Source organism: Pogoniulus pusillus, chromosome 3, assembly GCF_015220805.1.
Source record: "Pogoniulus pusillus isolate bPogPus1 chromosome 3, bPogPus1.pri, whole genome shotgun sequence".
Taxonomy (NCBI): Eukaryota; Metazoa; Chordata; class Aves; order Piciformes; family Lybiidae; genus Pogoniulus; species Pogoniulus pusillus.
In genome coordinates this window covers 45,265,203-45,407,283 of record NC_087266.1, presented here as the reverse complement: position 1 = coordinate 45,407,283, position 142,081 = coordinate 45,265,203, and the positions used below count along the sequence as shown (strand labels likewise).

At 44.4% G+C, this 142,081-nt stretch overlaps 1 protein-coding gene and 1 long non-coding RNA gene across 2 annotated transcripts; both read left to right on the top strand.

The window, feature by feature from the left end:
* The first annotated feature begins 58,697 nt into the window (after positions 1–58,697).
* LOC135191874 (uncharacterized) lies at positions 58,698–66,910 on the top strand. Its single transcript, XR_010308876.1, has 4 exons — positions 58,698–58,740; positions 61,582–61,686; positions 65,325–65,409; positions 66,494–66,910. It is a non-coding gene; the product is annotated as an uncharacterized LOC135191874 (long non-coding RNA).
* Positions 66,911–69,903: 2,993 nt separating this feature from the next.
* Positions 69,904–135,185, top strand: OLFM4 (olfactomedin 4). The gene is made up of 9 exons (XM_064174466.1): positions 69,904–70,244; positions 72,933–73,000; positions 105,243–105,329; positions 107,306–107,311; positions 107,502–107,579; positions 113,371–113,523; positions 121,315–121,527; positions 123,671–123,824; positions 134,392–135,185. The coding sequence occupies exons 1-9, from the start codon at positions 69,977–69,979 to the stop codon at positions 135,183–135,185; spliced, it is 1,821 nt and encodes a 606-aa protein (XP_064030536.1). The 5' UTR covers positions 69,904–69,976.
* Positions 135,186–142,081: the final 6,896 nt, after the last annotated feature.

Below are 142,081 nucleotides of genomic sequence, written 5' to 3'. Positions count from 1 at the left end.
CACTTTGAAGGTGTCCAGGCTGGCATATTTGGCTTTCTTCCAGCAGCTCCTTGTTTCCTCCTGGGCCTCATTCATGCTCTCCTCCTTGAAGGACTGTTTGGGCTTTTAAACTCTTAGGAATGATGAATGGGCAGAAGAAATCCACCTTTCAGCTACCAGGAAGATGTACGGTCCTCTGTGAATACTTATGTGTAGTGATTGTGATGGGCTCCACTGATTCCTCTCAGAGGCAGCTCCCCTGCTATTTGGTCTGCAAGGTCCCTTTCAGAATGTCCTTCTGCTGCTTCTGGCCAGCCAGTCTCACCCAGTGCTGCACTAAACAAACATGACCATGTAATTCCTTGGGTTCTGCCTTTTTTCTACAGGCCCTTCCTAATAGGATCATATTCATACATAAGATCAAGGGTGGATACATATATGCCTATGTACTGTTACTCTACCTATAAAAATATCTTCCCTGCTTTTCTGCTGTCACTATTTTCAGTCTTGCCTGACACGTGTGATTTCTTCCTCCTCCCCCCCCCCCACTGACTTATCCACAGGACATGAAGGGATATTGGGAAGGGATCCTTGTTGAGGTCCTGGAAATAGAGAAGTTGCGTTAGCTGGTGAGCCCAATGTCACAGCAAAGGTTCTGGTTCCTGGGCTGGAGAGGGCTTTGCAGGTGTGTACTCTGATCTGTTCCTGGTTGTTTCCTGAAGGGTTATGGTGAAGGGTGGAATGGGAGCAAAATGCAATGGAGAGGCAGGATCTCATCCTTGCACCCTGAGTCTCTTTCTCCATATTGCCTCTTCTCTCCCACCTCTTCCCCCTCGTCCTCCATCTTAATCATGCCCCAGCTTGCAAAGTCAGAGCCCCCCAGCTGTGAAGGACTAAGTCTCTTCTTCTCCCAGCCTCCCGAGCGGCAGCAGGCTGTGAGCAAGAGTGTGCCTCATGTCACTTCTGTTGAAGAGACTGTGAGAGCAGTGGAAGAGCCCAGACGGAGGCGGCTGCCGTGTTTGGCTGCTTGCCAGTGCAGGAACACTATTCACTCTCAGAGAGCAGGCGAGCATCCTCTCTCCGCCTGCTGCCTCCAAGGGCTGGGAATCTGCCCAGCCCGAGGTTTTATGCATGGCAAGGAGCTTCCCAGGACTGAAAGTGTCAGGGGGATCAGTGGTGAGTTTGATCAGGCTGCTTTCCTTCATCCTGATTTTGTGATCATTGCTCGCTCTTTCCCGTCGACAGGTGGGTCTCGGAGTTAAAGCTTCCTCTCTGTTTCCACCTTAAACATGCTGGGTTTCTCAGAAGGGCCTCTTTTTAGCTTAGATGACTGCCTGCATGTTGCTGCCCGACATGCAGTGAGCTCTGGGCAGAGCAAGGCAGGAAAATGGTACACGACTGTAAAGAGGAGAACAGAGAGTAAATATATCCTACTACAAGAGATTCAGAAAGGCTTTAGGTACTCATATGGAGTTGATAGTAAACTTTTCAGAAGCTTAGAGACTAGTGTAAATCTGGTTCCTAAATCATTTAGGTGATCTTTCACCCAGGATTTTTGCTTTAAAGTTTTCTCCTACTGCATTTTGCTGCATTTCATGAATTTGGAGTGTTGCTCAGGATTAGATCAGACTGCTTCACACAGCCACAGGAAGACTTTTCCCTTCAGTTCTTTTTTGTTTGAATCTGCCATTCTCTGACCTCCACAGGACTTTGACCTCCAGAGCTCAAAACATTCCTGTACTCACTGCCCATCTTTGATGCATGGCATTTGCTCATTCCCCACATACGCTTCACTGAAGAGGTCTAGCTGAGGAGACACAATGCTTGCCCTGGGTGATGTGACCTCAGCTGGAGCTGATGGAGTGGAGTGGAGCAGAGCTGTTTCCTATGGCTGAAGGATGCATCTGCAGTGTAGCTCAGAGCCTGTCTTTAGGACATAGTCAGTCATTCCCCAAATGTCACCTGTCTCTCCTGCACCTGTTAATGTGCACCACAGCAAGACGAGGAAGTGATCTGGAAACCACTCCAGTCTCTACGGCTACATCTGTAACACTGAATAAAATGTTCCCTGCTCTGTCTCTGCTTAGCTTTTGTCTATAGCCATAGCCTATGATGCTATGGCCCTTTTCTGGCTTGGGACAAATCACCTATTTGCCTTTTCAAGTTTACCATCTGGTTCATTCACCTACTTAATTCACCTTAAAAAGAGGCGCACAATGTAACATGCCACCTAGTGTCTGTGGTTTTTGCATCTGTAACACAGACACCAGCACACATTTCATGTATGATCCCCAGCAAAAAACCCCTCATCTGGCCCCCGAGTCTGCAGAATTCTGTTCTGAAAAGTTGAATAATTTATTGTAACTTTTTAAGTGCCATAATAAATGTGGAATGATCTCACAAAAAGAGCTTGAGGCCTAAAGAATAGGTGCTAAAGAAATTCATCAAATTAGAGCAGAAAAGAGGCATAAAAATCTGTTATCCAAAACAAAAACACAACAAGGGCTGACGGCTCAAGCAACTCTTCTGCTTGCTGCTGTACTAAATATCAAATTCGTGTTTCTGCCTAAAAGAATTTGCATCTCTGTAGTGAGCAGATCTGAGGGCTTTGTTTTGCAGGAGAGGTATGCGGTGGTGGGTGAGAAGTAGAAAATGATGCAATCAGGCATGGTTTGAAAGTGAAGGGTCACGTGTGAGTGAAGCCTTGCAGAAGTTAAAACTGACAAACAAGCACTGGGAGATGTTCCTAGAGCATCCTGAGCGCTTAGAACTGTGGAGGTTTGAGTTTGTCTCAGCAGTATGTATATGTGTGTGCTGTATATTATAAGGAATATAGTAATGATAGGAGATAGTTTATAATATATGTGTATTATATATGAGTGCCTCCTCAGTAGGCTAGAACAATGCCATGAGAGTATAAAGAAATGTGAAATCTAATTACTGTAGCTGTGTGAGTGAAGTAATGAGGAGCTTGAGAGTGTGACTGATAAGCAATTAGATACTAGACTAATGAGCAAGCTGTCCAGAGTCCATCAAAAGAGTAAGGAAGGCTTGCACAAGACACCCCTGGCATTGCAAAGAGGAAGATACATCACATCCAGCTGCAGCTTTCCAGGATACGTACAACGCGAGCACACGATGCTTGCTAATGACTGGAGGCTGTGTGCTCATCTCAGGAACAAAGTCATTAATTGGTCAAAAAATGTGTGGTAGCCCCACAGGAGATAAAGACAGCAAAAAGTACAAAATACAAAGAACTGAAAGTGTGTACAAGAGAGCTGTAGTTTGGATTGAAGGCGCTGGGTTAGTGACTCCCCAGTATTTGGTTAGCTGTGATATCTTATCCCATATAAAGCAACTGGGGCGAGAAACTACTGTTAGGGCAGGTTCTGTGGGTGGTGAGTCTGGTCCTTGCAGAGCTGGACTGGGAAGGGACAAAGGAGAGCTGGGCAGGGGCATAAAGGGTAGCAGGCATGTTGGGAAAAGGTGCTCAGAGCTTTCTATGTCCTATAGGGAGTCCTGTAATAACAATACTTACATTGTATGGAAGGCTGTCTCTGGGAGCTCATTCTTCGGCGAGTATTAACTGTTTAAGCTGAAATTTTCTATGCTGGGTGTCTGCTGCAGGCTGTTGGTTCTTTCTAAGAGAAAGCTTCAGCTGAAGCAGTTCAGTTATCTCCAGAAAAGAAGCTAGGGTAAATTTATCCTAGGCGTCTTTTATGGTTGTTTTGCCTGTGGGATAAATATCCAGGCTCTCTCTCTCTCTCTTTTTTTTTTTAATGATGGAATTTTCATGGTTTCATTTGAGGATGTGAGATTTTGCACAAAGTTGTCCTGCTAAAGCAGGCAAGTGACTTGTGCCATTTTTGTGAGCATTCAGCCATATTGGGCTATGTATTCGAAACAGTGCAGCCTGCTGTTGCTGAATAGAGATTAGGTGGGTTAATCCCTGCCAGATTCTAGCTACAGTCAGTATACCATGAATTTAGACGGGACAGGCTTTTGTTTTAAGTATGGGCTGGGCAGATCCTGAGGCCTGAAAGCAGTCTGCATCTCTCTTTCATCTGAGGCAGGTGGAGAAGGAAACTGCTGGGTTGGAATAAAGCAGGGGTGAAGGTTTGGAGAGGAAAAGCCAGAAGAGTCTGTTCCAATCATAGCACCTTTTTCTCTGGTTTGACAGAAACTTGGATTTCTATTCCAGGTATTCGTGAGACAGAGCTAACTATCCCTTTGCTATCAGGAAATGGCCATCAAAACTGTGCTAGTTTGAAGCTAGCTAGAGTGTTTTGGTGAGAAGAACTAGGTTACAGGTTGTGAAAGGGAAACAAAGGTCATGTCTACTTCACTCATAAGCTTGCTGAGATGGATAAGAATAAGAATCCAAACATAGATAAGGTAGTTGGAAGTTGTTCTCTGTCTGGGCTGTGGGCTGCATTTCTCTCTAACCTCACCTACCATCTCTCTGATTAATCCACTTGCTTCCTGACACCCCTGGCCGACCTCCATTCTTCCTTGGAAGCAAGGCAATGTCTGGGGTAAGGTAGAGGGGTGGGAGAAGGTGGAAGGGCGGTTGAGAGCCCCTCCTGGGGACTCAAGTTTCTGGGAGGGCTGTTGTGTGTCTGTATTACCTTTTACCTTGTCTATTTCTGTCTATAACTGTATACCCTGTAAATATCTGCTTGTATATTGTGCTAGCTGTAAATATAAGCTTCATCCAATTTCCAGAGCTGGCTGAGTCTAGTCTGGGTGATTTACAAAGTGTGTGTGTGTGTGTGTGTGTGTGTGGCAGATAACACCCAAGCTACCACAAAAACCCACCAGCAAGATATCCTTTACCATTTTGATTTCAAGAAATGTTAGTCATGGTAGCCCAGTGTTGGTCTTGGCTTTGCTTCCTCAAATGGGACCCAATTGGTATAATGGACCTAAGGCTTGCAGCCCTAGGAACAAGTACCAGAGAGCTGGTTGTGAAGTTATGTTTTTTCCTCTATCTGTGCCTTAAAGTCTAAGGAGTTATGCATATTGCATCATGGAGTTTGCAATGTCAGGCCCTCCAGAGTGAGGGGAAAGAAGGGCTTGCATGTTTCAGCTTACGTTGGTGAAATCAGTGGACATTAATCTACTAACCTGCATCTTTGTGTCTCAGTTCACCAGCTGTAATGTGGAATTAATGAGACACCCTTCTTCCGTGGGCTCATTATGGAAATAAGATAATTAACATCTGTGAATCACTCTAATTTAAGAGTGGGGAAGGCTGAAGAAAAGCCTATGAGAAAATTATTGCTTCCATCCCAAGCAGGCTTGGAATAACATGAGGAAACTATGGCATGGAGTAAGGACCCAGACCATGCCACTGAAAGGAATGAGTGCTCTTGAGTCTGTAGAGCAGAGGAGGAGAACAACAGAGAAACAGCCCTTCACTGTGCAGTCAAGGACTGTAGCACAGTGTGATTGGGGCTGCAAAGACCACCGTAAGCCACATGGTTCTAATTTAAGTGATTAACTTTGCAGTCTTGCTAATGTACTTCTGGCATAAATCTCTCAGGTGCTATAGCCATTGGAATATATAGCTCTGCGGAGGGAAAATCCTGTTCTCTAAGCTCTGTAATCATGCAAGTTACCTGCAGCATGACAGAGGTCTAAATCAGTGATTGCTCTTTGGCTGAGCAGGTGTTGACTTCTCTTTTCACTGTCGTCTAGGTACATGGTGATCTTGGTTTCCTTTTCCCTGCAGCTTTAAACCTTCTCCACTCTTCTCAGTAAGGAATCTTTGCATGGGGCTCCTTTGTTTTGTTGCCTCAGGAACGTGGTGTTTAACAATAACTAGCACCAAAACATTACAGGGGTGCTGCAGCTTTTTGAGGAGGAAAACAGATTTTCAAGGTGGTCAAAGACTGAGGACTTAGGTGAGCCTTGAGGCAAAGCTGCAAGGAACTAATTTTTGGCAGCCAAAAATGACACTCAGGCCGAGTTTGGTTAAGATGTGCTTTAATGTGCTTGAAGGTCTAAGAAGAGGTTTGAATCTGGGTTAGAAGTGAATTGTAATGAGGCTGATACAGGAATTATCAAATAGTTCATTGAATAGCTATAGAAATTTTCCCCAAACTTATTTACAATGAACACACAGAGAGATTCTATTATGCTGTTGGTAAAACTAATTTTGCAGAATGTATGTATACAGTCAGATTAAATTGAAATGATTTAGAACATTTGAACAACTGGAGAGTCTCGCAGCACAAACTGCTGCTTAAATGTTAAACTTTCACAAACTTCAGAAAAGACTGTTAGTGTACTCACTGGTCAGAGTCTCAGTATTTGTAATCCAAAAGTACATGTAGAAGTATAAATGAGGAAAAATACAGTCCCAGCCACGTGGTGATGTGGTTTCCATGCGGCAGGGTCTTGCTGCTTGCCTAGCTCAGACTGAGCACGTTGTCTGAGAAAAGCCATGGATGTGAGGCAAATCCTCTGTGGCTCTCAGGAGGTCATTGGTGTGGTCAGCCACCTGAGCAAAGCAGGATCCAAGTTTATGGGCTGAAGCAATCCGATCAGGTGCTGTGCATAGCAAAGGAGTCGGCCCTTGGGCTGCAGCAGTGAGCTGGCAGGTCCCAGTGTCACAACTCGTTGCTAAGCCATTGCCTAGACTTGGCCAGAGTCAAATGGACTTGGGTTTGGCTGAGCTCAAGTGGACAACTATATCCCAGTGCGGGGCAAGCCATTTCAGTCCCTTGGCTCAGTGCAGAAGACAGGTAGGGTCAGGTCTTTCTTTCATGGGGGAGGCAAGTCCCCAGCTACGTCCAGTGCAAGGCACCCAAGGCAAACAGGTAGCAGACAAAACAGAGGCAGCAGCAGCAAACAAACAAGTTGGCTAGGTTTTTAAGCATTTTGATGAGTGTCTTTGACCAATAGAAACAGATAAAAACACTCCTAGAAACAATCCTGTGTTATTTCACCAAAAAAGGGAGATGCACACACCTAGCATCCATGGCCTGAGTTTACCATAGACAAAGCAGGCTGCAAAACAAGGCCAAATACGGTGTCTTTGTGATAAACCTGTCTTGGAGTCTTGGATACCCCAAAATTCCTCTCCTTCCATGGTTTGCATGGGAGAGGAAAGGTGCAAAAAACCTGTTTCCCCCCTCCGAGCTGCAGGCTTGAAGGGGGAGAGCAAAGGGCCCTTCCGGCACGAGGGGTGCCCGTGCAGATGTCCATGCTGGAATCAGGCTGGGGATTGGCTGTGGTCTTTGTGCCTAGGAAATGGTAACTCAACTCTTTGTCTAGGAAAGGTATGAATATTGGGGTGCTTCCTGCCTTGGGGTCCCCACCTTAGAGGTCTCCTCCACCTGGATAGGTCCTGCAGAGAGTCCCCTGGCTGCTGTGAAGGACAAGCTCCTGAGAGACCTGACCATCCCTGCTTTGGACAGCTTCCCACCATAAGCAACCCTTTTGTGCAAGCTTAATAGGCCTAATGAGCCTCGGATGTCTTTTGAAAGAGAGAGGGAGGAAAAAGGTGCTGTGAGGCAGTAAGTCTAGGATGCAGATTAGGAGAGTGTTGTGGGGTCTGAAGAAGCCTAGGGAGCTGAAGGCTTGGTGAGGGAGAGGGTAGGAGAGTTGTGGTGGGAATGCTCATGTCCCAGAGGAGGGGAGATTGTGAACTGTGGTCAGCTGCTGAGTAATTTGAGTTCTGAGATGATTTAAGCGATCTGGGATAGCAGAGGCTGTGCATGGATGCCTTGTGGAAAGCTGAGGGATCTGGAGCAGGAAGGAGTGAGAGAAAGGGGCTTTGTTTTTGGGGGATAGCAAAGGCATGGGTAGGTCCAAGTTTCTAGAAGGGGAGAGACTTTTGGATGGCTACCAATAATCATTGTAGTGTCCTGGGGCATGGACAAGGGCATGAGCTGGGGACCACTCCCAGAAGGCTACTGCATACTTTCTAGTCATTATAAATATGGTAGTCTCAAGCATGCCGGGAGCTTCACCCACGCATGCATCATGCAGCTGGGCTCTCATGTTTGCTATACCATTTGCACAAATCTATTACCATTAAGTGGGGAACAGCCCCATCTGGATGTGTCCATGCCTCAAGCAAGTCACTGGGTGATTCTAGTAATATAACAGATTCTCACCTTCTCCCTCTGCTCCCCTTTCTGTGGCTTATCTGACTTTCCACCTCGAGCTGAGACAATGCACCCCTGTCTTTCTCGTCACTCCATGTGTCTGCCTTGCTCTCAGAGAGTAACCATGGAAAGAGCAATAGACACCTTTAAAAACAAATGTGTACCCACAGTACAAAGCAATTCATAGAAGGATCTCTTAGCCAGCACAATGTGGTTTTTTTAGGGGCATGGTGTCAGAATGTGGGAAATAGTTGTAGGATGACTCTCAAAATATTTTAGAGCTGCACATAGGCAAGCTCAAACTGAGCATAGCATGCTGGCTGCTGGCCTGTACACAACGTCTGGCCTAATGATGTTGATAATGTAAGCTGTCCTCCTGGCCTGTCCATTTCAATTTACACTCTTTCACCTGAAATCCCTCTTTAATCATGAGCAGATAGGAAATTAGTTATTGCAGACTGCCATAGGTGTACATAGTGCTTTACAAACATATGAGGAGACAGATTGCTACCCTGAAGAACTTACATTTGGATTTGGACAAACACAGTAAGAAGGAAAGAAAAAAAACCCAAAACATCAGGGTTGAAACTTTGAGCAGACAAATAAATGCCTGTACACAACTGCATCAGTCACAGCCCATGGAAATATTATCTTTTTTTATTGATTCAAGTGTTCAGCTGTGTCACATCTACTGCTGAAGCTGACAGACTGCTAGATCCTTAGGTAGAAAATGTTGATATCTTAATGCTTGTTATGTCATGAATTATTAAACCAACTTAAATGTAAAAATCAACTGAAAAGACAAACATATTTTAAGGATGACCTGCAGCATCTAAAATGGAAGCACTGACCAAACTAGTTGAAGCAGGGTCAGATTTTGTTTAGTTCAGATAATTTATGCCTAAGTTGTAATGCTGATGGAATTTATGTTGCATGTGGTGCTTTGTTTCCTATGAAAATTGACTGTGCAACGGTGTGATATGAGGAATGTTTTAAGACAGGGATTTTATAGATGATGCTTGTAGCTAATATACACAGAACTTTTACAACTACCTGAAGGGTGGTTGTAGCCAGGAGGAGGTTGCTCTCTTCTCTCAGGTGGCCAGCACCAGAACGAGAGGACACAGCCTCAGGCTGCGCCAGGGGAAATTTAGGCTGGAGGTGAGGAGAAAGTTCTTCACTGAGAGAGTCATTGGACACTGGAATGGGCTGCCCGGGGAGGTGGTGGAGTCGCCGTCCCTGGAGCTGTTCAAGGCAGGATTGGACGTGGCACTTGGTGCCATGGTCTGGCCTTGAGCTCTGTGGTAAAGGGTTGGACTTGATGATCTATGAGGTCTCTTCCAACCCTGGTGATACTGTGATACTGTGATACTGGTCTTGCTAGTGAAAGGGAGAGAAGGAGGAAGGAAGAAGGATCAGAAAAGCATAAGGCAATAGCTGTGTAGGATTGCATCCTATATATTAGTGATAGCATTTTCCTTGCTGTATTTTTTTGAGGTGCTTTTTTTCCTGGAGGAAAGGGGCAAAAAAAAAGGCAGCAAATATATATTGGAAATTACAGACTGATTGATGCAGCCTTAATATTCGGAGCAGTCCCATCCTCTGCTCCGTGCTTTTTCGTTCAGGCTTTTTGTTTATCCAGCAGTGAAGAAGTCCAGCCCTTGCACTACAAATCAGCTGGAAGAGATCCTGCTTGTGTGCTGTGAAAAAGTGCTGCCCTGCACGGCAGAGGGAATGGTCCTTAAAGGCAGCGTGTAGATTTATAAAGTCTGACAGCAGAATAAGATGCGTTGGCGATCTTTTATGGGTGGTCATTAAAACAAGCCCGTATTTATCAAGTCTGAGACAATGGTCATGTAATGGGTTTTTCGGATTCAAGGTGAATCAAAGGAAAATTGTGTCCAGGAGGACAGAGATACTCAGCCAGTACCACTACGGCGTGGCCACATGACATACCCAGCGGCAGACACGGGGCTGTGAGTACAGCTGCCTGCAGACTCTGCCAAGGAGCCAGATGATGCTGGAAGAGTATCTTTCACAGCTCTGGATCTGGCTATTCTCGGCTTGTTCTCTGGCTGCGGTAGCTGGAGCTCGTCGCTGGGCAGATAAACAGAGAGACTAATAAAGAAGATGAGGAGCTGTCGATCGTTTGAGCAAATTGGAGGCGAGCTGTTAAGCAGAGGAGCGTGGCAATCCCTGCGAAACATCACCTGGTGGTTGACACCTGATCCGGGATAAAAGTGCACACGTAACACTTCGAATGAAACTCTCCTCTCCCCGCGAGCAGTCCTTCTCCCCAGCCGATTAAATCCTCTGCATAATTACAAAAGTGTAACAAACTCTACCTCTTTCAGACACTGATTTTTTTTTCCCCCCTTCCCAATTCCCATAATTGGCAAGCGACTGTACATGGGGGGAAAAAAAAAAGAGGGGGAGAAATCTTTGATTTTTTTTTTTACTTCCAAGCTGCAAACCTGCAAGCCCTGTGTGGGTTAGGTCCTTTAGATATTAAAAAGATTGAAACAACTTCAAAGGAGACATTCTGTTCTATCAGGTTTGGTATATTTTAATATTAGGGAGTCTTTTTATTTTTTTAAAGAAAAGAGATTCGTTCTCTTGAGGAAAGAAACCCTTCTGAAAGAGCTTGTTCAGAATGGTTTTTCATTTCTTTTTTTTAAAGAGACAACACAAGATTTTGGGCATGCCAAAACTGGTAAATGCCCTGAATCCTGCTTATCAACGTTAGCTGCTCTGTGTCGTGAGTTTGATAGTTGCTGCTTATGTAAGTCAAGATTTTCTATCATCAGGCTACTGGTTTTCTGGAAATGAGAAGCCAGAAGTGTTTGGCAATCATGGTTTTATTTATCTGCTGTGAGTGCCAGCAGGTTGTGGATAAACAGGGTGCAGAGTGCCAGCCCTTCAGTTCAGAGACATAAAGGACTTTTCCTAAAGAGGATTTTCTGAATTCCCTGCGTGTGGCCCAGAATATGATGGATTATGAGAAGACAGAGCTATTCTCTCTCCAGTGCAGGTGTCTATTTGAGCTGCAGTTCAAGGCAGGACTGGACGTGGCACTTGGTGCCATGGTCTAGCCTTGAGCTCTGTGGTAAAGGGTTGGACTTGATGATCTGTGAGGTCTCTTCCAACCTTGGTGATACTGTGATACCTTTCCTGCCCTGCCTGGTGGACTAAGTGCATTTCTCATGAGATGCATACTTTAACTATGAATTAGGAATGTGTGCTAAGCAGAAAAGAAGGAGAAGGTTTAACAGAAGGGTGAAACTTCGTTGGAGGAGGCTCACTGCGATAGCTTGAAGCAATGGTGTGGGGAGTAACAAGTTGTGAAATGCAGAGGGGGATGGGGGCAGGCAGTGTGCTGCAGGGATTCAAAGCAAAGGCAATGCACAGTATGGGTCCCACAGCTTGTGGTTCTCATGGGACTGCCCTTCTGGAATCACCTACAAGAGCTGGTGTAGGTGTCATAGGAATTCTCCAAACTCTGAGGAACTTAGTATGAGTGGGATGTGGGACTCTGCAGAGAGATATCCCAGGTTCCATCTGCTGCAGTGAATTAGGCTGTGCTACAGCTCATTCAGTCTGTTTTGGCAGGAATGTGAAAGGTAGAGGCCGTATCTCCATCCCCTGTCGTTAACCCCAGCTTTGGCAGTAATGCCTCAGTGTGGGGTTTGTAGCCATCTGGAGAGCAGGAGCACAGGGCAGAGGGCTGCTCTAGAAGGTTCCTCTGTCTCATCCATCATGTCTGGAAGGATGGGGAGAAGGCTTTGAGTTCCCTGAAGCTGTTCCTAAGTATAGCTGTCTAGGAGATGCAGGATAGTGGATGGGGTGACTGTTCACTTACTGGGTGTCCTCCCTTGGACAGTGGGAGGGCAAGCTGGCTCAGGAGGTTAGCCTGCTGGGATCAACACAGCCACAGGACAGAGCATCCTGTCTTGTTAGATCGTGTCATTGTTAACAGTGGCTAAACGTCTCTTCATGTATAACATAGTATGTCTATCCTCAGTTGTACAGACTTCTGTAGCTGAAATAAGGTCATATCCCTGATGTCCATTAATCACTCTGCAAATTTCCTCTGTATTTCATACCCCTTGTCCTTCAGATGATTGGCAGGCTTGGTTTTGGTTTGTTTTGTTTTACCATTGGATTGATTTTAGGCCAGAGTGTTCCTAGGAAAAATCTTGATGAAGCAAAGTAAAGAAGGAAAAAAAAAAACCCAGCAGTCTCTTAGCTTCTGCAGTGCTCATATGCATCTTGTGATTTCTGCTTGAAAAGTCTTAATGGGGCACAGCAATGAGCATAGTGCATATGCTTGATAAAACAGATGCTAGATGTGTTTCCTTAAATAGAACTTTTGCTAATTCAACTCAGTGTTAGCTCTCTGCTTGCTCTGGGTGTCCAGTCTGAAATTCCCCTGCTAAAGAACTTGGTCCAGAAATATGACCAGGGACTTCAGTTTCTCTCACAAAAATCCAAAAAGGAAGGCTCCAATTTTGGGGTAAATTGAGTGACCTGTTCTAGTGGGAGGTGTCCCTGCCTTGGGCAGGGGGTTGAAACTAGATGATCTTTGAGGTCCCTTCCAACCGAAACCATTCTATGATTCTATGGTTTTAAATTATCTCTAAGTGACTATAGAACACCTCAAGCCATAGTTTTCACTTAAAGGGATTTGAATGGCTTCATTCACACATGGATCAATGCAGTAAATGAAAGTTAACATTTCACATGGCACAGCTGCTTCTTTTTGAAGCTTACTCCTTAGCAGAGACATCTGAGTAGTACCAAATTTACCCTGTTCTTTCCTGGATACGAGGTTATCCCACAGGAAGGTACATTGGCAATTCTGGCGGTGGAGACATTGACTTAGCTGCATGAAAATTTATGGCTCATTCTGTTCAGGAAGTGGTCTGATATATAAAATATGTAAAATGATTTAAAAAGTCAGATAAATAACAGAGTGTGTGCTCTCATTATTCATCCTCATGTTTAATTTAACAACATCCTTCTTTTTTTGTAATGAATGTGACACTGCTACAGAATTTCCAGCCTGGGGCACTGCAGTGCACCAAACCCAAAGGCACAATCTGGAGAAAGTTCTCAAATCCACATGCTTTTGCTGCCCATCTTTCACTTGTCCAGTCAGAACTCTCAAACACAGCTACAGGTTTGGTTTTCAGAGTGATGTCCAAGGCATGGAGGGCTGGCCGGATCTGTGAGCTAGGAGTGGGTGACGTAGGACTGCACAGCGTCTGAAATCCTTCCAAACTGCAGTCCTGGCCAAAGTGAAGAGTAATTCTCACCTCACAGTAGAACCTTTCAAATATTAGTTGAAAATTTTCATAAAGCATCATATAATCATTGAATACTTTGGGTTGGAAGTGACCTCTAAAGGTCATGTAGTCCAACCTCCTCGCAGTGAGGAGGGATGAGCAAGGCTCATTCATTTGCTGCAAGAGACATCTAGAACATGTTGAAGAGTCTGTCTCTTGCATGGTAGCCTCTTATTTATGGCAGTTATCCAAGCAGGTGAAGATCCAGGTTTTCTCTCTGCTCTGCTGGAGAGGGATTGAACCTACAGGTCACAAAAGACACAAGTATCCAGCGATGGGCTTAGGAGGTGAAGAAAGACACTGCAGGGATGGAAAAAAAGCCTTCTATGTGTTTTCATGGAGGAGAAACAGAAGATGGAATAGGAATGTAAGAGGCACAGTGATTGTGTGAACCTCTATAAAAGCTTCTTCAGGCTGTCTATAGGAGAAGAGTACCCTCGGTGTCTTGTTTTCCCGTTCCTTTTTAAAAGGAAGAGGCCTCAGAGTGCACTTTGTGGGGACTTGAACTGCACCAGTGTTAGGTATGCTCTGAGAATGGCTTGGAGAGAGCTGCTGACTGTTCTGCCTAGTGTTTTGTATGTTTCATTTCTGCATCCTGACAGTCTTTCAGGCTGATATCCCTCTCTGGAGCAGATCTAGGCTTGCTGAGAAACAGATAATTGTTAGAATGTTTTGTAATGTTTTCAACTGCAAGGAGAGGACCTATGGAATGTAGTTATTTCCAGGCTTACATAGCTTTTAATGGAGAAGGAGAAGTATTCACTTTCCCTGATTTCCCATTTCAGAGACCCAAACTCCTAACAACATAAACACTACATCGTTGGACTTCTCTGGAGCTCGTGTAAATCCTGCCAAGTGCAAGCAGAGTGACTCATTAAATTCCCTTGCAATTCATAGAATCATAGAATCAGTCAGGGTTGGAAGGATCATCTAGTTCCAACCCCTCTGCCGTGGGCAGGGACACCCTACATGAGCTCAACATGAGCTTCAAAAGGTTTAACTTGTTAGCACACCTATAGACCATATGCCACTGTGAGCCTCACTGCAGCATCGCTGTGAGCATTCCCAGCATTACTGGGCAGCCTTTGTAGCACCACATGGGAGACAATTGACTCAGAGTAGCTCTGGAGCATTAATTGGTTTGTGACAGTTTTGTCTTGCTAAGAGATAAGTCTGGAAGCAAGCAGCTGAGAAGATGTTATATTGGAGTATGGTTCCCAATTCCGATGGTGAGAATTTTAGGCATGATCCAAATACTTCAAGATTTCATTTTTCAGTTACAAGGAAAGACTGTTGGAAATGGAGGGTGGTGGTTTTGGATTGGCTGGTTGTTTTGTTGGGGCTATTTTAATTTTTTTTTTTATCTCTTTTGGGCTATGAGAAGGTAATTTTGGGGCTGTGTGAGAGAAGTGAACTCCTGTTTTCAAGTATCTGTTAAGGATTTAGTGTGCCACTTGGCCATTGCCATTAAAATAGAAGGAAAGATTTGCAGAGAAATAGAACAAGACCTTAATAGTGGGTAATGGAGCTGGAAGTCCTGATAGCAGGCTGTTGAGATGCATTAACCCCATTTGTTACAAGAAGAATCATCAGCAGAGGAGCTTAAATGGGCAAACTTGGGGAAATGTATTAAAATAAATCATTGAAAAGATAACTTTTGACTTACTGTGTCCACAGACTTAGGTTTTCATGAAACAGAACAAAAGAATGATTCTGCAAAAAGAAAAGTTTGCTTACAATGCAGGGCTCTGTGTGTATGTGTTGTGATTCCAAATAATGCATTTTTTTTTTGCCAGCCTTTGAATTAATTATCTACAATGTTGAATTTTAAGCACAATAATTAAGTGAATTAATGCTGCAGCGAAGTTATTAATGAGGCAAAATATGCTAATATACTTTTGATAAAGAACTCCTTTTTTTTCCCTCTCTTCCCAAGAAAATGGAAAAGCTCTTTTATTTCAGGCCAGACACCTTATCTGGAGTTCTTAGAGAGAGCATTCTCAGTTGTAGGCTGGTGGGCAGGGGTTAACATCTGCTTCTTAGACACACAAAATCTTGCAGAAACGTTGTGGTGACAATGAAGTTATTAGCCTCATTTCTAGCCCTGTCAATAATGAGGAAAGGAAGGTGTTCTGTGACCTGTGCTTCCATTTTTGAGAGAGGATAATGCCTAATAAAAGATTGCTATTTTTGTGATGGTATTTTAAATATTCAATTCATATAAAGCAGCGAAGGCAATTATTGCCATGACAGAATCAAAAATGCATTGCTCTATTCCATGTGCCATTATGCTTTCAGACTGTAAAGAAATATTCTGCTTGAAACATAATGGTAATTTTTTAGTGGCTTGGAAATACATGAATGTCACAATAATAATAACCAATAACTGGTTTCTATAAGATTTGCCCAAGCATTTGGAGCTGGGCATGTAAACTGGAAAGCCATGTGGGACATGCTGTAAAAATGACAACATAAGACTGCTTGTTGAACTGCTGTGTGAGCTTATGAAGGAAATCTGGAGCCCCCTTACAAGAAGGATGTGGAGATGCTGGAGCGTGTCCAGAGAAGGGCCATGAGGATGCTCAGAGGGCTGCAGCAGCTCTGCTGTGAGGACAGACTGAAAGAGTTGGGGCTATGCAGTCTGGAGATGAGGAGGCTCCCAGGTGACCTTCTTGTGGCCTTTCAGTATCTGAAGGGGGCCTACAAAAAAGCTGGGGAGGGACTTTTCAGGATATCAGGTAGTGGCAGGACAAGGGGGAACGGAGCAAAGCTGGAGATGGGTAGGTTCAGACAGGACGTGTGGAGGAAGTTGTTGAGCATGAGAGTGGTGAGAGGCTGGAATGGGTTGCTCAGGGAGGTGGTTGAGGCCCCAACCCTGGAGGTGTTTAAGGCCAGGCTGGATGAGGCTCTGGCCAGGCTGATCTAGGGTAGGGTGTCCCTGCCCATGGCAGGGAGGTTGGAACTGGATGATCCTTGTGGTCCCCTCCAACCCTGACTGATTCTATGAAATCAGCCACGTGATAACTTAGGGATCCCTTGCACAACTTGTGTTAGCTTTGGCTCTGCCTGACAGCCACTTCTTTGAATCCCTGACAATCCACACTTTGCCAAAGTCTCTTCTTCTTTATAAGCAGCTCCTATGACTTTCAGGCACTGCTTCTCTGTGCAGATCTCCCAGCTTCTCAATCACTCCTTACCCATCGCTTGCTGCACTTCGTGCCTCTTGTTGTTTGCATCAGTTTGGTCAGATTTCCAAATGCTGAAGGGTTTCTAACTGGTTCAAAGAGGCCCTTGAGCCAAGCCAGGCAGCTGTGTTCATTAGTTACTTGCTTTTGTGTTTCATCCTTTGTTTTTTGGGTAATTTTATTTTCATGTTCAGCAGTATACATGCCTTGGAGATTTTCCTATCAATTCCACAAGATTTCATTTCCTTCCTTTGAACCTTCAGGATATTTTCCTGCTCATTTGCTGACATGTCCTTTGTTTTTCAACTGTGGTGCTAGCAGGTCCCCTTTTTTGGTACCTAGCTAACCCCTTGGACATATTGTTGCTATTTTGCAGGCAGTAGAAGCGATTCAGGTAGCATTATCTACTGTTTTTTAACGCTATGAGAGGCATAACCTCTCCTCTTTACGTGCTTATTTTCTGGCAGTGCTAGTTTGAAAGCATTAAAGTGGTGAGAAATCTTTTCTCTACATTTTCTCCCTACAGGCAGTTTGACCAGTTTACTGCACAGTAGTTGAAGTTCTGTACATAAAAATGTATTTTTAGGGGTTTGCACAAGGCTTGAATAAGTGCACTTTGCACTGGATAAAATAAACCTCTCTTTCTGGATGGGCCCAAAGAGTGGTGGTGAATGAATGGAGTTAAGTCTAGCTGGCACCCAGTTACTGGTGGCATCCCCCAGGGTTCAGTATTGGGGCTTGTCCTCTTTGATATCTTTATCAACGTTCTGGATTAGAGGATTGGGTGCACCCTCAGTAAATCTGCAGATGACAACAAGCTGGGAGGCTGTGTTGATCTGCTAGAGGGTAGGGAGGCTAGACAGGTTAGACTGATGGGCCAAGGCTAATTGTAAGTTTAACAAGGCCAAGTGCCAGTCCTCCACCTGTATTACAACAATCCCATGGCAAAATATGGACCTGAGGATGTGTGGTTGGAAAGCTGCAGCTCTGAGAGTGACCTGGGGGTTCTGGCTGACAGTCGATTAAGTATGAGTCAGCAGTGTGTCCAGGTGGCCAAGAAAGCCAATGGCATCCTGGCTTGTATTAGAAACACAGTGGCCAGCAGGAACAGGGAGGTGATCATCCACCCATACTCAGCACTGAAGAGGCCACACCTTGAGTACTGCATTCCGTTTTGGGCCCCTCATGACAAGAAAGACATCGAGATGCTGGAGCATGTCCAGAGGTGTGCAACAAGGCTCATGAAGGGCCTAGAACATATGGTTGTGACAGATTATGCAAAATTAATAGTCTGTATTAATTTTGATATCCAGGCAAAGATTGTTAATAGCTATAAAAATCATAGAATCACAGAATCAACCAGGTTGGAAGAGACCTCCAAGACCATCCAGTCCAACCTAGCACCCAGCCCTAGCCACTCAACTAGACCATGGCACCGAGTGCCTCATCCAGTCTCTCACCCAGCTACAGCACCCAGCTGTAGCATTTGGGCTTCACTATGCTCTTACCCTGGTTAAATTTGCACTTTTGCTATTTGTTTATGTTCCCAGTGCCTAGGAGTCCTTGGCATGGGTCTGGACCTTGCTGTGCTCACACTGCACAACAGCAGAATGAAAAGGTCATCTCAGCATTGAAGAGTTCACACTGTATAGAGCTGAAATTCGCACATATCACTCTCTTCCCTCTGAAGAATGTCCTCTTGGTTAAACATGAGAGCTCTGATATCAAAGACTGAAGGTCTTTGAATTCAAAGGACAGGAGGTTTTGCTATAGAGTAAATAGTGCCAGCGCCTAAAGAGGTTCTAAATGATTCGAGGAAATATGCCAAGAATGACTGCAGCCCTTTGTATATTAGTTTGCTTTTCTGTGTGATCTCCTTTGATCCAAAATGTGTTGCTGCTTCATTTATTGTGGAAGTTCTCACATGATTTCCTTAGTCAACAGCAGAACTCCATCAGGAATTCATTAGACGGTGTTTGTACAGATGTAAAGCTCTGCCCAAGTGATCCTATTATTATTTATATTGGGCCTGATCCTGCAAACCCTTCATCACATAAACATTTCCCAGTGTGACAAAGAGGAGTGCAGTAGTGAATGTAAATATTCAGTGGTACTCTTTGGTACATATGAATTTTGTATATATGAATTTTGTAATTAATCTTATTTTTCTCCCCTGTTTTTTACTTACTGTGATTTGGGGGTTGGACTTTGATGATCTGCAGAGGTCTCTTTCAACTCCTAACATCCCATGATCCTGTGAACTACACCTCTGCATCATGCACTATGCACACATTCAAAATACTTCAAGCAAGGAACTCCTTACCTTTTGACTTCCAGGAAATGACTATCCTGAGCCTTCATTTGTACTTTGTTTTATGTTGTCTGCAATAATTCTCTTCTGTAGCCTTAAAAGATACAGTGTCATCTATATATATAGATGTGATCTATCTGGACTTCTGTAAGGCCTTTGATACTGTCCCTCCCAACATCCCTCTCTCTAAATTGGACAAGTATGGATTTGGTGGATGGACTGTTCAGTATATGAGGAATTGGTTGGATTGTCTCATCCAGTGGGTAGTGGTCAAGGGCTTAGCATCCAAAGGGAGATCAGTGATGAGTGGTGTCCCTGTAGGCCTGTACTGGGACTACTATTTAATACCTTTAACAGTGACATAGTGGGATCAAGTGCACCCCCAGCAGCTAGCAGCTTTGCAGATGACACCAAACTGAGTGGTGCAGTTGCCATGGCTGAAGGATGGGGTGCCATACAGAACACAAACCCTATGAGGAGAGGCTGAGGGAGCTGGGGTTGTTTAGCCTAGAGAAGAGGAGGCTCAGGGGTGACCTCATTGCTGTCTACAATTACCTGAAGGGACAGTATAGCCAGGTGGGGGTTGGCCTCTTCTCCCAGGCAACCAGCAATAGAACAAGGGGACACAGTCTCAAGTTGTGCTGGGAGAAGTCTAGGCTGGATGTTAGGAGGAAGTTGTTGTCAGAGGAGTGATTGGCATTGGAATGGGCTGCCCAGGGAGGTGGTGGAGGCACCGTCCCTGGAGGGGTTCAAGAAAAGCCTGGATGAGGCACTTAGTGCCATGGTCTGGTTGACTGGATAGGGCTGGGTGCTAGGTTGGCCTGGATGATCTTGGAGGTCTCTTCCAACCTGCTTGATTCTATGATTCTATGATAATGGCAAGCTTGAGAAATGGGCCCAGGTGTACTTCATGAGATTCAACAAGGCCAAGTACAAAGTCTTGCACCTAGGCTGGAACAATCCCCACTTTCAACACATGCTAGAGGATGGGGGAGTTGAGAGCAGATCTGCTGAGTACAGGTGCGTACAGGGGGATGAAAAGCTGAACACGAGCCTAAGCCTATGAGTCTGTAGGGATTTACTGCTAAATCCAAGTTGGAAATTACATTAGCTCTTTCTTTGCCACTATTCTATGTGTGCATGTGTGTGCACACACGTAAAAATGGGAATACACTAAAGCATTCGTGAGAATGTTTTAGCTCAGTGTACATGAAGCAGCATGGCAATCATAATGGATGTTCCAGGCTATGTACCAAATCTCAGCTGGATACAAATGCTTTCCAGTGAGGAGTGCATGGTATGACCAGTGAAGACTACTTCTGGTCTTCAGAATGCACAGTTCATCTTCTTACAATATTCAGTTTGAGGCATGTGGTTACTGTCTCACTGCAGTGTTGAGATGAAAGCTTTGTCAAGCACTGAGAAAAGCTAACGTGCAATAGTTATGACAGAAGAAGTCTTGCTAGGGCAATAGAGGGACCTGGCTTCCATATACCTTCATAAAACCACTTTCAAATGATCCTCTTGATTCTGAGTTCCTGTAAAACCAGGAAAAACCTCACATGAACCTAATAAAAAAAAAGAAATCATCTGTCAGTGTGCAGATACAGAGAAGTAGTGATGTGTTAGGTCTCAGAAATGCACATCTTGCTGATGAGCCCCTGGGAAGCTTGGTCTGCATATCAGAGCTGAGTACAGTTGGCATACCAGTGATTTCCCATGCCAAGCACCACACATCTTTTGCCCATCTGGAGCATACCGTGGTTAAACCTAGGCTGACTGAAGGGCCTGTGAGTGAATCTAAGTAGAATCCACATAGAATCAACCAGGTTGGAAGAGACCTCCAAGATCATCTAGTCCAACCTATCACCCAGCCCTAACCAATCAACTAGACCATGGCACTAAGTGCCTCAGCCAGGCTTTTCTTGAAGACCCCCAGGGACAGTGCCTCCACCACCTCCCTGGGCAGCCCATTCCAATGGGAAATCACTCTCTCTGTGAAGAACTTCTTCCTAATATCCAGCCTATACCTACCCTGGCACAACTTGAGACTGTGTCCCCTTGTTCTATTGCTGGTTGCCTGGGAGAAGAGGCCACCCCCTACCTGGCTACAATGTCCCTTCAGGTAGTTGTATACAGCAATGAGGTCCCCCCTGAGCCTCCTCTTCTCCAGGCTAAACAACCCCAGCTCAAGTACATGTAGTGAAGGTTCCTGCCTAGCTCTTTGCCTCCCACTCTCAGGATCCTTCATGCTAGGGATTCATGTCATGCTGGTAATGCCAATCCATTGCTCTGATGAAGCTGCACAGTTTATGTGGACCATGTTGGGCTCTACCCTCTTTAATCTGATTATTTAATATGGTGTGAGTGTTTGTAGGCTGGTCCTTGTGTTTCAGCACAGTTTGGTCTGCACTGGTCCTACTGCATTTGTCTCGCTGCCTGTCTTCAGCACAGTTCAGGGCACCCTTGATGGAATATCTGTTTGTATTCTAACTGGATGAAACACAGACTTCAATTTTGTGTGCTCCTTTGCATCTAGGCAATAAATCTTGTAATAGCATAACTTTTTTTTTTATGAATGCTGCCTCAGGCAAGGACTGTGTGGCCTAGAAAGCAGAAGGTTTAATATTTTATAAAATTTCCAAATGCTGTTTTACTGCTGCCTCTCCTTGGGTGAATGGAACCCACAGTAGGCTAATAGACCTCCAGACTCTGAGCTGCATCAGGGAACAGAAATAATCATGGACCGTCTCAGTTAACTCACACAGAAGCCAAACTAGGGGAAAATAGTTGGAGTGGAAGCATTTGAGGAAATCATAGTCCACTTGGGGATTAAGTAAAAAAAACAAACCAAACCAAAACAAAAACCCCCATGTCCTGTGGGTAAGTTATTTGAGGGAAACTGGTCACTTGTCTATAATAGTTGCAGGACTGGAATGTGCTTCGAGCTGGAAGAACAGTTCATATGAAGGTAGACATGAGACAAAAGAGTGAAATAAACAGCCTGACTCTTTAATTCAGTGGTGTTAGAACTTGGGTTTTTTTTCCCCTCTATTTTCTGGGAAATGCTGATGAGGACATTCCTGAGGCTGCTTTATTTTGTTGTATTAGGCACTACCTTACAGCAAGTCACTGTGGGGCAGCTGGCTTTGTTCTGGTGGATTTAGTACCTTGCATCCTCCAACACAGAAATAATTCCCTTGTGTGTGGATTAGGACTGAACTGTGTGATAGTGGCACTTAGAGGATTGATCAGTGAGATTCATGGATACTAATTTAGGGCTGCTTTTGGACTTTGATGCAATTGGAACCTTTTTCTTTTTTCCCTCTAATGTCTCTCTGGCCTCAGGATAGAACTTTAAGCCAAGTGAAAAACAAACCATTCAGAATAAAAAGAAGACAAAAGGCTCCATGAAGAAGCTTGAGACCTTAGCAATTTGCATCTTTCCAGGCATAATAAATACCATTCTTATGATAAAAAAAGCTTGTGACTGCTGCTCTTGGTTTCTCACTCAATTTGTTCATAGCAATGCAACACATAGACTAACGTTCCATGTTGTCATCCAAGATTATACCTTAGTTAAGGGTTGAAGTTATTGGTAGGGCTTGGTTCAGCCAAGCACTTAGACCTTCTCACCCCATGGAAGTCCATAGGTTTGAGTGAAAGCGAATGGAGAAGTAGGAGGTTGTGGCTTTCCCTTTGTCTCTTGTTGCTGTGTCATTCTCTCACTGCCTGCATTCTCCTCCCCTTTTCGCTGCCAGTAATCAGACAAATGCAACGACCACAGTATCACAGTATCACAGTATCATCAGGGTTGGAAGAGACCTCACAGATCATCAAGTCCAACCCTTTACCACAGAGCTCAAGGCTAGACCATGGCACCAAGTGCCACGTCCAATCCTGCCTTGAACAGCTCCAGGGACGGCGACTCCACCACCTCCCCGGGCAGCCCATTCCAGTGTCCAATGACTCTCTCAGGGAAGAACTTTCTCCTCACCTCCAGCCTAAATTTTCCCTGGCGCAGCCTGAGGCTGTGTCCTCTCGTTCTGGTGCTGGCCACCTGAGAGAAGAGAGCAACCTCCTCCTGGCCACAGCCACCCCTCAGGTAGTTGTAGACAGCAATAAGATCACCCCTGAGCCTCCTCTTCTCCAGGCTAACCAATCCCAGCTCCCTCAGCCTCTCCTCGTAGGGCTGTGCTCAAGGCCTCTCCCCAGCCTCGTTGCCCTTCTCTGGACACGCTCAAGCATCTCAATGTCCCTCCTAAACTGGGGGGCCCAGAACTGAACACAGTACTCAAGGTGTGGTCTAAGCAGTGCAGAGTACAGGGGCAGAATGACCTCCCTGCTCCTGCTGACCACACCATTCCTGATGCAAACACCTTTGGATTGAAGCAGATGCCCTTTATTCCATGCAAACACAAGTGTAAGACCAGTGTGAGACAGGTTTCAGCAGCACAAGTGTAAACAGTGTAACCATCTAACCAGTGTAACCCCTATCACCTTGGGGTGACTCCTTATATCCCATCATACAAGCAATGCATTAACATAATCCAGCTGATGTACAGCCCACTCTTTAACATACTTCATGTCTTGTTTTTCCTCTGGGCCAAATGTCCCACTGTGTCTCCTCCCCCCATGGGAGGCATCCTGAAGCTGCAGGAATGAAGGTTGGATGCTCTGTACACAGCTCATCATTTTTTCCTCTCTTACATTTCTTCTTGGCTTCCCATACCTTGTCATTTTTGGTGTGGTGGGGTGTGACATGTCACATGATGTGCATCTTCCACCCACCCTGTTTCACCCTCAGCATGACCAAATCTAGCCAGGAAGGCAAACAGGCTTCACTTAAATGTTTTAAATGCATCACAGAATTCAGTGAATAGCAGAACTGTGTTTGTGAAGTCCTATGTTCATGAAGAGATGGGAAAGAATCGATTTGAATGAAGAGCTCATACTGCCATTTGTGAGCCCTGCTTGGAATCTCTTGTTTTAGGTGTAAGCCATAGTCAAGGAGGAGTCAAGTGGTGTGGAACCTGAATGTAGTTCATCCCCAGAGGGTTTCTTTGGTTGAAGCAATTGCTGTTCTCACATTTTCAACCAGTGATGGTGTGCTAAAATGAATAGAATTGCTTCTTGGAATTTGGCAGAGAAAGGTAGGAGATGTGACAATTTGTATAGACTTCTCTCAGAAACTTGCCAGCTGGAGGGGAGATAAAAGATAGCTCTTGAACATGCTTCAGTTTGGTCCATCCACAACAACTGAATGGGCTAAAACTTGGAAATCTGTCATGGTGGGGAAGTGGGACTAAGGTCTTGTGCAACGATTGGGATGGGACCCCTTGGGGAAGACTCTTTGCCCTTTGTATGGGTGCCAGATGAGTAGTCACTATGAGGTTGAGCAGGCAGTTTGAAATGCTAAGGTTTCAGACTGCTTTGTTCTGTATTTCTTTCCAAGCTACAGTTCCTATTCTCTATTTTCATACCAGTGGAGTTGCTCATCTTGGTTCAGTATTGCCTCTGCTTTCTGCAAGTCATTCCTGCCTTCCATTCCTGCATAGGTCCCTGACTGCTGTCTGTTTCTCTTCCCTCTGATCTTTGTCTTGTGCAACAGAGATGTGGGGATGGTAATCCTACAGGGCATCCTGCACAGAGTTTGCTGCCTGTGTGCAGGTAGTAGTGGTGAGGAGCTGCAAACAGCATCAGAGAGAAATCCCAGACTATTAACAATGCAAGAAATAGTCAACCTGGATTTTTTTTCTAGTCTGCTCCCTCCTCCTCCTTCCTTGTTTCTTTCTTGTGGACTTTGCTTCTTTCTGGAGCTGTGCTTGGCATGTTGATGTAGGTCCAGTGTGTGAGAAACAGGCTGGGTCCGGGTCTGCATTTATGGGGGATTTCTTTAGAGCCATCTGCCATCTCGAAAATTAAAGCAGGAAAAGGTCATTGGGATAAACCGATTTGCTAAACAAAATGGTTAACAGCTCATGAATAAAACTTAAAAAAGAAACCCCTTCAGGGGAGGGGCAAACATTGCAGCCAGAAAGAAACCCACCTCAAGAAATCCACAGCCTGCCCATGCCGAGCTTCACCCGCCCCTTTACAGTTCATTTCCCCTCTTTTGGGGAAGGGACTGTTCCCCCTGTTTTCTTCCCAAGCCACTCCCTCTTGAGGCCCCCATGATCTTGCATATGCCCTGGGAGAGGAGGACTTGCAATTTGAACTGGGGATGTGGCTGTGAGCTTCCTAATGACTTTCCAGTACTATTATCCTGGGGTCTTTGTGCCCCTGGTTTCTACTTCTGCAGCAGCAGCAGCAGTAGAAACCAAGCCACTTTTGCCCCTTGCTTACTTCAGCATGCCTCCTCCTTCTTCTTTTTGCTGGTTTTTTTGCAGGTCACACACAGGAGCAGTGAGCCTGCCCCTGTGCAGGCAAGAGAAAATACAGCTCTGCACAGACACAAAAAGCAGCAAAATCCAGCCCCTTCCCCTCCCCCATTTCAGCTCTAAAGAATAATCAGGATTACAAGGGAAGCTGTCTGTTGAAATATGGCAATCAGGCCACGCTGGCCACAGCCACTGTGTTGCATATCTGTGCTAACCCTGACAAGGGAGCGAGATAACCTGAGATGGAAAAGAGGAGAGGAGGGAAGCTCACCGTTCACCCATTGCCTGCATTTGTTCCTCTGCCCAAGTTCTCTGTATTCCCTAGTGCGACCTTAGCACAGACCCAAATAGTAGATGGTTTGTGTTTGCTTACTGTTCTGCAGGGCTTGCCCAAAGCACCAGTTCTCAGGGGGCTCCTAATGGAAGAAAAACTTGAAAAGGTTGCAGTCTGCATGACCTGCTGGAGGTTATGGGGCTCCTCTTGCAGGTTTCTGAAGCAAGCCCCTAAAGACCTGGATGAAACTCTTGCAGAGAGCACTATGAGGCTTCAAAGGGAAGTGCAGCAATCTTCAAGAGTGAGTACCACACTGCCAGTCTACTCACACAGCCTTGCTCTGGTGCCTTGTCCTGCCCTCTGAACCATCAGGGCTGTGATACATTCCATGCCTCCTTCCCCATAGGACTGCAAGAATGATGGGAACTGCCCTTAAACTTAAGAAAAGGGGCTTAAAACAATCCATGCCTCAGGGATCTAAGCCTACATTTTTTCCAGAAGTCCAAGTACAAAAGAGTTGTGTTTGGTTTTCTTCCACCATGTTGTTCTTCTCACACACAAGTTTCTGAGGCAGGAAAGCCTCCCCCATGCTCTAGTGCTTGTCAGGGAAAGCCTGACATAATTTCATCCATCCAGAAGGTGTTTGTCCACCCCCTGGAAGCAGTTTGTTCAGCTATATCGTCCAAAATAGCTGTAAGTGTTTTCAGAGGAGAGCTCTAGAATCAACTGTTTAGACTCAGCTGGCCACATTGGTAAACAGCTCAAAGAGCTCATTTCTCCTCCAAACCTTGTGGAGACAATGCTATGTGCCTACCAAGGCTGAGGAAATAAAGTGTGACAACCCTAAGGCATGGAAGGAGGACTGTGTCAAGGGATCAAGGGAGGTTCTCCTAAGGCATGGAAGGAAGAGTGTGTCCAGCAGATCAAGGGAGGTTCTCCTCCCCCTCTACTCTGCCCTGGTGAGACCTCATGTTTGAATACTGTGTTCAGTTTTGGGCTCCTTGGTTTAAAAGGGACAGGGATCTGCTGGAGAAGGTCCAGCAGAGGGCTACAAGGATGATTAGAGGACAGGAGGGCATGGCTTATGAGGAGAGGCTGAGGGGCCTGGGGCTTTTTAGTCTGCAGAAGATAAGACTTAGAGGGGATTTGATAAATGTTTATAAGTATCTGAAGGCTGCCAGGAGCAGGGGACAGGCTCTGCTCACTGCTCCCTGGCATAGGACAAGGAGCAATGAGTGTAAATTGCAGCAAAAGAGGTTCTGCCTCAACACAAGGGGGAACTTCTTTACCATAAGGGTCACAGAGCACTAGAATAGGCTTCTCAGAGAGGTTGTCTCCTTCTCTGGAGACTTTCAGGGCCTGTCTAGATGGGTTCCTCTGTGATCTGTGTTACATAGTCTTGTCCTGCTCCTTGCAGAGGGATTGGACTCGGTGATCTTGGGTCCCTTCCAATCCCTAACATCCTGTGATCCTGTGACAGGAGAAGATAAGGTGTCAGGACATGAGGACAATGGGGCTGTGGTGTGTAATCAGGCCTGGATCCCACGTGAATCACACAATTACCCAATGGGTAAGATCCTCTGCCTCTGCTCTCACAGTCCAGCTGTCTGCTGTAGCTTGCCAAACAGCAGCTTGAGGTGAAGAGTGCTGCCCTGCCTTAGCTGCTGAAGGAAATCCATGCTGGCCTATTATGTAACCTCTTTTAAAAGCTACTTTTTGCTGGCATGTTGGGAAAAGCATGTTAATGTAATTTCCCATTTATTTATCTGAAGTCCACTGGCAGAAATTGAAGGACATCCATTCAGTCGGTCCTTTTATAATGGCTTTTAGTGTGTGCTCTTTTCACTTCCCTTCCTCCATTTTATATAGTTTTAGAATGGTTAAAAAGAACAATATTAGGAGAAGAAAATGGAAGTACTAGACTGAGAAGAATTTATTAGTACTGTTGTAACTGTTGCTATAGTAGAGTTCAACCTCACAACTGAAAGCAGCAAACTGCCAGAGGAACCAAGGAAGGTCTCCTTGACCATGCAGCTGGCTTTATCATCAAACTCAAGTGGGCAGAAAGGCATTTTCTGTGCTTATGTTTAATTTTCCAGTGCAAATGAAGTTGGCCTACATTGCTGGAATGCACCTATATCAAACTCATACTTGACTTTATGAATTGTTTATAGAATTCACACTATAAATTTTGCATAAAATAGTTGCAGAAGAATTGTGCCTGGACTGAATTAGCTTTTCCAGCAGTAAGGTGGTGAGTACTTAATGTTTAATTGATTAACAAGCAAGACTGTCCAATATATTTCCTCTCTAAAATGCACAGTGTGAAAACAAGAATCTATAACAGTTATGGCCAAACCACTGCCAGGATAAAAATCTCAAGAAGCTTGAGGTGTAGGAACATTTATAAGGAGAAAACTTTACAAAAGGGGATAGAATTAAGAAGTTATCCTTTGATTAATTATTACTCTTACTATGTCTCATTTTCCTTTAACTCTTCCTGCAGAAGAGCTTACAGCTGCTGACTGCTGTCCACATCATCAGGTGATTTTTCATTTGGTTTTGGGAAGTAGAATATGCATTGAATAAGTGGCTTACTTGCTTCAATCTTTGACAGTCATTAATAAGATTTTATTTCTTTTTAACTTCCTGGTATCTGTAGAGTATTAACCATGAATGATGATTCTTCTCCAGGCAGTTGGATGTTCCTGACTTGATCTATTTAGAGACAGAAAGAATCAAAGAACCCTACAGGGTTGTGGCAAAGTATTCGAGATAAGTGTTTCCCCCCCCCACACCATGTATTACTTATTTATTAAAGCTGGTGGAGCATAACTAAATGGGAGAAAAAAAGACCAAAGAAATGCAGAATACAATGGCCTTCAGGTTTTAATGGGAGATATGGCTGGAAGCAATTTCTAAATTATTAAATAAATCAATTTTATTCTTACAGCCACCCTCCAAGGTGTGTTTGTCAGCCTTGTTATATTCATCCTCAGTGCTATTCAAAACCACTTACAGAGAAACATGTTTTTTCTGGCCACAATTCTTCATCTCTCTCCTAATTAAACATGAGATTTACATTATAGGTTTAGCATTCTTTCCTTTCCTTTCATTCAGCCTTGTTTTGTGTTTTTTTTTTCCTCAGTGTTTGGTTTGTAGGCCCAAAGACAAGTAGGTATCAGTCTTGACAAACCTGGTGTTAGCCCAGTTCATATTTAAAATGCAAGACCTGTTGGCTACAAAGAGTTTTAAGATAATTTGTGCAATGCAGTCTTGCTTCTGCTGTTCACAGATGATGACAGGACACAAAGTGTTAAGCAATGCATTTGTGATAGTAGGCTTGTGGATAAAAGGTTATTGCACAAAGAAAAATGCTCCTAGAAAAAAAAAGAGAAAGAGAGAGAGAGAGAGATTTGATTTATCATTTAAGCAATTCTGTGCTTTCTTACTCTCATTCTATGCAGACACAGTAAACAAAATCCATTTGCTCAGCTTTTCCCATGAGTAATCCAACCGCAGTGGTTTGGAGCAAAAATCTGAAGAAGCAATTGAAAGAATTCTGGTATTGAAAGTTCTTATTAAATGCCCATCGATAAACCAAATATGCTGGCATGCTGAGAGTGGGAGAGGAAAGTAGTAAAGTATTTATTTCCTACAGAACAACTTTACAGTCTCCAGCAATTAAAAATGGATAAAGGCAGTGCTTTCCCTCCCCTCAGCCCCCCGTTAATTGTCAATAGTGCCTGTGCTCAGTGCACTGAAGTGTGGAGGGAAATAGAGAACAATTTTTGCTGCTCCCTTTATAGACACTGTACTCAGCACTGCTCAGGCCACACCTTGAGTGCTGTGTACAGTTCTGGGCTCCTCAATTCAAGAGAGATGTTGAGGTGCTGGAAGGTGTCCAGAGAAGGGCGACAAAGCTGGTGAGGGGCCTGGGACACAAACCCTATGAGGAGAGGCTGAGGGGCTGGGGTTGTTTAGCCTGGAGAAGAGGAGGCTCAGGGGGGACCTCATTGCTGTCTACAACTACCTGACATTGTAGCCGGGTGTGGGTTGGTCTCTTCTCCCAGGCAACCAGCAATAGAACAAGGGGACACAGTCTCAAGTTGTGCCAAGGGAAGTATAGGCTGGATGTTAGGAAGAAGTTCTACACAGAGAGAGTGATTTGCCATTGGAATGGGCTGCCCAGGGAGGTGGTGGAGGCACCATCCCTGGACGTGTTCAAGAAAAGCCTGGATGAGGCACTTAGTGCCATGGTCTAGTTGAGTGGCTAGGGCTGGGTGCTAGGTTGGAGTGGATGATCTTGGAGGTCTCTTCCAACCTGGTTGATTCTATGATTCCATGACACGAGTGAGATGCTCTTCTTAGGGTAAACACTGCAGAACAGTAGCTTCTGTGGGCATTCCCTCCACTGGAGTACAGAGTGGGAGAGGTCTGTAAAGAATCAGCATATGGGACTCAAAAGTGATGTACTTCACGGCACGTGCCTAGGGGTTGTGCTTTTAAACAAGGTCTTTGTGTGTATAAAACCATCGCTAGCATTCTGCTGCTTTCTGTGTGGATTACCACAGTGAAATAGAGCACAATGGTACTTAAAATAGATGACTACCTCTCCAGAAAAATATATGCCCGCTGTGTAGTGTTCTTCCAGCTGATTTTTTGTTCATTGTTTTTGCCAAGAGATGTAATTTTTATTATTACACAGTGTACCCATAAATAATATGCAACTTGAGAGAGAATGAAAACATTCCTCACCTCAATTAAAAAAAGCAGATTATCTCAAGGCTAGAGCCATTGCCAAGTATGCAATGGCTGTTTCACTTTACTGCCACAATCACTTTACTGCCAGAGCCAGGCTCATTACTTTGGGCTAGGGTGCATCTCAAGGCTTTGCTCTGAGCAATACAGAAGCCAGCTAGATGCCTTGTCTTAAGAACTGCCCTGGGAGATGCTGTGCCACTCACACACCTCCCTGCTTACAGGAGACAGCAATTTACTGTCAACAGTAAATTGGGCAACAAACTACACCAAGCCTTCATGTGCAGAGCAAAGGGTTTGGGAACAAAGCCCATTCCCCACTTTTCCTTATTCCCTCTCTACTGCTTCTCTCTCCCCACAGCCTCCTGCTCTGTGAACTGACAGATGGGCCCATGCCTAGCACTTTTCATACTGTTGGACAAGTGGTGCAAGGCACAGTCTAAGAGTTCCTCTTTCCTTGGCTTAAGTTTCAGTGGAATCCTTTGTCATGGGGGCACTGGGTGGAGTGGCTGCAGGAGCAGACCTACACCACTCTATGGTGAACCTTCTGAAGCATTTTTACTTAGGAAGATGGGTTTAGAGGGTGGATAGAGATTTTCTATTACAAGAAATGCTTGCTATCACACACAGACACTCAAACCCTAGACACAGTTATTATGGAGGGGTAATTAGTTGATTGTGAGATGATATTTTCAGAAATTAATATTGTTTATTAATTTTGATATTCAGGAGTCTCACCACCCCCCAACCCCTAATTTTTGGTACTAATCAGTTCCTGGCACAGTCATGGAAACATGCAGAGGAATAACTGGATTTAGAAATAACTGGCAAAATACATCTAAACATTAATTGAACTGGAAGAGAAGGTTCCCATGGTCAGTAACACTGCTTGCAGTCATATACTGCTTGCTCACTAGATGGACTCGAGAAGCCCCTTTCTGCTTATGGCAGAGGGCAGTTGGTGAACTACAAGAGCCTTTAAGTATTTACTCACAAAATACCTCCTGACTCGCAGGGCTAGCCACAGCTTCAGACAGTACCCAAATGCTTTCAGAGAACTCTGTTACTGTCTTGTCAGCTGCTGCTGCTGCTGAGACTTGATTCTTTCCAGGCTCCAGAGTGCTGGGGAAATGAGGCAGACAATCTCTGGCCTTATCTTTGCCACTCTGGATGATCTGTGCATCTCCAGGACTTCCCATCTTGGCAGGAGAGTTTCAGGTGTAGGCAGGATGTCTTGCGATGTGCAGTCTCAGCAGGATGTCACGCTGGCTGCACAGGCCAACAGCATGGAGGCACTTAGAGCCTGTTCCTGGTAAACTCATGGCAGTGGAGTTTCCAGGCAAACAAATCTTGAATATCAGGGTTTGTTATTTTGTGGCAGAGCTAGCTTATAGTTTAGCATAGCATGTACTCTGCACTGGTTAGACCACACCTTGAGGTGGGACATTGAGATGCTTGAGCATGTCCAGAGAAGGGCAACGAGGCTGGGGAGAGGCCTTGAGCACAGCCCTACGAGGAGAGGCTGAGGGAGCTGGGATTGGTTAGCCTGGAGAAGAGGAGGCTCAGGGGAGACCTTATTGCTGTCTACAACTACCTGAGGGGAGGTTGTGGCCAGGAGGAGGTTGCTCTCTTCTCTCAGGTGGCCAGCACCAGAACAAGAGGACACAGCCTCAAGCTATGCCAGGGGAAATTTAGGCTGGAGGTGAGGAGAAAGTTCTTCACTGAGAGAGTCATTGGACACTGGAATGGGCTGCCCGGGGAGGTGGTGGAGTCGCCGTCCCTGGAGCTGTTCAAGGCAGGATTGGACGTGGCACTTGGTGCCATGGTCTAGCCTTGAGCTCTGTGGTAAAGGGTTGGACTTGATGATCTGTGAGGTCTCTTCCAACCTTGGTGATACTGGGATACTGTGAAGATGCAGTAAGGCAGTATACTGCCAGGAACAGAGAGCAATAGCAGCAGGCAACAGCAGGCACGAATACAACGACAGAGCACATTGTGTTTACCTGTGTATCTCTTTTTATCAGTGTAGCCTGAGACAAATGGATCTTTGGACACAGAATAACCAATCAGAATGGCAGTTAGCCAAGCTTGACCATATTAGGTGAAGTCATAGGCTTGCTTTACCTACATTTAGGAAAAAAAGCCTAGGCCCTGCACAAGGCAGGCTCGAGCTAGGTGTGTGTGTCTTGCTTACCACAGGATGCAAACAAGTCTGGGCAGGCCAGAGTCCTTAGACTCAGTGGCTCCAGGTTCTTTGTCCTCTTTTCCACAGTTGCTTCTCCCCAAAACAGCAGGAAGGAGAGCAGAAAATCATGTCTGGGCAATCTAGGACATGCATAAGCCTGTTTTGGCCTGCTTAGGCCTACCACAACACCAAACCAGTCTAGACTAGCACCCTGGACCCGTGGAGGGGTAGATGCTTGCTCTGGTAGAGGGATATGTCATGTCCTTGGTGGCAGCTTGCTCCCTACGTGAGGTGGTTCCACCTTGAGCAGTAGCTGTTTCACTGTGTCAGCTGTCCTCTCCTCCGACATACATGCTCTTGCCCCCAGGAGACAGCTGGTTTAACTATTTATTACTTTCTAAATTAGACTGTTGGCATAAGCTGCCAATGACTTTGCTAATTACATTGCCTCAGGCCAATCTCTTTGACTTACTCCTTACTAAGGCCAATTAGCAGTTGCCAGAGTGGTTTCTGTCACCCGCTGGCCTGCCGCCCCAAATGTGAATTCAGCAACAGTTATATAACAAAGTTTTCCTAATGCTTTGTTTTCTGGCTCACGCTGAAATAATTTGATCACTCAGAGTCAGGCAGATGCAGTCATGGCCTCATCTGGTTCTTTTGGGTAGGCTGTAGCCTACCTGATGGCTCATGGCTTTCTTTAGAGAGAGCACATCAAGCAGTATCTCAGCCTTCTCAGGTCTTTCTTTGAAGAACACTTTGAGGCTAGCTTGAATGCAGATACAGAACAAGCTCCATCTGCCCTCTGCATGGGAGCATGAGGAAGCAATCACTTGTTTGTGACACGAAGTCACATCATACCTATTGCTTTTCGTGCTTGTAATGGAGAAACTGCTGATTCTCCTGCCTCCATATAATTCACAGTATCACACAGTATCACAGTATCACCAAGGTTGGAAGAGACCTCACAGATCATCAAGTCCAACCCTTTACCACAGAGCTCAAGGCCAGACCATGGCACCAAGTGCCACGTCCAATCCTGCCTTGAACAGCCCCAGGGACGGCGACTCCACCACCTCCCCGGGCAGCCCATTCCAGTGTCCAATGACTCTCTCAGTGAAGAACTTTCTCCTCACCTCAAGCCTAATTCTGTGCTGGGGTAAGAATATACATGGAAGTAAGGCACTTGTCACAGAGCAGAAGAGTGACAATCTGTGCTCTTGCAGTCCCTTAATGATACTGCATCTCTGTTTAGGGGTGAAATGGCTGGTGATGTTGATAGCCAAGATATTCATCAGTCTTGCTTTTCAGTGAGGCACTCCACCACAAAGCTAGGGCAGCTCTGTGGTGTTGCTGCAGAGGCAAACAAGCCTCGTGAGCTCAGACTCATTGAAGGGATGCTGTACCTTGGTGGGTAGGTTGAATAGGGCTGGGTTTTTTTAACCTCGTTCTGTTTTTAAGCTAATTTGAATTATGTCAGTGCAAAGGCCTTTGTGGGCCAATTAGTCAAACCTTGCTGTTGATTTTAATCATGGAAATTACACAAGGCTGAAGATTTTCTCCTTTGGTTTTCTCATCTGCACTCCACTGCGGAATCTGATTGCACTACTTATGTTTATGATATCAGTGCCAGAGTTAGATATAAGCTAACACCTCTGGGCACTGCTAGTGGGGTACTAATAGCAACAAAAACTTTGTCCACAATTTGCATGACCCTTGCTACAGACCCAAGATTTGCTTCCATTCTCATTTACCAGCCAGCTGGGATGAGAAAGGAGGCTTGGTCAAGACTGGAGAAAGAGGCAGCTGGCAAAGAATCTAATTTTGCCCAGAAAATGTACAAAAAGGTAAAAGGAGAACTAAGGAAAAGAGAACCCCTCTCGAGCAGCATGGCTTTTGCACAAGAGAGTGGTGCTGATGAAGTGGACATGGCTTATGGACGTTTTCAGGTGCCTGGGAAGTTAGCATGATTTCAACAACTGGTTTGACGAACCAGCATTTAACAAGGCCAAGTGCAGGGTTCTGCACTTTGGCCACAACAACCCCAAGCAGTGCTACAGGCTGAGGACTGAGTGTCTGGAAAGCAGCCAGGAGGAAAGGGACCAGGGGTACTGGTAGAGAGTAGGCTGAAGATGAGGCAGCAGTGTGCCCAGGTGGCCAGGAGAGCCAATGGCATCCTGGCCTGCATCAGGAACAGTGTGGCCAGTAGGACAAGGGAGGTTATTCTGCCCCTGTACTCAGCACTGCTCAGGCCACACCTTGAGTGCTGTGTCCAGTTCTGGGCTCCTCAATTCAAGAGAGATGTTGAGGTGCTGGAAGGTGTCCAGAGAAGGTTGACAAAGCTGGTGAGGGGCCTGGAGCACAAAGCCTATGAGGAGAGGCTGAGGGAGCTGGGGGTGTTTAGCCTGGAGAAGAGGAGGCTCAGGGGGGACCTCACTGCTGTCTACAACTACCTGAAGGGAGGTTGTAGCCAGGTGTGGGTTGGCCTCTTCTGCCAGGCAACCAGCAACAGAACAAGGGGACACAGTCTCAAGTTGTGCTGGGGAAGGTATAGGCTGGATGTTAGGAGGAAGTTGTTGGCAGAGAGAGTGATTGGCATTGGAATGGGCTGCCCAGGGAGGTGGTGGAGTCACCATCCCTGGAGGTGTTCAAGAAAAGCCTGGATGAGGCACTTGGTGCTATGGTCTAGTTGGGTGGCTAGGGCTGGGTGCTAGGTTGGAGTGGCTGATCTTGGAGGTCTCTTCCAACCTGGTTGATTCTATGATTCTGTGATTCTATGATTCTATGATTGCACTCATGCCCCTAGACTATAGTCTATGCAGACAATAGTCTGCATAGCTCCAAGGTTATATAACTGAGCTTACCAGACCTTTCCTAACTGGAGACACAAAGTGGCTACTTAGGACATACAATAAATTCCATTCCTTCAGTTTTGCATTGTTGGCAACTGGTCCCTAGAGGTTCACTTCAGCGTACTGCTTCCTGCCGTTGTTTGTGATGGCACCATTAAAGCCTTTGAAAGGAATTTACAGCGAGCACTGTAGTGCTCACTAAATATTCCTGATGCTAAATTCTTTACAGGGAATCATTTGAACATGATGATATCCTTATCCATTTTCAAAGGCAAAACTGGAGAGGTTTTAATGATAGCCACTGTCTATGCATTTTATGCACTTCGGCTGAGTTTTTCAAAGCATGGAGGTAATGAGAACATCCAACTCCCATTAATTTTAGAGGCACCTTAAAAGGCTTTATAAATCTCAGGCTTTATGCTCTAGCCAAGAAGAAAGAAAGATTGATTTCCATACTGAGAAAAAAATTTAGCAGAGTACTGATAACGTGCTATAATAATTTCCATGATAGCTCACAGAAAAATTAACCTCATTATCTGCACCATGTATAGATTTCTCTTCTTAGTGGCTTACCTTGCATATCAAGGTAGCTGAAGGTTATGATTGCTGATGTGGTCTGTTGCATTAAGGCTGGGACTATGAAGTACTTCTCTTTTCTTCTGCTGTTCTTGTGGTCTCGTGAAGTTGTTTAGATTGCTTTACATAGCAATGTCACTTGGGTTAGACTAAAAGTTGTCTAGGAAATGGCCTCCTTTTCCTAGGGCTTCCAGACATTTTTTGTAGGAAATGAGTGTTTTGGGAAAGATTTATTTCAATTCAGATCAGTTAGTTTTGACTGCTTTTGGCCACTCTTTGAAATGGTATCTTCCTTTCCCCCTAGTTTTCACTTTGCTTTCCTTTTGATTGAGAGGAATTTGTGCTTTCTTCTGTAAATCACAGTATATCACAGTATCCCAGTACCACCAAGGTTGGAAGAGACCTCACAGATTATCAAGTCCAACCCTTTACCACAGAGCTCAAGGCTAGACCATGGCACCAAGTGCCACGTCCAATCCTGCCTTGAACAGCTCCAGGGACGGCGACTCCACCACCTCCCCGGGCAGCCCATTCCAGTGTCCAATGACTCTCTCAGTGAAGAACTTTCTCTGTGATCCTTAAGCAGACTGAAGACTTTATATAAATTTCTGTGAAGTACAAGCTTATATATAAGCTAATATATCTCAGTCCTTGGATTGCTCACAAGCTGTTTTCCAACAGATTTTACTTTAGGTTCGTAATTTTGCATTTGAGCTGCTTTGGTGTAAAATGCTGCCTTTGCTAAAGCCAGTGATGAGAGAGAGAGAGAGAGAGAGATGGTGCTCTTAGTTCACGTGCATGTGTTAATGTATAAGATGTGAATTTGTTCTTAGTTCAGAAATTTTATGCTATAAATTGCAACTGATACACATATCTATATCTGTGGAAATGTGCAGATATGGATGTCTCTCCATGCAGCTCTCTTCATTGAATCCTAGAATCAAGCAGGTTGGAAGAGACCTCCAAGATCATCCAGTCCAACCTAGCACCCAGCCCTAGCCACTCAACTAGACCATGGCACTAAGTGCCTCAGCCAGGCTTTTCTTCAACACCTCCAGGGATGGTGACTCCACCACCTCCCTGGGCAGCCCATTCCAATGCCAATCACTCTCTCTTCCTCCTAACATCCAGCCTATACTTTCCCTGGCACAACTTGAGCCTGTGTCCCCTTGTTCTGTTGCTGGTTGCCTGGCAGAAGAGACCAACCCCCACTTGGCTACAACCTCTCTTCATGTAGTCGTAGACAGCAATGAGGTCTGCCCTGAGCCTCCTCTTCTCCAGGCTAAACACCCCCAGCTCCCTCAGCCTCTCCTCATAGGCTTTGTGTTCCAGGCCCCTCACCAGCTTTGTTGCCCTTCTCTGGACACCTTCCAGCACCTCAGCATCTCTCTTGAATTGAGGAGCCCAGAACTGGACACAGCACTCAAGGTGTGGCCTGAGCAGTGCTGAGTACAGGGGCAGAATAACCTCCCTTGTCCTACTGGCCACACTGTTCCTGATCCAGGCCAGGATGCCATTGGCTCTCTTGGCCACCTGGGCACACTGCTGCCTCATCTTCAGCCTACTATCCACCAGTATCTCCAGCTCCCTTTCTTCCTGGCTCTTAGTACCTGTCTTTTAGTACCTATGACTTCACCCCACAACACTTCCAGTGCTTTCCACCTTACATCCCTGGTGTCATGTAGACAGAGGCCATGTGGTGTCACCCAGAGTGAGTGGTACCTTTTGTGTGGGCCATATAATTTGGTGATTAGCTTAAATACACATTTCTTGGCATACAGTGGCTACGTCTAAGTGGTGAGACCTGTTCCTTCCTCCCAGATTGTGGGTCTGGTTACACAGCATGTCCTTTTTTTTGCCTGTCTGTGTGGGCTGGCGATTGGGTGTGGGGCAGCCTCTTCTGCATTCTGATTTCTTTGGGATGGCAGCCTTCTCTTGCCTTCTGCACCTGAATCTGCAATGACAGCAGTCCTCTGACTGGGTCTTGATCCAGAAAGAGTTACCCTGGGTAGTATCTATAATGTACTTAACAGCTATATCTCTGTTGGGTGAGATTCAGCTGACCCACCTTTAAGGCCAGGTTTGTGCTGAGTGTCTGAACTTCTGTTATTGCCAGATGTAGATAGAGTAGCTCTCCAGACTCCTTTGACCAGATTGTGAAAGGGGATGCTATCAGATGACAAGAGGAACCACAATGCATAACCATGTCATGTGCTCTTAGCTCTTACCTCTGTCTTTGATATCTCATGATAGGGAAAACTAAACCCACCTCCAGAGACCGTAGTGTCGTTGCTCATTGCTGTGTAAATGTCTTGAAGGACTACCCTTAGAGTTCAGGATACCAACTATATAAACTCAGTGGCTTTATATGGACATGGTTTACTGGGGTTTGTAGTGTTGTACCACTAGCAAACATGAATCCAGCTCCTTCTGTGGAAGTTCTCATGGGAATGAAAATGTGAATTATGTGGCTTGGGTCAGTCCCTTATTATGTGGCTTGCTGAAAAATATATTGGTTTCTTACAGGCAAGGCTATTCCCATGAATGCAAAACACTAAATTCATCCTTGTTATATGCTCAGTAAGTCAGTGGGTTGCACTTGGGCTGAGCTTGATCCAGAATTTTATAGGTATCAGAATTATATAAAGCCATAATTATTAAATGCTTCCCTTTTTTAGAGCTGCAATATGTGATTGTCATGTAGGTTGCTGTGGTTTATGCCTTTAGTTACATTGCCAAGGTACTTAATGTTTAATAAAATCCTTTCATAATCCTTTGTCATTAATACATAACTTGAAAAGAGCTGGGACTACAGTTGTGGAATCTAAATGAAGCAGCAAGCTGGGCACTCGTAGCCTCCCTCATTATCTGTCTTTCAAAGCAGGCTACAGCTAAACCAAACAGATACCCTGGAAAGTATTATTAAAACATATAAGACAAGTGCTATTGGAAGGAGCCCTCTGCAACAATTCTATTTGGAGCAATTTCACTGATTCTGTTTATTTTTCTGAGAACAACCTGCACACAGCTTCTTGGTAGAACGAAATGTTCATTGGAGTGTTTGGCTTGCTTTTTCTTTTCCAGTAAAGTTACTCCATATGCTTAATAAAGTTCCTTTACTGAGCCATTATGGCATTTTGTTCATTATGCCTTGCACCTTGTCACATCCAATGAAGGAAACAGCAAACTCTTTCTCTGTCCTTGAAAACCCCAAAATGTAAATAGCAGCATTACTCCCGAGGGAAGGGCTGTGTTAATTGTGGAGCACTGCGTTAGAAACCCTGGATATTGTATGTCCTCATTGTTTAGTTAGCACAGGGTGGTGACTGTGGGATTTAAACCATATGTCACCTGAATTCCAAAATTGGTTCTTTCAGTCAGCTGTGCTCTGTCATTCAGTATTGATCACAGATAATATGCTTTGCAAATTAGGGGTGGTTACAGTGCCTTTGTTCATAATAGATGTTGTCATTCATGGAGAATAGCCTGAGAGTGAAGAACATTTTAAATGGGGTTAAAGCTTCTATAGTCATCATTAATGAATTTTCTAATGCTGTCTGGATTCCATAATAGTGTGAAGATCAATAGCTCCTGCTGTATAATGTAAACAGAGAATCCACTAGGAATGGAGGGGTTACACCAAAGCGTTCCACGTCTTGCCCACAAAGGTACATTTGTTATTACCAGGGCAAAACGGAATAATCAAGTGTATGAAATACAGTCTGAGTGAGATGGTGATTAGCAAATACAAGGCCATTGCTGAGAGAAGACAATTTCAGTGCCTTTTTGTGCTAGTTTGAAGCAGGGTAGAATGTTTTGGTGAGAAGAACTAGATCATAGGCTGTGAAAGGAATACAGTGGTGATGTCTGCTCCCCTCAGAGTCTTGCTGAAGAAGAAATGAAAACATTAGATAACACTCTGGCCATTGTTTTCACTCACTCTCACTTTGGCTGCTGACTGAGCAACATCTTACTCCCTAACCTCACCTTCCATTTGGCCTAAGCTTTGCTTCTTAACCTCTTGGCTGAACCTCTATTCTTCTTTAGGACTGGAGTAAGGTTGAGAGGGGCAGGGGGAAGGTGCAGGGGTGGTTGAGAGCCCCTCCTGGGGACTCAGGTTTCTGGGAGGGCTGTTGTGTTTCTGTGTTACCTTTTACCTTGTCTATTTCTGTCTATAACTGTATCTCCTGTAAATATCTGCTTGTCTATTGTGCTAGCTGTAAATATAAGCTTCATTTATATTCCCAGAGCTGACCGAGACTAGTCTGGGTGATTTCTGAAGTGTGGGGGGGTGGGGAACACCCAAACCATCACACTTTTGTAAGCTAAATGAATCAGAACAAGTTTAGAAGTAATAACAGGATCCCATTTAGGTATTGCTGTGCTATGCAGAAGTACTTTTGAGCTGGACGTTTGAAACCAGTGAAATAACAAGATGTTTTTGTTGTCTCACACCAACACTTGCACTGTGAGAATATATAGATGCTTCTCTGGGGTGGGACCTGCCTTGCCACGGGCACGGGAGAAACACAGAGGAAAGGGCAGTTCTTGTCCCTGAAAGGCGCGATCTGAAATAGAAGGCATAAGAATAAGAAGCAAACAAAGAGGTGAAGGGATGACAGGAAGAGGGACTAGTGTTGAACTTCTCTCAGCATATTTTAGCATAGTCTAGCTAGCTGTGAATCTGTCATCCAGCTGGTGATAGCAGCCTCCCCCTAAGTCCATCACTGTGTCATGGCATTTTAAGCATTCGCTGTTGCAGGATGACTGAACGCCAGACCCAGATGCCAGCGTAACAAAATCCACTACAATGGGCCCTGATAAAATGCCTTTGTTTTGTACAGTTTGTGGTAGTGGGTAGTATGTGTGGCTTCTTAAATGTTTCATTAGCTTGACTGCAGTGACAAACTCAGGAGTACCTATTGTCCTTACTGCAAGGAGCGGGTGAAAGGCCTGGAACACAAAGCCTGTGAGGAGAGGCTGAGGGAGCTGGGGGTGTTTAGCCTGGAGAAGAGGAGGCTCAGGGGGGACCTCATTGCTGTATACAACTACCTGAAGGGACACCGTAGCCAGGTGGGGAATGGCCTCTTCTGCCAGGCAACCAGCAACAGAACAAGGGGACACAGTCTCAAGTTGTGCAGGGGGAAGTCTAGGCTGGATGTTAGGAGGAAGTTGTTGGCAGAGAGAGTGATTGGCATTGGAATGGGCTGCCCAGGGAGGTGGTAGAGGCACCGTCCCTGGAGGTGTTGAAGAAAAGACTGGATGAGGCACTTGGTGCCATGGTCTGGTTGAGTGGCTAGGGTTGGGTGCTAGGTTGGACTGGATGATGTTGGAGGTCTCTTCCAACCTGGTTGATTCTATGATTCTATGATTCTTATTATTGTTGCATGCCATTTAGTGCAGCTCTCTTTAGCAGATAACAGGAGAGCTCAAACCTGGACACTTCATGGTGCTTTGCAGATCTGAGCCTGCAGAAGCCTCTTGATGCTCCTCTGCAGCACTCGTACAGGGCTGTGCACAAGCAGCTTATAGCTGCCCAACTAAAACATGTTTCACACTCTACCCATCAACCTTCAGTGGCAAATGCCACTTTAAGTATCTGCTGTGCTGCAGAAACTGCTCCAGCAGTTGCCAGCACTCACCAATCAATATCACCGTTTAAAGAACCTACTTTATTGAAATAATAATAATAATAATAAAATCTAATCTAATGAAATATTATCTGTTCTTCTGCCTCCCTGGTGCAACTGGCAAACTGTATATTTCCCTGACTGCCTCCCCTACATTACAAGAGAAACATGAGTTGCTAGAGCACAGGATGTAATGCAGCCATGTTATTGTTTCATGGTTGGTTGGCTTTTTAATAGGAACTGTGCTGTGACACCAGAGGATCCACAGGAAAAAGCAGACTTGACTGCAATATGTTCTTTTAAACATCCATTGTAGTACAAACCCCAATGTTTGAATTTGTGATTTGGACATTCATAAACCCATATATTCCTTTCAGATTCTTTGGAGTGTAGTAAGAGCTGACCTCACTCAGCAGCCTTCGGGATGGCATTCAATAGCTCCAAGTGCAGGGTGCTGCACTTTGGCCACAACAACCCCATGCAGAGATACAGGCTGGGGTTGGAGTGGCTGGAGAGCAGCCAGACAGAGAGGGATCTGGGGGTGCTGATTGATACTCGCCTGAACATGAGCCAGCAGTGTGCCCAGGTGGCCAAGAGAGCCAGTGGCATCCTGGCCTGCATCAGGAATGGTGTGGTCAGCAGGAGCAGGGAGGTCATTCTGCCCCTGTACTCTGCACTGGTTAGACCACACCTTGAGTGCTGTGTTCAGTTCTGGGCCCCCCAGTTTAGGAGGGACATTGAGATGCTTGAGCGTGTCCAGAGAAGGGCGACGAGGCTGGGGAGAGGCCTTGAGCACAGCCCTACGAGGAGAGGCTGAGGGAGCTGGGATTGGTTAGCCTGGAGAAGAGGAGGCTCAGGGGAGACCTTATTGCTGTCTACAACTACCTGAGGGGTGGTTGTAGCCAGGAGGAGGTTGCTCTCTTCTCTCAGATGGCCAGCACCAGAACGAGAGGACACAGCCCCAAGCTACGCCAGGGGAAATTTAGGCTGGAGGTGAGGAGAAAGTTCTTCACTGAGAGAGTCACTGGACACTGGAATGGGCTGCCCGGGGAGGTGGTGGAGTCGCCGTCCCTGGAGCTGTTCAAGGCAGGATTGGACGTGGCACTTGGTGCCATAGTCTGGCCTTGAGCTCTGTGGTAAAGGGTTGGACTTGATGACCTGTGAGGTCTCCTCCAACCTTGGTGGTGATACTGTGATACTTTGCTTTTGTGGTATCATTAATGTCTCTACTAGGACACCTATTCTAATGGAGTTTCCAGGAACTTTGAGACTGCTGTTCCTCTGTGATGTATGAAGTAGCTTGGAGAGAGGCCATATGGGATTAACAAACAGAGCAATTGTGTCTCCATAAGACATGAAACTTGCGTCTCGGAGACGATTCCACGCTGTACCACAGCGCAGCTGGAAGGCCACGCAGCATGTCACTCACAAGAATATGAGAGCCATCACTCAGCAAATCAAGGGCTACATTTGTCTTTTAAATTTCTCACAGTGCTCAGCCCAGATGGGCAGCTGACACTCTCTCACCTCTCTGCAGATTTGGACAGAGCAGTGCAGCACAAGGCATGAGAGCTTCCGCTCTTGTTCCTGGCGTTAGACCTGTGTGGCTGGCAGCAAAAGTAAGGGCAAAGCCTTGGGACGGAGGAGGTGATGGAGGTCACCAGCGAGTTAAGGCACAGAAAGCAACTGGGAAGGGAACTGTGAGATTAAAAGTATTTAGACAGCTTAGTATATTTTAGGTGGATTTGAAGCAAGTAGCATTCAAAATCACAATGCATATCTGAGCAATAAGAAGCCACATGACATGTTCATTTTCCCAGGACGTTCTTGTGGTTACTTGAACTTCTGCTGGCTCACACAATCACATCTTATTGTCTCTTTGGCTGTACTGAACCTTTATCCATTCAGGTGCTTCTCATTTACCAGCACCTAAATAGTCAGAGGAGCCCAATCAAGAACACTTACTAGGGAAGATCCTCTGTCTATGAAGTTGAGATCCTTCACGCTGTACCAGTAATGTCACTGCTTCCATTTCTGCAGTGCAGCACAGAAAAGAACTCAGCTTAATCTCTCCTGAGCTGACAGTTTGCTATTTGTGGCATTTTCTCAGATTACATATGCTGTGTAGCTGACAGTACTTTGCAACTTCCAGCAAGTGGAATGCAAGGGAATAACACGCATCCCTGGCAGCCTGGTAACACATCCACAGTGGGCTATTCCCAAAGCCTCAAAATGTCGAGCCTGTGTGAACAAATGGCTTGGAGAGGAGGCTGCTTCCACTGGTGACTCCAGACAGGCACAGTTGTCCCTGGGTTCACTATCCACCTCCTAAAAATATTGTGTAGTTTTCAGTCTGAGTGCACATTTGCAGGGCTGAACCCAAAGAAGTGGTCTTGTTACGAGCCTGAATTTTCTTTTTCTCTGCATCAGAAATATCCTTGCTGTAATTACCCTGGTCTGTGTTATTTGCTGCTATTTTTGATTCCTGAGATCTTTCTGGAGCCTTCAAATTTTGTGCAACTATCCTGTCTCTTGGAAAATTTTCCTGTCAGTCTGAATTGTCTTGCATTTGCTGTAACTCTTGAGGCTAGCTGCTTCATAGTTGTACACATAGTCCTCAGCTATCCACATCTCCAGGCTGCAAACTGATTACATGTGGGTGCAGATCCACCACGACTGACTCTGCACATTACCAGCTTGGTCTTGGCTGGGCTTATTCTTTCAGACATGGCACTGGGAGAGCAAGGCTGTATTGTTTCCTGGCTGAGCAATGCTAGGGAAGCATTTCGTCCATTTTTGCACAGACAAGGCTGCACTTGTACCCTGCAGGCAGCTCAGGCTCACAGGCACTGTGTGTCCATGTCCTGGAAATTCTAGGAGTGTGCTTTTGGCTCTTCTTAGAGCTAAGTCTTACACGAAATGGGTTGGCCCAGCTCTGCTATTAAATAACAGACCCCAGAGGCTGAGTGCTGGCTCTGAGGCGAAGTGGTACAGCCTGGCTTGTGTCCATAGATCTCCTCTCTCCAAAACAAAGAAGCCTCATGCAAACTACTTGTTTAGGAAAATCCAAGGTCTGTGCTAATCTCTTAAGGGTGTCTAGGCATTGTGTGGGAGACAGTATATTGAAGGCTCTGCTAAGGCAAATGGAAAACAAAGCAGAGGTGATTGGTGGTAACCAGCGTGGCTTCACCAAGGGCAAATCATGCCTGACAAATCTGGTGGCTTTTTATGATGAAGTCACAGCAACAGTGGACAAGGGAAGGGCTACTGGCACCATCTAGGTGGACACGAGTAAGGCATTTGACTCTGTCCTGCACAACATCCTGTTCATAGAGCTGGAAAAACAGACTTGATGGGTGGAGCACTGTTGGATAAGGAATTGGCTGGATGATTGCACGCAGAGAGTGGTAATCAATAGCACAGTGTCCACCTGGAGACTAGTGCCAAGTGACATCCCTCAGGGACCAGTACTGTTTAACATCTATGTCAGCAATATGGACAGAGGAATGGAGTGCACCCTCAGCAAGTCTGCAGATGACACCAAGCTGTGTGGCACAGTCAACTTGCTAGAGGGCAGGGATGCCATCCAGAAGGACCTGGACAGGATGGAGAGGTGGGCCCAGGCCAACCTCATGACATTCAACAAGGCCAAGTGTAAGTTCCTGCACCTGGGGTGGGAGCAATCCCAAGCACAGATACAGGCTGGGTGGCGAATGACTGAGAGCAGCCCTGAGGAAAAGGACCTGGGGGTCTGCGTTGATGAAAAGCTCAACATGAGCTGGCAGTGTGCACAGGCAGCCCAGACAGCAACTGTGTCATGGACTGCATTAAGAGCAACGTGGCCAGCAGGACAAGGAAGGGGATTCTGCCCCTTTACTCTGCTCTCAGCAAACCCCACCTGGAGTACTGTGTGCAGTTCTGGAGCCCCCACCACAGGAAGAACATCAAACTGTTAGAGCGAGTCCAGAGGAGGGCCATGAAGATGATCAGAGGGCAGGAGCACCTCTGCTGTGAGGACAGGCTATGAGAGTTGGGGCTCTTCAGCCTGGAGAAGAGAATGCTCCAAGGAGACCTTATAGTAGCCTTCCAGTATCTGAAGAGGACTTACAGGAAGGCTGGGGTAGGACTATTGACAAGGTCTTGTAATGACAGAATGAGAAGCAATGGGTTTAAACTGGCAGAGGGGAGATTCAAACTAGATGTTTGGAGGAAGTTCTTTACAGTGAGAGTGGTGAAACACTGGAACAGGTTGCCCAGGGAGGTTGTGGCTGCTCCCTCCCTGGAGGTGTTCAAGGCCAGGTTGGATGAGTCCTTGAGCGACCTGCTCTAGTGGGAGGTGTCCCTGCCTATGGCAGGGGGTTGGAACTGGATGGTCCTTGAGGTCCCTTCCAACATAAACGATTCTATGATTCTCTTCTGTGTTCTTATGGAGAGAAACCTCAGCCCACACAGAGAGTGTGCTAATAATTAACCAGTGTGGACAATTGTGAATCAGCCTGTCCTGGTTAATTTTCCCATACAGCCTGCTGGAACCAGGCTGGCTCTTGCAAAGGCCCTGGATTTGTCTGCACTCTGCAGATCTGAGCCTATGTTTGTCAGGGTTTTGCAATGAAGTGAACTTGCTCTGCCTGCATTTTGAGCAGACACGGTCTCATTCTGCCTCTGCTGAGAGCTGAAAGCATGCCTTGTGACCATGTTACCAAGCTGCTTTGACTGAACAAACTGCCAAGCTCCAGAGTTTATTACTTTTGGCTCAGGTCTGGGCAAAGGTGTTATCAAAAGCTTCATTTTGGCCATAAGCAAACTTGGTGCTTCATCCAGTAGCTGGGGTCAGAGTGCCACGGGAGTTACATGCTGTCTCTCCCAGTGTGCCAGTTTGCTGGGATGCTGAAGCACATCTGGGTTAAACTGTTCAGAAGTTTGGGGGAGGATGTAGGGACATACTGCAGGAACTTTACATGAATCAGGCTGGAAGTGATGAGGCTCATTGTCTGGTCCTGGTTTCCCAGGGAATCACATGGGGTTTCTCAATGCTTTCCTCCCCAGTATCTATATTCTCCAGGCAATCTCCAGAGCCTCTGCTATTTTAAATTCTCACCACCACTACCCCTCTTTTTCCTCCCCCTGAAAACAGAGAGTGAACTAGGTATGTTTGTCTGACAACATATGAGTGAAACGGTTCTCATTCAGGGTCAGAAATTCCTCAGTATCTTACACAGCTGCAAGCAGGATTGTACACTTTAAGAGAGGAGTTTCCGAGGAAGTGCAGGTGGATACACTTACTATCAGTAGCTTTTGTCTTGAACCTGCTTCAGACTGATGTCAGATGGACATTGGGACGCCAAAGTACTATCATGGAATCATAGAAGCAACCAGGTTGGAAGAGACCTCCAAGATCATCCAGTCCAACCTAGCACCCAGCCTTATCCACCCAACTAGACCATAGCACCAAGTGCCTCATCCAGGCTTTTCTTGAACACCTCCAGGGATGGTGACTCCACCACCTCCCTGGGCAGCCCATTCCAATGCCAATCACTCTCTCTGCCAACAACTTCCTCCTAACATCCAGCCTATACCTTCCCCAGCACAACTTGAGACTGTGTCCCCTTGTTCTGTTGCTGGTTGCCTGGCAGAAGAGGCCAACCCCCACCTGGCTACAACCTCCCTTCAGGTAGTTGTAGACAGCAATGAGGTCTGCCCTGAGCCTCCTCTTCTCCAGGCTGCACACCCCCAGCTCCCTCAGCCTCTCCTCATAGGGTTTGTGTTCCAGGCCCTTCACCAGCCTTGTTGCTCTAGGTGTTACTCTTCGACACCACTTTACAATTCATGCCTATTGTGTTAGTTTGAAGCTAGCTAGAATGTTTTGGTGAGAAGGACTGGATTACAGGCTGTGAAAGGGAAACAAGGGTGATGTCTACTTCACTCATAGGCTTGCTGAGATGTATAAGAATAAGAATCAGAACATAGATAAGGCCCTTCTCCTGCTGGGAGCTCCAAGCTGCATCTCTCTCTCTAACCTCTCTGACTAATCCACTTTGCTTCCTAACCCCCTGGCCAAACCTCCATTCTTCCTTGGGACTGGGGTAAGGTTGAGTAGAGTAGGGGGAAGGTGAAGGAGCAGTTAGGAGCCCCTCCTGGGGACTCAGGTTTCTGGGAGGGCTGTTGTGTTTCTGTATTACCTTTTCCCTTGTCTATTTCTGTCTATAACTGTATAGACTGTAAATATCTGCTTGTATATTCTGCTAAGCTGTAACTAATAAGCTTCATTCAATTTCCAGAGCTGGCTGAGTCTAGTCTGGGTGATTTCCAAAGTGTGTGGGGGAGTGGGGAACACCCAAACCATCACATCTATTTTCCAGGATCTTTTAATAACTGTATTTTATTTGCTTTCCCTTTCAGTCTTTAATAACTAAAGAAGAGTAGGGTATGTGAAGGGAAAGCTACAGGTATCAAATGGGGTCCACATAGTGTCCGTGATGGCCTTGGGTTTCTCTGGAGTGGCAGCACATGGAGCCAGGACTACAGGAATATCTGAGGAAGTGTAGACATGCCACTCTCAACTCAGACTTGCTTGGGAAGGCAAATCTCTTTTGTTTAAAGCAGAACATCCTGCTTTTAGGAAAACATTCAATTGAAACAAGTTTCTGCATTGCAGCTGATCTCTAATAAACAAAGACAAAATTCTTCAACAGGGATTTTTTTTTTTTGGGGGGGGGGAGGAAATAAAGGAAAGACAAGGGTATCCCTTAATTTCTGAGACATGAAGATATGGCTTCTTTCAGGAGTGAGAGAGTGAATGAGGGAAGTGCTGCTGGGTGTAATTAGTTTCCAGAGTATATCTCTTTTGATAATGAGATCTACATGAAACCTCCAGTTGAAGACTTCACAAGCATTTCTTGTATGTCAGCCTGGGTATGTAATAGTCAGAGTGATACATCTACTGGCTAGAACTAGGCTAGTAGATGCTTTGGGAAACACCTTCATCTTTCTTTTAAGCTGGCAGATGGTTTAAGTCCAGGCTGGACCGCCTGCTGTTGTTTTCAATGAAGGAGTGTTACCTTTTTGGATTCATGAAAGGCTCTCAATCAAAGCTAAAATGGCAGACCAGTGCGGTGAATCAATACAATCTCTACTTTCAGCTGGAGTGTTGGATAGTAATTCTTCTCGTGTCACTGCCTGGTTAAACAGTCATACTCCTGCTAAAAGCCCTATAAGACATAATAGATTCATGTGGCGTTAGTCTATTGTACTGCATTTACCCAGAGAAAGGGAGAGAGGTTACTGTTTCACTAAAACAAACCGGGCACTGATGCATTGTGTATCAAAATGTATTCACCCATTTCTCTCTGCCTCATTAGAGCAGGGGAAGCTTGCTTTCTAGACCACTTGTGGAGCGGTGCTAAGACATCTGACATATTCATTGCAAATCCGAGTTTAGTGATGACTTAGACACCAAATCCCAAATGATTTTACATGCTGGCTTTCTCCTTTTCCATGGCAGCACATCTGCACGTGCTTTCTGTTTATTAGACCACGGTAAAACAGACAAACTGTGTGTATTAGAACATTTTCCAAGAGGCTTCAGAATAAATCATTTGACCCTGTAGAGCAATTACCCAACTGCATCATTTAATTGCAGGAAATTAACTTGATGCGTCTGATTCGATGTATTAAATTTCCTTGTATGCCATGTTTTAGTAGCAAATGCTTATGGAACAAAGAGGTTTCATTCAAAGTGAATCTGAAAGTCCTTAAATGTTAAGTATCAAGGTTCAGAGCATGCAAGAAGTGGCTGCTTTGTGCCCTGCAGCTGGAAGCTGGTGGCCCTAAAGCAGCGTTATTCAGATGCAGACGAGTTCCCCAGCCCTTGGAGATTCCCTAGTTGCATATATCAGCCATGGATACCCTTCCCCTATTCACTGACCCTGTATGTGAGAACTGGATTAGCAAAATGCATGCAAGAGGTCTGAGTTAAATCTCTGTATGTAGCCCTCTCATGAGCTACAGTCCATTCTTCTGGGATTGTTAAAAGTTAGATCCAAAGTTAGAGCCCAAAAGCAAAACAGTGTCTTACAGTGGGGGAATGTTTGTATTCCAAACAATATTTACTTGCCTTACGGAAAGAATTGTTTAAGCAGTGGAAGTTTTGCTTCCTAGAACTCACGTTGTGCTCACACATCTGCCTTACCTACCTCCTTACCTACCCATCTCCTGCATATTACTCACAGGAATCATTGGTTGTTTCTGAAGAAAATCCTTAAGTGAGTCTTTTCATCCCTCATTATTGAGTGAGTCAGATTACACTTGCTAATATAGTTAACTGCACAGCTTGCTAACATTGTAATTCAGAGGTGATGTGCAGGGGTTTTATATTTAATGAGTCTCACATACCACATTCTCTCACTATCTGTGTAGATCTAAGAATGGTTGTGGAAAGTTCCCATTACTCATATTAACATCCATCATGCCTTCAGCTCACTGTGAGGCTACAACCATGGAAATCTTTCACCGTGGAGATTATTTTCCTTTGAAGATCCACTGAAACGTTCATCTTGGGTGAACTTAACCCTCTCTACTACTAGGTTAAGATATGACCCTGGCTACCAAACAAAGGCAGACTGCAAAATATCAAGGGTCCCCTCCTCCACCTCTCTGAAGCAAACCTCAGCAGATGTAGACAAGGTTTTAATAGCTACAAAAAGAGAAATGCATGACAACCTCATTAAGGGAACTATAATGGGCTGTCAGAATATCTCCAAGAGGACAATATATCAATGTCTAGTTTGTTGCAGCATAGCTAACTATGGTAGTTTGCCCCTCTCATAATCTTTCATTCATCTTCTATTGGTCTGATTTCCAATAATACTTCACCGCCACATGCATCCACTCTCCCTTTCAGCCACCTCACAATTGCTGACATAACTCTTTAAGGGCACAAGAATTGGGGCTGGTAAGTGACAGTAATAAAAAAGCAGTTAGTGGTCCACCCCACTGCTAGCCCTGATACGGTACATTAGAGGGGTTTTCATTTTCTTTCCCTTCTCTACTGTCCTGAAGACCATTTTGTCCCATCCCAACATCTGCAGGAGGTCAAGGTCCAAAGAGCCCAGGGATTTTACACCATCTGCCACCAAAAAAAAAAAAAAGAGAAAAAAAAGCAGAGGCAAAGGCTCTAAACATTGCTCCAAAGAGCTACTTCCAGTTATTTATCACCATCATGGCAAAGCAATCATTATTAATTGTACCCCCCCCCCCCCATTGTCTTTCACGTGCAACGCAAGGCTGTGAGACATTATTAAATCAGATTTAAAACACTGCTGCTGGAGTTGTCCCCTCCTACCCATTCAACTTCCACAACCCTTTGGGAAGATGAAATGGAGTCAAGTGATTTTGTTGCTTTTCTGTCACGGTGAAGCTGGCTCTCCTGTTCTGCTAGGGATCCAGCATTCCTCTGAACTAGAAGCAGGCCATGAGTGTTGCAAGCCATCTCACATGAGGCTGTGACAGATGCTGAATCTGCTTCTGAAGCTGGGCTGGAAACACAAGCAGAAACTCACACCAGAGAGGCCATAAGAGTGCTTCCTCCTGTGCATTTGAAGATTTTATTTCCCCACCTGTCTAGGAAGCATCAGTCCAAGTCAAAAGGTAAGAAAACAACGGCAGACTTCCAAGCTTTTCTGTTCATGCATCAGTAAGCAGTATTTTTGCTGAACCTGATTTTGTACATCTGAGGTAGCTGTGGTTACAGTAATGTGTCTTGAATGAAATGTGCCAACTGGAGGAAATTGTCAACTCATTATTGTGACTAACAGCTCAGAAATGAACGTTTCAAAGCAGGAGGCAAATCCGTAAACAAAGAGCATTCCTAGGAGGAGTTTTATAGTTAAAATCAGTATGAAGTAGATGTGAAGTAATCATAGTGGCAAAGGACATAGCTCTGCTCCTGCTGAAGTTGATGACAACTCTCCATCTGATTTCTGTAGGGTTAGGATCATGCCCTTTGGGGAAACATGCCTAGCACCAGTCTACGCTCTGCAGTGTTACTCACAGGTGCCCAGGTATAACCTGGAGTTCAGGTCTGCCAATTTAAACTAGCCAATTAGATGGTCCAATGCTCATGTGAATGCTGCATTCCTTTACTGGTCCAAACACATTTCCAACCACAACCCCCACTGCTTGCTGACCATGACAGCTCTGGGCACAGATCTGAACTCTGTGGCCCAGTAATGCCAGTGACCAGACACTGCCTGACCTACTTTTAACTCTCCAGTGTTCTTTTAGAGATGCCTCTTCTCTTGGCATTGCTGATATTTCTGAGCACATTTGCACAGCTCCACAGAAAGCTACTCTAATGCTCATGTCCTTGTGAAAATAGAGCAGACTGGACTGTGTTTGGCCAGGAGGAGGATGGAGGAATGGGACTAAGAAAGCTTTGAGTCAGTGTGAGACTGAAGATGTTTCGGGGGACATGGTGGATAGGAGAATTCAAGAAAGGCCAGGCAGGGGAAGGAGCAGTGGCAGTCATGGGAACAAAGGACAACAGGGAGTTTGGCATTGTCTGCATGCTGTTTGACACAATTAAAGAGACTTCCTTTTTATCTTCTGAACGTCTGTATTCTCCTTAGTACAGCACAGAGCTAAAGAACGTTGCTCCAGAATGAGGACAAACAACAGCATGGGATTAGTCGGGGAGACAGTGACCTCATTGCTGTCTACAACTACCTGAAGGGACACTGTAGCCAGGTGGGGGTTGGTCTCTTCTCCCAGGCAACCAGCAACAGAACAAGGGGACACAGTCTCAAGTTGTGCCAGGGGAAGTATAGGCTGGATGATAGGAAGAAGTTCTTCACAGAGAAGGTGATTTCCCATTGGAATGGGCTGCCCAGGAAGGTGGTGGAGTCACCGATCCTGGAGGTGTTGAAGCAAAGCCTGGCTGAGGCACTTAGTGCCATGGTCTAGTTGACTGGCTAGGGCTGGGTGCTAGGTTGGAGTGGATGATCTTGGAGGTCTCTTCCAACCTGGTTGATTCTGTGATTCTATGACTGCACAGAAAATGGCAGATGTGTAGAAGAAGGACTTCTTGAAGCACAAAACAGCAAGAAGATTGCTGAGGCTAGAGAGTTGGGGAACAGAAACCAAAGTGAGGTCCAGCAGCTCTTTGCAATTAATCTGGAATTAGAGAAAAAAACAATCCTGTCTGTTCCTTTGGAGCCCTTGTCCCTCTGTCTGGCCTTTCTTAAGACAGTGACTGTCTGTGTAACAATGAGACAAGGAAGATGGAAGATACTAATTTTATGGTGAAATAACATATTTTTCTTTTCCAAATAAACCCAAAAAGAATGGAATGAGCAACCTTAAGTCACTACAAGGAACAGCTTTCAAGTAGAGCAGGCAAAAAATGGATTTCTAGTTTCAATATCCATTTATAACAATCAAGAATTGCCTTCCTTAGGCTAAGGCTTCAGATTGCATCCATAGTCTATGACCACTTTAAAACAATTTTGGCCAGCAACCCAGATAATGGTCATTTGTATTCCATGAGTCGTGGAACAACCCAAAAAGTAAACAGGTGAATGATAGATGCTTTCTTTTCTCTCGTTGAAGTCCAAAATAGATTATTTGCTCATTGCAAAGCCTGCAGCTGGTGCCTATCACAAAATGAGTCATGTTTCAGTGTTGCAGCAGACAGGTCCCTCTGTTCAGATGCGTGACTTCAGCCTGTGCTGCTGCTTGAGGAATGCTCTCAGCACAAACAGCTTTCAGGCAACCCTGCTCTGTGGTCTGCTTTTCACTGCATCACACTGCTGCCTGCAGTAGGAGAAGTGAAGCTCCCCAAAGGCAGAACTGTCCTTGTCTCTGCTAAAAGAGAGCTGGCAGAGGCATTGAATCCTGGCAGCTGGACGAGCAGATTCTGGTGTTTACCTAGGTGGAGGGATAGCAATTGCAGGACGGAAGAGAAAGAACTGTGGAAAGTTGTCTTTGTGGTCTCGCAGTTCCCGGAGAGCAAGGCTGGTCTCCCACAAAGTAGGTATTACTTGTCCCACAAAGCAGCAAACATGCCAGAGAGTGATTTGACACAGACCAATGCATCCTTTCCTGGCAGAACTCAAAGACTGTGGTCACAAGCTCCAATAAAGACCACATGTGTCTTTTCTAATGAAATAGCAATTTCAACCAGCCTGAATCAGCAGAAATGCTTCTGCCCTCTGAGGTAGAAGTGAAAGCACAGTATTTCTAGAGGGATGCCTAAGGGAAGGCAGGTTTGAGATTACAGCTGTACTATTAAGAATGAAATTGGTGCCCTGCACTGCACTGCTTCTCTTTCCCTCTACAGATGATTTTGTCCTTCCCCTCACCTTGCTGCACTCACCCTCCCTTTTTAGTGAGCCACTTGCCAAGGCCAGTTTTGCCCATGCTATGAGTTATCCCCAGGTTGAGAAACACGGAGGCAGTGGTGTCACATAACATACAATAGGCTCAGGCAACAGCTCACTGTTGCCAAATGAGGAGGTTTCTTTTGCTTTTCTGGTCTCCTACCTTGTTTCCTTGTGCCTACTCTCTTTGACAAATCCTTCCTACAGCCAGTGTAAACCAATGGAATTATAAAAGTATCTGGATTTCCCTAGGACCTTTTTAAATTTCCTGTCATTTTCATTAGTCCAACTTCTGCAGGGTCCCTTTAATTGACAAGCCAGGTGAGTGAACAGAGACCTTGCATACAAGGCTGAGCAATCACATTGACTGGTCCAGCCTTCTAAAAAATTATCTTGAAACAAAATGACTGCAAAAACTCATTTGCAACTGCCATTTTTCACTGAAGCCACTTCTGTTCTGGTACTGCTGCTACAGGAGATGCTTAATGCAGCGAGTTCCCAGGCCTTGGCACTGAGGGCAGGCAGTTGTACTCATACCATTTTCAGGGATCACAAAATGAAAAGCATCAGCAGAGATGACTGTTCCCTTTATAGAATTATACACACACACCTGGACACACGATGGCTTGGTGAATGGCTGATAAAAGATGTTATGAAATAAAATGTAGATGAGCTTTTTTTTTCAGCTCAGGTGCCTGGCAGAAATAATGTGTGTGATGTAGGAAATAAACAGCAGCTCTTCAAATTGTGTGCAGTAGAGCAGTCTGTGAACATACTAGGGTTTTTTTGACCCACAAAGGACCAACCTTTACATCTGACCAGACTGAAAGGAATGGGGATGAAAAGCTTGACATCTAGCCAGTCAAAAAATCTGGTCTGACTATTCAGGAAAGGATCTATCTACAGTGCCCATGTAGGCAGCCAAATAGGGTGATCCTCCTTCTGCAGTATGAACTGTTTAAAGGACTACTTGTTTCATGTCAGTTTTTTTCCCCAGTGTAAACAACAGTCTCCCTTTATTCCTTTTCATAGAATCATAGAATCATAGAATCATAGAATCAACCAGGTTGGAAGAGACCTCCAAGATCATCCACTCCAACCTAGCACTCAGCCCTAGCCAATCAACCAGACCATGGCACTAAGTGCCTCATCCAGGCTTTTCTTGAAGACCCCCAGGGACGGTGCCTCCACCACCTCCCTGGGCAGCCCATTCCAATGGGAAATCACTCTCTCTGTGAAGAACTTCTTCCTAATATCCAGCCTATACCTACCCTGGCACAACTTGAGACTGTGTCCCCTTGTTCTATTGCTGGTTGCCTGGGAGAAGAGGCCACCCCCCACCTGGCTACAATGTCCCTTCAGGTAGTTGTAGACAGTAATAAGATCACCCCTGAGCCTCCTCTTCTCCAGGCTAAACAGGCCCAGCTCCCTCAACCTCTCCTCATAGAAGTTCAGTACCCCTGATCCTTTCATGTGTACTTCCAGTTCAAAGGTAGACAATAATGCCTGAGGTCATGAGCAGGGACTTAACACCCGGGATGTGACTGTACTTTGTTTCCTCTTGGAGGGTCCAAGCAGGTGCAACCTTATGGAGCAGTCTGAGGAAGCTGCTCTTACTGAGGTAAGGCTTTCTGCATCATGCTGTGGGTCTCTCCAAGGAACAAGAACTTCAAAAAGCCACCAGTATGGTTTGTAGCCCTGTCTGGTGTTGTTTGCCTCATTTATCCAAGACACAACACAAACTCTTATTTCTAGATAACTTAAAATGTCGTGTTTAAAAAAATTATTTCATTCTATTTGATCTGTCATTTCAAAGATGAAACTGAGTTTTTCCATCTCAGAAGCATTTTGTTCTGTTTTTAAGCATAGTGCTTTACTAAAACTGTTAGACAAGACACACCAAAGAGACAACTGCATACCTTGAAAAGAGATTTTTTGTGTGAAAAGATTGATTTTACCCAATGTTCTTGCAGTAAGTGAACAAAGTTGTCTTGGTTGCACACAAGTGATCTCCTGGTCTGAACTTAACAACTACTAACCTAAAATGGAATAAATTGCATTTCTTCTGATAGTTCTGCTGGTGAGTTACATTACTTTTTGCAACTGTGATGACCCTATAGATAGAACCAGGCCTCCCTCATTTAACATGCTATGGGGGCTGTTAAGTATTTCCTACTTAAAGACTTAGGAAAGCTTGCAGTTGTGTATTGCTTTTCACTGAAGACACAGTGTAATAAAGAAACCTATTTTCTTCAGATACTAATTAGGCAGGTACATAATTGAACACCTTAAATAATGAAATAGATGCTCTGCAAAAGGCTAAAAATGTCTGTCCATAAATTAGTCATTCAGCCTATATTAATAAGTAAGTTTTGGACACTGGCTCACGAAGATTTCTTTCTCTAATTTGACCACTGGTATGCACATTGCAAACATATCAGACTCCCCATCCAGACACTGCTCAGCTGTGTTTCTTTGTGCTCCTGGATCACTGCGCCTTGCAGAGCTGGAGGGTTTTGTGTGCATACTGAGACTGATCTAATTCTTGCATGGACATCTTGGCATGCAGTCTTAAGCAGAAATGGCACAACATAGTGGAGACAAGGAGTGAAATGGTACCTAGTGAGGAGGAGCATACTCTTGGGCAGCAAGGTCTGGGGAGACACAGGTTTGTGATATTGTCATGCTCATCTGGGAATATACACAGAACTTTTCAGAACAATTCATTTCCACCTGCCTGAAGGAATGAACAGCTGGCTTTGTGACAAGGGTTTTGTGCAGAGGAACAAGGTGGCTGTGTCTGTAGAAGATGAGTGTGGGACTACTACGTGGCAAACCTTTCTGGGTGTTGATCTTCTTTGGTGTCAGTAGGGCTGGGATGTGATGCTAAAAGCCACCTGAGAAATCTCAGTGAGAAATATCAGCCCTGTCACAGCTGCATGGTGTTTGGGGGAAGCTAATCCTCTTTGCTTCTTTCTTTACCCTTGCAGAGTGAAGACTATGTGTATGCAACCTAACAAATGAACTGTTATGTGGACTCATTAACTGATATCCACACAGGATCAGAAAGAATTTATGCTCCAAAGGAGTGTTAGTGGTAATTCTTAGACAGGTTTCCTAATGGAATTAGACTCCCATGATCCCACTGTCTATGTGCTTGACTGTTGTACTCCCTTTAGCAAATATTGAAATGTCCATTTTAAGCAGATTTGACACAGCAGTAGAGTCTCTAGGACTTCGTCGTCCTGTAACTTCAGTGAAAATGAGCAGATAAGTGGAGGAAAGGTAAGCAAATTAGTGCTGCCACCAAAGGAAAGCCTGCAGTTAGAGCTCAGCCAAGTAGTAGGCACTACAGAATCCACTTAGGAAACAGGCCATGGCCACTGGAAAAAGCTGTGAAGAAAGTTCACAGTTTCTAAAACAAAGAAGTCATGCAAACTGTGTGAGCACCCTTGCACATGAGGGTACTTGTTTAATTGGGTTAACTTCAATGACAGGGGAAGTGCAAATTGTTTCAGGAAGGAAAAAACATCACCTCACTTCTCCACTGGCCTTTTGCCCTTTACTAAAGCCTTGCTCACACTAAATCTTTGTGAAGGTTCTGAAATATTTAGCTACTGCCTTTCCTTTTCTTTGCATTTTTTTTCTGCCTATTTCTGGCCTGTGGCCACAGTGGGAAACAGATTGCTGAACACAGCAAAAAAAAAGCTGTTCTCAAGGTACTTCCATGCCATCTGAAAGCTAGAAATGCTGTAAATCTTGAGCTAACCTGCTCTTGAAACCTTGAAACCTGCTGACAGTGCACTTCCCTAATCTGTGCTACCAGGTATAAGCGCTGACTGTTCCTGTATTAGCAGGTCTCATCTTACCAGGGCTGCCCTGCAGGTACCAAGGTAATAGTGCTGTTCTGTGTGGTACTGAACAACTGTGGCAGCATTCACTGCTGCTGCTTTGCAATGTGCAGTCCTAACATTAGCCAGGCTCTGCTACAGTCTATCCTCTGCCCTTTCCTCCATCCGTTTTATTCTCTACTGTTTCTCTTAGAGCTGAAGTGGCAATTGCCACTCACTAATTCAGCTTTGGGGACAGGAGGTGGACTTCTACTTCTTTGCATCCCATCTCAGAGCAAAGAGGTGCAGCAGAGTTGCTGTGTATGTGAAACCAGTGCAGGACCGTGCCTGTGTTAGGAACATGCCATAGAGAGGCATGGAACCCCCTGTGATGCTACTTCATATTGCAGACTATATCACCACGTCCCAGGGCAAGGTGTCCTGGTTTCCATGGGATAGAATCAGAGGCCAGCAATTAGCATTTTTTTGAGTCATCCAGGAGCTTAAGCTGGGAGGGATGAAAGCCAGGGCAACAGGCATGACCTGGATCACAGGTCCATAAACCATAACAAACCATAAACATCATGCTCATTGTAATGGGGAAAGTTTAGTATTCCTCTTTGCAATTCTCACCATCCTTGGAGAGCTTTACTTACCATTCTGACCCTGAGAACTGGTTTCTCTTTTGTTGTGATTGCTGTGCATTCATTGGGTTCAGTATAACTTTGTATACTTTATGTCTGCTTTCAAATTAAGACTACTTTTGGTGTTTCACTAAATCTGTTTTTATCTCAGCCCAGAGGTCTCCTTTCCTTTCCCAATCCTTCTCAGCTGGGGAGAGGTCATCAGGTGATAGAGCAGCTGATATAGTTTAGCCTTGGATATGGGCCAAATACAGACACAGGTCTTTCCTTCTGTTGGACAGCAGGATCAAGTGAGCTGAGGTAGAAAGAACTGTTGAACTTGTATTGCTTGTCCCTTCAAACTTTCTTGATCTTACCAATTCTAGCAATGTGTTATGGTTTTATTATATTACAGCACTTGATGATATCATATTGCTTTTTTATCAGTGTTATGAAACTTCCCAATAATACTGCCTAAGTAGTGCTGTTCTCTTATTCCTTCTGGTTGTTCTGTACATCTTTGTCTTACTTTGATTTATATGTTCAAGATACAGGCTGTACCTTTGCTAGGTTATTGTGATCCTCAGAATAACATATCCCTGGTGACTGGCAGGATCTGAAAGAACTGCTGTAACACAGATAATGAACAATGTTTTTATTAAAACTCCCACAGAATTTCAAGCCAACCTTCAAGATCATGTCAATAAAAGTACTTTTAGGTAAATCTGAGAAAATCACTTCCCTCATACCCTGAATAGTTATCTATGATTAACCTAAATTGGATTATTGATTCATGTTTTTTTCAGAGAATACAACCAAGGGGAAAGGATGAATGCCTTTGCATCTATTTAATGAAAAATAGTGAACAATTAGAGTGCAAATTGATTCCAAACATGTTTGCTAGGGGAAAAAAAAGACTCTTTTGTACTAGGTTTTAGTCTTCTAGATAGTTAGCCTCATAAGAGATAGACTGTGTAGTCTTTACTTGCACAGATAAGCTTGTATTCACAAGAGGGCTCTGTTGATTTCCTGGACAACAGCCTAGGGAAGTAAGTCCTGCCACTTCTACTGAGCACTTAGCAGGTGTGTAAATAACAGGAGGAGGCTCAGGGGTGACCTCATTGCTGTCTACAACTACCTGAAGGGGCATTGTAGCCAGGTGGGGGGTGGCCTCTTCTCCCAGGCAACCAGCAACAGAACAAGGGGACACAGTCTCAAGTTGTGCTGGGGGAAGTCTAGGCTGGATGTTAGGAGGAAGTTGTTGTCAGAGAGAGTGATTGGCATTGGAATGGGCTGCCCAGGGAGGTGGTGGAGTCACCATCCCTGGAGGTGTTCAAGAAAAGCCTGGATGAGGCACTTGGTGTCATGGTCTAGTTGAGTGGCTAGGGCTGGGTGCTAGGTTGGAGTGGATGATCTTGGAGGTCTCTTCCAACCTGGTTCATTCTATGATTCTATGAAACATAAATGAAGCATGCACGACTCAGATGTGTTCCATGTATTCATTTCGAGTGCCACTTGCTAATGTAAGTGTGTCAGCTGATCTCTGAGCAGAATATGCACAAGATTGACTGCTCAGCAACAGGAGAACAGCTCTGGAAGGAAGGGTGAAAAATGACACAGAAAACTATAAAGAGATTTCACCTTTTTGATGGTGGATGAGTCACAAACTGTTTGTTGCATGCAGCGACAGACATCTTCAGAATGCCACTCATGAAAAGCTGAGGTTTAGTTATTCCATCTTAGCTGGATTGTGCATCTTCACTGTGCCTGGTGAATCTTCTTCATGTCTGCAGCCCTTTAATGGACTGTCTAATCATTTGATATTATTTGATCAATCTTGTAACTATGGCTCTACCCTGCTGATGAATCATAGAATCATAGAATCAACCAGGTTGGAAGAGACCTCCAAGATCATCCAGTCCAACCTATCCCCCAGCCCTAGCCAGTCTGACTGGGACAGGGCTAAAAGGGGGATTAAAATTTGCTGATATGCCCTGAATTTTGCTCTCTCCTGTGGCTGAATCCCCTCACTTCCTCAGAGTCTTCCAAAGATGATATACTCCTGTGTGGTGGAGAGCTGCTGGGTTGCAAGCAAACACTTCTGTGGGTAGAAATTCATACCTGCTCAACTCTTGGCTTTGAGACTGGTGCCTCCAGCAGGATTTTGGCTTCTTTGACCATGAGTCCCTCCACATGACACCAGGTCTGCTGACAGCAGATGGGGTGCACCTCTCTCCAAGTGGAAGGAGGTTTATATCGCAGGGGTTGGCTGGGATCATAACCATGCTTTACATGGACACTTCCTCTCCCAAGTCACTAGCTTCCTAAAGACACAAAGGACAGGATGTGGGCACCTTATTTTCCCCACTCTGGAGATGAAGAATTGGTTATGAGCTTTCTTTCCAGAGGTTACCAAGGAAGCCTGTATCAGCGATGGCAACTAGTTTTGTGTTTCCCAACTCACAACTTTAAATATCCCTTTTTGCTCAGGTAAATGTATAACATTTATCAATTAGTAATGACAGGGTGGCCTCTTCTCCTAGGCAACCAGCAATAGAAAAAGGGGACACAGTCTCAAGTTGTGCCAGGGTAGGTATAGGCTGGATATTAGGAAGAAGTTCTTCACAGAGAGAGTGATTTCCCATTGGAATGGGCTGCCCAGGGAGGTGGTGGAGGCATCATCCCTGGGGGTCTTCAAGAAAAGACTGGCTGAGGCACTTAGTGCCATGGTCTAGTTGATTGGTTAGGGCTGGGTGATAGGTTGGACTAGATGATCTTGGAGGTCTCTTCCAACCTGGTTGATTCTATGTGGACAGTGAAACCATAGAATGATGGGACACAGTCCAGTGCATGGAGGGGGATGTGTAGGTAGGGCGTAAACCTAAAGTATACATGTAACTATCTAATCTCTGACTCTAAATCCAAATTGCTTGCTTTCTGCCAAGGAAAGATGTATGCCTGCTTTTTTCTTGACAATATTTTAGTAAATTTGCCTTGAAAGGTTACATCTCACCTCTGAAGGATATGTGGTAATATCTGCTACCCAAGTCTGCTTCCCCTTGGGTTGAAATAACGCTGAGTGAATGATATTAATTCAGGTGAATGCTGAAGCTCATAACAGTAAAATTTGCTGCTCACTCTTGCCTGTCCCTGAACTTTCAGAGAGTGTTCCAAAGGAGGGAGAAGACAATGGAGAAGTTCTCATCACATAATCTTCAGAGACTGAACAAAAAAAAGAAGAGGAAGAGCACTTGTGCCAAACATGCTGTGAGTTTTAACATAATTTCTGTAAATGAAGTGCATTAAAAGATTCAACCATTTAAGTTATGCAAAATCAATATGCTGCCATCTATGGATATGAGCACGTCTCAAGGACAGCTTCATTTCCACAGAGGGAGGTGATGGTAGTTGGGAAATGCACGCTGAGGGTTGGAATTCACCCAAAAGAGCCTGTTGTACATACAAGTAGAACATAAATCCAGTAGGCAAATGATCCACTACGACCAACAATCCCTCACAAACTGAATTGCTTTAACCAAGGTTTGTTAAGAAACTTGAGTTTTGGTCTATTTCTTCCTACAATCCTTATGATTTCATTATCAATATATGTCATGGCAAATCTGATTTCTAAGTGTTGTGCTGTATTATAGATGGTAGGGTCATCCTACCATCTATAAAAACCACAATGTATTCAGAAGAACTAGATTCTTGTAGGCATGGCATGAGCATCAATCAGTGCTGGCTCATGGTTTGTGGTAAATGTGTATCATTACTCCTTGCTGCTCACAGGACAATGTAAGTTTTTACCAGCCACAGAGTTGGAATAAAGGGTGCTTGCTCACCATCTGCATTTCCAGCCAGCAGAACAACATAATTTTGAATCACAAAATCAAATCTACCCTTTAAGATATTGATCTCCTTTTGTTTGTTACAAAGTCATGTGGGTTTTTTTTTCTTCTTGTTGTTTTGGTCTTCCCTTCCTTTCTTCTTTTTCTGTCTTTCTTTCTCCTGGAAAAGAAAATGCAAAAACAAACACACCCCTAAGCCAAGACCTCAACAACCCTTGCTTGAAAATATTTGGAATAACATTGGATTTACTTACTGTAGCATTATGTAGGAGCATTAAAATTTATAGAATCACAGAATGGTTTAGGTTGGAAAGGACCTCAAGTATCATCCAGTTCCAACCCCCTACCATAGGCAGGGACACCTCCCACTAGAATGGGTTGCTCAAAGCCTTATCCAGTGTGGTCTTGAACACCTCCAGGGAGGGAGCATCCACAACTTCCCTAGGCACCTGGCTCCAGTGTTTCACCACCCTCATTGTAAAGAACTTCCTCCTAACATCTGGTTTGAATCTCCCCTCTGCCAGTTTAAACCCATTACTCCTCATCCTGTCATTACAAGACCTTGTCAGTAGTCCCTCCTCAGCCTTCTTGTAGGCCCCCTTCAGATACTGGAAGACTACTATAAGGTCTCCTCAGAGCATTCTCTTCTCCATCCTGAAGAGCCCAAACTTTCATAGCCTGTCCTCATAGCAGAGGTGCTCCTGCCCTCTGATCATCTTTGTGGCCTTCCTCTGGACTCGCTCTAACAGTTTGATGTTCTTCCTGTGTTGGGGGCTCCAGAACTGCACACAGTTCTCCAGGTGGGGTCTCATAAGAACAGAGTAAAAGGGGAGAATCCCCTCCCTTGCCTGGCTGGCCATGCTGCCCTTGATGCAGCCCATGACACAGTTGCTGTCTGGGCTGCCTGTGCACACTGCTGGCTCATGTTGAGCTTTTTATCAACCCAGACCCCCAGGTCCTTTTCCTCAGGGCTGCTCTCAGCCATTCTCCACCCAGCCTGTATTTGTGCCTGGAATTGTGCTGACCTGTCACTTTTTAAAAGAAAACAAGGGAAACTGAAATCATAACATCAGAGAGTATGAGGTTCTGGCAGCTTGGCATCTCTTTGCTATGGTCATGGAAAGCAGCTATGATGCCAGACATTTTCTGCTTTGCCTGAGCCCTATTATAATCAAATATATTCAATGCAGATGATAAGGCTGCTTTATAATGGAAAGGAATCTGGAGCATTCAGAAGTTTGAGTTTGGATAAAAGAACCTGGAGTATATATGTCAAGAACTGGGTAGGAAGCAACAAAGAAAATGGCAATGTTCTTGATCATTTTGCCTCATCTGGTCCACTAAGAATGTTTTTCAAGGAAAATGAGGACACAACATACAAAAGTCAGTCTTTGATCTTAATGAATAATTGCCAGCTTTGTGAACATGGAGGTGATAGTGTTTTGTACAGTGGTGATGCTGTTGCTCTGTGTTCCCTTACTGCTCTGTACATTTTTATCTGTTAGCTGCTCTTCACAAAGGTAAAGGCAATTGAGGAGGTCAGCTTTGTCCCACAAAAATCACTGTGTTAAGCTGTGACTCCAGTAGTCAGCAGATGGATTTTTTTCCTTCCATTTTAAGTAAATTAAAATTGATTGCCCTTTAATCTGCAAAATACTTTTTCTATTCATTGTTCTGGGTTTTTTTCAGACAGCAGATTTGCCTGTCATGTTTGCAGATTGAAGTCACCTTATTGCTGCCTTTCCCCCCTGCTTCAGACCGTAGAAGATTTCTGTCCAAAGCAGCATGCAGCACCACCAGTCCACTATCACAACTGCTGTGTGACTCCACAAGTTCAAGCTCAGAGAACTTGCATTTGCATCCATGTCAAATTTCTGACTGTTACATGGTGATTTGCTCTCTTCCCTAGGGCTCTGCCCATTACAGTGATGCAGGCTGGGGTTATGCACATCTTAGAATGCTGCAGGCAGCAGAGGTGCCCTCCTGTTCAGCAAAAAAATGGTTATCTTTGCTTTTCATTGCCTTCCTGGGATGATATAAAGTTGAGGGCAATTTAAGCCTGCTATAGGTTGATTCAGAATGGACAAGGCTGAACCTGAAATATAGGTGATATAATAATCTACGAGTAAGCCTTGGAGCATTTGACAGAGGTTTGAGTTCTGACCAAGCCATAAATAAAAATGAGTCAAAGAGGTCCATGTGAGTGGCTCACAGAAGCACCACGAAATCTTTCCAAGATGAGCAAAATTGCAAGCAGCACCTTCCAGCTGCTCAGCTATACCCACAGCCCTCTTTAGTCAGTGCCTAGTACCACCATTGGTGGTGCTAGCTTTTGCTGAGAGGCTCTGCTATACAGGCAGAACTTGCTTGTAGGAGAAATGTCTTCCTGTTTCTATCCCTTTGATTACATTTCTAGCTTGTGACCTGAACCAAGAGTGATTTTCTCCTTCTTTTCTAATTCTATCAGTCTTGGATCTTTTAAAAATCAGTAAGCTACTGTCCTCTGAGATGCCTTTGGCAGTTGCCTTCTGATGCACATTGCCTGGTTTTGTTATGGTGGAAGATTAATGCACAATTTGTATTTCCCTATATCCATGACACTATATATTTTTATATGGTGTCATTTCTTAATCATTTCCTCCCTGATTTAAACTTCCCTCATATTTTCCACTTGCTTTATACAGCTTTTTCTCCACTTTAAACAGTCTTAACGACAGAGGAAAGCACTGACACCATTGTACAAGACTCCTGTGAGACCTCATCTGGAGTACTTTGAGTAACTTCTGATGGGGAGCTGACATACTCTTGCACTGGTGATTGGGGAAAAGAAATACTATCATGTGAGAGAAAAAGATGAGATCTGGGATTGTTTAGCTCCATGAACAAAAGGCTGAGAGTGGATATAACTGCTCTTTCTGCACCTGGGGGTTAAACACTAGCAAGGAAAAAAGAACTTTCTATGCAACAGCTGATATAGACATAAGAATCATATGGATATAGGCTTGCTATGGATGTATTAATGCCTTGAAGCTATGAGAATGTCCCTAATGGTTACAGTGGTGAAGTTCTGCAACTGTTTTCCCATCAGAGTGAGGAAGGACTAACTGCTTCCAGGATGGAACTTGATAATTTTGTGGAGGAGGTAAGCATGATGTGGTGACTGAAGTAGTAAAGGACTGAATTCACAGAACCTAGAGGTCAATTTCAGTTTCTCTGTCTTGGGGTTCCAAGTCCAGATTGTAAGTTCAGATTTCTAGAAGAGGCTTAAGCATTTTGTCTGCCATTATATCCTCACAGACAATGGAGAAAACCTGAGCTCAGCCAAAAGTAGGTACCAGCATTTGATCAGTCCTCACTAATTGCACTGCACAGACACCTCAGCTTAGACACTAGCGCTAGAGTCTCATTGTACTTTGAGTTAATTAATTACATAGGCCACAGGGGCTTGCCTTAGCTGGCTGAAAAAGAAGTCTTGTCCCATCTGAGATGCCAGTAAGAAATCTGCAGGGGCTGGCAAATATAATGTAGCCTAAGACCTGCAGAAGATCTGCTTTCTTCTGAAGGTGCATCCTGAGATTCAGCAGACATGAAGGCATCTTAGAAAGTGCAAGGTGCCTGTATTTAGGCTATGAAATGGAACCCCAGACAGGAAGGAGCAATGAATCAGTAGTCATAATGTTGACAGCATTTGCTTCTTTCCTTGTCTCCTCTCTGGTTTTCTGTTATATTTGTTTTACTTAGCTACAGCAGTTCCATATTTCAGAACAGATTCTGGAATATTGAAGAGCAAACAGAATTATGCTTATTTAAACTAAAAAGAAATCAACTAAGAGTGCAACTTCCCTTCCTAAGTAAAAGCTTCCACGAGCAAGGGGCACGTGAATTCCCTCTGTACAGCCCCAGTCCTTCTGCTGATTTTGCACTGATGTTCTCATCACAGCAAACTGAGCATTTAAGATTTACCACCAGGCTTCTCAAAGGCACCAGTTACTTTTGTCTTAGCCAGTAGAAGTCTTTTCATAATGAAGGGCAAGAAAGAACTTTAAAGAAGGGCAGACAGCACCAAAAGGTAAAGTGCCTGTTGGCCGCAGGATCCCAGTTGCCAAGCATTGTTAATATGTTCATTTCTAGATCTGTCTTTGGGGCTTTCCTTGCACAGTGACGTTAGAAGTCTTGGCAGATGTTAAAAGTAAACACATTCTGCAGTGTTGGTTGCTCCTCTGTAGGGAAGGAAGGTGTGACTGATCGCCGCATTGCAACTTCTTGATCAAAACAATCCGTGTCACCAAGGCATGAGGAAGGAAAGAAACCCAAGCCAGACTGCAGCTTCTTGAGGGAATAAGAAGGGAAACAAAATAAAAGAGAAGATTGAAGAAGAGACAAGAGATTATGCAAATATGCACTGTGAATTACATCCTGGAAGCGCAACCCCTCCAGAGGTAACTTGCCACCTGCGTTTCCCTACCAGGCACCTCCAAGTCAGTAAGAAAAATGGAGCAGCTTTTAAACAAAAAGGTAAAGGGAAGAAAGAATAATAATAATCAGACTAAGTGTTCTTTAATTCTGGCCACGTTAAACTCCAAATGCTGCCAGAAAGCTGGCAATAAAATGTAATTCTTTCTGAGAACATGACGATCAGTCATCCAACCAAGTACCAAAGTCTCCTGGGAGACACTGTTTCTGCCATCGTGGGGCTTCAGTAGACTTGACCCTCTCAGCATATTTCATATTTCATAATTGAACTCAGTGTCCCTCACACTTTTAACATCTTCCTGGATTAAGAGAGCATTAATCACTCTTGCCTCAGAGCAGTGCTGAAGAAGTAGGACACCAGGCAGAGTTTCAGAGAGGCCTGGAGGATTAAAGTGATCAGTGTCTCAGTGCCTGCCTTAGTACCTGTTTGTGCCTGTGTCACAAACAAACAAACCCCCCCCCCCCTCTGCACAGGCATGTTACAGTCCCTAGTATAGAATCCTAGAATCAACCAGGTTGGAAGAGACCTCCAAGATCATCCACTCCAACCTAGCACCCAACCCTAGCCAGACAACTAGACCATGGCACTAAGTGCCTTATCCAGGCCTTTCTCAAACACCTCCAGGAATGGTGACTCCACCACCTCCCTGGGCAGCCCATTCCAATGCCAATCACTCTCTCCAGCAAGAACTTCCTCCTAACATCCAGCCTAGACTTCCCCTGGCACAACTTGAGACTGTGTCCCCTTGTTCTGTTGCTGGTTGCCTGGGAGAAGAGACCACCCCCCACCAGTTCTGGGCCCCTCAATTCAAGAGAGATGTTGAGGTGCTGGAAGGTGTCCAGAGAAGGGCAACAAAGCTGGTGAGGGGCCTGGGACACAAAGCCTATGAGGAGAGGCTGAGGGAGCTGGGGGTGTTTAGCCTGGAGAAGAGAAGGCTCAGGGGGGACCTCATTGCTGTCTGCAACTACCTGAAGGGAGGCTGTAGCCAGGTGGGGGTTGGTCTCTTCTGCCAGGCAACCAGCAATAGAACAAGGGGACACAGTCTCAAGTTGTGCCAGGGGAGGTCTAGGCTGGATGTTAGGAGGAAGTTGTTGGCAGAGAGAGTGATTGGCATTGGAATGGGCTGCCCAGGGAGGTGGTGGAGTCACCATCCCTGGAGGTGTTCTAGAAAAGCCTGGCTGAGGCACTTAGTGCCATGGTCTGGTTGAGTGGCTAGGGCTGGGTGCTAGGTTGGACTGGATGATCTTGGAGGTCTCTTCCAACCTGCTTGATTCTATGAAATACCTCTATGAAATACCTGGCTACAACCTCCTTTCAGGTAGTTGTAGACAGCAATGAGGTCCCCCCTGAGCCTCCTCTTCTCCAGGCTAAACACCCCCAGCTCCCTCAGCCTCTCATCACAGGGTTTGTGCTCCAGGCCCCTCACCAGCATCACCTTAACAATTTCACTCCAGAGATGGGGGCATACAATTAAGCATCACACTGCTGTGGTTTATCTCTGGAGAACAAAAAACAACCCAAAAACCAAACCCCAAAACTGCAGCCTTTTCTCACTTGGTGCTTTGTTGTGATTTATACATTTCTTTTGGTGTTTTGTTTTTAAATAGCTGAGGTTTACCTTCTTCAGCTGCAGGAACTTAGAGCAAATGATAAATGCAAACATCAGCCAAGAGCCAGCACTAATGCCTGACACAGACATGTCACTCCATATTTAAGTATTTATTTATTCATTTATGGTTTTTGTAGTCTCTTCTTAGGTGCAGAACCTTTGTATTTATTGCAATAATGGTGACAAAATGTGGGAACAGGGTGGGAGAGGAGGGGGGAAAGAGCGAACATAAATGCGAGGGGGGAAAAAGAAGGCAGTGACAGCAGAGACAGAGGAACAGTCCCTGCAGAGGTAGGGGGAATATTGCTCCTCGTTTCTGCTTTAAGTGAGCAAAAACAAGCTGGAGGACAGGCTGCTTACAGATCTGAAGCCAGTGAGGCTTCCAGGGCAATCTGGGGCCTGGCCAGGAGGAGAGGCTACGGGAGAGCGGGGCCAGAGGAACCCGGGGGGCCTGGGGCAGCCGGAGCGGGGCCTGGCCAGGAGGAGAGGCTACGGGACAGCGGGGCCAGAGGAACCCGGGGGGCCTGGGGCAGCCGGAGCGGGGCCTGGCCAGGAGGAGAGGCTACGGGAGAGCGGGGCCAGAGGAACCCGGGGGGGCCTGGGGCAGCCGGAGCGGGGCCTGGCCAGGAGGAGAGGCTACGGGACAGCGGGGCCAGAGGAACCCGGGGGGCCTGGGGCAGCCGGAGCGGGGCCCGGCCAGGAGGAGAGGCTACGGGACAGCGGGGCCAGAGCAACCCGGGGGGGCCTGGGGCAGCCGGAGCGGGGCCTGGCCAGGAGGAGAGGCTACGGGACAGCGGGGCCAGAGGAACCCGGGGGGCCTGGGGCAGCCGGAGCGGGGCCCGGCCAGGAGGAGAGGCTACGGGACAGCGGGGCCAGAGGAACCCGGGGGCCCTGGGGCAGCCGGAGCGGGGCCTGGCCAGGAGGAGAGGCTACGGGACAGCGGGGCCAGAGGAACCGGGGGGGCCTGGGGCAGCCGGAGCGGGGCCCGGCCAGGAGGAGAGGCTACGGGAGAGCGGGGCCAGAGGAACCCGGGGGGGCCTGGGGCAGCCGGAGCGGGGCCCGAGTCCAGTGAGGTTGCGCACCGCAGAGCGTGGCGAGGCCGCGGCGCAGGCGGCAGCGGAGCGGCCCACACGGCCTTGCCCCGGGCGCGGCGGCGGGGCGGGCCTGCCACCAGCACGGCTACAAATTGCCGTGGTCTGCGGTCCCGCCGCAAACTGGGGAGGTGTCGGGAGAGGGGGGGTCGGGGTTTGGGTCCCTTCCGCTTGGTCGATCCGCAGGGAGACTCGGGGCCGGCGGAGCGAGAAGCGCACAAAAGCGGTGTCCGGGGCTGGTTGCAGGAGGGGGCTGCCTGGCTGAAATCCTTCACAGCGCCGCCACACAAATCCTCCTAAATCTTCATCGGAAAGGCATTAGAAATCTGTCGGACGGGCCGGGGGCAGATTGCCGGGGGAGGAGGGCTTAAAAGCCCTTCTGGGCTGCACAATACCTGCAGTGATCTGGAAGGGCTGGGGTGGGGCTGGGAAGCAGCTTTGCTCCCGCTCCGAAGGCCCCTTTCAGCCTGCCTTGCCACAGTTTTACGATGTGTTAGCATTTACATTCACGTGTTGTTAACCATTCTTCGGCGCGATGCAACGTTTTATCTGTCTGACCTCAACCTTTGCCATATGCTGGTGCAAACTGTTCAGCTTAAGCCCGGGCGAGCTGAAGAAAAGGAAGGGGAGAAAAAGAAACACTGAAATAATGGAGGGAGAGAGAGGAAAGGAGGGTCCCAAAAGCACGTTGCCGGGTAGCCTCTGTTGTCGCTCTCGATGGCTTTACCTTCCTCTCGGTTTTCCATGGAAACGTTTTGAAAGCCAATTGAGGGAGGAAAAAAAAAAAAGAAGGAAAAAAAAGGGTAAGATCCATGCTGATAAATGAATAGTGGTTCAGAACATGCCGGCTCTTCACTGATTGTCCACTTTACATATGCTCCTTCATGTCTGGTGATTCCTTTTGTATTGTGGAGAGACAGCAATGAAACTTCATTATGCTGCCTGAAGGAGCGGCGTATGGAATGTGTTTGAAACTGGTCAGAATGAGTTTTGTAAGGTTTCTGTTCCTTTTGTCCTAATTTCCTGATAGCTTGCTCAGCCCAGCTCATTTGGAAGAGTAAGAGATGGAGATTATGGAAGAAGGGTGATAATATTGTGAGAGGGATTGGTGATTCATACTGAAAAACACCTTTTGGTGCTCTTGAAGGTATGCCTGGTTAGCCTTCAAATTCAACCCTGTTTCTCTGAGGGACCTGCATTGTGGCATTGCCCCATGCTTGCTGTTTGAGTCCTCTGTAAATGATGGTCATGGACCTGTCTCTGCATTTTGCCTTTGGTACCTAAATGTGGTTAGATGTTTCTGAGCATCCAGGATGCTTAGCAATCTAAGCAATTCTAAGCAATCCAGAATGCACTTTCTAATATCTTGTGTGATGGATTTTCATGGAATAGTGGTTATTTCTGTACTGAGAAGGACCAGTTTTCCTTCACCCCACAGATGGCTCTGGAGACACCTGTAAGGCTGATGGCACTGAAGAAACCTGTCTTCATCTCAGCCTCTTGAACGATCTTGGACTAGTCCATAAAGGAGGATGTCTCCAAAGGTGTTATAATGTTGTCATGTCCAGTAGCAGGATGGCTTTGGGATCAAATGGCTTGAGTAGTCCTGGTTTAGCTGTGAAGCCCATGTCTGAAGAAGGTGCTTTAGCATATACATGGAGATTTTTATGAGAAGGCTTTGAATGATTAAGGATATTAGATTATTTAGGAGTTAGGCAAGTCCTTGATGGATCAACTGGTACCCCTTAGGTTCCTGGAAAGCCTCCAAATCCTTTTGTGAATCTCACTGTTGCTTTGTAAGCCTTCCTCTGTAAAGCCAGAGTGGCCCTGGGGCCATTCAGGTAAGAGAACTCTCCTATCTAGGCAAGGCTCATGTACTCGCTGCAATAATGAATCCCCAAACGAAGAACTTAATTATGTATATGAGAATGATGAGCTGATACAGCCCATCAGTAGTCTCCATGCAGGACCAATCTTTGCTGTAGCCTCTTGTGGTATGTATTGCTGCGTTTTATGGCATGTGGCATGACTCTTGGGGAAATAAAAATCATAGCTGCTTTCTGTGAAGCCCTGCCAACCCATTTTGCATTTTTATAAGTAATTTCCATTCTGCTTTGGTCTATTGCACATGGTATTTTGAAACAGTGGGAAAGAGTTAAGCAAAATGAAGACCATTATCAATATTTTATTTGTCACAGCTGAAAAACTGCATTTATAGGTCAGTCCATTGCAGTCCATTCATTGATTTCAGTACTCAAAGCCCTTCAGGGAGTGTCTAAAACCCACTGATGTTTCAGAGTGCTAAGTTTTGTGTTTGGATTTCTGATAAAACAGAAAGATGTGTCAAAGCTGTGTAACAGTCTCTGGATCTGATTTACCACTGCATGCTTCCAGTCTCTGCTGGTGCTAACTCCAGTGATTTCATTGAAGTGGAGCTGTACGGTATTGATTTAATTCTTATGTCAATGTGACCCTCCAGAGACGTACTTCCCTGCTCTTATTCCCACTGACTTCAGTTCAGGAACATAATCAGTATCATAATTAGGAATGATGACCTGATTCAGTCAGGCATAAATACAACTCAGTCTTGAAGTTTCTCAGTAATGCTACTGTCTGTACTGGGGCTTCTTTCTTCCTTAAATTTGGCTGTGTGCTTACAGCCCTCGAAGATGGTAACCTATATATTTAGGTTCCCTCTTGAATTCTCTGAAGGTGGAAGCCTTTTTGACTGGCTATAAAAACCTCTGGATCAAGTCCATAAATAAAAGATACTTGGTAGGAAATTTAAGGAAACCCAGGAGCTAAACTCTGTTTTCACCACCATCCCCAACTATTCAGTTCCATTTGCTTCAGTCAGATTTTATGTTTGTGATTGGAATGGAAGGAATTTAAACAAAGTCCCTTTCAGAGTACATTCATGGTATTGTCTACAAACCTACTACTTTCAGAAAGCAAAGCAGGGGCTATGAGGATCCTAAAGAGACTGAAACATATGTCTGATGAAGAAAGGCTAAGAGACTTGGGGCTATTTAGTTTGGAGAAGAGAAGACTGAAAGATCTTAGCGTTTATAAGTATCTGAAGGGTGGGTGTCAAGAAGAAGGTACTGGTCTCTCTTCAGTGGTGTCTAGTGATAGGTCAAGGGACAATGGATACCACTTGAAACGCAGGAAATTCCACCTCAACACGAGGAAAAGCCTCTTTACTTTAAGGCTGATGTAGCCCTGGAGCAGGCTGCCCAGAGAGGTTGTGGAGTCTCCTTCTCTGGAGACTTTCAAGATCCATCTGGATGCGTTCCTGTGGGACCTGCTCTAGATGATCCTGCTTTGGCAGAGGGATTGGACTCGATGGAGGTCCCTTACAACCCCTAACATTCTGTGATTTGATGATCCTTCCCATGATGTTGTCTATTCTAACTGCCACTTACATACCTCATTCCTCAAAAAGCACACCTAGTAGGGTTCAAATATTTTTGTTTATTTGTATTTTTCAGGCAAAAAACCTCTTGTGGACTTCGTGGGTGGGAACTTGGCTTGGAATCAAATACCCTGGAAATGGACAGTGAGTAAAGGAGTAAAATCTGTAACTGAAGTGCAAACCTCATTATAACCATTGTCCAAAAAATGTCATGTAAAAAGAATAGGGGGAAACTGACATTCATGTGAAATGACATTTACATTAAAATGTAAATTTTTCTAATGGCACTAAGAGATTTTAAAACCAGCCAATATATCAAAAATTGAGTTATTAAAGTATTTATGGTCAATATTTATATTCAGGTGAAAGTGAAGTAAACCAAGACAATGAAGGTTAGAAATTCATGTATTGTAATTTGATTTGAACAGTCAACACTGGTAAAAAGTGTGTTTACTATGAGATTACTTTCTGATTCACCATTGCCATATAAACCTACATCTGTTACTCTTCATCTAAATGCAAAATTTACCTCTAATCTAATTAAAAATAGAATAAAAGCTGGAGCTTGATGTCCTTTGGAAGTCCTCAAACTTATTAAAGCTAAAAGTAATTCAACAAATTTAAAGAATTCATTGAATTAATTAATCAGGGGGTGGATTCTGGCTAGTGAGCTCCAACTGAAAAGATGACCTTGAGGAATAAGAACTCTAATGCAACACCAACAGTGCTCTTATTGCTTGGTGACATTTAATAAGTACCTAGGATATACTTAAGTTACCTTAGAAACAGCTAATTTGACCTATGTTGCCTTTGAAATAGCTAATTTAAGTAGTGCTAGCTGATAGCTGCAGCAGTACTGGTCTCAGTGTGAATTGATTCATCATTCTTATACTGCAGGGGACTACTACCTTCTGCAGTTAGACTGCTGGCACTTCTGACTAGCTTAGATCTACTGATAGTCCCTCTAAGGAGCAGGTGACAGGAAGAGAATGTAAATTCAGGTAGGCTGATTTGTTGCTTGCCTGGTCCTGCATTCCTTCCCTTGCAGATCTTTAAACTGACCTGAAAAGTGCTTGCATCATTTCCCCTCCAACACAGCACAGACATTATTTCTCTTAAGTACAGTATGTTGCCTCTGAAAAATGCATCCCTCATTCTAGCTATAACCTGGGTGTTGTGGATTGAGTTTTGGTTGATTTTTTTTTAGTATTATTTTTTTCCACTGTAGTAAATCCTTTGCTTGGAAAAACCTCAGCTAAACAAATGCAGTCCTGAAGTACTTTTGTTTCTGAAAGCCTATGAAAACGAACACAGGCATATGCCAGGGAACCACGAGACTTCTTTAGATGTTACACTTTATGATACGTGACTAGCTCAAACAGATGCAAAATTAGCAGTCTGAAGTATTTGTGTAACAATTTATGTTCTTAATGAAGGTCTCCATTTTCTGTAACTAAGAGAAGATGTTGATTTGTCATTTTACTGTGTAGATGACTGAATGCAGAGTAATAAATATAATATTTAGGCTTGGTCTTTTAGTGAATCTTGCTGAATTGCTTTGTAAGTTTTAGGTGCAATTCATCCATACATGGGGATGCTTTGCAAACCTCTTCTACTTCAGTAATGTTGAGTGCATTGACGTAGTTCCCCAGATAAATTATTTATCCTTAATATTAGATTGTCCTTCTGGAAAGAGTCAAAAAAGACAGGTCTGATATTACAGGGGCAACTTCCAAAGAATTCAGGTCCAATTGTTTAAATATATGTCATAGGATTCGTCTTACCTGCCTTTAGAAGTCTGCAGTTTAAATTATGTCTGTTTCTGAGCTGGTCACCTCTGACTCCTGTTATAGTCAGCAGAAAGAAACTAGCACTGCCAAAGGACATGTCTTAGACACCTTGCTGTATGAGACATGACTCACCCAACTGAAAGTGCTTAACTCTTCCTACTGACTAGGATAGCCTGGAGCAAAAAGCTCAGACTAGACACCTCGGTTTTAGACAGTCAGCATTAAATGGGATAAATCCTGTTCCTAGTAGGTATGTAGGGGGGATTGTTCAGCCTGGAGAAGTCTCTGGGGAGATCTTATTGTAGCCTTTCAGTACTTAAAGGGGCCTACAAGAAAGATGGGGACAATCTTTTTAGCAGGGCCTGCTATGACAGGACCAGGGGTTTTAAACCAGAAGAGGGTAGATTTAGACTAGCTACAAGGAAGAACTTTTTCACTGTGAGGATGGTGAAGCACTTGGCACAGGGTGCCCAAATTGGTGGTGAGTACCCCACCCCTGGAAATATTCAAGGTCAAGTTGGATGTGGCTCTAAGTAACTTGTTCTAGTTAAAAATGTCCCTGCTCACTGCAAAGGGGTTGGATTAGATGACCTTTAAAGGTCCCTTCAAACCCCAAATGTTCTGTGATTGATTCTGTGATTCTGTGGTGCTGCTATTGAAAAATTACAGGTAATATTAATGGAAAACTCACTGCTGATTTGCATGAGAAATGTGATCTTTCAACCTCACGGGACTACTCACATGAATAGGAGACATGTGGATGTTTCACTGCTCACAGCATCTAAGCCACACTTAGTGCCGTTTAATTAAAAATAAAAGTCTCTATTGATTTTAGCTGGTATCATCTTAGGATACTCCTGCAGATCCTTCTTCATTGTAATCCCTTGTGTACCAGAATGAGTTCTCTAGTTTGACACTGTTACTTTTTGTGTCACAACTTGTGCAGAAAGTTTTAGAAGCCTAGACTGCAGCCATGGAGTGCAGCTGTAAACAGAACGCAGTTTAACAGTAGCTCTATGGAGTGCTGTGGCAAGGTACTCTCTGTGCAGCTGGGGGCCACACTGCTGCAGGCTTCTGTGTATGAAACGAGATCTGCATCGGCTTGCAGGATGTGGTTGCTCACTTGTGCTTCTTGCAGTGTACAGCTACTGCTCTCCCATTGCTGTCTGATCCTCTCTCCACTCCAGCAGCCCTTCTGGATCCTGCTGCAGTGCAGACAGCAGGCTGGCGTTTCAGAGGTAGCTTCAGGTGTTGATGGCACAAAAATGATCAGGGCACTGGAGCACCTCTGCTACAAAGACAGGCTGAGGGAGCTGGGTTTTTTTCAGCCTGGGATAGAGGAGGCTCCGAGGAGACCTAATAGCAGCCTTCCAGTACCTGAAGGAGGCCTACAAGAAGGATGGAGAGAGACTGTTTACAAAGGCCTGTAGTGGCAGGACAAGGGACAGTGGCTTCAAAATAGAGAAGAGGAGATTTAGATTGGATGTTATGAACAGGTTCTTTACCATGAGGGTAGTGGAATGCTGAAACAGGTTGCCCAAGGGAGGTGGTTGAGGCACCATGCCTGGAGCTATTCAAAGTGAGGCTCAACAGGGCTCTGGGCAACCTGATGTAGTTGAGGATGCCTCTGCTTACTGCAAAGGGGGTTGGACTAGATGACCTTCGGAGGTCTCTTCCAACCCAGACCACTCTATATGTCTATGTAGATATGTCTATTCTATATGTCTATGTAGATGAAAAAGCAAGAACTGTGTACCCCAAACAGGCTCTCCCTTGTCCCTGACAATTTCTGCTTGTCTGAGGTTAGTCTGCCACCAGTGGTTACTCTAAGAGGCCAGAAAAACATGCAAGGATAGAAGAGAGTACAAAAATATGGCAGGATCAGAAAACTTGTTACCCACCTACAGCACATCTCCCACTTGCACTTCCAGTGTAAGTATCTATCTGTCACTGTCCTTGTTATGCCAGGAAGTGCACCAGGTGCACTACGTTTGCACCAGTGGCTGTCCTGTTGTCTCTTTCATGAGGAGTTGAAGAATACAATGCAGAAAGGAAATTGTTTTGCCATTTGGGGAATTCAGGGCATATGTCTCCCTTCTTTCACCTCCTGATGTTCTTCAGGGAGTGTCAGAAAATTAACCTCGTTCACAATGTGACTACTTGTAATTAGAATTCTCATTCACTCTTAATAGCCACTGGTATCCATCAACGGCTTGATTTCCAGCTCTGTTGCATAGTGCAGTGAAGAGGAAAAGAGCTGAATATGCTAAGCTTGTTGGAAGAACTTAAGCAGAATGGGGAGAGTTGCTGTGCTGACTGAGAGCAGGCTTGAGAAGTTCCAGCTATGCCTGGCATGCCCCAGGGTGCTGTGTGGTCTTAAAAATTTGGTCAGAGCAGCGAGAGAGTGGGGCTTTCCAGATCATTTTATTGAGCACTAGGGGCAAGCCAGCAATGGGTCTATAATCTATTGTCATGGTTCAGCTGACAGATGGCAACTGGTTGGGTAGGGGTATCTTGAATGCTTCATGGGGCTGAATCCTGTGCTTGCTGCTCTAATGTGATGGGAAGCTGATGGAAGTGGCCCTGTACAGAGCAGCCATGCTAGCTAAAGGCTGAATCAATCTGAAACCCGATTTTAATTATACTAGTGCAGATTTCCTGAGCAAGCACACATTCTCCTTGGCAGTAAGGAGAGAGCTGCTATTAGTGAAGTGTTAAGATTGGTCCATGCTCTCTGGACCAGGCTAGCATATACTGTAATTGCCATAATATAAAGATAAAAAAACCCTCTCTTTATATTATGATGGTGCATGTTAATCTATCCCTTGGTAATGGGATCTGCATGCAAGCTGCAATGCAGGACTGAAAACTGGGACCCTCCCCCGCTCCCCTTCCCCCCCGAAGTACTCTAAAAGGTACAGGGATTACAGTGGGTTAATAAGATACAAGGAAGCCTGCCTAATTTGTGTGGTATCCTTAGCTTCACCATCCCGTTTGGGAACGCAACAAGTGTCCCTGTCACCAGCTTGCCGCACGCTGACACATGGGATCTGCGACCTCCCGTTGCAGCCCTTCGCTCTCGTGTAGTGGCTGAACTGACCCCTGCAGCCAGAGATCAGATGGAAGGCCATTAGGGGTGATTCCTCACCAGCACAATGTCCAGACTCAAGTCACTGCCGCTTCGAGTCACCCTGGGAGCAATCATCCATGAATTGATTTTATGGCAGTGCTGACACTTGCCTTCATTCTTTCAGAGCTGGAGAGAATTGCTCTTAACCATGCCCCCTGCCGCCTCGGGATATAATCTCAGGAGCATAGTTTAGGGGCACAGCCAGCTTCAAGGAGCATTACTTTGCTTCAGTGCGTTTGTATGTGTTTTAGTTTCCCTGCAGGCCTTTTTCTGCTAAGGGGAATATTTGGAGCAGTGAATGCACTTTTCCCTTTCACCCTCCCCTCTCTTCTTCTTAGTAAAGCAACAATCGAAAAGTCTATGTCTGTGTGCTGTTGTCACACAGAAAAAATATTAGCCCAGTTTCTTACTGGTTAGCACTCTGGGCTTACATTTTAGCTTCCAGCATGTTGATAATACCTTCCCTTAACAAAGGACTTTACAAACAAATGCACATAGCAAAATCAGTTCATCAATACAGCTGCAGTTTGAAGCCTGCGTTTGCTAAATCCACAATCCTGGGAATATATTTTAAGGATAAAGCTTTAGTAAGATTATTTATGCAAAGAAAAAGGGTTGGGTTTTTTTTTTTAGCATCAAGACCAAACTAATTTTTTTTCCATAGGTCAGAAATCCTTTGAAGTACTTAATTTTTTAATTATTATTTTTTTCCCCCTGTAATTCTCATTAGCTTAATTAATTGTTGCTCTCTTTTGAAATTAAGGAGAACAAATTGTTCTCCTGGTACTGAAAGGCACAGGAAAATAATTGCAAACAGTGTTTGTACCTGAGTTTTTTATTATATTTCTCTTGAATGGAATCTCAGGGAAAAAAAAAAGGGAGGCAAATTGTTCACAGGGAGAAAAAAAGAGTGTGGTGATTTCTTGTGGATGCAGATAGCATTCCAATGTTCTGATAATGGAAACAATTTGTTTTAGAAACAGTGTAAAGGTTGCTAATTTCCAAATAATGGGAAATGGTCTGCTTGACAGGTTTTTCATTTTGGTATTTATACTGCATGTATAGTAGCAAAATAGCAGGAGCAGATGCAGAGCCAGGCAGGCAGGGCAGGCTCTACAACAGCTGCAGTGGACCCCTGCTGCTGCTGCCTCTGCCAAAGTCAGTGGGACAGAGACAAGGACACAGGCTTTTGGGGGTCCCATTATGTGATTAGCCCTCTTCCTTTGGCATGGAAAGAAAGAGGATTTTTTGTTTTGTTTTAAGAGGGAAATGAAGGCAACACTTAACGTGGGCTGTTGTGGGTGTGTTTTCCATATTTTTCTACTCCATGGGCAAGCATTTCTGAAAAACAAGCACGATTTGAAAGGGTGACCTGGCTGGGAAGCTTGCAGAGCTACATTTCTGCCAAACTGTTTTTCATTTTTCTATTACATTTCATGCAACTGAAACATGGGTAGGGAGCTTGTACTTGGGTTTTTTTTTTGGTGGTTGTGTAAGGCAAATGGGGTTGGAGCTTTGTGGATTAATAGGATTGGAGATGGTTTCCTGTCTTCTGTCAGCAGGAGATAAAGGTGCCTCCTCACCTCACAGGTCTTTTTGAAACAGTCCATCAAGTCACATAGTAGTGAAAACAGTCGATGAAGTGAGTGGAGGGAAGGGAGTTCCTGAAGCATAGTGCATACATTATACTTGCTATTGATCTTAGGAGCGTATTGGTCATATTGCTCTGGCATATCTGGGACAAAGAGCAATGATGGACTATTTAGCCAGCTGGAGCTGAGTTTTGGGAAGAGTAGTTGGCCTGGATCCTATTTAGCTGAAGAAAGACCTGGAACAGGGATGGGTAAGCGTGGAGACCACTGCGCACGAATAGCTTCTTTGAAGAAAGGCTGTTTTATCTGCTGCCTTTGCCAGCTCATTTCTTCCCCTGTCTACATGGGAAAGCAATTAGGAGGCAAAGAATGACTGCTTCCCCATCAATACAAAGTAAGAATTTGAGATGTAGTAAAAATATGTGCTAGCAGCATAAATCACAGAAAAACTTCACAGATTTTAATAGAAGATGAACCACCCTGCACTATTCTATATAGACAGAAATGTTTCCAGGCATTTGAGCTTTCTACTCAAATACTTAGCAGTGACAAGTTGTGCTGGGGGAAGTATAGGCTGGATGTTAGGAGGAAGTTCTTCCCAGAGAGAGTGACTTGGCATTGGAATGGGCTGCCCAGGGAGGTGGTGGAGTCACCATCCCTGGAGGTGTTCAAGAAAAGCCTGGATGAGGCACTTAGTGCCATGGTCTAAATGACTGGGGATAGGGCTGGGTGCTAGGTTGGAGTGGATGATCTTGGAGGTCTTTTCCAACCTGGTTGATTGTATGATTCTATGATTCTATGACATGTTTTTCTAAAAAATGTATAGTGATTAACATGATCTCTTAAGATCCCTATGGACTTCTGGACTGATAACAGTAGATCTTCAAGCCTACTGTTTTCTGGGATTTTATCCCCACTGAATCTTAGAAGGTTTTCCATGTGGCCCAGACTTCAAACTTTATAGAAAATAAAGGGTGATATTTACAAGCTCAAAGAGCATAGATAGCAGGAACAAGCAAAACCTCCCTCAGTGGGCTAGCTGAATATCACTGTCTCAGGGAAGCATAGGAAGCTGCGTGGTCAAGGAAGGCTTAAAATGTTTGAAGAACAGTCAAAAAAAAACAGTTTTAAAGGACTGTTACAAAATGCCCATTACAAAAGAAGAACTGTGACTCCTGTGTTGTGCTGCATAGCTTCCTTTCTCGTTTGGTTTCTGCATCATGTCACAAGTGTGCTTTTAGGCTTTGTAGAGCAAGAGCCATCCGTGCTACATACTGCTTGCAATATGTATCACACTGATATAGTGCCTAGTAGATGCAAGTAAACCTAAGAAATCATATTGTTGTTCCCAGTGTGATTATTTCAGTTATTCAGTGCATCATGGGTGAAAATGAGTAATTAAGATAATATTTAAATGTAGATTTTGTTTGCACAGATACTGAAAAACATCTTGCTTTAGCAAAGCCTTTTGCTGTTGCTCTTTGTACCCTGGGGAGACTTCAGATGCCTGATCATTTCCCTTGGCTCACCAACTCTGGGGAAATCATGTCTTTTTGTTGGCTCCCTTGACTTCCCAGGCAATGCAAAGAGCTGGCTCAATGTGGGACCTAAATGACAATTCACTGCCAGGAGGGAAGTAATTTTCAGGCCTCCTTCTTTTCTTCTTGCCATGAATATAATAATACATTTCAGAAACATTACAGGGGTAATCTGAAAACAGCAACTCTGTCTAAAATCAGAAAATGCCTGATGGAACCCATTGTTCACATAGCTTAGCTATGATGTTTAAAATCACTCTTACATCATATTTCACTCTTCACTGACATCCAGTTGAATTTTTCTCCAGTGAGAAGCTGCCCTTGCACAAAAACACTCTTAAGAGCACTATAGGTTAGACACTTGTTAGGTTTGTTTCCTTCCTCCTTGTCCCCACCTTCCATTTTTAATTTCTTTTTCTTTTTTTTTGGTTTTTGAATGCTACTTCATGTTGCAAAGATCATCAGATGAAATGACTGCAGCCCAGCTGGGATTTGCTGGAAATGTGTTCAGCTTGGCAACAACTCTCACAGGGTGGCTCGATCCCTAAAAGCTTTGTTTAAAACGATGAAATGAAAACAAAGAAGACATAATTAGCTGGTGTGTAATAATAGAAAAGGCTTGTATCCAGCTACTGTAAAAGTCATTTAATGAAGGGTAATCTGGACATAAGCCTGCACACTATAGCTGTAAAATATTAAAGCTTTCTAATGAGAGGGAAAATGGAGAGAGGGGTTTGCTAACGTGATTAGGAAAAATGCCTTTCATAACCATTTTTACAGGGGCTTGCAATTCCTAACCCGAGGTTTGTAGCTTTCTTGAAGCCAAAGCAGCAATAAAACTTTTATACCATACCAACACTTAAAAGCTACATACATCAGATTGGTTTTATATGTCTGAGTGGGAACATCAGCTTCTTTTTACGTCTGTGAAGGGCTACACTGGCTATAGAGTAGCATTTCCAGTGTTTTTCACTTACCTCCAATTGCAGAGTGCTTGTGGATGAGTAATCATTCATCTTAGGATGCAGTAAAAGTTGCTTTCAGTGATGCTCTTTCTCATCTCCCCCTCCTTGTTCTGCTTTTCCTCTCTATGTTTCCTCTCCTTTCTTTCTCTTGCCCGGAAAACTCCCTTTTGTCATGCTCCCTGTATCCACTACTGTTGCAACCAAAACAGATGCTGCTTGGTGGTATCAGCTGCTCTGATGTGATGAATATCTACCAGTATTTTTGATCCATTCCATCCACAGGTTGCTAGGCAAAATGCAAGAGTCAATCAGAGATTGTCCATGATGGCACAATCATACTTGATGTAGTAAACCATTATTTTAATAAAGTGATATTATTTAGAGGAGGGATCCAACTAATTTATTTACCTAACCTGAGTGCACATCTATCTGATTTTTTTAATCTAGGTGTTGGAGGCAAGAGTAATCCTGTCTTCATGCAGGGAGCATCTTTAACCAGTGGAGAAAGGTGGACACCTCTGAAGACCTCCTGTGGTTATATATGGTCCTCTCTTCATTCAATAGAATGGAGTCTCAAAGCAGTACCTCAGATTTCCAGGTTTTTTCAAAGATACAAGAATGACTGGGAATGGCCATATGATGCTGAGACAGTGTGTATGGTTATGGCTGTCTGCAACCCAGGAGGAGGAATAATGGAGACAGACTGATGTCCACCATAAACCTCTTTGTGCAAAGTCTACTGCCTGTGAGTTACAGGATACCCACTGGTAGAGCCTTCTCTGCAATCCTCTGGGCCAGTAAGTCAGGGGAAGGAGGGCTTGGTGATGGGGAGGAGCTGCTGGGCACTGATTAGGAGTTTTGCCACTGAAAGTTTTCAGGATGAAAGGAAGAAAGTCCTAGGAATTCACGTGTGCCTATAGTGCCAAATCATCACTCAAGCAGTATTTGACTGGCTGCCTCATATGTGCTGCCACTGTGCAGCTTGCTTCAGCTGTGCTCTTCCCCCTGTTTCCTAGCTGCCTGTTTTCAAGGGCTCTGTGGATTGCACTCATTGTCAGTGCAGCCAGTCAGGGTAATTGTTGCCATTATTTCAGTGATATCTCACAGAAATAACATGCTCATAGGCATGGCTTTCTCACTCCTTCAAAGTCATCACTGTGCCATCAGAATTTTAGCTTGAAGACTTTGCTTCAGCTAATAAATAGTATTTGTAGGTTGGTCCCTCACATTCTTGCAAATTCTTCATTTCAGCTTCCATGTAGGAATGGAGAGAATAAATATTCATGTATTTCTTCCTACCTTGATATGCTAATTCTGGTATGAATGGTAATCAAGAAGCAGCTGAAAAAGATGAGTTGATTCTGGTATTATTTATGAATCTTGCACTGAAGTATCTGGCTGGGGGTGTGTGACAATGCCAGTTAAGAGTGATTTAACATGAATTGCTCTCTGGAGGCATCTTCTTTGGTTTATTCACTGTATAAAATAATTTAAGATTACTGAATTCCCTATTTATTGCCTCAGTGAGTTGTCTCAAATTAGGTGAAATTGGTTCTTTCTGTCTCACCTCTTTTTAAGCCTTCTAAGTAAGGTGCTGAACTTAGATGTTTCGATTTGTGCACTTAATAGTCTGGTTTAACCCCAGCGAGTTACTGAAACCAAGCCTAGATGTTTATAGGAGTGGTGAATCTTTTATGGTTACCACATTCCAATGCCAGTCACTCTCTCTGGTAAGAATTTCCTCCTAACATCCAGCCTATAATTCCCCTGGCACAACTTGAGACTGTGTCCCCTTGTTCTGTTGCTGGTTGTCTGGCAGAAGAGGCCAACCCCCACCTGCCTACAGCCTCCCTTCAGGTAGTCGTAGACAGCAATGAGGTCCCCCCTGAGCCTCCTCTTCTCCAGGCTAAACAACCCCAGCTCCCTCAGCCTCTCCTCATAGGCTTTGTGTTCCAGGCCCCTCACCAGCTTTGTTGCCCTTCTCTGGACACCTCCCAGCACCTCAACATCTCTCTTGAATTGAGGGGCCCAGAACTGCACACAGCACTCAAGGTGTGGCCTGACCAGTGCTGACTACAGGGGCAGAATAACCTCCCTTGTCCTACTGGCCACACTGCTCCTGATCCAGGCCAGGATGCCATTGGCTCTCTTGGCCACCTGGGCACACTGCTGCCTCATCTTCAGCCTCCTATCTCCCAGTACCCCTGGTCCCTTTCTTCCTGGCTGCTCTCCAGCCACTCTGTCCCCAGCCTGTAGCTCTGCTTGTGGTTGTTGTGGCCAAAGTGCAGAACCCTGCACTTGGCGTTGTTCAGTCTCATCCCATTGGCCTCTGCCCACCCATCCAGCCTGTCCAGGTCCCTCTGCAGAGCTCTCCTACCTTCCAACAGATCAACACCTTCTCCCGTGTCGTAAGCTGGTCTCCGTTTTTAATAGATGAAATGTTGTTTCTCATAGCGACAAATCTTGGCTGCTGAAAGATCAAATGACCTTTGAATGTAAGGGGTTAAAAAGACCAGATGTTCAGAATTGAGTTAATTGTAGATTCAAAGGGCTAAAAGCTGAAAGACTGAACATTTTCTTTTCTCATCTGATGTTGCAGGTCACTGAGGTTACATGCTCAAACTATGTGAAGGCCCTATGAATATGAAGACCTCTTCTTTTTCATGTAGCAGCTTGATATCAGACTAACCCATTATGGTTATAAATGGTAATTTGCTTTTCAAATAGTTAGAAAGATAAGAAGGGCTGAATTTAAAAGTCTGATCCAAAATATGCCCAGTTTCAGCCTATTTAACATGGGAACTGTAGGGACTGTATTGAACTGGTGTTAGATGGCACTCAATTAAATAATATAAATCTGGCTCATGAGCTGCAGCATTGCCAGATGTACCCATAAACTGCAAACATCCTCTTTATTCTGTTTCCTCATCAACACAGAGTTAGTTAAAGGATAATATTTGCCTTTGGAAATGGTCAAAAATTGTCCAGTCCATAAAATGAGGAAAGTTAATAAAAATGATGTAAAACATAGAATCTAATTGAATATGATTTCTCTATGCTTTCCTTAATAGATTTACTGTAAACATATAATTTTCAGGTTTTAGTGCTTTCTGTTTGTGAGATCAGTTATTTATCTGATTGATTTTATCATGGAGAGGAGGTGGTTTACCACCTCTGACACATGATATTTTATCTGGGCCTAGATTAGCTAGACCCAAATCTTGAGAATGATGGAAGCTGCAGGATGCAAACCTATTTTTGTGCTTGCTGTTGAGCAGACCTAAAGAAAGTGATGTTCACTGCATCAGTTTTATTCAGACTCATTATTGCTCCTTCAGCCTGCTATGAGGAGGGCCCAAATGAGGAGGACTCTGGGAAATCAAGAGTTTAATATTTATCATTAAGGATGTGCAGAGACAATAGAAGGAAGAGTGGGACCTCTGCCAGAGGTGTCAGGGAGAGAAAGCAGGTCATTGATGCCCTCTATCAAAATGACAACTCACAGTGGGAGTTTCTCATTGGGGACTGCTTGGGAGCAGTGGAAAGGTAGCCAGTCTTGTTGGTGGCAGGGGTGACCAGGAGCTGCCATTGTATCCATCATGCTGCCACTCCTGTACTGCTGTATGACCTGCTGGTGGGAAACACGCTGTACAAAGACAGGCACCGCTGGCGTGGCAGGATTCTGGCAGGAGTTGAGAGGTGTCAGGAAAGCATTGACAGCCTGTGCTTTTCAGATTTGGTAACCAGCTGATGCATGGCTTTTTCATCTCTGCTACAAGGGCAGCAGGCCTTTGCATGCTGCTTTGTTGTGATGAAGCTGTTTAAATGTACTCTGCTTATATATTGGTTTGCCTCACTACTGCTGGAGTTTGCTCATGCTCTTATTACTCTTCCTGTTTCAGGAAGCAGACTCTAGGAATTACTTCTGTTCAAGCAAAACACACCTCACCTAAACTTTAAGATACTACTTTTGCTTTGGCTGGCCCACAGATCCAGGTAAAAATCATTTATGTTACTGCTCTACTACTGTTTGGGGAACCTTCTTGGTTCTGGTGTACTAAGGGTACAGGGTCTACTGCAGATGGGGTAGTCAAGAGCTACATCCCTTCCACTTAACCAGTTTCATTTAACCTTTCAGCACAATTTTTAATCCTTGGAGTTTAGGGCTGTGATGGTTTGGGTGTTCCCCACTCCCCCCCCCCCCCCCCCCCAATTTGTAAATCACCCAGACTAGACTCAGCCATCTCTGGAAATTGAATGAAGCTTATATTTACAGCTTAGCACAATATACAGGCAGATGTTTACAGTATATACAGTTATAGACAGAAATAGACAAGGTAAAAGGTAATACAGAAACACAACAGCCCTGCCAGAAACCTGAGTCCCTAGGAGGGGCTCCCAACCACCCTTCCACTTTCTCCCACCCCTCTACCTTACCCCTTGTGCCCCAATGAAGAATGGAGGATCAGCCAGGGGGTTAGGAAGCAAAGTGGATTAATCAGAGAGATGGAGGGTGAGGTTAGAGAGAAAATGCAGCTCGGAGCCCGGACAGAGAGCAACTCCCTTCTGTATGTTTGGATTCTTGTTCTTATACATCTCAGCAACCCTGTGAGTGCAGTAAACATCACCCTTGTTTCTCTTTCACAGCCTGTAATCTAGTTCTTCTCACCAAAACATTCTAGCTAGCTTCAAACTAGCACAAGGGCTATTTCCTGCTGTAGGGTATTCCCTGCATTGATTTTACCTAAATGTAGCTGTCTAAAAGTTAGGTGTCTAGCCTAATTTACATAGCCAACTTGCCCCTAGACCTCACCACCAGTGGGGAGAGACAGAGAGATGATACATCTAGTCTGTATTATATAGACAGACTTGACCATCTCTGAACCATCTTATACTTCTGTTCTTTATGAAATGATTTGGTGGCTATGTCACTAAGAGTTACCAGAGTCTGAGCTTCAGCTTTGCCATCTGTGCTGACCAGACTAAAAGGAAGTGCTGTCCAATGCTGAAACACTCCACAAAGATTTGAGTGTTGTTGCTGAAGATGAACTCAGATGTAGTTTACTGCCAGGGTAGCACATATGGAATTTAATCTGTAAACATTATTTTCTTAAATGTAATCCACTTCTAGTGCTTTCCAGATTCTGGCCTCATTACTGTCTTGATGGGAATTTCTTACACCATAACTGTTTTCTCCTTAGACACAATAGGAAAGGGTTTTCTGTAACAAATGATGGCACATTTTTGCTAGAGGGACAGAACTGAGTGTTTTGCTGGAAAAGAAAGACCCTGTTAAACAACATCCATCTTCCATATTGCAAAATGGCAGTTATTTTAAAGGAATTTCTCTGCATGTCCCTGATAGAATATATTTTCTTTTGCATTTAAACTTAATCAATAGCTGTTCATTAGTGCTATTAGATCCCTGGAAGGAGCAATACATTATACTAACTGGCTGGGATGCCAAATACAGAGCTGGCACAAAATGAAACTCAGATGGTCACTGTCTGCTAACTACATGGCCTGCCAGGAGTGGGATTCACCAGGAATCCATGAGTTGTTTAGCACATTGTTAAAAAAGAGCTCATAGAGTCATAGAATCATAGAATCAATCAGGTTGGAAGAGACCTCCAAGATCATCCACTCCAACCTAGCACCCAGCCCTAGCCACTCAACCAGACCATGGCACTAAGTGCCTCAGCCAGGCTTTTCTTGAAGACTTCCAGGGACGGTGCCTCCACCACCTCCCTGGGCAGCCCATTCCAATGCCAATCACTCTCTTTGGCAACAACTTCCTCCTAACATCCAGCCTATACCTCCCCCAGCACAACTTGAGACTGTGTCCCCTTGTTCTGTTGCTGGTTGCCTGGGAGAAGAGGCCACCGCCTACCTGGCTACAGCCTCCCTTCAGGTAGTTGTAGACAGCAATGAGGTCCTCCCTGAGCCTCCTCCTCTCCAGCCTGAGCACCCCCAGCTCCCTCAGCCTCTCCTCATAGGCTTTGTGTTCCAGGCCTCTCACCAGCTTTGTCGCCCTCATGTTTTCTTGGTGCTCATAGCTGTTCCCCTCTGCCCAGATGAACACTTGCTTTTCACTGTGAAGAGTGAAACTGCTCCCTTTGCAAAACTTTGTTTGTCCTTTTAAAGTCTCTGCTTAAATATTTTATTCTTGGTTGTAGGGTTTTTGGGTACTGAATATTCCTGGCTTTCAGCATCTACAAATACTGGAATTTTTAAGTGTGCCAGTCCAAAAGAAAGGTGGAAACATTTATTTCACCTCTGAAAGCCAGTTGTGCAGTTGAAACTAGTTGACTGGCTAGGGCTGGTTGCTAGGTTGGACTGGATGATCTCGGAGGTCTCTTCCAACCTGGTTGATTCTATGATTCTATGATTACAGGTCTTTCTAAGACAGTTCTCTTAGTGTTATGTAAGTCATTCTTTGGAATTAACTTTCTCCTGATTTTAGAGGTGAATTTCACCCCTGCTTCACTTTATTTTCATCTTGATGTCAGCATGAAGTTGGATGTTAAGATGAAAATCAAGCGTCTAGATAGCTTTACAGATCTAGGTCTAAGAAGGAATATTTTGTCCTGTGATGTTTCTGTTCTGCTTCTAAGGCCACAAATATCACCTTGTCATTTATTTTTACAGAGCAGAGGGGAAAAAAACCTCTGCATAAATCCCTTCTTCAGAAAAGTACTACAATCAGCTGAACACCAGTAATTGTGTTCTAAATCTTTATAGCCTCAGTTCTAGTCTTTAAAGTATATTTAGAGTAGCATATTTAGCTGTATTTTTTTCTCTTGCCTTTAGAATGCCAAGCACACCAATAGAACTATGTGAATACCAAATTATAATATTGTTTATCATCTAAATTGTTATCATTTAGTTTTTCTCTCAAGTGTTTCTTCTAGAAATCTATTCAGCCCTCCCTGATGACACATTTGGATGAGCATTTTTCAACCGCGAATGCCTAAAGTTAGTCATCGAGATCTATATTTAGGCACCAAAATGAATGACCTGATTTTCAAAGTTGCTGATTACTTATTTTGATGCATTAATATGACTCTAATAGCTCAGCTGTAGGTGCCAAGGTCTTAAGGATGTTATTCTTTTTCTTGTGCACAACTTGCCTATCAGACTGCAGAACACGTGCAGAATTAACTTGCTAATGAATTATGACAATATGCCATATAAAAACAATGCTACATTGATTCATTTATTTGTTTACATGGTTGGGCAGGCTAATTTTATGCACAAAGTCCATGATGAAAGCTGATTTATAGTGATTTGAACAGAAAACCATCTATTTCTCCCATTTCATTTCAAGACAATGGTGAATTCTCTGTGAAGAAAGCACATCCTCTGGTTGTTTATCGTTTGCCAGAGAAATATAATCTGAAGACATTTCATTTAATCAGAAAAGCAAACTTAATTTTTCCTGATGATTTTCTTGGTGTTAAAAACTGGGGAATGTGGGATACTGCATAATACATTGATGCATATTGTAAAAGGAAAGCCTTTTTAGAAATTAGTAAGAGCCATATGTTAATTTTAGAGATATAAGGTACCACTTTAAAAGGCAGCTTCCTTGTTTATTAAAGATCCAACTCAGCAATCCGCTTGTCTACTTACATGAACAGATCATAAGCATTTGCTTGAACAAGGGCCTGAAAGTCTGGTTTGCTATATCTTGTCTAACTGAGTTTGAGAAGGTCCCTAAACTACCTTGAGGTTGCCCAGGACTACTTAGAGAATAAGGACTGGCTTAGACAGATTCACTCTGTGATGGGTCAAGAACTGGCTGGATGGCAGAGCCTAGAGAGTGGTGGTGAATGGTGCCACATCCAGTTGGCAACTGGCACTAGTGGTGTTCCCCAAGGATCAGTGCTGGGCCCAGTCCTGTTCAATATCTTTATTGGTGATCTGGACGAGGGAATTGAGTCCAGCATCAGTAAGTTTGCGGATGACACCAAGCTAGGAGCAGGTGTTGATCTGTTGGAAGGTAGGAGAGCCCTGCAGAGGGACCTGGACAGGCTGGATGGGTGGGCAGAGGCCAATGGGATGAGATTGAACAAGGCCAAGTGCAGGGTTCTGCACTTTGGCCACAACAACCCCAAGCAGAGCTACAGGCTGGGGACAGGAGTGTCTGGAGAGCAGCCAGGAAGAAAGGGACCTGGGGGTGTTGGTAGATAGTAGGCTGAAGATGAGCCAGCAGAGTGCGCAGGTGGCCAAGAGAGACAATGGCATCCTGGCCTGCATCAGGAACAGTGTGGCCAGTAGGACAAGGGAGGTTATTCTGCCCCTGTAGTCAGCACTGCTCAGGCCACACCTTGAGTGCTGTGTCCAGTTCTGGGCTCCTCAATTCAAGAGAGATGTTGAGGTGCTGGAAGGTGTCCAGAGAAGGTTGACAAAGCTGGTGAGGGGCCTGGAACACAAAGCCTATGAGGAGAGGCTGAGGGAGCTGGGGGTGTTTAGCCTGGAGAAGAGGAGGCTTAGGGGGGACCTCATTGCTGTCTACGACTACCTGAAGGGCGGCTGTAGGCAGGTGGGGGTTGGTCTCTTCTGCCAGACAACCAGCAATGGAACAAGGGGACACAGTCTCAAGTTGTGCTGGGGGAAGTCTAGGCTGGATGTTGGGAGGAAGTTGTTGTCAGAGAGAGTGATTGGCATTGGAATGGGCTGCCCAGGGAGGTGGTGGAGTCACTGTCCCTGGAGGTGTTCAAGAGAAGACTGGCTGAGGCACTTAGTGCCATGGTCTAGTTGAGTGGCTAGGGCTGGGTGCTAGGTTGGACTGGATGATCTTGGAGGTCTCTTCCAACCTGGTTGATTCTATGATTCTATGACTATTGAGTTGTAGTGTGAATGGTCTGATCTAGACTTTAAAGAGAAGGTTAATAAATACCCTTTGTTTAGTGTGTGGTCATGTTCTCTGTTTTTGCTTCATTTCTGAGACACATGGATGCTTTTGCAAAGAGAGGAAATGAGGGTCATCTGCTAGATTTCTTTAATAGTTGGCTCTCTGGGTCCTTTTCCAACAGTGGGAAGAATGATAGAACCCACTGGGGCAGAATCCCACCTAATGCACTTAATCTGCTTGCAAAAACCATAAGGAGAAAGGCTTTTCAAGTAAACTGAAAAGCAAACCGTGTGAGAACCGCACAGCTCCACCTGGCATTATATTGATAGCAGGTGGTAAATGTGGATAGAAGTGCCTGACTATCACTGAATAAAACACACAGTCCCTTCAGCATCAGCAGCTGTGTGATCACTGGGGAGCTGTTTGGTTACATGTGTTTTTTTCATGTCTGTCATTTTAACTAAATTGGTGGCCTAAATGATTAGTGTCATGCTCAGGAACATTACATGGATTTATGACAGCTGAAATACATAGCACCTAGAGGATTGAGGGTCTATGAAAGCAGTGAAGTGGTGTCAGAAAACCATGATTTTCATCTTGATCCATTATTCATCATGCTATGCAAAAGAGAATTGCACATTGGGTTCACAGGGCAGTCTTCTGACCTTTGAGAAAGAAGAAAGGAGATTAGATTTATATGTTTATGCTGCCGCAGTTTATGATGTGATCAAAAGAAGTCCAATTTCCTCCTAATTAGATTACAACAGGTGCAAGCAAATCCCACGGAAGGAAAGCTATTTGTGTGCTATCTATAGAGCGTTTGATAGCTGGGAAGTAGGAAGCATCTCTCAACTGTGCTTTTCCCCTCTTGTGGTCTGACACCTGCCGTGTGCTCTGCCGTTAGATAGCGGTGACATCAGTGAGGTGGCTTCAGCCTGGCTCAGGTAATGCAGCCGAGTTCATCTGGAGTAGCTGGGGAAGTGAGTTCACTTTTGAGACTCAATTCACACTCAGTCTGTTTCTTCTGTGATCTGTGTTCATAGATTCACAGAATACCAGGTTGGAAGGGACCTCAAGGGTCATCTAGTCCAACCTTCCAGGGTAAGAATATAGTTTAACTGAGATGGCCCAACACCCTGAAAATGAAGTGACCCTGATGTGATATTACCTCAGGTGCTCCTGTTGTCTCTCTTGCACATCCTGCTTCACACAGGCCTGGGTCCCTTGCTGTCACACGTCTGTGAGACATTGCAGTCCTTGTCGCTTCTCCATTGCTGGTCCTGCTTAGTGTTTTGCTTTGCCCTCGCAGACAAAGAGGCAGAAAGAAAAGTGTGATGTGTCTTGCACTAAGACATTGCTTCCTGCAGCCATTTAAACTGGGACACTGAAATGGGAGCAGAGGAGGCCTGGGAAATGCTGCACGTTGTGTTACCACATAGTACAACCAGCACAGTGATTCAGTGGACAGTTAGAGATGGTAAACTCTGAAAGTGTCATGCCAAGACCTACCAGAACTTGCCTATCAGAGATTTCAGGTTGTCTTGGTATGTATGGGTAATAAGGATTGTTCTTTCTTAGATTTGGACTCATGAGCTATATTGACAGCCCTTTGGTGTACTTGTGATAATGAGAAGAGAGGCCAGATTGGAAGATACTGAACAAAGGGTGTACAAAGATGGATGTTTCAACCCTGTTTTTAAGCACCCCAGGGAGTAACATTATTTCAATGAAAATACAAATTGATAAAGGAGTTGAGAAACTTTCCTTATATTTTAGAGGAGGTTTAGACTTTCTGCTTTCATTTTTTTTGTAACCCAGTATGTAAAAAGGTGAATATCTACTTCTTAATTAAACAACCAAAGAGATAAAAATGAGATTCTGCTTGACTAGAGTGTTAATGCTGTTCTCTAAGAACTGCCTCTGAAATAGAAAGTGGAGAGGATTAATTTATGGAGATTTTTTTTTAATAGAGAAATGCACAGAATCCTCCATGATGGTGAACTTAATTTTGTTGTGGGCAAAATGAACTATTCTGATATCATATAGTATGTTTAGGAAGAAACATAGGCTGGATGTTAGGAGGAAGATCTTCACAGAGAGAGTGATTTGCCATTGGAATGGGCTGCCCAGGGAGGTGGTGGAGGTGTTCAAGAGAAGCCATGATGAGGCACTTAGTGCCATGGTCTATTTGACTGGCTAGGGCTGGGTGCTAGGTTGGACTGGCTGATCTTGGAGGTCTCTTCCAACCTGGTTGATTCTATGATTCTATGATTCTATAAGGTCTCTTTCTGTGTGAATGCATTTTGCCATTGCTTCAGACTCCTAGTGAGATCATAATGATAAAGCAGTGCAAATTCTGTCACAAATGGCAGGAAATTCCAAACTCAATGGCAGACTTCCACAGGTCATTGGAAATTAGATGCTGCTCTGCTAAAACAGTGATTGGGAGTTGTGCTAGTTTGAGCCTAGCTAGAATGTTTTGGTGAGAAGAATTAGATTACAGCCTGTGAAAGGAAAACAATGGTGATGTCTACCTCATTCATAGGCTTGCTGAGATGTATAAAAAACCAAAAATCAAAACATAGATAAGGGCACTTCTGCTGCTGGGGAGCTCCAAGCTGCATCGCTCTCTCCTAACAGCACCCTCCATTTCTCTGACTAATCCACTTTGCTTCCTAACCCCCCATGCCAAACCTCCATTCTGCCTTGGCACTGGGGTAAGGGGAAGGTGAAGAAGCTTCAATGTAGCTGAAGAGAAGAGATAGTTCATCTAGTGTGCTTGATCAACTCCTGGGGACTCAGGTTTCTGGGAGGGCTGTTGTGTGTCTGTATTACCTTTTACCTTGTCTGTTTTTGTCTGTAACTGTATAGACTGTAAATATCTGCTTGTATATTGTGCTAAGCTGTAACTAATAAGCTTCATTCAATTTCCAGAGCTGGCTGAGTCTAGTGTGGGTGATTTCCAAAGTGTGTGTGTGGGGTGGGGAACACCCAAACCATCACAGGAGTATGTAAAGGGACTGAGTTTTTAATAAGTACACACGCAGATGGGTCCTTGCCAAGTTTAGGGCTTGGTATCCATTTACCCTCAGAGAGAAGTTGAAATCCAAGGTGTAAAGAAAAAAAACCCAACAGGTTCCACAGACAGGATCTGTAGAAAACCTTTTAATTGAGGCATGTATTGCTCTTGACTATTCAGAAAGGCATATGAGGAACCACATTTACAGCAGCGAATGGCTAGACAAGTGAACATCATAATTTGGGGTTTTGTTACAACCTGGATTTTCTCTCTGCTCCTCATTCTTCTGGCACTGCAGTGCTACCTGGTTTTGATATGTGTTTTGAGAAATTGCTCCAGACTTGTCTAAGCAGAGCTCTATTAATAGCTACTCGCTCTCTAGGCAGATGCTCTAATTCTATCGACGGAGCAGCTCTCTTTTTGTTCAATTAGCTTAATTCAAAGTGGGCTTAAACTAATTCAGACCACTCCTATTTTGGAATAAGAGAGCCTGTCCAAAAACTGATTGAGGAAAGACTTATTTTCCTTTAAAGTTGACACTATCTTAGTCTAAATACACTTTGCAGTGTAAACAAGCCCTGGGGAGCATGCCATGTGTTCTGAATTGCGTTTGCAAGCCTTTGCGAGTACTCCAACTCGTGTTCGTGTGCAATTCAACCTACAGCAATTCAAGATGTTATCACTTTCCCACCTTCTCTGCTATTTATCACAGCCGTTCTGTCAGAAGTTCCTGCCAGGGTGGCAGATGACAGACTGGAGCAGCGGCTCATTCAGGGCTTACCGTTACAGTTCAAAGGATACCGGCTTAGCACAAACCTGCATCCACTTAGGAGTTGTACTGGACTGTGAAGGAGAATGTGGTTGAGATTGCATGTTCTCTTTCTTTGACTCTGTTTTAGGGGTGCTAAACTGTTGCAGGGGGGACAGTTGGGTGCAGCATCATCTTCCACTGCTGCAATGAGACTAACCGTGTAGTCAGAAGATGCCTAAAAGGTAGTGTGGCTCAGTAGCTCACCCTGGGATCTGGGCATTAGGGACTTATGTTCTTTCCCCCATTATTGCATAGTTTTTCTATAGAAGGTAAATTTATAACTTGGCCAAATTGGATTTGATTTTCTGGGGATCGATAAGAGAGCTTTTCCAGCCCCTTGCACTAGGTTCATTTGGATGTTGAGTTCCTTTGAAAGCCAGTGAGGCTGCTCAAAAGTCTGCCAAACAACAGCATTCAGGAGAACAATCTGTTCTCCTTTAACCTTGTTCTCAAAGCAACAGAAACAAAAATTTGTTCTGGTCTTCCTGAGTCTTAAAAAAACATCAGGGCAAACACTGAGCTCAAACACCTGAAATTTGGCTGTATTACAAAGGACTGAAAAAGAGACATTTGCCCTGGTAAATGTCTTAGTAGTTTAAGCCCACTGCAGCTGAGGATGGATTGGACTAATAAACTGGTGCCTAGAGGAAGCCTGCAGTAGTCAACGGTTGGGAGCAAAACCAATCAGTGTTGAAGCTATAGTGGGAAAAGTATTGCAGCAAAGCTTTCCTTGCTCTCCAGGGCAGGGAGGGCTGCTTGGGTCACTTTATTTTCTTCACTCTCTTGCTTCAGTTGTCTCAAAGTTGAAAGTGGGTATGTTAATTTGTTCTGAGAAGCAGGCTGAGTTGCATAATAGCAACTGCAGGTGATGCAGAGCTTATCCTGCCTTGAGATTTGCAGAAATCTGGCTTGCCATTATAGTTACAGCTCAGGTCAATCAGCTGCAGAGAACACCTCTGAGCATGACTTTCCTTCCTGCTGCCCAATTTGCACATTCTCCTGTGGTCCATTTATTTATTTCTGGGAGAGCAGGCCTGCTTTGGCATTGCTTGCAGTTACTATTATGCAAAGCATATATCTGCTCAGGATAGATTATTGTGTCCATTGGCAAGACCAGAGCACACGTGTCCATGTTTACAGGTACAGCAAAACAGGACATCTGCATAGTCTATACAATAAAAAGAAGACTGCCCAGTCCCAAGGGTCAGGTGTTATCTAACTGTGAGCTTCAATGTAGCTGAAGAGAAGAGATAGTTCATCTAGTGTGCTTGATCAACACTGGTCAGGACACACCTTGAGTACTGTGCCCAGTTCTGGGCCCCTCAATTCAAGAGAGATGTTGAGGTGCTGGAAGGTGTCCAGAGAAGGGTGACAAAGCTGGTGAGGGGCCTGGAACACAAAGCCTATGAGGAGAGGCTGAGGAAGCTGGGGGTGTGCAGCCTGGAGAAGAGGAGGCTCAGGGGGGACCTCATTGGTGTCTACAACTACCTGAAGGGAGGCTGTAGCCAGGTGGGGGTTGGCCTCTTCTCCCAGGCAACCAGCAATAGAACAAGGGGACACAGGCTCAAGTTGTGCCGAGGGAAGTCTAGGCTGGATGTTAGGAGGAAGTTGTTGGCAGAGAGAGTGATTGGCATTGGAATGGGCTGCCCAGGGAGGTGGTGGAGTCACCATCCCTGGAGGTGTTGAAGCAAAGCCTGGCTGAGGCACTTAGTGCCATGGTCTGGTTGAGTTGCTAGGGCTGGGTGCCAGGTTGGACTGGATGATCTTGGAGATCTCTTCCAACCTGGTTGATTCTATGATTCTGTGATCCTTTTCAAGTCCCTCTATCACCTATCCTATGTATGGGTGCAGCAGGTCTACGCTACACAGTACTGGACTGTTTGAAGATACAACAGCCACACCCTGATCCTGAATATATTAATGCTCTGGTGATTGAATGCTCCAAGGAGGCTGAGTAGTTGCAAGGTCGGTTTAACTCTGTGTGCATGCCACAGGAAAGGCATAAGAATGTTCTCTTTGCCTGGAAGCAATGAGGCCTTTGAAATACATGTTACAGATCTCCTCAGGGATATCTAATATTAATGTGAAAATATTCCTAATATGAATGGCTAAATAAAGCTGCAGCTGTATCCAGCTGGCAGTTTATAGGTTTCCTCATCTTTTATTTCAGCTCAGATATTTTCTGTATTCTCCTCAGTGTGATCTGGCTGAGGATGAGGACCTTTTGAAGAGCATAGCGCAACATGTAATTTTGCCTACTGTCCTTTGAAGAGCAAGTGGTCATTAATGGTTTTGGTGTGAATGAACATACTGCACTTTACATTGCTTGGCCCACACAGGGGGAAGAGATCCTCTTTGTATGCCTGGGAAGGAAAATATTACCAGAACTGCCATTTCTTGTCATTTCTATAGGCTGATCAAGGCAACCCTGATTTGAGATTCAAAACGGGCAGAAGGAGTAAGAAGCAACGGACCACATCATTCAGATGTGAGTTTATTGGGGGGGGGGGGAGGGGGAGAGGGGAGAAGTTTTTTTGTTTTCTATTCCTGAACTCTGTACAGTGTGGTGTGTGTGCATTTGATCAAGTGGTCACTAAACACTTGTCTCCTCCTGGAGGAGCTGCCACATTTCTTGTTCATGAAGCAGCTGAGGCTGCATGAATCGCTGCATGAGGCAGCTTTGTTAGTTGAGAGAGGCAGCAGTTCACCAGGAACATGCAGAGCCAGCGAGGAGCCTTTTCCCTCTGGGCCAAGTGGCTGTATTTCTACTCACCCACCAGAAGCATGTGCAGACATTTGAGGTTTTGGGTTTTTTTAATGAAATTCTCATTGTTGATAGGATCTCTGATACAGTGGTGTGTAGAACAGATATTTCAAGGACCTTTCTGTGTTAAGCCTTAGGTAGGTGCTTATAAATGTCAAAATTGGTATTAATGAGTCAGACTATGTACAGATCATGTTTCTTTGTTCCTTGGAACTGAGGATATAAGTGTGGAGAACAAGTCTTCCTTGGGAAGCAGAAGGCATCCTCATTATTGGATGCACTTCTAGGGGTAGGACCAGGAACTAAACGCAAGACTGAATTTCAACTGCAGTATACCAAGTACCAGACAAACAACTGTTCAGGTGAGAAGACAACCCTTGTTAAGTTGGTGTCAGCTTTTACTTTTGAAAACCAATTTTTTCTGCAACATAATACCAAAGTAAGTTATTTCTTTCAATGTCCTACTGGTTCTGTTTCTGAGATCTCTTTTAAAGGAGCAGTTAGCTGTTGTCAGCAATAACATGCCCCCTACCTTGTCATTGTTGCAGGTTATCGTTGAGCAATTGTTCTTTCTTCTTTAAAAGCATTTGCATGCATGTTCCTCCTGTCTTCATAGTGGGTACCTATCCATGCAAATCTGTCATAATTCCAGCCTGACTGGAAGGTCCTCTGACCTTCCTTCTCCCAAATGTTTTCTGCTGTCTTTTTTTTTGCCATGCTGTATGAATGTACCTTACTCTCTGATTTTTGTAATTCTTTCTTTAATGAAGTAGTTTTTGCTTTTCCTTAAGTGTCCTTCAATGGACTCCCATTCTTACTCACCACCCTAGCGTGTTTTGATACTGTTTCATATATAGAACCATACCATTGAATCATAGAATGCTCTAGGTTAGAAGAGACCTTTAAAGGTCATCATGTCCAAGACCATTGCAATAAGCAAGGTAATTCCCAGCTAGATCAGATACACACAGCTACACTTCTAGATTTTGCTTTTCATGCATTTTGATGTTCTCTAATGAAATGTGCCAATTTTCATTTGTGTTCTCTCCCTTCTGGCTGTTGCCTTCCCCTTCTTGTGGACCAGGACTATACTTCTTTGATTTCTTTGGTCTTTGAATTCACAGGCAGATTATGGCTAGACACACCACATTTATCCAGGAGTCTCTAGGTTGCTTTGCTTCAGGATAACAAGCTCTTCTGCCAAGCCACCCAATCTGCGGCAAATCATTTCTCATCCTTCTATCTCGCTTGTGCCTCACCTACTGTCTCTTTCCTCTTACATCTTATTGTGCTGGTTTGAAGCTAGCTAGAATATTTTGGTGAGAACAACTAGAACTAACGAGAGGACACAGCCTCAGGCTGCGCCAGAGGAAATTTAGGCTGGAGGTGAGGAGAAAGTTCTTCACTGAGAGAGTCATTGGACACTGGAATGGGCTGCCCGGGGAGGTGGTGGAGTCGCCGTCCCTGGGGCAGTTCAAGGCAAGGTTGGATGTGGCACTTGGTGCCATGGTCTGGCCTTGAGCTCTGTGGTAAAGGGTTGGACTTGATGATCTGTGAGGTCTCTTCCAACCTTGGTGATACTGTGATACTGTGTGATACTGTGATTACAGGCTGTGAAAGGAAAACAGTGGTGATGTCTACTTCCCTCATAGGCTTGCTGAGATGTATAAGAACAAGAAATAAAAACATAGATAACCACTTCTGCTGGGGAACTGGCTGAGCTGTATCTCTCTCTAGCTTCTCTGACTAATCCACTTTCCTTCCTAACACCCCTGGCCAAACCTCCATTCTTCCTTGGGACTGGGGTAAGGTTGAGAGGGGTAGGGGGAAGGTGAAGGGGCAGTTGAGAGCCCCTCCTGGGGACTCAGGTTTCTGGGAGGGCTGTTGTGTTTCTGTATTACCTTTTCCCTTGTCTATTTCTGTCTATAACTGTATAGACTGTAAATATCTGCTTGTATATTGTGCTAGCTGTAAATATAAGCTTCATACATATTTCCAGAGCTGGCTGAGTCTACTCTGGGTGATTTCTAAAGTGTGGGGGGGAACACCCAAATCATCACACTTTGTTAGTGAAAGTCTTTCTTTTTTGACATTACACACACACACACACACACATATATATAGATATATAATTTCAGGTTTGGCAGCTCAATCAGCTGTTTGTGTCAGTGGTGTTTCTGAAGGTGTAAAGGAAGTTTTGCCTTCTCTGCAAGTAATACTCAACTTCTCCTCCTGCTGCTACAGGAAGATGCCCCTTTCCTACAGTCTCAGAAAACAGAGGCTCACCCTTACTAATATTATTTTTAAAGCTAGGTGTTAATATTTCTCATATGCTTTCTTCATTTGGACATGGCTCAGAGGGATGTTTTTTAAAGACACTAACCTGACATTCTACTGATAAGAGGATTAAATTAAAGTATTTGCATAATGTCTTCCACAAAGATAGGCTTTGTGATAGATGGCACCAAATATATTGGGTAAGAATCTGAATCACTTGGAGGGGGAAAAAGTGCAAGTAATTTGGAAAGAGATTAGCAGAGTAGAACAGACCTATACTGGACAGTGATGTTGTGAAATAGCAGGATTTCATTATGTCACTCAGCTTCTTAGCACAGAAATATGCCCCACCACAATTTCACTACAGAATCATCCTATAGCCAAAGAAACCTAGACTGGTTATCTTCAGAAAAAAAAAAAACAAACCCAAACTCAAAACATTTTGCATCCACCTTTGGGAAAATAAAAAGGAATATTATCTTATGTTCTTCTATCAAAGGATGAATTTGAATACGTATTTTCTCCATCTATTTTTTTTTTTTTTGGCTTTACTTCAGAAATACATAGTTTGGTGGGAGAGGGGGGGAGGATTTAACAAGCTTTAGGCAAGCTTTGCTAAATCCACAGTATAGTGGGGACTGGGCGACATGCACTAGAATGCTGATTCTGTGAGGCTCGCGGTCTTATCGCGTCTGCAGGCGAGGAGTAGAAACGCTTTTACATTAGACTTGCAAAATGTAACTTGCAGTGCAGTACTTTCTGTCTGAACTGTTCTGTCAAGTTAGCACAATTAAATATTACAGGCCTTTTCAAACCTCTTTCTTTTTTTCTTTCCTTTCCTGTTTTTTTTTTTTGGGGGGGGGTTGTTTGGTTTTGTTTTAAGAAGACTCAGAGAGAATTTGAATCATAGGAAAATCATGAATCATAGAATCAAGCAGGTTGGAAGAGACCTCCAAGATCGTCCAGTCCAACCTAGCATCCAGCCCTAGCCACTCAACCAGACCATGGCACTAAGTGCCTCAGACAGGCTTTGCTTGAACACCTCCAGGGATGGTGACTCCACCAACTCCCTGGGCAGCCCATTCCAATGCCAATCACTCTCTCTGTGAAGAACCTCCTCCTAACATCCAACCTAGACCTCCCCTGGCACACCTTGAGACTGTGTCCCCTTGTTCTGTTGCTGGTTGCCTGGGAGAAGAGGCCACCCCCCACCAGGCTACAACCTCCCTTCGGGTAGTTGTAGACAGCAATGAGATCACCCCTGAGCCTCCTCTTCTCCAGGCTAAACACCCCCAGCTCCCTCAGCCTCTCCTCATAGGTTTTGTGTTCCAGGCCCTTCACCAGCTTTGTTGCCCTTCTCTGGACCTGTTCCAGCACCTCAGTTAGAATAAATATATTAGTTGGTGATAATTTGATAGGTAGGACCAAGACATATAACCTACATTCAGTTCTTCATCCTGTCATTGGCCTACTAAGATAAACCAGGTTATATCCTTTCTTTTGCCCTTATTTTTTCCTATTTAGTGTGGTCTCTCTGCTTGTCATAGTTAAGTGCCTTTTATTCTTGTCATGCATCTAATCTCAGAACATAGCTCTGAGGCAGGGAAACACTATGTTTTCCAAATGTAGACAAGAAACAGATACAGAGGGTTGTGTTCATAGCACCAAACATCATCTTTGAACTGAGCCAGCATCTTGCAGATGAACCACCTATCTTTGTCCAATAATAGTCACAATGATCTCTGCTGTAAAGTGTACAGTTTTAGGCTGCATTTGAGGAAGGCTCTGCTGAACAGGCCACTGAGATGCAAAGGGTTTTCTTTTGTGAAGGCATTTTAATGTATAACTCACATGGAAATCAAAGAGAAGTTCTGTGCTCCAGGGACTTTGCCCTGGATTACCCACTAGGTCTGTTGCACAAGGAAGTACTGGTGGGTGCAGCTCTGCAAAGATAAAATCCTTGCATATTGCTGTCTTGGGAAATTCCTAAATAAATTCCTATATGACATGTAAGTCAAGTTTCTCTGATTTAGAATGCAAACAACGAATCTGGCTTATTTTTCAGGTGAAGGGTGCTGCACAGATCCAAAGGAGATATTTAGATTTAGTAATAATTGTACTTGGAGTATGAACAAAAATGTAGCTCCCTATTACCTCTGTGAGGCCATGTGCAAACAGAAATACAAGAGAAATTGCCAAAGCAACCAATTAACTGTCATTACTTAGCTAATATTTGCTTCCTATTGCTGAACTGGCTTTTAAGCATAAAAGAAAAGCTAGTGAGAAACTATTGCTCTTTGTGTGCTTTGTGGTGATGAACTACTGGAAGGAACAGAGACTCACTGTTATCCTCAGAAAACAGGTTTTTCTCCTGAAGAGAGATCCACAATCCAAACTCTTAGGCTGCCTATGCTGACTCTACAAAGCTGCACTTGCCTGTTGTCTACTGGAACCTGCAAGTGTGGCAGATGTGCTGCAAGGTTGCCCTCTCTGTAGCTGGCAGGACTCCAGGTGCCCTAGCAAGGCCAGTGGGCTCGTATGTGCCATAGCCAGCTGCCTTTTGGCAGCTTGCAGTCTGCCAGGGTGTTGCTGCATGAATGAGACATGGAGCAAGCTGCTGATCTGGGATCTGCATACATATGGATGTATTGTCACTGTCAGGTTGATTTCCCTATTACTCTGTGTTAGACTTTCCCTTGAGGCTACATCTATCCTGTTAAATGTGTCAACTCCTTGAGAGTGATGCTTGGTCCACAGGAAAGTGGGCTGTTTGCACCCTGCTCAGAACTGATTTCTTTACAGCATCCTAGTGGTTCCCCTTGTATCCCACACAGTGGAACCCTTGTCCTTTAGGGGCTCTCCCTGGGCTGCCCAGGGAGGTGGTGGAGTCACCGTCCCTGGAGGTGTTGAAGAAAAGCCTGGATGAGGCACTTAGTGCCATGGTCTAGTTGAGTGGCTAGGGCTGGGTGCTAGGTTGGACTGGATGATCTTGGAGGTCTCTTCCAACCTGCTTGATTCTATGATTCTCTTCTGGGCCCTTTGACTCAGGTGTGATCATTGCTTTTCTGTGGTAGCTTTTTTCATATATATATATATGTATATATTTGGAGTATAAGAAATAACCTGAGGCATGGGTTGCAGCCCACCAGATTGTTTTTTTTATAACCAGTGATGTGCTAGGAAGGCTTATGGCAGGAATTCATTAGTAGGAGACCTGGTAGAATATTGTTGGAGGGCTGGTTAGGGTTGATAAGGAACAAACCCTCATCTCTGCCACCTTTTGGGAGCTGTATGTTTCTGTGACTTCAGTTTTGTATAGAGTTCATTTGGTTCACTCCAAAAGAAGAGACTGGGAAGGAGGTGATTATTATGCAATACCACCACATTGTAACCTGAGAATAAACTGGTTTACCAGTTGTCTGCAGTGTACTGGTTTGCACCTAAACTCTGCACAAAGTGGCCAAAGAGTTGTTATCATCCAGAGGATAGTTCGCAGCTTATAGCTGCTCTGAGGTGAGCCAGTCTGCTGTTTTTGGACTGGAGCTCAGGCATTTTACCCTTACAGACCCTTGTAATTACATCTTCAGTCATTCCATTGCCTTGAAAATATTGTGATTTACCCCAGTAAAGCAGATGTTAGGAGGAAATTCTTGCCAGAGAGAGTGATTTGCCATTGGAATGGGCTGCCCAGGGAGGTGGTGTAGTCACCGTCCCTGGAGGTGTTCAAGAACAGCCTGGCTGAGGCACTTAGTGCCATGGTCTAGTTGAGTGGCTAGGGCTGGGTGCTAGGTTGGACTGGATGATCTTAGAGGTCTCTTCCAACCTGGTTGATTCTATGATTCTAACCTGGAAGGAAGAAGCCTAGATTCATTTTCTTGCTCTATAACTACAGCTCAGGTTCTTTTTGCTTAGACATTATCACGTGCCTTTCAGGTTTTGCCTATCTTACATTCAGATACTAGCCATGAACTCCTCCAGTGAGGTGCAGCTTTTGCTGTGTAGAAGTGTTTCTGCAAAAAAATATTATATCTGTTCCTTACAAAATGAAGTACTCCTCACTAAAAAAAAAAGATGCTGCTACCAGCCTCGTAAATCTGTCAGGATGCATATGCTTACGTGAGGCTCTGGTAAAAACATGTAAGCTCAACGGACCTGACTGCTCTAAAGAGTTTTATAGCATGAATCTGCCCTAAACCTTAGCTTTCCCATTTCCCACCTGGAGCTGATTTTGCTGTGGAAAGCCTTCTGAGTTTCTCACCCAGGAGACAGGTTTCATATGAAGAAATATTGCTGCTCAGAAGTAGCACTGCTCCTGATCTTCTGTTCTCTGACACTGGAAGGGAATAAGAGTTTCCAGACCACTTTCTCCACTTAGGCACAGCTGTAGCATTTGTTGCTGACCCAGCAAATGAACTAAGTCTGATGAAATGAAGAAGAAAAGGGCAAATACTGCACTGATGATACAGGCACATCAATTCTGACAAGAGATGATATGTTTTGGTCTAGGGACTTCTTAACATCTTTTGCAAGTGAGCAGGCATGACCATCCTCTTAGTCCTGACTGGAAGCTTCCTCCTAAACACCAAGCTCATTATCCCAGTGACCCACAGAGCTCTGGAGAGAAATTTTAATTCTCTTGCAGCAGGTGGAGGCTTGCAACTGACTCCACCAAACTGGTAGCTTGTTGGAAACGGGGAGTTCCCATGGTGGGCTGGATGCAGGCAGCTGTCATGGTAGTGTGGTACAGCTACAGACTGTGGGGGCCACACTACGCATTGCCTGTGGCCTATTTTTATCTCTCTGGATCAGTGCTTTAAGGACAGGGCAGTGAATCACTTGGGTTAAGTGGCATGCAGCTCCATGAGAAGAGCAAGAAAGTAAGCACTGAAGGGTACACAGTGTTAATGTACAGTAATCATTTATGGGTACACAGTGTACAAGATGAAGCACACACAGGTGGCTGTGCTGCTTCTCATGGAAATCATGATTGCTCTGACTGGAACAATGACAGCAACAGAACTGGTATCATGGGGGGATCTCATAACCTGAGCTTTGATGCCTTCTGCTTTTCTCATGTACAAGACATAACCGTTTGGGTCTGAAACAGGAGAAGACAGTCTGTGTCCTACCTGTGCTAAATGAGAACTGAGGGCATTGAAAAGCTGTAAACTCCTATGGAACTTACTTATTTTCAAATGTCTGCTGGCCTTTGGGAAAAAAAAGGATGTTTCTGCTGTGTGAGCAGCCTGAGCTAACCTGCTTTTCTCTGTACCTATAAGAAGTAATATATACCAGTAAGACCTGTATTGTCTGCATAACTTAGACATTTCCTTTTACTGTGGCCCAACCACAAAAATTCTTATAGATTCCTTCTACCTGCCTGTCCTACCAAATACACATCTGATGTTCTGCATAACCAAGATTAAGATTAGATACTGCACTCTATGAGAAAGCTTTCCTGTTGGGAGATTTGTATGTTCTTTGTCCGTTAGTAATTTGTCACCTATTATTATATGAAGTCGTGACATCACTCATCCAAAAACCTTTAAAGAATATCATGCAATTTCCTTAAGGTTTGGTTGGGGAAATCCCCAGGCTCTACTATAAAAGACCTCCTTTGTCCCTTTGCTGTCACATCTGCAGGCTGAGAAGATGAAGCACATGCAGGTGGTTGTGCTGTTCCTCATGCAAAGCATGATTGCTCTGGCTGGAACAACGACAACCGAAGCGGTAAGATGGGGGTCTCACAACCTGAACTTTGATGCCTTCCTGTCTTCTCATAAAATTTATATTGCCAAAAATTCTTTTAAGGTTACTGGAAAATTATTAGGAGAATGTTGAGATCTTTGCATGGAGAAAGTTTAAATTATTCCTCCATCCTCTCCCCAGCTAATGTATAGGGACCGGGTGATAAATGTAAAAGTGAGGCACAGGTTTAAAATCAGAGTCAAATTCTGCCTTTGGTTAGATGAGTGCAACTCCCAGTGAGGATGTGAGTGGATATTAAATGCTCTGTGTAGCTTCTAATTAATCAGCAAGGGGTTATAACAGGAAAGGATCCACATCTTTGATGTGGAAGGAGTTGGGAGGTGGGGGGAGCAGGACTGCTGTCATGCTCTGTGGACAGGTACATGAAAGCTGTACTGGGTGGTTTTAGTGGGATGCTTCCCATTGTAGCTGGTTGATTAAAGAGGGAAATTAAAATCAAAGCCATCAATTTAAAAAAAACCCATCAAACAAACCCAACCAAAACAAAAGCAATAAAAGAGTACAGGGAGGAAAGGAGAAGAGAGAACTTTGGAAAAATTTAAAACATCAAAACAACATCAGTGAAAGATTTGAGTTGGTTTTGTACTTTTGGGTTTTTTTTAAACTAACAAAAATAAGGTAAAACTATGTTCAAGTATCATGAAGCTATTTTGTTGTTGTTGTTATTTACATGCAAAATCAGTGCCTTTTGATATTTTTCAGTTAGGATTTGGGAAAAAAAAAATCCCGCGTTTTGGCTCCCAGTGACTCTTCCTGATTTGGTTGGTTCAGTTGCCAAACAGAAAAGAAACCAAACAAACCTCTGTGCCCCTAGTCAAATTTTTGGAAGTTTGGGAGCACTGTAGGTGCAGGCAGTAAAGTCAGCATCTCCTGGGAAGGTGATTTTATCTACTCAAGGAAGAAGAATTTGCAAAAGTTAAGTTGGAGGTATAAATATGGGTCAATAAGCAGGGTGTAGAAAACTTAGTAAGGGAGGCATTTCTCCTCTGCCTGCTTAGCTTCAAGTAAGCTGGTCTCCACTTTGTGTAATTGACACCATTTGTGATGCTCTCCTGCCACTGCTCAGTGCTGCTCGTTGCCACATGCTTGCTCAGTGCAATCCTGAGCACACAAATGCCTGTTCAAGTGGGTTTACCTGACAAACTTATCACAAAAAAACCCCACTTGTTTATGCAGTGCCCTTTAACAGACCTGCCTTTTGCCAGCCATTTGGATTTTCCCCACCATTCCCTGTCCCAGGAGTGGGGCTCAGGTTGTGATTTAGATCTGCAGAAAGGCCCAGGGGTGAGTGTCCTGTTGTGGGGAAGGCCCGTTTGGTGCTCCATCTGGCACACCATTTGACAAGGAGGGTGCCTTCCTGCAGTTCCCCGCTTGCCAGTTTGCCACATGTTCTGTCGAGCCCACGCTACAAGCGACAGTGTGCTGCATCACAGCAGGTGGGAGACGCTTAGGGACACAGTAAGCACCAGGGTGACACCCCTTGTCCTTGCTGTGGCAGGAAGGCAGGCACCAGCCAGAGATGAACGTTAAAGGGGATGCATATAGTCTTACCTCATAAAAGACTCCCAAGGTGCAACTGGCTGCATCCTTGGCAGTGTGGTGCCCTCCCTCCCTTCGCTCCCACTGGAGTGCTGCCCTCTCCGTGGCGCTAGCAGCAGAGCGGGACACATGCCCCGGCCGTCACACTTCACAGCCTGACAACTTGTGAAAGGGACAGCGAGTCCTTTGCTGAAAGGCTGGAGCATGAGCTGGGAGATGAAGAGTGGACATCCCTGCTGGGAGGACAGCAGTATCCAGACTGAGGGCACGGGGGTACATTACTGTCCTTTTCGAGTGCCATGCGATCTGCCAGGGCTGCCTGTCAGAGCCCCAGCTCACACCTCCCAGGCAGGCTGAACATCCCTGGCCTTGCACTGCTCACTCAGCCTTTCCTCAAGGAAAAAGTGTCTGTGAAGTGACACTGTGCCTGAGGAAGTGTTAGCCACCTCAGCAGCAGATCAGAAAGGCCTCATTATAGAGTTGCTGGGGATGGCTCCCATAGCCATTAAAGTGCTTTGGAGGTGCAGGCTGGGGGCCACTTGGTAGGGAATCTGCAGGAATTCATACTGAGAAAGACTTCCCTTTGCCTTTTAGACCCTTCGTCTCAACACAACGCTTCAGTATCTGACTCAGCCTGGCAAGACGACTGTCGACTTGCATACCACCCCTAAGGTATAACCTTTACTGTTCTTCAATAAAGTCCAGAAAATTTTATTAAGCTATTTGCTTGAATACGATTTCTCTGTCTTCAGGTCCATGGTCTGCAGGTTTCAGGGGTTTGTTTCTTTCCCTGTGTCAGTGACTGCTTAAAACGTGTGCTTTGAAGCAGGTTTAATGGGAAACACCTTCTCTGAATGGTCTTGTAACCTACTATAAAGATCAGTTTGTCCAAAGTACAGCTCCAGATCTTCTCTAGAGATAATCAAAACATGCCTGGACATTATCCTGTGCAACCTGTTCTATGTGAACCTGCTTCAGCAGCAGGGTTTACAACTGGATTATTTCCAGAAGTTACTTCCAACCACTACCACTCTGATTCTGTGATCAAGTTGGAGGTGATAAACAACTTGATAGCAGGTCTTCATAGAATCATAGAATCAACCAGGTTGGAAGAGACCTCCAAGATCAGCCAGTCCAACCTAGCACCCAGGCCTATCCAGTTAAATAGACCATGGCACTAAGTGCCTCAGCCAGGCTGTTCTTGAGCACCTCCAGAGACAGTGACTCCACCACCTCCCTGGGCAGCCCATTTCAATGCCAATCACTCTCTGCCAACAACTTCCTCCTGATATCCAGCCTAGACTTCCCCTGGCACAGCTTGAGACTGTGTCCCCTTCTCTTTTGCTGGTTGCCTGGGAGAAGAGACCAACCTCCCTTCAGGTAGTTGTAGACAGGAATGAGGTCTGCCCTGAGCCTCTTCTCCAGGCTAAACAACCCCAGCTCCCTCAGCCTCTCCTCATAGGGTTTGTGTTCCAGGCCCTTCGCCAGCTTCATCACCCTTCTCTGGACACTTTTCAGCACCTCATCATCTCTCTTGAATAGAGTGGCCCAGAACTGGACACAGTACTCAAGGTGTGGCTCCAGGCTAGCCCAGCATGGTACCTGGGTTGTGTGGAAGGACCTCTTCTGAATAAGAATTGAGTGTTTGGCTCCAATAGAGAGTTTAGCAAGTTAGAGTCATGACTTTGACTCTCAGCAGCAGGACTCAAATGTCTTTCATAGAATCATAGAATCAACCAGGTTGGAAGAGACCTCGAAGATCATCCAGTCCAGCTGAAGTGGCCTCTGTCCCTGCCGTGGCCTCTGTCCCCACTGTGTGGTTTCTGTGGATCCCATTCTTTCTGTTAGGATGAGTGAGTAGCTAATTCAAAGCTATGAATGCCACTGAGCTATAGTGTAGCTGGAAATAAAGCATGGAAATGGCTATACATTTTTGAGGACACAACCTTAAGTCCACATGTAGGCAGCTGAATAAATTTCCAGATTTTCAAAAAAAACTCAAGGATCTGCCAGCTCCTACTCCATTTCTTAAACTGAAGGGATGTGGAAAAGGAACATTTGTCATAGCTTAAATATGCATATGTAACAGATTAATTTTGCAGAGTAAAATGTTACTGTCAAGTCCTTGCTGTAGGCTAGGACACTTTGCTCTCTTTTAAGCATTCAGTGTAAATTATTAAACTTAACCAAAAAACATAGAACTCCATCAACAATAACAGCCTATCTTGTGCATTTTTCTGCAGGATGAGGTAAGTCATTTTTCTTATGTGGTTGTCTGTTATATGGTTATAGTGGTATTGTATTTTGATCAAATCACTTATTGACCCAAGGGCTTTTGACTAAACAATGCTTCTTGGTCTTGTCAACATAGAATCATAGAATCAACCAGGTTGGAAGAGACCTCCAAGATCATCCACTCCAACCTAACAGCCCTATCCAGTCAACTAGACCATGTCACTAAGTGCCTCATCCAGTCTTTTCTTCAACACCTCCAGGGATGGTGACTCCACCACCTCCCTGGGCAGCCCATTCCAATGCCAATCACTCTCTCTGCCAACAACTTCCTCCTAACATCCAGCCTAGACTTCCCCCAGCACATCTTGAGACTGTGTCCCCTTGTTCTGTTGCTGGTTGCCTGGGAGAAGAGGCCACTCCCCACCTGGCTACAGTGTCCCTTCAGGTAGTTGTAGACAGCAATGAGGTCACTCCTGAGTCTCCTCTTCTCTAGGCTAAACACCCCCAGCTCCCTCAGCCTCTCCTCATAGGCTTTGTGTTCCAGGCCTTTCACCACCCTTGTTGCCCTTCTCTGGCACGTTCCAGCACCTCAAAATTTCTCTTGAATTGAGGGGCCCAGAACTGGACACACTGGAAGAATGGAAGCAGTCCTGTCTGCCCAGGCTCTTTGCTCCTCTGGGGAAACTGTCCCCTTGCTTAGCTATAAGCTGCACTTAGTGCAGTGAAGCTCTGCTTTCAGCTCAAAGCTTCCTCCTAACACAGATATTCCATACATAGTGATGGGTTTTCATGGGAGTTTAAATGGACAAGTTGGAGTTTTCTTGAGTGGTCATCTGAATACACTTCTGAATGAGTAGTTTAGCACATAGAATCATAGAATGATAGAATCAGCCAGGTTGGAAGAGACCTCCAAGGTCATCCAGTCACAGCAGAGTGTACAATGTTGTGGTGGGTTGGGAACTTCCCCCTCAGCAATTAAAATTTGCCAGAGCAGCTCAAACAACTTAGAATATACAGCTTTATTTTACAGCAAAGCAGACTTTACAAGCATAAATACAAAATATGTTTACATGTGTTCACACTTATTTGCAATTTATGAATAATACAGAAATCCAATCTTCCCCCCCTAGACAAAGACAGCCCAGAAGGGACCAATCTCTCACCCCAGATAGAAAACAACCAGCAAAGCTCACCTGTTATCTGGTCAGTCAATGTTAGTGGAAGGGATTAGAGTAGAGCAAAGAGATCCAGTACTCAAGAGCCAGGAAAATTGTTTCTACATTGGCTTTTTATAGCACTTAGCAAACCAATGAATGATATAGACTTTATCATTATTATTCTTTTACAACCAATGATGTAGTTTAGTTAGATTCTGCACTGAACTGTCAGGAAAGTACCAATTTCTCTTACTAGAACGTTCCAATAAGCCTTAAACCACTACAAATGTATAGCTCACACTACATAGAGAAACATAGACATATATTGTACACACTGTGCTATACTGTGCATTGTATTGTCTCTCTGTAGATGTTATAGTTGTATTATAACCAGGAGGGGTAGAATACATGGTTTAGCCTTGAGCTCTGTGGTAGAGAGTTGGACTTGATGATCTGTGAGGTCTCTTCCAACCTTGATGGTACTGTGATACTGTGTAATACAGCACCTTCCACACGTGCTGCGTGTCAGTGCACAACAGTCTCATGGGAGGTCCTCTGTACTCACTGAGCTACATTTGTTTCTTCTTCTGTTTCTTCCCATCTATTTGCTTTGTTCTTGCCACCCCAAGCATACACACTTGCAGCAAAAACATCTAAGTGACTTAAGAACCCATTTGTCATAGTGATTTTGGTACTGGTAGCCATATAGAATAAAACCAAACAAAGAAATCATAGAATTGTTTAGGTTGGAAAAGACTTTTAAGATCTTCAACCAATAACCTAGCACTGCCAAGTCCACCACTAAGCTATGTCTCTAAGCACAACATCCACACAACTTTTAAGTACCTCCAGGGATGTTGACTTAACCACTTTCCTGGCCAACCTGTTCCAGTGCTTGAAAATCCTTTTGGTGAAGAAAATTTTCAACCTAAACATCCCCTGGCCTAACTTGAGGGTGTCCCCTCTCCTATCACTTCTTATTTTGGAAGTAGACATCAACACCCACCTTGCTACAGCCTCTTTTCAGATAGTAGTAGAGAACATTAAGGTCTTCCTGAGCCTGTTTGAAACTTAGAAGTGGAGTCACCGTCCCAGGAGGTGTTCAAGAAAAGCCTGGATGAGGCACTTAGTGCCATGGTCTAGTTGACTGGATAGGGCTGGGTGCTAGGTTGGACTGGCTGATCTTGGAGGTCTCTTCCAACCTGGTTGATTCTATGATTCTATTCTGTGACTGGATGATCTTGGAGGTCTCTTCTAACCTGGTTGATTCTATGATTCTATTCTGTGACTGGATGATCTTGGAGGTCTGTTCCAACCGGGTTGATTCTATGATTCTAAGTACTTTCCAGTATGTCTCAGAGGGATTTTCAGAAGTGCTTTGGTAACCTGTCTGGCAGAGAATGGGATTTATGTGCTTGGACATTCTGGAATTCTGTGAGATGCTTTTCTGCTTTCTTTCATGTAAAATGTCTTCAGCAGTCTATGAGTGAAGTTTTAAGACCCGTGGTGCTTGAATAACACAGATAAAACATCTTTTCATGCTTTCTTTCAAAATGAGATGCATGCTGTTTTATATGGCTGCAGTAAAGTGGATGCCAGAAGTGTGAACTGGGATCATTCCTACTTGCTGCTGTTCTCTTCTTGAGCTCACAGATAAAGACAGTTTTGCTGCTGGCCATCAGTTCATGTTCTGGTCTGGTTTGGCAGTGAGGAAGTTAGTTGAAATCACTGTGAAAAACCAAGGGAGGAAGTGCTGAAATGTCAACTTTCAGCAGATAGTTTTGTTATTTGCCTGTTTATTTTTTAAGAGGGAGAGAGAAAGAGAAAAATGCATGAATAACACTGGGATTTCTGCAAGGCAAGAGGAGAGATTATAGAAAGAAATGGATTTGAAGAGCGAGTCTGTGGCTTTAAAACATTCTGCTGCACTGAAGTGTGTGCCAGAATATTTTAAAGTAACATCAAATATCTTTATTAATAAATTCGTGATAGGTTTATGAACCAGGAAACATTTTGTGTACAAACAAAAAAGAACTGCTCCAAACACACTCAGTATTCAGCCTGGTGTTTATAGGAAATGATGTGCTTTGGCTGTAAATTATGGCAAGACCATGAATTACTAGCCCTGACCTTTCCATCCACCATATCCATTGCTCCAGTGGTGATGCTTTGAGCATGCAGATGACCAGGACAAGACGATTCATGCCAGTGGCACAGGCAGTAGCTTTGCAATCCATCCACAAATGTGGATGGGCAGGCTGGGAGGTGTGGGTGTTATGTGCAGTATTTGGTAGCAAAATAAATATCTCTACCTTAGGCTGAGTCTGCATTTTCAATTAATCACCTTTCAGTGGTACATCATTCACTGTATATGCCTGTTTGCCAGAGCTGGCTGAAAAATTTCAAGTGAAGTATTTTGCTTTTCAAAACTTCCCTTTGTTACTTGTTCTGTTTTGGTTCTTTCACTTCTGTGGATGAAACTGAGTAGCCAAGCTAATCAATTCTGATTAACAGAATAGTAACTATAAGAACATAGGTTACTAATTTATTATTTTCCTGCTCTTGTGTACTTTTCTATCTGCTGGAATTGGTATTGAAGTACCTTAGGAACATTGTCCACGAGACCTGGAAATTAAGGATTGCTGTGTGCCTCTGTTTTGCCAATGGTAAAATCTTTACAGCAATATTTAACTATTTTCAAGAGGGTATGTAAGGCTGAATCACAAAATAAGTCATTGGACACTGGAATGGGCTGCCCGGGGAGGTGGAGGAGTCACCGTCCCTGGAGCTGTTCAAGGCAGGATTGGACGTGGCACTTGGTGCCATGGTCTAGCCTTGAGCTCTGTGGTCAAGGGTTGGACTTGATGATCTGTGAGGTCTCTTCCAACCTTGGTGATACTGTGATACTGTGATAATAATTGCTAGATATTTTGAGGCCCTTGGAAGAAAAATGCTCAGTAACGAAGTTGTTGGAATTGACGATTATCACAGCTCATATTACTGACAGACATTAGCTACTGATTCAAGAGCAGTGCATTAACACTTTCTTCCTTCCTGTTTTGTTATTGCAGCTCTTTACCAGCATCCCTGGCTCTGTGGATGACAAGGGAACTTGTCAGTGCTCTGTGTACTTGCCGGATACCACCTTTCCAGTGCAGAAGGTTGAGCAATTGGAAATTATAGCCTCAACACTCTCGGAGAAATTCCAGCTAGAGCTTTCTCAAGTAAGCTGTTCTTTTCTCATAAATACAAATCTCTGCTGAAAATAAGTTGCCTGTGAAGGAGGACACCAGCTAGCACTTTTCTGTCATGTCTTTCAAGAAGCGGAGAAAGAAGGCTCTGTAAGAACAAGCAGAAGGGTGGTTACACCTCAAATCTTGAACATTGTAGTATGTCATACATTTGAATACCCTTAGGTCTCTTTTCTAGGCCTTTGCAGCTGGAGGCACATGGTATTTTTTTGAAGAATGGTTATGTTTTCCCTCTTTTGGCTCAGATCTATTGGTTTGTGAATGCTACGTGGAGCTGTGGTAAGCCAAGCCTCCTGCTCTTTCATGTGTTATTATTTGTATCAAGCCAGCCAGATTTGTGATGGTTTGGGTTTTCCCCACGCCCCCACACTTTGGAAAATCACCCAGACTAGACTCAGCCACTCTGGAAATTGAATGAAGTTTTATATTTACAGCTTAGCACAATATACAAGCAGATATTTACAGTGTATCCAGAAATATACAAGTTAAAAAGTAATACAGAAACACAACAGCCCTCCCAGAAACCTGAGGCCCCAGGAGGAACTCTCAACCACCCTTCCACCTTCCTCCCACCCCTCTACCTTACCCAAGACTTTGCCTTACGCTCAAGGTAGCTTGGAGTACTGCCAGGGGGGTTAGGAAGCAGATGGATTAGTCACACAGACAGCAGATTAGGTTAGAGAGAGAAGTTCAGCCCAAAGGCCAGAGAGAGATCGAGAGTGACTCTGTTGTCTATGTTTGTGTTCTTGTTCTTATGAATCTCAGCAAGCCTATGGGTGAAGTAGACATCACCATTGTTTCCTTTTCCCAGCCTGTAATCTAATTCTTCTCACCAAAACATTCTAGCTAGGCTCAAACTAGCACAAGATTGTAAAAGGGAAATGAAAGGAAAGAGGAGAAAGGTCACCAGAGTCCAGAGTGAAGAAGTAGGTGAATATTTGCACCTTCGCTTCTTCTGCTCTCCCAGATTAAAAACAATCAAATATCTTTCTTGTCAACATCTGAAGCTGTGGCAGTAAGACTGTTGAATTATGCATTGCTGTTGAAGACAAACATACCTTCTACTCTTTGGCTGCTTGTTGTATGAATTCAGATCCATATTTGCAGGAAATTGGGCAAATCTGCACATGCTGCACTGAGTGAAGCTTCCTGTGAAGACACTAATCTGTATTTGACTTTGGATAGTGGATAAATATTCAGGCTTCAGATTAGGTGTCCAGCAGAAAATGTTTTCTTCAGGAACCAAGCATCTTAAGACATGAAGTGTCCTTGAATTAATCAGCAGAAAAGGCACAGCATTAAATTATAAATTCTAACCATAAATATTCATAACCCTCCTCTGGTATAATCAAGAACAGATAAGAAGTTGTGCATGAAAAACACAACAACACTCGAAGGATCCTATGGTAAGATCTTTCAGTTCAAATTATTTGTTTTTAAAGAACTAGAGCTATCAAGGTAACACCTTCAGCTGCCAGCAGGGATGTGAAGGGCAAGTTGACATAAGTCCCACTGCCTCCAAGCACAGGAGTTAGCTGATTCTGTACAGCACGGAAGTGTAGCTCAGAGTTAATGATCTATGAAAAAACACTGAGGTTTTCAGGTTCTCACACTGTTCCTGCTGTGGTCAGTGCCAGCATTTTAAGCTAATTGCACTGAGACAAAATCAGGAGTGTGATTCCCAGCAAGAAAGCTGGCATGATTCTTCAAGGTGTTTGTGTGCCACCTTTCCCAGTCACTTGGCTTGGTGTAATCAGTCTTTTACCAGCACTTTCCTAAGAAGGGTTCATGTGCCACCTTTCCCAGTCACTTGGCTTGGTGTAATCAGTCTTTTACCAGCACATTCCTTAGAAGGGTTCATGTGCCACCTTTCCCAGTCACTTGGCCTGGTGTAATCAGTCTTTTACCAGTCCTTTCCTTAGAAGGGTTCATGTGCCACCTTTCCCAGTCACTTGGCTTGGTGTAACCAGTCTTTTACCAGCACTTCCCTTAGAAGGGTTCATGTGCCACCTTTCCCAGTCACTTGGCTTGGTATAACCAGTCTTTTGCCAGTCCTTTCCTTAGAAGGGTTCGTGTTTGCTTTAGGATACATGAATTACCTGCTAGTTCCATGCAGATCTGCAGAGCATCTCAAGTGCTGCTTGATCTCGCTATGTGGACAACCTCAGATCTCCACTGAATTCAGACAGCTTATTCATATAGACACAGGTTACTCTAGAGATCTAAGATTACATGTCCAGATTTGCAACTGAAACTTACCTCTAAACTCAGGTCAAGCTGAATCCCCATGGTGGACTTCAATGTCTAGGTTGACAGGTTGTATCAAGTGGTGTCCCTTGCGTTGTCATCCATAGGTGGCCAGCAGTGTAGTGCAGCATAGACACTAACCTTGCCTTTCAGTTCTCACAGCAGATAGGGAAAATTCTTGACCTAACTCAGGCTTCACTAAAGTTCATGCTGTCGAGACCAATCAGCCAAACAGTGTTACAATGCATCTAGTTAGATGAAGTGTGACATATAATTTGGTGTGGTAAAGGCAAAGAGACACTTTGGGTCAGAAATGAGAATGAACAGACCGTATTTTGCTGTCACCCTGTGTGTAAGATTTCTCAGTTATCTCACTGCTTTTCTCTAGAAAGAAAGCTGTAGTCCATTGCCCTGCTGATATCTGAAATCACCTGAGGTTTTGTGATGCACAAGTCTCCACACTTAAAAATATTCCACCTTCCCAGTTTTGGAAAGAAGTTCTTATACAATCCCATATATTACTTTAGTCATGATAATACCCATAGAGAGAAGGAAATAATGAAATGGAAGAAAGCCAAGCTCTTATTATTGATCATTATTAGAAATGATCCTGAGCAAATTCCTAGGGAATCACACTCAAACATAATCTAACCTCACCACAGGGCTGGGATTTTCTACTGAGTCTTTCTTTTTTTGGCTCTGAGAATCTTTATGTGGTAGTCCCTTCTAAAACATATTTGAAACTCGTGGGAGATTTTCCTGGGTAAGAGCTGCAGGATTGGACCCTCTTAAGGATGCTTTCTATGTGCTAGAAGTTCCAGATAAACAACCTGATTGAATTGTTAACCTTTTGCCTGATTGTAGGCTAATTCAAGAAAGCAAGGGGGTCCTTTTATAGAATCAGCAGGCAAGGAAGCTCACAGATAAAGAGATGCTCTCATGTGCCAAATGAGTACAAACTGTAAGCTGAAAATACCAGACTAATTTTTCCTCTGTCACATCAACCTTTGCCAGCATAATTATGATTACAGAAGAAAATTAACCTTTCAAGGTAAAGTGGGAATTGGCTGCTCCTCTCAATAGGAAAAGGGGACACGACACCTCTGTAACAGGGATGGGTCAGCCTGTGATCCCAAGGAAATTGCCTTTCAGAACTTGGATCACAACTGCCACAAGATCCTCACATAACAAAATCAGGAGATAAAAAAGCATGCCTGCTCTCTGCCAGGAACAATTGTTGTCAAAGTAATTAACCTGTAGTGGAATTCTGCTTGGTGTCAGCTTCCACACTGCTTCCCAGTCTTGCTCCTTTCAGATCTGTAGAGGCCAGGCCTGCCCAAAGCCAGTGTCCTGGGCCCAGTGACTATAGAGTTGCTGGTTTTGTCACTTCTTTCTTGTACCTTCCCTCAGTCCTACTACTCCTTTCCCTTTCCCTTTCCCTTTCCCTTTCCCCTTCCCTTTGCTTCGCTTCTCTTCGCTTTTCTTTGCTTTCTTTGTCTTGCACATTTGTTCCCTCTTCTGTATTTTCCAGATGCATGCTGGAGAAGTGTCTGTTTGCATGCTGCAAAACCTACTTTGATAAATGCCAGTTGCAGGTAAACGACATAAGAAATGAGCATTGCAGACTTTTCCTGCCCTTTTCATTCCACAAGGGTGACAATGCCTGGAAAGGTGGCAAAACTGAGGAAATATTTTCCTATATATGCCTCACATGGCTCCATTCTCCTCCTAGAAAGGGCTAATACAGGCTCTCTGCACTCATTGTACCCTGCCTTAGGTTTTTGTGACAAATGTGGCAACAGTCAATGCCAGTTATTGGTTGGTATCCCTAAATGTGGGATATGCACAGAATTTCTGTGCTAGCCTGTCAGGAGACAGTAGCCAATCCCTAGCAAGTAAATGCAGTAGAAGAACAGGGATTACAAGCTGCTTAAATCTATCTGCCAAGCAACAGAGCAACATTGTGTTGCTTTTTCAACCAGCATTTCTAAGCCAGATCTGAAGAGGTGGAAATGTAGATGCAGGACATTGCAATGCTTGGCATATGTGCTGGATTAGTCTGCAAAAGCAGTGCATCCCTCTTGGAGCAGCACTGCTGAGAAAATTACATTTGTCCAATAATTTGCCAGGGGAGCTATTATCTTAAGTTCATTGCAATGCTGGTGTGGTTGTGCAGAGCACTGCAGAGTGCTGGGGTAGTTCAGGCTCAGTGTATATGGATACCTCTAAGCAATATTCCACTGAATGGTGTCGACATGTCCTTAAATGACCTAGATGCTTGACTGAGTGAAACCCTCTGATATCAGAGGAGAAATTTCAGGTCTGAGTGCTGCAGCACTCTTCAATCAGGGCTGAAATAACTATGTATTGCCTTGTTCCAGCTCTCAGCACTTTGTCCAGGCCTTTGGGACCCTAAAACTCCAGATTCACAGATTTCTCACTAATGAGTAACCATCACCAATTCCAGCAGTCTGTTTATTTAAGCACCTTGTAGATTTAGTTTGCCTTGTATTAATATTAGTATTAGTAGTACTGCAAGAAAGGTTATTAATACCTAGGTAGATTTCTTAATACCTCTATGATGCACACAGCTTCACACAGCAGTGCAATTTTATAGAGACAGGGGCTTGCTTTACATTTCCCAGGCTGAGAGCAGGTATTTTTCTTTTGTGCAAATGCTAAACACACAATTTAAGAATTGACCTTTAAAGACCTTTCCCACAAGACTTTTTGTGAGGCTGTCTTCCAATTCCATACTGACTTTGATGACCAGCGAAAGTGGCCTTTCCAAGAATATTGCCCAGGTCTTCCTACTCTTTCCCAAACAGGTGATGGTGACAGCTAGGACATGGGATCCTAGCTGTCTTTGTTGCCTGTCAGTTTCATGGAACTAGATCTAAATTTTCATATGTGATGTCTTTGTGATTCTTCATTGTCATAAATACCTTAACTTGCCCTTACCCTGTCTTGGCCTGGGAGGTCTAGAACATGCAGTGTTATAAGTCAGGGTGCTTCTGCTGCAGCTTATGGAAATTTGCCAGAGCAGCTCTAAATCTGACTGCACCCATTTAGAGCAGAAGATCTGTTTCAAACTCTCATTTAAATGTGTGAGATTGAGCAGCCTGGTTGTGCTGCATATTATGGATATGAATGCAGAGGTTTGATAGTGGGTTCTTTCAGATTTATAGTGTAGTTGTGCCACTATTGAAAATTAAAGAGGGCCTTGTGTCTTATGATTCTCCTTCTTAAGCTACATCACAATATCTTATGATCTTAAAAGCTCCTTTTTGCCCTTCATGAATTTTCATGCAATGGGCACCCATAATCTTTGGTGTAGAAGGCAGTGAGTAAAAAGTCAAAGCTGTTATTTGATAAGTGTGGTTTTTGAGGTCTCTGTCACAGGGGCTACAGCTAAAACAAGAAAACAAAGGTCCACATTCTTCACACCATGACAAGATGCTGGGTTGCACCAAGCAGCACATTGCCAGCAGAGATAAAGAAGTCATTGTTCTGTTCTACTCAGTTCTTGTCAGACCATACCTAGAATACTGCATGCAGCTTCGGTCCCCACTGTACAAATTGATGGGACAGCCTGGAAAGTATCCAGAGAAGGGCCATGGGAATGATCAGAAGACTGGATGACTTGCCATATAGGCTGACAGAACTACATTTGTTCAGTCTTGAGAAGAGAAGGCTTAGGGGAACCCTTATTACCATGTACCAGTACATAAAGCGTGCTACCAGGAGGATGAAGACTCTCTTTTTACAAGGAGTCACATGGAATAGACAAGGGGCACTGGGGAGACTCTGATTGGAATCCAGAAGAATTTTTTTTGTCAGAAGAACAGTTAGACATTGGAACAATCTCCCAAGAGAAACAGTGGATTCTCCTCCACTGGTTGATTTTAAGACTCAGCTTGAGAAGGTGTACAGCCATCTCATTTAAGCTGCACTACCATCTAGAAAGGTTGGATCAGATGATCTTTGGGGTTTCCTTCCAACATGGCATTCTGTGATTTTAGATGCCATTCCAGAGATAATGGGGGAAAATACTGACTTTCATTTCACATTAAGATAACACAAGAATGGTTGAGAGGATATGGGTTAAAATCTTTCAGTTGAAGAAATCATAGAATCAGCCAAGTTGGAAGAGACCTCCGAGATAATCCAGTCCAACCTAGCATCCAGCCCTATTCAGTCAACTACACCATGGCACTAAGTGCCTCAGCCAGGCTTTTCTTGAACGCCTCCAGGGATGGTGACTCCACCACCTCCCTGGGTAACCCATTCCAATGCCAATCACTCTCTCTGTGAAGAACTTCCTCCTAACATCCAGCCTATATTTCCCTGGCACAGCTTGAGACTGTGTCCCCTTGTTCTATTGCTGGTTGCCTGGCAGAAGAGACCAACCCCCACCTGGCTACAACCTCCCTTTAGGTAGTTGTAGACAGCAATAAGGTCCCCCCTGAGCCTCGTCTTCTCCAGGCTAAAGTCATAGTGCTGTAGACAGAGGCCCTTGAGCTGCAAATAACATCTAAGAGGATAAATATGGAGCTACTGGTGCAATAAACTAAATATATTGATTAAATAACTAAATATATTTATGTTAAATAACTAAACATATTTATTACTACTTCTTACCTTCTGTATATTTGTTTAAGAGAAGAGAGATGAGAATTTTATGAAGCATATGGGAGAGAAATTGACTCTCTTTCCTGAAGTGTTAAGTTTCAGGGAACTAACATTTTTCCATGGAATGCCCAAATCCATATAATACCCTCAACAATCTGCATGACAATGCTGTGCTGTGACCTTTACCTCAGCAGATAACCTTTGTGAAAAGATATTTATCTGGACACCTGTTTAATGAGTCAAAGGCTGAAAAAAGGCTGCCATGTAAATGACTTTTGCCAAAGCCTACAATATATTTTACACTTTCATTTAAGCAAGGGTTATGTTTAAACATTTCCTCCGTGCCCAAAGACAAACCTCAAACCAGCTCTGCCAACTTGTAAGGCAACTTGAATATACACAGGGTAAAATCCTATTTGGATTCAGAGTAATACAACATGAAGCTAAAAAACTTTGGAATCCTTTATTGTATTTTTCAGCCTCCTTGGGTTGCTTTTGTGAGACAATACACTGCAGCTTTCCTAATAACATTTTCACCAATGTAAAGTTATTGACATACTGAGGGTAAAATTAGCTCACAGAGACAATATTGGCAAATAATTAAAAGAAAAGGAAGACTGAGAGTAAAATTCTGAGTTCAGATATCCCCAGGCATTCCTGAGGGGACTTTGTGGAACTGCTAACTATAAATGAGGGTTAAATGTCAGAGTTTTTATGAATGCAATGAGAATTTGATTTGTGTAGTCTGTGTGAAGAATACATATGGCAGGTATGTGGAAGTCATGCATGGGATACTCAGAAACATAATACAGATGGCAAAAAGGCTTCTCTTATTTGCTAACCTGGACTTGAATACTCACTGTTTTCTTTCTTTCCTTCTTTAAGGTGAGAGAGTACACAAAAAAGATTGAACTGTATCAGCAGCATATCCATAATCTAACCCTCAGAGTGGAGCATGTGGAGCAGGGCAGTATATCTTACACAGAGCTGGACTTCCAGTTACTCAAAGTGGAAATCAGAGACCTAGAGAAACTGGTCACACAGCTGAAATCCAGCCTTGTTGGAAGCAACGTCATCGTCGAGCAAATATTTGTGGAGGTATTGCCAAAGTGTTCATTTGCCACAGAGGGTTCAAATATACAAATAGGCCATTCTCTTCACTGCTTAATGAGGAAATGCAGCCTATCTCTACTGCAGCCAGGGATTTTTTTTAGTGTTTCATCAGCACAAATGAAAAGAAAGCTTGACCATAAATGCATTAACATATTTTGCCCTTGATAGTCAGCACAGAAAAGCAAGGAAATCCCAAAGCAAATGGAGAGCTCTTTGCTTTTGCCAAATGCCTGCCTGAAAGTTAAGAGTCTTGCATAGTGTTAAGCACACAAGCTGATTATAATAATAAACATCAATTTGTAGACTCCCCCATTCTTGAAAGCCTCTGTGCTTTAACTTAGATTAAAAGTTTAGCCCAATCAATATGACATCAAGTAGTGGGAAAGACTATCAACTTCCAAGAAGACCACAAATCACACTTTCAAAACTGTAGTTAATGACTCACCTGGAGAGAATAATTACTTCAGATGAAATATACTTTGCTCCATTGTCCTCTAAGACATCTAAGAGGTGATTGAGAGCTTTATTTGTCTTTGCAAACAAGATTTCCAGATACTTTAGTGAGGCTGGAGTAAGTACTTTTTATATACAATGTCTAGTACTTGCCTAAGACTTACTGGGTATTTTTGTATTAGGGAGGGGGCTGGATAGTACTGAGAAAGTTGAGAGGGGATCTCATCAATGTCCATAAATATCTGAGGGGTGGGTGTCAAGTGGATGGGGCCAATCTCTTTTCAGTCATACACAGTAATAAGACAAGGAGCAACAGCTACAGACTTGAACGTAGAAGATTTCACCTCAACATGAGGGGAAACATCTTTACAGTGAGGGTGACAGAGCACTGGAATAGGCTGCCCAGAGAAGTTAGAATCATAGAATCAACCAGGTTGGAAGAGACCTCCAAGATCAGCCAGTCCAACCTAGCACCCAGCCCTAGCCACTCAACCAGACCATGGCACCAAGTGCCTCATCCAGGCTTTTCTCCAACACGTCCAGGGACAGTAACTCCACCACTTCCCAGGGCAGCCCATTCCAATGCCAATCACTCTCTCTGCCAACAACTTCCTCCTAACATCCAGCCTAGACTTCCCCTGGCACAACTTGAGACTGTGTCCTCTTGTTCTATTGCTGGTTGCCTGGGAGAAGAGACCAACCCCCACCTGGCTACAACCTCCCTTCAGGTACTTGTAGACAGCAATGAGGTCTGCCCTGAGCCTCCTCTTCTCCAGGCTAAAGTCATAGTGCTGTAGACAGAGGCCCTTGAGCTGCAAATAACATCTAAGAGGACAAATATGGAGCCTCCTCTTCTCCAGGCTAAACAACCCCAGCTCCCTCAGCCTCTCCTCATAGGCTTTGTGTTCCAGGCCCCTCAGCAGCTTCATTGACCTTCTCTGGACCCGTTCCAGCACCTCAACATCTCTCTTGAATTGAGGAGCCCAGAACTGGACACAGTCTTTGGAGACTTTCAAAACCCACCTGGATGCATTCCTGTGCAAACTTCTCTGGAGGTCCCTTCCAACCTCTCATGTTCTGTGATTCTGTATAGAATAACACTATAATGTTGTGTTTTGTTATACAACTGAGTGTTGCAGTCACACAGCTCTGTGGGAAATGTAAAGTTCAGACTAGCAGGATAAAGCCTATTCACAGGAATAATTGTGAAGTTCAGACTAGCAGGATAAAGCCTATTCCTAGGAATAATTGTAAAGTTCAGACTAGCAGGATAAAGCCTATTCCTAGGAATAATTGTAAAGTTCAGACTAGCAGGATAAAGCCTATTCACAGGAATAATTGTCAAGTTCAGACTAGCAGGATAAAGCCTATTCCTAGGAATAATTGTAAAGTTCAGACTAGCAGGATAAAGCCTATTCCTAGGAATAATTGTAAAGTTCAGACTAGCAGGATAAAGCCTATTCCTAGGGATAATTGTAAAGTTCAGACTAGCAGGATAAAGCCTATTCCTAGGGATAATTGTAAAGTTCAGACTAGCAGGATAAAGCCTATTCCTAGGAATAAATCTTGTCCTGTAGCATCTTCAGTGGCACGCTCGACCCTGCTTGCAAATATCTGTAAAATGAAGGTGACAGAAGTGTAAACTTCTCTCTCTTATTTTATTCTCCCCTTTTAGATCACAAACCTGACTCTCCTGGTAAACGAACTAGAATCACTGGACAAAAACAATGTTCTTGCAATTCGCCGGCAAATTGTCTCTCTGCAGAATCGATTGAAAGAGTGCGAAGAGAACGCAAACAAGACTACAGTAGCCCCTTATTTCCCACCAGGTAAGCGTTTCTGTTGTATATCAGATAAGAAACAACACACTACAGGGGTGGAACAGTAAACACAGACATTTCCCTTTGTTAATATTAAATACAACTGTAATGATACAACTTAGCTTTTGAAAAACTGAGTAGACAGCTCCTAATGTTTCATCAGCGGGTTCAAAAGGAAAATGAGGGCAGGAAACAACCTCTTACAGACTCAGTAGCTGTTTCCAACTGGAAAAAGTTGTGATCTTCCTCTCACCTGAAGTGTGAAAAGCAGATCTGTGCCCACATTTCTCTTTTTCAAAACAATTACCCTTTTTTTTTGAGGGGAAACTGCCTTTTTGTGTGTGTGTGTGTGTGAGACCAGCTTTGATTTTTAACAGTTCCTGTGAAAGTGACCTGTGTCATGGTGATTTTGCTCTAATGCTACTTGGGAAATATATGAGCAGTTGATGTACTAAAGCTGTTGATGTTCAGGCTCCGGAAGGTAGCTTTACATGAATATTACTTTTGCTTCACAGGCAAAAGATTCTTCTAAATCAGGAGGTCAAGAACCTTTGGGGGAAATTGGTCTCAGGGAAATAAGTGGGAGCTTCATTACTGATTTCACTGTAGCTAGGATATTATTATTTCCTTAACTAGCAAAAGTTATGTATTGGGGCTTAGATCCCAGAGTGTGGTTCATGTAGAAGCATCGACAGACACAGGTGTTTACAAGTGGTAGTCAGTTTACAACTGGAACAACTCTTGTTTGACATTGTGCTCAGTTTGAAACACCATATTTTGAGTCACAGAATCACAGAACTAACCAGGCTGGAAAAGACCTCTAGGATCATCGAGTCCAACCTATCACCTAACCCTTCTAATTAACTAAACCATGACACTAAGTGACTCATCTAGTCTCCTTTTAAACACCTCCAAGGACAGTGACTCTCACCACCTCCCCAGGCAGCCCATTCTAATGGCCAGTCACTGTTTCTGTGAAGAATTTCTTCCTAATGTCTGGCTTAAACCTGCCCTGGTGCAGTGTGAGGCTCTGTCCTCTTGTTCTGTCACTTGGTGCCTAGGAGAAGACACTAACGCCCACCTGGCTACAGCCTCCTTTCAGGTAGTTGTAGAGTTAATCATAGTCTGAGAAGTTTTGAGAGTCTGGAACAAACTGCTTAGAACACACTCGTTTGGGCATGTTAGATCAAGCATTCTCCTTGCTAACAGACAGGAGGGTTTATCAAACTATCTTGATCCCCTGAGCATCTTATACACAGGGGATTCTTTTTGACAGTATTGTAAGAGAGAAAGTGCTCTGTTATAGCCAATGCCCAGAGGAAGGGTTTTGTTTTTTCATGTTAGTTGGTTAACATTCAGCTAGAGGAGCCCATTAAGAAGGTGGAGTGGTGTCCTGCTCACAAGGAGCACAGCTTTGCATGTACCTGCATGTACCTCTCATCACCATGAGGTTAGCTCATTCAAATGTCTCACTGGAAAAGTGAATGGTAGAAATAGAAACTTCTCTTAGAGTCAACAGCCTTTCCTACTAAGATGTCCTCAGGGATTCATGGTGATGCAGGCAGCTGCTGCACTTCTCTGACAGGATTCGTTAGTAGCACCTTGTCTGGGGATCAGGCAGGAGAGGAAGCTGAAACAAAAACCTGCATTGTAAAATCTCAAGGCTGTTCCCTGCTCCTTAAGAAAGGGATTGAAACACTTCCATAAAACAAAACTAAACAAAACAACAACAAAACAAGCAAAAAACCCCAAACAACCAACAAAAAGCAACAAAATGAAACAAAAAAACCCCACAAAGCCAGGCAATGTTTTAAAAGTACTTGAAGGGCATTTTGTTGATTTATTGAGGGTGATGGTGTGTGGAAAGAAACAACCTCTTACTCTTCAAGCCTACAGCAAGCCTTTGTTTCAGTGAGAAAGTACTGAACTCTGGAAGAAGAATACTGTGTCCTTCCATGAGTGACAGAGGAAAGTGCTGTTTTGATGCCTGGGTGGTTGCCATGAGCATCTGTGGGATGTTGGAGCTTTCACGGACTGGGGAAATGGAGGTATATGTTGCACAGTGTAGCTCCATGCAGGGATAGGTAAGTTATGTCTATACTTGGATGACAGCTCTGGGATGGGTAAAAGTAACTGCATAGGATTGTGTCTGTAATAGAATGATTTCACATTGCTTCTTAGGGCATGATGGGGAGGTGGATAGGATTTATCTGGGATCAAAATGGTATTGCTTTAGTGCTGCCCTAGTCCTGAATGAGGTGCCAGCTAGCTCAGGCACCTGTCAACGCATTGTGTGGGAACCACAGAGCAGAAACTAACTTACAAGGCCAAGCCCCCAGATGGTATGAACAATGATAGCTCCATTGACTTCCAGAGAATTACCACCACTGGCAACCCTTGAGGGTTATCTCTGAGTTTATCTGTTGCCCACAGCAGTAGGAATGATGGAAGGGTTGAAGGATGTGTGTAGACATATTGTCATGACCACCTTTAAGATGAGGATGATCTCTGAGACTGGCACAAAGGAATGACAGATCAACTGCAGAGGGCTGGCAAGTTTCCTGGCTGTTGGGAGTTCATCAGCTATACCCAGGTGTTATGTAGGCTCAGAGCCCTGCTAATCCATGCAGGACTGATGTATCCTGACTTTGTGTGCCTGGCGGGGAGCAAATATTCTCTAGCCAGAGAACATTGTAGAGCAATTACCTGTCCTGTTGATTGTACATGAAAACAAGTAGTAGTAAGATGTTATTGCTTGGGGAGATGGAGTAAGTGTGGGAGACAGCTGCATTTTCTAGATGGCCATTTTGGAGGCTTTGCATGGATGGTTGCACCTAGGCCTCTGAAGCTCCCTAGCACTCAGTTACGTGTATGAACACAATTTCCATACATTTTCTCTGCAAGCTTGAATGCCTTGAATTCTTGCCAAACCATTTGGCCTTGCCCTGCTTTTAGTTCATATTATATTTATAATGTTTATATTAAACTGACTCTTTGTCCTGTTTTCAGACTGCATTTTCTTTCCCTCTCCATCCTCTTTCCTGAATATTTTGGGTAGGCAACGAGACCTAGAGAGAGCTTGGATAATCCCCAAGGTGTCTAAGACCATGAGTCTAAAGGCAAGTTTAATTAAAGCTTCTTGCTTCTCGGTGTTGTAGTACACAGACCCTCTGACTGTCCCCCAAGGCTTTGGCTGCTGTATTTCACAGACTGATCAGGCCTGTTCTCAATCAGCATAGGAGAAAGTAATCACTGGTTTCCATTTGCCTTTCTCTTGGAATGGAAAGGTGGGTGTCTGAGTGTCTAATTAGGATGGAGCTCAGTTAATCATCATCATCATTATCATTGACTTTCCTGTTTGCAGTAGTTCCTGGTAGCTCTGCGCTCACCATTCTAGAGGAAAGAAACATTTATTCATTTGTTTTTCTTTTGCACCAATCTCATATGGCTGCATCAGGGCATGTACAGAGAAAAAAGACCCCAGGATGGTTGTCTGAGGACAGTGAAGCAGAATCTTTGTCATATTTCACTGAAATGATCTGAGAGAGGCAGCAGGGAGAAGTGACTCAGATGAAATTCTCAAAGGGAATAAAAGGGAAAAAAAGAAGGGTTTTTTTTCTGGCTTTTATACATTTAGGAATTAAAGATTTCAAGTTACCAATGAAGAAGCCTTAGCAGTAGAAGTACATGGTGTAGCATAATGTTGAAACCTAGGCAATCCTACCAGAGTCTTACAGTGATTTCACTTTTGATTTTACCTCCTGTATACCCAAGATGTTTGTATTTTTGAAGTGGTTTAGGTTGTGGTTTTGAAATAAGTCCATCCATACACAGGGACACACATGCATCCAGGTACCTGAAAAGGTCTGTTCAGATACTTCTTTCCAGACTGCCTAATCTGGCCTTGCAGTTATGTGCATCCCTCCATTGGCAATGGAAGTAGCTGAGCTGAGGCACATGAATTTTTACTTGCCTGAAGGTATGTTAGATGAACTCCAGTCCTCTCACTTTACCTCCTGTTAGATGCTGACAGCATTAAGTCCTCTCTAATGCAGCCATCAGCCTGTGTCTGTGCCTTGTCATACTGGTAAAGATTGAGGTTCTTGTGTTGGTCTTCCTGTATCAGACAGTAGGAGGCGAGATGGCACTCTAGAACATGGCTTAATGGCCATGGCAGTGTTAGATGGACATACAGACATGGAACTCTAGAACATGGCACTCTAGAACATGGCTTAATGGCCATGGCAGTGTTAGATGGACATACAGACATGGAACTATAGAACATGGCACTCTAGAATATGGCTTAATGGCCATGGCAGTGTTTAATGCACATACAGACATGGCACTCTAGAACATGGCACTCTAGAACATGGCTTAATGGCCATGTCAGTGTTAGGTGGACATTTGGAGTTGATACTTTTAGAAGTCTTTTCCAAGTGAAGTGATTCTAAAATGAGTCTATCCCTGAGCAGCTTTGTCTCCTGTGTCTTAAGCCATGCCAAGGCTGGCAACATCTCTTAGATAAGAATGCAGCAGTTTATCTGATGGAAGAAGAAGGTGCATTTCTGGTGCTCAGGAGCACGTGTGAGGGCGTAGCATTGTCTTACTCCAGGTCTGTGCCCCTCGTGGTAGTTCCTTTAAATATGGGTGCTACCTTGTCTTGTGATCTTCAGCTGCATAAGCAAACTGTGGTCCCTTCTGCCCTTGGATGCAGCTGTTTGGTGAGGCAAGGCTGCTGGACTATTTTTGGTACTCATATGGTTGGAGTGAGAAACTGATGTGCTCTTCAAGTGCTTCAAAGTGAAGTGAAGTGAGATCCAGCAGGTTGCTTAGTTCTGCAGACTGTTAGTTCAGAGCAAGTCAAGCTCTGACAATGAAGCACCAGCTCCTTTTCTGATGAATTAGAAGGATTAGTACATACCTGAGGTGAGATACTGGTTCTTTATGTAGGCACAAGGAGATGTACTTGTGTACCTATGTTGCCTGTTTTCTATATAAGCATGAAACAAAGGAAGGCAGAAATAGAATCATAGAATCACAGAATCAGTCAGGCTTGGAAGAGACCACAAGGATTGTTTAGTTCCAACCCCCCCTGCCATAGGCAGGGACACCCTAGCCTAGATCAGGCTGGCCAGAGCCTCATCCAGCCTGGCCTGAAACACCTTCAGGGACGGAGCCTCAACCACCTCCCTTGGCAACCCATTCCAGGCTCTCACCACTCTTATGCTCAACAACTTCCTCCTCACATCTACCCCGAACCTACCCATCTCCAGCTTCACTTCATTCCCCCTAGTCCTGTCACTCCCTGATAGCTTGAAAGGTCCTTCCCCAGCTTTTTTGTAGGCCCCCTTCAGATACTGAAAGGCCACAATAAGGTCACCTGGGAGCCTCCTCTGCTCCAGCCTGAACAGCCCCAACTCTTTCAGTCAGAAATACAAGGACATCACTTATGAGTGGCCCAAAAGCATGGAGAAAGGAGTTAAGAAGTTGAAAGTTTGAATAATGCAAAGGGATTTATTTCAAGTACCATCTAATATTTACAAAATTACATGACACTTTGTTTCCTTTGTGCATTTCCTCCCCCTCCAAGATCCAGATGGGGAGGCAAGTTTAGATTAAATAAACAACAATGAATTCCTCTGAACCTGTGCAGAAGACAGATCACCCCCTGACTACCAGAAAGTTTCTTGGTGAAAAAATAATAACAATAATCATAATTCTGGGAGAGTTTTTCAAGGAAATCAAACTCAAGCACACTCTCTAAAGGCACCTCAGCCAATTTTTTGATGCCATTAAAACGGAACACGCTTCTAACTTCCTTTTAATAATTCATCCTTTCATAAATAAAAACCAAACAAGTGTTCAGCAGAGAGATCCCTTTAAGGGGAGAAATAATAATTTATTATTTCTTTTGTTAAGGAAAAAAAAAAAGCTCTCTCTGCTGAACACAGGTTTGGGTTTGTTGGTTTTTTTTTATATATGAAACAATGCATGAATTATTAACATAAATCTGGAATTGTGTTCTGCTTAATGACATGAAAAATGATTTGAGGTCGTATATAGATGAGCTTAGTGGTGCTTCGCTACCTGCAAGCTTCAGTGCTGTGCTTTTCTAAACAAACCCAGAATTTGAGAGCATTTAATAACCATTTAATTCTGGGATAAGTTGATTGTGATTTAAGCAGGGTAATATATTCGCTGTGTCAATAGCTTGAACGAAGCCCTCACGCCAGACGTAACAATACATAATGGAGATATAAGAAAAAGCACATTTCAGATTGATTTATGGAGCTGGCAGCCTGCAAGTCGTTTTGCATGTCTGCCTTAGCTTTCCTCCTTTGCATGAGCCCAGGAACAAGTGCCTCCAAATGTTGCTGTCCATGCCAAGTGCTGAGGCCATGTTACTAGCCATGCTGCATGCCATTTCCAGAGATGCAGCCTGGCTAGTTGTACAGCAGTGCCTTCCTTCTGAGCTATATTTGGAAATGAGGTTTCTGCTCCAGGGCCTCGTCCTTCATAAAGCACTTAAGTGCATGCTTAAATGCTCATCTGCTCCCAGCCAGGAATGCTGATTCGCGTTGATTCTTGGTGGTGTTCAACTAGAGTCAGCCCACACTTCAGCTGCAAGAATCCCAGGACACAAAAGTGGCTAGGGAAGGTGACAGGTTGTTCACAACTCATGCCACTCTCTCTGCCATGAGCTGGACGCTCAGTGATGTAGAGCTGCTCCCATGGGTAATGCCGGCCCAAAGGAAGTTGCCAGCACAGCCTGAGGGTGCAGGCAATTAGATCAGCAGAATGATATATATTTAATGTAAAGCTGCTCTTCATCTTTCTCCTATATGTTGAGACAAGACTGCAGGTGAAGTCACTAGCACAAGACAGCACAAAACTGGGAGGGGAAAAGGTGTTGTACAGTGGAAGTAAAGAAACACTACATTTTGAGAAAGGAGCAGACATTGAGAACTTCACTGTTCTGCACCAGTGTTGCTTCCTTGCTTGGGTATTTTTAGCATTCAGGCTACAAGCTTCCTTGTTCTGGAGGCAGAGCACCTTACTTCTGTGTGAAATAGGCACTAGCACAAGACAGCACAGAACTGTGAGGGGAAAAGGTGTTGTACAGTGGAAGTAAAGAAACACTGCATTTTGAGAAAGGAGGAGACATCGAGAACTTCACTGTTCTGCACCAATGTTGCTCCCTTGCTTGGGTATTTTTAGCATTCAGGCTACAAGCTTCCTTGTTCTGGAGGCAGAGCACCTTACTTCTGCACAAAGTAGATCAGGAGAATATTTTCCTGCATTTGCCACAGTCCACTTTCCACCAGATTTCTTACCCAGTCTTTTCCTGACTGTTTCAGTTTGGTTTGTCTTTGTATCTCTCTGTTTGTGGGATAGACTAGAATGCCTTTAGGAAGCAGGTACCTCCTAGGCATTTTATGTCAATGGCTTCAGGAGTTTTCAGTTCAGCTCTGTGGGTACTGTCTAGCCTTGCTTGGGGAGTGGCAGCTTTGCAAGCAAAAGGTAAATTCTGTCCCTGTTATTTCTCTCTCTTATTTGTGCTAAGACATGGGTTATTTAAATGCTAGGCATCCCCTCATATGACTGAGCTTATGAACAGCCATTCTTTTCATGCAGGCTGTTAGCAATCATGACACACCACCCGTGAAAAAGTATTAAAACCTCCAAAGATAAGTTTGACTTTCACCATTGGCATCATAGCTGGTGGTGCACAGAGTTCCCATGCTGAGGAAAGTATTATCAACATCAAGCAGCTGTGGCCATTAATTCATCCATTAATTGATATGTGAGACTTGGGTCTATTCATATTACACTCTGCCTTTAACAAAGAAGACTGCCTAGTGGCTAAAGCACCCCACTGAACTGGGAAACACTGGAGTTGGTGCTAAGCTTGTGAGCTGGTGCCAGTTGCTTGACGTCACTGTGTTCATTATCTGAGTTGAACATATCCTCACAATGAAAAATCTGGGACACTTTAGTGCCAGGAATGCAAAAAGCTAATATTAACACTTGGAAAAAAACATGCTGGTTTTTGCCAGTGGCAGCTTTGGGCTCATCAGAGGCCCATGAATATTTCTGAGTGTAGGATTTTTTTCCATCAGTGATGTACAATATTGAGAATTTATCAGCAAACAGGGACGTCACTGCCATTCATCATGAGTAAAAGGGAAGTATTTCTTGCATCTAAATTAAAATTCTCATGATCCTGAAAACTGCCTCTTAATTGATAGGTGGAAAACAGACTTGTTCTGGGTCAGTTTGAACTTAGATTCTCTTTAGAGCTACCTCACATGAAAACTTTGAGTAATATCCATCGACATTTCCTAAGCTGTGATTGTAGCTCCTTGAAAGTTTCTTTGAGGGCCTGAGGTGGAAGGCACCATGAAGCTGTGATGCACTGCTACAATCATGTGATTCTGACATGAGAATGCTGATCTGAAATGTAACTTTGGAACTGCTGATGCTCCTTCCTTCCCCTCCACAGTGAAATACACAGAAATCAGATGCTCCTCTTTCTCTCTCCCCCATGCCCCAAACTCCCACCTCCCATATTCTCAGTTCTGCTGAGTTAGAAAATAACCTAAAATGCTTCTGAAATGGTATTGTCCAAGGGATTTCCTAGTCTGTCAGACTAGTGTGCATCAAATGAGTAGCAACATAAATCTGTCCCTTTGCTAGAACAGTGCAGTGAGCATTTACTTTCTGCAAGCTGATCCTGGCTGAGGATGGATGTCCCTATCTTTTCTCCACCCTACCCTCACCACACTCCCACCTCCCCCAACAGCTGTAATAGTATGTACTCTATCTTTTTTTACCAACTTTGCAAATCAACTTGGAACACTTAGTGCCATCCAATTGCTGACCTCGACCCAAAATGAGGCTATGCATTTCTGTCTGTGTTTTGCCATAAAGGTAATCCCTAGTAAGTGCCAGGGGCTACGATGCCACAGGCATCAGAAGAGATGGGGAGATCACAGTATCACAGTATCACCAAGGTTGGAAGAGACCTCATAGATCATCAAGTCCAACCCTTTACCACAGAGCTCAAGGCCAGACCATGGCACCAAGTGCCACGTCCAATCCTGCCTTGAACAGCTCCAGGAATGGTGACTCCACCACCTCCCCGGGCAGCCCATTCCAGTGTCCAATGACTCTCTCAGGGAAGAACTTTCTCCTCACCTCCAGCCTAAATTTCCCCTGGCATATCTTGAGGCTCTGTCCTCTTGTTCTGGTGCTGGCCACCTGAGAGAAGAGAGCAGCCTCCTCCTGGCTACAACCTCCCCTCAGGTAGTTGTAGACAGCAGCTACATTGCTGCTTGCTTGATGCAAGCAAATCCAATCCATTTATTGCATTCCAAATATGTGTTTTTATACCTTTCATCAGGAGGCTACAAATTGTATTAACCTGTAGTTGGCTACAGGTACTTGTGTTAGAAATCACATACTAATTTGTGTAGACATTCATCATATTCTCTCAGCAACACATGCACTTGGGTGTCTAACCAATCTAAGTCAGCAGAGATAGGTGAAAACCACAAGCTCCAGCCTTACATTTGTTTATATTTGTTACACCATTCTCTAAGGTCTTTCCAACCTTTTGTTTTATCTTAACTCAGTACTTCTGAGCTCAGGCACTCTCTCCTGTCCATGGCTCATGTTCCAGTGTATAATATTCAGACAATTCTATAGAATCACTGCCACAGGCTGTTTACCATGGGTAATAAAAGAGACAGGGTACACTTAACATAAGCAAGTTCCAAATCCAATCCCATTTATTGAACCCCAAGCATGGGCTTATGTACTTTCTATCCGAAGGCTACATAACAGGGGTACAAATCATGTTAGACTCTAATTGGTTACATACACTTGTGTTAGGACTACATTAGGATTACACACCAATTAGGGTAGACATTCTTCATATTCTCTCAACAACACATATATTGTGTCTGAGCAGAGGTAGGAGAAAAAACCACAGACTCCAGCCTTACCTTTGTCTATATTTGTTACACCATTCTCTAAGGTCATTCCAACCTTCCACTTTATCTCTATTCAGCACTTACTGAACTCATGCACTCTCTCCTGTCCATGGCTTGTGTTCCACTGCATAATATTCCAATAGCTGTACCACAGTCACAGTATCACAGTATCACAATATCATCAGGGTTGGAAGAGACCTCACAGATCATCAAGTCCAACCCTTTACCACAGAGCTCAAGGCTAGACCATGGCACCAAGTGCTGCGTCCAACCTTGCCTTGAAGTGCCCCAGGGACGGCGACTCCACCACCTCCCCGGGCAGCCCATTCCAGTGTCCAATGACTCTCTCCTCACAAGCCTAAATCTCCCCTGGCGCAGCCTGAGGCTGTGTCCTCTTGTTCTGGCAGACAATTCTATCAAATCCCTGCATTTAATAACACTATATCCAACAAATCACTACATTTAATGTTACTATTCCCAACAAGTAAGCACATTCTGGAGGCCACAGTTATACAAAGCCACTCTCTTAAAGGTAATGTTTTGAAAACCTGTTGTTTTTTTTTCTCTCTCTTTAATTACAGGTAGCTGCACTCACGGTGGACTGCTGAATATTAGCGAGCCCTATGTTGTAAAGTTGAACTGGAGAGGATTTTCATACAAATATGGTTCCTGGGGTAGAGATTATTCTCCCTCTAATCCAAAGAAGGAAGTCTATTGGGTTGCACCATTGAACACAGATGGGAGATACCTGGAATACTATAGAATTTATAGTTCCTTTGATGATTTGCTGCTGTTTAAACCCACCTATGAAAGTAGAATAACATATGGGGAAGGGAGTGGTGCTGCCCTTTATGATAATTTTTTATACTATCATTCTTATAGTTCAAAATACATGGTGAAGCATGACTTAAGAAAAAACAGTGCAGTTTTGAGTAAGGAGCTTCCAGAGGCTGTCACCGGTAACCGTTTCTCTTATGCGGGTGTGGCATGGCAAGACATAGATTTTGCTGTGGATGAAAATGGGTTATGGGTAATATATTCAACAGAAAATAGCATGGGCAACATTGTGATTAGCAAACTCAATGAAACCACACTTGATGTGCTGAATACTTGGCAGACAAGACAGTATAAGCCATCTGTTTCCAATGCTTTCATGTTATGTGGTGTTCTGTATGCCACGAGGACAATGAACACTAGGAAAGAGGAAATCTTTTACATGTATGACACACATACTGGCCAAGAAAGTAGAATTAGTGTTGTGGTAGATAAAAAGTTAGATAAAATCCAGAGTATTAACTATAACCCCTCAGATCAGAAGCTGTATGTTTACAATGATGGTTACCTCCTAAGATACGATATGATCTTTCAGCCTTAGCATGTCAGTGACAGCAGCATCTAAGGTGAGAGATCTGACACACCTTTAGACCATGCTATGGCCAGTTTGGAGTCCATCTGGTCTGATGTATTGTATCTGTGGGCACTATATATACATTACTTATGTTCTTTAAAGGAATTCCCCACTCAGTCATTAGTATTAATAGCAGCAATGAACTGCAGGACTGGGTTCTGGGGGTTTTGATTGGTGTTTATTAGCGCTTGGTGCTTTACAATTGTCCTGCCTCTAAGAATAGACTTAGTGCATAGATTTAGTGCATGTTGTTCACAGAAATTGATGGACGCAGCCTATCTACTGACTGGGAAGCTAATTACCCACTAATGTTCATTTGTCAGTGTAACACAGACAAGTCACCCAGAACTGAGAACGAATTTCCACTGATATTCATCAGAGTGAATTGAGGCCTCAGAGAAATTAATTGAAGGAATAAAATAGTGTAGAAAGTAGACTTAGGCATAAGACATCAACTCATTTGTTTGGTAGAAGCAGTAGTATCTGTCTCAAGGCTTCAGGAGAGAGGGCAGAAATGCATTCTGTTGTTTGAGGTCCTACCACAGGGAGGGAAAAGAAGGCATCACTGCTATCACTGACGTAATGGGAGAGTCACCCCTGACCCCCAGCAGGTAGCTCTCCCAAGCTGCCAAGGCACTAGTCCATCATTTTGGAATGACTGCTGGGACAAAATTGGCAGCATGGCTTTCACCAACTTTCATTTTGTCTCACTCTGCTGTCCTTAGCAGTTCTGTGTGCCTAAAATTTGCCTTATGAATAGTCTTATTGCAATGTAGCCATGTTTTGTGGTCACCATGGCTCAATTTTCCTGGCAGTACAGCACAATGAACACTGTTTTCCTTTCCTTTATGCTCTTGTAAGCTGATGCAAATCCTCCTGTTGACTTTATTATCCACAACTGGCTCTTAGGTGTATATCATGCACTGCCATAGAATGACAGTTGTGTTATTTAATGTGCCTCTATTTGGCATTTCTGCCATTCTGTAATCAGATTCCTGAGAGTTTTGTTAGTGTAGGGTGCATCTTGTTCCTTAGGTAATTCTGCCTTACAGAAAGGTGAGAGGTCTTGTGGAAAACAGAAGTCTGATCAAAGTAGCTGGATATATGATCATAGAATCATAGAATCAACCAGGTTGGAAAAGACCTCCAAGATCATCCAGTCCAACCTAGCACCCAGCCCTAGCCAGTCAACCAGACCATGGCACTAAGTGCCTCATCCGGGCTTTGCTTCAACACCTCCAGGGATGGTGACTCCACCACCTCCCTAGGCAGCCCATTCCAATGCCAATCACTCTCTCTGCCAACAACTTCCTCCTAACATCCAGCCTAGACTTCCCCCTGCACAACTTGAGACTGTGTCTCCTTGTTCTGTTGCTGGTTGCCTGGGAGAAGAGACCAACCCCCACCCGGCTACAATCTCCCTTCAGGTCTTTGTAGACAGCAATGAGGTCCCCCCTGAGCCTCCTCTTCTCCAGGATAAACACCCCCAGCTCCCTCAGCCTCTCCTCATAGGCTTTGTGTTCCAGGCCCCTCACCAGCTTCATCATCCTTCTCTGGACACCTTCCAGCACCTCAACATCTCTCTTGAATCGAGGGGCCCAGAACTGGATGCATCACTCAAGGTGTGGCCTGACCAGTGCTGAGTACAGGGCCAGAACAATCTCCCTTGTCCTTCTGGCCACACTGCTCCTGATGCTGTCTTGTTTTTTTTCTTTTCTAATGGGTATTGTGAAATATCTTCTGACTGCACTCTCATGATGTCTTGCCTTCATCGTGTCAGAAAGCAGACTGAAATACTGAAATTCAGAGTTCTACACAGTGAAAACCCCCCAGTTCATGTGGTTCTTTTTCTTCTCTTTCCTACACAATCACATCTGTGTCCTCTTCTAATAGTGTATGCAAATGATTGCTTTTGTTTTAATAAAAGACACCATTTCAAAGAATCTCACCTGTGCTATTGAGCCATGTAATGCTGCTTGTGCCAAGCAGGTATCTTCTAGGATGCAATGGGAAGCCAGGGCACCAAATGCTTGAAAGAGGATCATTGCACTCACCTAGGCTTTGCATGCTTAAGCAGCTCTGGGAGCCACACAAAGGTGTGAATCAGCATGTCAACAAATACTTATGAGGAGCTTTATTTCCCCACACAGAGATATGCTAGCTGGTTAGGGTAACATTCCTCCAGCAAGCTGAGATAGTACTCGAGATATCAGAAGCTGATGAACTGATGACAGGGTTTGAAGCCAGGTGCTGCCTCTTATCAGGTATCAGCATCTGTTTGTTGGAAACCTGTGAAATGAATTTGAAAGCCATGGAGGCATCGGTGCGGTAATCTGGTTAAGTCAGCACAGGCTGGGCTGCTGTGTGAACAATTTGCAGCAGACCAAGTAAGGATTTGGGCTGAGAAAGGAAGAAGAAAATGCTGTAAAAATGTTTTTTTTCCTCCAGATCTCTGTGTGTGTCATGGAAGGTCAGTGGCTCTCTGTTCATTTTCAAGGAATGCCATCATTATGGGCCTTGAGGCTCTTCAGCTCACCACCCTCTAGGAACTGACTTGATGTCAGCATGTTCTTGACTGATTCTGGTGAACTGACCATGATTCCCAAGTTGTTTCTGAGAACAGATCATGGCATCACACAGAGTCACAAAATTAATCCAGTTGGAAAAGACCTTCAAGATCATCAAGTCCAACTTGTCACCCAACAGCATCTAATTGACTAAATCATGGCCCCAAATGCCACACTTTCAGGGACAGTGACTCCACCACCTCCCTGGGCAGCCCATTCCAATGGCCGATCACTCTTACTGCAAAGAGCTTCTTCCTGACACTCAGCCTAAACTTCCCCTGGTGCAGCTTGGGACTGTGTCCCTTCATTCTGTCACTGGGTGCCTGGCAGAAGAGACCTGGCTACATCCTCCATTTAGGTAGCTGTAAACAGTAATAAGGTCCCTCCTGAGCTTCCTCTTCTCCAGGCTGAACAACCCCATCTCCCTCAGCCACCCCTCATAAGGCTTGTGCTCCAGATCCTTGTAGTCTAGCCTCTTCTGCTTGGGAACAAGTACTCAGCCTGGACTGGAAGCTTCCGTGGTAGCGATGGAGATAGGGACGGTGGGCACTGGGGCAGTCCCGACTTTGGGCATCAGGCATCTCCCTGGGCATAAGGCTGTGCTGGGACATTGGCCCACGGGTGGCTTGGCTTTGTAGGACTCTAGTGAGCTGGAGCCTGGCCCAGCTGTGGTATCACTGGGCAGAGGCTGCTGGCCCCAGGGGGCTGACATGGGGTTTTGGACAGGGTGGTAGGGAGACCTGGGGACTGGACAACAGGGGGAAATGAGGCCTCTGGTGCCGCAGCAGCTGTCATTGCTTCTGTTAATAAGAGTCTCCACAGGGCTGTAGAAAGACTATTGTGCTTTTAAAAACAGAAGAATAAAGGCATGAAATTACTATATTCCAGCCCTTGGCCTATTGATTTGGCATCTCCCTGTGGAGGTTTTGGGATATATAAACAGTATTGAACATAAATAGTACTTGCCACAGAGCCTGAAGGAGAGGACATCTGTCTGCACAGTGACACAGGGAACTGCAGTACAGGGACTCTGATGCAATTTCGTTGATGAGTGGTTTTCACACAGCTTAACTCCAGGCACCTAAGGCAGGAGACTTGGCTCTGATCTGTGCAACACACATTGGGAGAGAAGGACTTTCTGCAGAGGAGCACTTCAGGCAGAGGGAGTAATATATCTTTTAACTCCTTCCATCAGACTGGTTCTTTCAGGTCTTGGGCAAAGGTGGTTTGCTAATGCTGGCTGCTAAACTCAGTGTGTTCTTGAGCTGGCCATTGTAGACAACCATGGGCAGACTTCACTTGCTGTCCCTGTTGCCTCCTCTGCTGTAGCTGGGGCTACCTCTGCTTTGTCTGGAGGGTGTTTCCTCCCTCCTTCTCGGACATAGACAAGTTCTTACCTCCGTGGTTCCAAGCACAGGCTGTTACTGGCTTGGTGTCTTCATACCATTCTTAGACAGCTTGCAGTGACATAAGTCATATGCCTGCATCAGGAATGGTGTGGTCAGCAGGAGCAGGGAGGTCATTCTGCCCTTGTACTCTGCACTGGTTAGACCACACCTTGAGTACTGTGTTCAGTTCTGGGCCCCCCAGTTTAGGAGGGACATTGAGATGCTTGAGCGTGTCCAGAGAAGGGCGACGAGGCTGGGGAGAGGCCTTGAGCACAGCCCTACGAGGAGAGGCTGAGGGAGCTGGGATTGGTTAGCCTGGAGAAGAGGAGGCTCAGGAGAGACCTTATTGCTGTCTACAACTACCTGAGGGGTGGTTGTGGCCAGGAGGAGGTTGCTCTCTTCTCTCAGGTGGCCAGCACCAGAACAAGAGGATACAGCCTCAGGCTGCGCCAGGGGAGATTTAGGCTGGAGGTGAGGAGAAAGTTCTTCACTGAGAGAGTCATTGGGCACTGGAATGGGCTGCCCGGGGAGGTGGTGGAGTCGCCGTCCCTGGAGCTGTTCAAGGCAGGATTGGACATGGCACTTGGTGCCATGGTCTAGCCTTGAGCTCTGTGGTAAAGGGTTGGACTTGATCTGTGAGGTCTCTTCCAACCCTGATGATACTGTGATACTGTGAAGTTTCACTCTAATCTCTTCCACCTAAACCTTCCTGACACCCACCAACCTATTTCCTCCTACTGTCTTCAAAATACAGTGACAAAATGAGTCTTTTCCCTTCTGGACTCCTTCTTGCTCCCACCCTCTCTTTAAAAAGTTAGACATAAAGTTTTTATTCTTTGATCCGGACTTTGCCATACTTCCCTCTCAGCAACTCTGTTACCTGAGCCTCCCTGCTCTGCTGCCTAAGTGAATCATAGAATCAGTCAGGATTGGAAGGGACCACAAGGATCATCTAGTTCCAAACCCCCTGCCATGGGCAGGGACACCCCACCCTAGATCAGGATCAAGTGATGTCAACCTCCTTTATCATCTTGTTCTCTTTTCACATACCCTTCCCTGTATCCCACACTGACTTTTCTCTGGGATGCCCTCTCCAAAGAGATCTATCAGCTTCCCTGTGCTCCTTCAAATTTCTCATTAATGTCTCTGTGAAGCTCCTGATAAATTGCCAGCTTACTACAGCTAACTTGTTGCCTTCAGTAGGAGACTGGTATTTATTTGCATCATGTATTCAGTTAGCTGGCACATGAGAGCATAAAGCTGGCACATACAAACTCTCTTATTATTCATTCCCGTATGTCACTCCCTCACTCTGTTACATCCACTTCTTGTCTCTCATCTTAAATGGAGATTGTATGTTCCTCAAGGGAAATACCTGCCGTTTAGTCTGGGGTAGTGCAGCACCTAGCACAACAGGCAACTCCCTTCCTCCTGTCTCCTAGGTACTTCTGAGCAGCAGACAATAAAGAGCAGCAAGACCTGGCCAGGGATTGTTGCATGCATCTGTGTTTTTGTCTGAATTTTCATGCATGCTGCTACGTGTACTGCATATAAATTTGCTTTGAAAAGTAGGCAAACAATATGCTTCCAGACAACTGTGTAAACATTCTGTTGCAAACTGTTTTCAGTAGCTAGGTGCACGTAATGTAGCTACAATGCATCCTCTAAATTCGTGCCATGTGGGGAAGGATCACTTTTCCTCCTGTAAATATTTGATTTCTTTCCTTTCTTTGTTTGCATTTCAGTGACTGCACAACAGTTGCTCCCTGAAAGCCAGAGACCAATGGCACAAGTGTGCACCATGCACAGATCCTGCAGCCATGGTTTCTCTCTGCCAAACACTGCCACAACTGCCACCACTCCACATAAAATACTGCCAATCAGCCTGCAGGACAAGCAGTACTCCTTCTAGCAGGGAGAAAATGTTCACTTTGTATCTGAGGTGGATTTGGAGAGGTGAGAATTGAGGAATCCCAACATTAGGGTTTATAAAAAGGAGCACATGTGAGGGCAAGCCTGTGTGTCTAGCAGGAATCCTCTCTTCCCCTCTGCTTGCTGGGTTGCTGCCAGTTTGCAAGCTGTTAGCCACATACAGGGAAGCAAATGAAGTGAAGGAAGCTGCATGGGCAATAGTTCTTTCAAGTCTTCAGGGAATGGCTCCTGCCACTGGCCTACATTCTGCAGGCCAGTTGGGTTGTACTTGGCCTTGGTCCATGGATGAGGGCAAATCTGGATTTAAAATACTGCTTTTCCTCAGCAATGAGGCTAGAAAATGGTGAGCAAGTCCCCAGCTCAGCAGCTCCCAAACCACTTCTGTTGTGTGATTCCTAGGGAGTAGTGGAACTTGGCCATACCTCACATACAGCCCTCTGCCTTTGGCACATGTATCACGATGGAGACGTAAAGAGATGCTCTGTTGCTATACAGGTACTGAATTCACGGATGGCAGAAGGTGTCACTGGAAGAAGAGATCTGAGTGTGCTGCTTTTGGCTGGAGCTGTGCAGAAGAGGGGCAGAATCCTAGACAGAGATCCCAGGAGGTCTCCATGTCCACCGTTCTGCTTGAAAGCAGGAGCACGTATGTCTAAGCTGCCCTTGACAGATGTTTGTATAATCTGTTCCTTAAAACCTCTAATGAAGGAGATTTCACATTCTCCCTAGGTGGCCTCTTTGGGCACATAAATATCCTCACAACCAGGATCTTTCACAAAACTTCTCTACTGCAGATTTAGTGGATTTAAGAAGTTAAGCATGACTGTGTTGCTGAGACCAAAGTCTCAGTTGTTCCAATGTCCTCTACATAGCAGGGGTCAATAACAGAAGCTCTGGAGAAGTACATAGGAGAAGGACAAGGATGCTGTGATAATCTTGCCACTAGACTTTCTTGTCTGAAGTTTGGCAACATTTT

Coding starts and splice junctions, on each gene's coding strand:
- OLFM4 (XM_064174466.1), top strand. CDS start 69,977: ATGCAACGTTTTATCTGTCTGACCTCAACCTTTGCCATATGCTGGTGC. Junction 113,524..121,314: donor TCCAGCTAGAGCTTTCTCAA/GTAAGCTGTTCT, acceptor TCCTTCTTTAAG/GTGAGAGAGTACACAAAAAA. Junction 121,528..123,670: donor TCGAGCAAATATTTGTGGAG/GTATTGCCAAAG, acceptor CTCCCCTTTTAG/ATCACAAACCTGACTCTCCT.